We start from the raw sequence: 144,179 nt of genomic DNA, 5'->3' as shown, positions 1-144,179 counted from the left end.
GGCAACGCACGCGCATGAGTTGCATACTGAGTGGAACAATAACTGCTTAAATTAGGCTATTAAATAGAACTATAAAAGTGTCATTTTGTTGAGCAATGGTCGAGTATTGTCCATTTGTTTGTTTGGGTTTAAATGAGCTCGTTTATTTGGGCAAGACTTTATTTTAGAGGCGCACAAAGGTTCTTTGAGAGAAGAGACTCGAATTTTCTTGTCGCATACTTACTTAAGTAGGTATTTAATATCTTTTTAACAATTATGATATGTTAAACAATGTAGTAATGTACCTATATTTTGACCATTTGTATATCTTGTCTTACTTAACAATCCAAGATTTTGTAGACTTTCAAAATAAAATTTTTATCTAGGTGGGATTTAAAAAAAATCTTCTTTTCAAAAAAGTTTGTGGTAGAAATCAAATCTGCAACTGCTAAAGCAGTTTATGCATAAAATTGTTCGTGATAATCCGACATTATGAAGAAACAAAGATGTTAAAGAAAGTTGCTGTTACATCAATGTGAAATGTATTGTAAATTAATCAAGTTAACTGGCCTATTAGATCCATTTTCTTTAGGCAATACGATTAATAAACGAGAACGAAATAATAAGGTGCAAATTATTAACAGCCTAGCGCGGTATATAATATTTAAAATAATATTATTGGTAGGTTATTAATTACGAAAAATATTATTGAAGCATGTTTTTGAATGTTCCAATAATTTTTCACCGTTTATTCTCTGATTATGAATTATGTTAAATTATTGTATTTGAAGCGAGAACTTATCGAAATACGAATGAACTTGACCGCTCTTAAAATCGATCAAAAAGTCGATCGATTTGAAAATCGTGAGCTGTGATTTTTAAGCGTTATTCGAATCGAAATGTTTAGAATCTAGATTGAAAGTTTAGAGAAAGTGTTTGAGTCTTTTTATATTATCAAAAATTTTAGACACTTTTATTGAGGCACACGAGATTATAGCAGGTGTTATGTTTTGTAGCTTAAACGTTGGATTATTTTCAAAATTGAAGGAATATACATATAGGAATATAACTTGCTGAAAGCCGCGTGGTAAACAAACAACAAGGCTGCAGCGGAGTCGGCTGAGTTAGCCAAACGGCGCAAATATGAGTCACTTTCTAATGATTACATATTTGCGCCTTTTGGTGTCGAGACCTTCGGACCTTGGGGACCGAATGCTAAATTATTGTTTCGGACCATTTCCCCTAAATTAATTAAAATTTCGGAAAATCTAAATGCTGGCTCTTTCCTTGCACAAAGGCTTAGTATTGCCATTCAGCGAGGAAATTCAGCCAGCATCCTCGCCTCTTTGCCTCACGGACACACTTTCATTTTTGAGTAAAATAAGTATATTTTTATTTTGTTTAGAGTTAAGTTTGCCTTAGTTTAAAAAAAAAAATCTGTTTATTGTAAATAAACTTGATAATGAAAATATTATTATTTCGTAATTATCGAGCCACTCATTAGCACTGCATGTAATTATAAACAGTATTTTTTATTAAATTAACTAACTTCAAAATATTACAGTAGTTTTGGAAGGCTTAGTGAGGCCTCCTACTCAGTGGACCGACGATCTGAGTGAAGGTAGCACCTGGATGCGGGCAGTGCAGAACCGGTTGTTATGGAACCGGTTAACAACCCGTGAGGTTTTCTTTCAATACCGGAACAACCAGTTCCGAGAAAAATATAAATAATAATAATAATCTTTGGACAATTTCACACAGCGCCAGCTAGCCCCAAAGTAAGCAACTTAATGCTTGTGTTATGGGTGCTAGCTTAACGGATATACTACTTATATACTTTTTTTTTAAAATACATAAATATGATACATAGTCACACCCAGACCCGTCACAGAAATTAAAATTCATCATTTCAATTTCTGCCCGGCCGGGAATCGAACCCGGGACCTCTCGGCATAGTAGTCCGTTCTGAACCACTACACCAAACGGCCGACATGAATGGGACCTTTGTCCAGCTGTGGACGTCTTTTGCCAGCTGAAGTTCTACCTTCTTATTACTAATTAATTATGCCTTTAGTTAAGTTCTATCACGTTCTATCAGATATATTGCACCGCCTTAGTTTCTTTGCTTAACCTGTGGTTGACTGGTAGAGAATGCTATCCAGAATTAAGTCAGCCACTGTATATCAGTTTTATGTGCAAAAGTTTTAATAATAATATTAAGTGATTACCTACTACAAGACTTCACTATTTAGTTGCAGGAGATTAGTCGGCCTTTGTTATGTTACGATAACAATTATCAAACTAACATTTATAAGCTTCAATTAAAATACCATAACAAATAAACTCCAAACTCGGAAGCAGATTCGACATTGACCTCCATAAAGAAAGTGAAATTGTTTAACGCTTTTAATATGCAAATCCAATGCTAATAATACACATAACCTGTTCTGCTATGGAATCTCCGGGGTTATAGGCTAGATTTATCTTGTCGGATTTAGAGATTTACTAGTATTTTCTCCTAGAAAGGCTACACTTACTAATATTACAGTTTGTGGTGTGCTTTAATGGTAGATCCGATAGCTTTCCATTTGTCGCGCGTTCAGAACTGGTTTTCAAAATAGTTATTGACGCTTATGTTAGCAATTACCTACAGTGGTAATGAAATGTTTAAGATTACCGACATTTGAGGAAGAGAGCTTTTTAGAACTAGCTAGCGATACACTCTAGCTTTTGCTCTTGTTACTGAAATTTGTAGATTTTGAAATGAGACTATACAGTCGTTTAATCGAAAAAACCGAAACCGAAAGGTGGTCCGCGGAACCCTGGGGTTCCGTGGAAAGGCCGCAAGGGTTCCGTAAAAAATATTATCCCACGTTTCGTGACCGACGTTGTTCGCGCGCACCGACTTTTTTACGCACAAGGGAGGGGCAGGGCGTGTGGGCGGAGTAGTACAGGGGTTCCGCTAGGAAAAGTATAATCAATTAGGGTTCCTTGGCAAAAAAAAATTGGGAAACCCTGAAGTAAGGTACCTTGCTGGTTTTATAAATAAACTAGCGGAAGCCCGCGACTTCGTAAGCGTGGATCCCGTTTTACCTCCTCAGGGGTGGAGTTTCGTAAAATCCTTTCTTACCGGATGCCTACGTCATAACGGTGCAGTCCTGTTGTCCCCCCTGCTTGGCCCCCCTAGGGGAGCCAACAGGATTTCGAAATCCTGTTGTCCCCCCTGGCTAGGGGAGACAACAGGACTAGATTTTTAATCAATGATTTGAGGACTGTTGTCCCCCCTGGCAAAAATTATTTAAAAGCCATAAAATTTTATAACATTTAAGAAGGACTGGAGTACCTGAATGAATGCCAAATTGCCAAACTGAATACCTAAACGTATGTCAAATAATAATTAACATTTGGATAACGAAAAAAATATAAGTTCTTGGTACCGGTACTAAGTCAGACTATTTCAAAATCTGCTTTACTTGCTTTTGACAGAATCGTTATGAATTATCCCTAATAAATAATATTATAAATGCGAAAGTAACTTTATCTTTCTCCGTTCTTAGTGGATATCTACACCCTATAAGGAAATCTACCTGCCAGATTTCAAGTTTGTAAGTGTTAGTTAATACCGGCCGGCACCAATACCTATCAAAATTGTAATTAGCTATTACCTTGACAAACTGAGACAATTTTAAACGTTTAGGTATTCAGTTTGGCAATTTGGCATTCAGTCAAATACTTCAGTTTTTCATAAATTATGCTATACAAAATTGCTCTTAAATAATTTTTGCCAGGGGGGACAACAGTACTCAAATCATTGATTAAAAATCTAGTCCTGTTGTCTCCCCTAGCCAGGGGGGACAACAGGATTTCGAAATCCTGTTGGCTCCCCTAGGGGGGCCAAGCAGGGGGGACAACAGGACTGCACCGCCAGATTTCAGCCCGATTCGTCCAGTGGTTTGGGCTGTGCATTGATAGATCACTATGTCAGTCAGTCAGTCAGTCACCTTTAACCTTTAACTAAGCGCTCTGGATCTTTTGGAGTACTCTCAAACGATGCTCAAGTAGAATCCCTTTTTTCGAAATGGTGTAAGAGCAAGCTGTATTTCTGGAACATGCTTATGTGCCCTGAAAGGCAAATCAAGGAATCAGGGATATGCGACAAAATAACTGTCAACCTTAATTGGTCCAAATATTGAAATTGAACCAGTTACAGCTTATCAAACCTTGAATTTGATTGGAGTTTCATAACAGGTCTTTAGAGTCACATCGACCTTAAGACATATTAAAGTGGCATTGTAGTTAAATATAACTTAAGTCGCAGAGAAAGCGCGGAAATAACGTTATAGAGCATGGGAAATAATTCTTGTGCAATTTTTGTGATTGTGTGGTGTTATTTAACGCTGTTAGATGACCAAATGATATGTAAATGATTGAAACAATGGCGCGAAACTTTCCTTAGAGATAATGATGAGTTAGAATATAACGTTTAACTGAGATGAGCTTTTTATACGTTTCTACATCACGCACGTAATAATTTGTAGTACTAAATGAGGGCCTATCGTGTCGTAATTTGAGGCAAATTATTATGGATTTTTATAACATAACGTCGGTTAAGTTCTATCACTCACCACGTAAGTCGTTTTTTGGCGGTAATCTCTTGAAAACTTGCTAAAAATGACTTACTTGGTGATAGAACTTATCGACGATAAGTAACTACATGGAATATTGTTTATTGTCACCGCTGCAACTCCTGTGTAGCCAGGATCTACTATTTACATACTCGACGGCCAATAATATCTCAATGAGAACTAAGTAGTTAATTATATTTGAAAATTGTCGAAGTATATTGGTGTGGTCTTGTAAGGAACAAATTAAGTTTTAATATTCATGAAAGTATAAAACAACGTCCAATAACATTATCATATAATTGAGAAAATTAATGAGAGACGAAGGGGGGATAATGTATTTCTTAGTAAGTTTCACTATCAAGTGAAACTGAAGGCAGTTAGCAACCTTTCCTTTCATTATAGGCATTAATGTTGTTAAATAACTAATTGAAAGTAAGTAATGACCTCTTACAGAAACAAACCTACTCAGATTGTCAGTAGAATTGTTAATATTATGAAAATTAACTTTAAAATATTTACGTGCAAACGCTATTTAAATCTAAATCAGTCTCTTCTAGGTACTTACTAATCTATTCAGGCCAGTGAGTGACGTAATAAACTAAAATGCGGGTAGGTATGCAATAACGACCTTCAATATTTTCAGTTTAAATTAGATTTAGTTTATCTATATATATAAAAATGAAACCCGTTTCGCGTTGTCACGGCATCACGTGTGAACGGCTGAACCGATTTCGATAATTCTTTTTTTTAGATGTTTGTGGAAGTCCAAGGATGGTTCTTATAGTCCAGTCATTTCGTCCGAAAAAAAGGCAAATAAAAGAAAATGAATTTGCGCTTCTAATTTTTTAATATGTTGTAGGGGATACCTAGAAAAGCTTAACTTGAGATTGTCGACCAAGCTTTCCTAGGAGCTTTCGCCGCCATCTTGGAAAACGCTTAAAATTTGTTTTTCGGCAATAACTCGGCTATCCGATGAGATTCGAAAATTTTTGTAGGACACTTTTTGTAGCTTTCTTTGTGCTCTACAATAACGCCCGAACCATTTTTAGCGTATCATGCATCGTTATCGAGATATCGATCGATAAAGTCAAAAATTTTGGACACAATTTTTGTTTTTTGCTTTTTTTTTCTTTGGGTCTTAATAAATATGAAAAATTCCGAAATAATTAAATAATTAATTAAAAAGTAAAAAGTAAAATTTAATTACTTTNGTTAATGGAATAGAACGCTGTGATTGGTTGCTGGTGTTCGGTTTAACGGCAATCTTGTATTATTACTCAAAATTTTAGGTATCTAAAATCGTGTGACCAACGTATTTCGCTTTCTCAATTCAAAATAATTAATAAGAAGATATTTTTTTGATTATTGTGTGGAAAGTATATTTAATTACGATGATTTTAGTATATGCTACACACAAATTGAATGAAAATTGTGAATGCAGTAACCAAATGTTTCATTGCAACCGAAGGTGTGACACGATGAGAACGCAAAAAATGACCCCGTTTTTTATCGTTTCATGTGATTTTTTCATATTATTTTTGCTTCTATTACGATAAAATTTATTTTGTATGTAGCTAAATAGATATTTTATAATCTGATTTCAAAGTTATTGTTCTAACTTAAACCGTTTATGAACTATTATTGTGTGACCATCAAATTTGAGTGTAAATGAGAAGTACCCAAACATACCAATTTTCGGCCTCAATGCGAATATTGAGAATAAATTAACACCAACCAAAGACCTGTCCGAAAGTGGACGCAACACGTTTTCACTTTCTGTCCATTCAGCTCACGAACACGGCCCATTGTGCATGCTAATGGCCGTGGAACTTCCCTGTCCTTGCGTGTGATTTATTCCTGGTTGCGATGGAGAATCGCACAATGGGGTTATGACATAGGGGCTAGGGCAGTGGTTGCCAACATGCTGCAGGCCCCTATGGACTACTAGTCCCCATAGTCCACTATAATGAAGTTTAGCAATGATCAAATAAATATGACAGTCTAGACACCCTGTATTCTGTATAATATGTGTTATGGTGTATAACAAAAGTAAATGCAGGTTTCATAAAGTCCATGATAAATTGTCATTAAGTACTATACCATCTGAGGCCCGTGGGAATTTCTAGGATTTTTTTCAGTGGGGCGGCCCCACACGCGGCACTGGGGCCCCAGGACCAACTCCCTGAAGCAGCGCAATGGAACATCAGTTGCAGTACCTATAGCAGACAGAAGTCTCGTATAGGTCAAGCCTAGAGATGTCCTATTATTTTCAACTAAAGTCACACAATAAATACTTACTACCAGAGTCGATGACGAGTGCGGAAATATTACAATTGTTTTATTCAAGCCTGTTAAACGTTTACTTAATTAGTTTTACACGATGCCATACTAATGAATTTGACATAAACCTACTTTAAAGTTAGATGCAAGCTAATTGGTAATGCATGGTGCATCGCAGGTCAGTGGTTAGGAGAAAGAAGAATTTGACAATCAAACAATTACTCAGTCATCAATGCATGTATGCCAATGCATTGAGGTTGATCAATATTTCGATTGGTGAGTGACTCAACTTCTAAAAGGTATCAAGGATTTGTTTACAATGAGTTCGTTCGTTCGTTCGTTTCAGCCAAATGACGTCCACTGCTGGATAGTAATACGACTGATTTTCATTTTAAATTACAATTCGTTAACCAGATAAGCTCTACCTGATTGCCTTTGCATACCCCTACTTGTGTACTGGATAATTTTCCCCCAAAAAGTAGATTTTTAGAATTTTTTTCGACAGTTATGATTTAAAACAGAAATTCTTCAGATTAATTAAGTACTAAGTACCGGTATGTACTCCTCTTATTGGAGTAACAAAAATTCCTAAGTATCCATTAAAAGCTTCGACACTGGATGTTTCTTCAGGTAAGTATAGGTACATAACAGGGGTTTATGTAAGTAATCTTACAAGTTTATTGAGAGAAAGGGTTTCTAAATTAATAAGTATTATAAGAATCATTAACGACAAGTGGAAGACGGAAAAGGAAGAAGTTTATCATGTCATTAAATAAATAAATCTCATCAAGAAGAACATAGGTACATAACGCCATTGAAGTTCCTCTTATGTAATAGTTAGAGATATCTACTAATTTAACCTGATAAATGAAACAAGCATTTCCCCTCAACGTCGCCTGATTTCATATTTAGAAGAATGCACATTTGAAGTAGTGAACGATTCTATCTACAAATATCTCCTAATTTTCACTATTCAACTTCACCTTTCAAGCAATTTGCACGTTAATGAAGACTGACCTAGAGGTCAGCCATTTTGTTTTTTCTGTCATGGCTGGTTACCACATCCAGTGCTTTGGCAACGCACGCGCATGAGTTGCATACTGAGTGGAACAATAACTGCTTAAATTAGGCTATTAAATAGAACTATAAAAAGTGTCATTTTGTTGAGCAATGGTCGAGTATTGTCCATTTGTTTGTTTGGATTTAAATGAGCTCGTTTATTTGGGCAAGACTTTCTTTTAGAGGCGCACAAAGGTTCTTTGAGAGAAGAGACTCGAATTTTCTTGTCGCATACTTACTTAAGTAGGTATTTAATATCTTTTTAACAATTATGTTAAACAATGTAGTAATGTACCTATATTTTGACCATTTGTATATCTTGTCTTACTTAACAATCCAAGATTTTGTAGACTTTCAAAATTAAATTTTTATCTAGGTGGGATTTTAAAAAAAATCTTCTTTTCCAAAAAGTTTGAGGTAGAAATCAAATCTGCAACTGCTAAAGCAGTTTATGCATAAAATTGTTCGTGATAATCCGACATTATGAAGAAACAAAGATGTTTAAGAAAGTTGCTGTTACATCAATGTGAAATGTATTGTAAATTAATCAAGTTAACTGGCCTATTAGATCCATTTTCTTTAGGCAATACCTACGATTAATAAACGAGAACGAAATAATAAGGTGCAAATTATTAACAGCTTAGCGCGGTAGGTATATAATATTTAAAACAATATTATTGGTAGGTTAATTAATTACGAAAAATATTATTGAAGCATGTTTTTGAATGTTCCAATAATTTTTCACCGTAAATTCTCTGATTATGAATTATTATGTTAAATTATTGTATTTGAAGCGAGAACTTATCGAAATACGAATGAACTTGACCGCTTTTAAAATCGATCAGAAAGTCGATCGGTTTGAAAATCGTGAGCTGTGATTTTTAAGCGGTATTCGAATCGAAATGTTTAGAATCTAGATTGAAAGTTTAGAAAGTGTTTGAGTGTTTTTATATTAACAACAATTTTAGACTCTTTTATTCAGGCACACGAGATAAGCAGGTGTTATGTTTTGTAACTTAAACGTTGAATTATTTTCAATATTGAAGGAATTTCAATAACACGCTGAAAACCGCGTGGTAAACAACGACAATGAAATTAATAAAATTATATTTCGTAATTCTCGAGCCACTCATTAGTACTGTACCTAATGTAAAATATTACAGTAGTTTTGGAAGGCCCAATGAGGTCTCGTACTCAGTGGACCGGCGATTCTAGGTAGCACCTGGATGCGGGCAGTGCAGAACCGGTTGTTATGGTATCATTGAATGAGACCTTTGTCCAGCTGTGGACGTCTTTTGCCAACTGAAGTTCTACCTTCTTATTACTAATTAATTATGCCTTTAGTTAAGTTCTATCACGTTCTATCACAGATATATTGCACCGCCTTAGTGTCTCTGCTTGACCTGTGGTTGACTGGTAGAGAATGCTATCCAGAATTAAGTCAGCCACTGTATATCAGTTTTATGTGCAAAAGTTTAAATAAATAATATTAAGTGATTATACCTACTACAAGACTTCACTAGTTAGTTGCAGGAGTTTAGTCGGCCTTTGTTATGTTACGATAACAATAATCAAACTAACATAAGCTTCAATTAAAATACCATAACAAATAACTCCTAACTCGGAAGCAGATTCGACATTGACCTCCATAAAGAAAGTGAAATTGTTTAACGCTTTTAATATGCAAATCCAATGCTAATAATATACATAACCTGTTCTGCTATGGAATCTCCGGGGTTATAGGCTAGATTTATCTTGTCGGATTTAGAGATTTACTAGTATTTTCTCCTAGAAAGGCTACACTTACTAATATTACAGTTTGTGGTGTGCTTTAATGGTAGATCCGATTGCTTTCCATTTGTCGCCTGCAGAACTGGTTTTCAAAATAGTCGGTTATTGACGCTTTTGCAACAATTACAGTGGTAATGAAATGTTAAAGATTACCGACGTTTGAGGAAAAGATATGCTTTTCAAAACTAGCTAGCGATACACTCTAGCTTTGCTCTTGTTACTAAAATTTGTAGATTTTGAAAGGGGACTAATCGAGTGTTGAACTGACTTCGCTGAGTGTTAAAAGAGGTAGTTGCCTTAATCTTGCTGGTTAAATAAATGCTACTAGCAACTAAGCACTCTGGATGTTTCTTAGAAGTACTTTCAAAGGATGCTCAAGTAGAGTCTACCCTTTTTCCGAAATGGTGGAAGAGCAAGCTGTAATATGTTACGGCTAAAGATAGGTGCGAACATAAACTTAAGATTAGCCGGCTAAACTTAAGTTTATCTTCGACGAGGTGTTAATGTTAGTTTCTTCTATCTTTAGCCGGCTAAACTTAAGTGTAACCGCAGGCCCTTGGCTAAAAATGTAGAAGGAAATGGAAAAGGAAACAATGTAATAATATTTACTACTTGGACACGAAAACTTTATTAAAAAATAATCACTTTCATTACACATACTTTAGGTACCTATGTAGGTATTCAAAATTACAATTATTACAATAACAAAATATTAATTACTTAAAACAATATCTAGGTAGGTACCTATCATTAAAATAAAATAATAAGGAAATCTACAGAAGATTCTGTAATGACCAAATGTCATTACAGAATCTTCTGTAGGTACGTATTTAAAATTACAAAATAAAACTTCTTCAGTGTTAATTACTTAAATAATATCTAGTCACAATTGTTAAATAATATGGAGCTATTCGTTGTCTCCCCACCGCCCCCTCAAGCCCTCCGCCGGCCTGGCGCGCCCATCGAATACATTTTTAGCCGTTTCGTTTTGGCTAATGTGCACATTAGCCGGCTAAAGATGGAATATCACGACGCAAACTAACATGTTATCGAACTTTAGCTGCTTCTCGAAGATAAACTTAAGTTTAGCCGGCTAAACTTAAGTTTATGTTCATACCTATCTTTAGCCGTAACCCGTAACATATATATTTTTGGGACGTGTTTATGTGCTCTGAAAAAGCTACCCTAGACTTACTGTAAAGATAAGCAGAAGGTAATAACGGCTGGACTATTGTATTGAAAAGGTATATCAGGGATATTTACGACAAAATTACTGTCAACCTTAAAAAATATAGTGGCCAAATATTGAAATTGAACCAATTACAGGCTTATCAAACCTTGAATTTGATTCAATTAAGTTTCATAACAGGTCTTTAGAGTCACACCGACCTTAAGACATATTATTTAAGTGGCATTGTAGTTAAAAAAATATAACTTAAGTCGCAGAGAAAGCGCGGAAATAACGTTATAGAGCATGGGAAAGAAATCTTGTGCAATTTTTGTGATTGTGTGGTGTTATTTAACGCTGTTAGATGACCAAATGATATGTAAATGATTGAAACAATGGCGCGAAACTTTCCTTAGAGATAATGATGAGTTAGAATATAACGTTTAACTGAGATGAGCTTTTTATATGTTTCTATATCACGCACTGTAATAATTTGTAGATACTAAATGAGGGACTATCGTGTCGTAATTTAAGACAAATTATTATGGCAGGTAAGTTATTAAGGCATGATTTTTATTACATAAGTAACTACATGGAATATTATTATTTATTGTCACCACTGCAACTCCTGTGCAGCCAGGATCTGCTACTTACTGGAAAAAATGTCGGAGTATATTTTTGTGGTCTTGTAAGGCACAAATTAAGTTTTAATATTCATGAAAGTAACTATAAAACAACGTCCAATAACATTATCATATAATTGAGAAAATTAATGAGAGACGAAGGGGGGNGTAAAAAGCGGTTAGTCTATGCGATACTACAAGTTGTTAATAATCTACAAATACTAATCTCGAAGACGAAGCGCGAAGTATAATGTAGGATTTCTTAGTAAGTTTCACTATCATCGAGTGAAACTGAAGGCAGTTAGCAACCTTTCCTTTCATTATAGGCATTAATGTTGTTATATAATAATCAATTGAAAGTAATATTACCTTTTACAGAAACAGACCTCAGATTGTCAGTAGAATTGATATTATGAAAATAAACTATATGTAAACTTTAAAATGAAACATAATATAGTAAACGCTATTTTAATCTAAGTTAATCTATGACCTACTTAATAATCTTTTCGGGCTAGTGACGTAATAAACTAAAATGCGGGTAGGTATGTAATAACGACATTGAATATTTTCAGTTTAAGTTAATTTTTCATAAGTTCGTTACGCTTTACAGTTACACACACTGACGCTTAACTGTAAATTAACATAATAGGATTAACTAATGAAGATTTTAATATCGCTAATCGCTAGTTTAGAAGTAAAAGTGCACTTAGAATAAAAGTTAAGGCAATAAAATTACAATTTCAAAACTCAAAGAGAAACAGTCTGTCGCTTGAATTAGCACTGCATGGCTGAAAGGGCACCGAATATGAACACATGTGCGGGCCATAACCGACTCTATATCATGGAAAATAGGGCCAGCCGTCATGCATTATTAAAATTGTCTATTGTGATTGCACCAACATATAGAGCAGTGACAATGTGCAATTTGCTGCTTTATTTCTTCGCAGTAAGATCTAATATGAACGCAATACTGCATGGTCTAGCACTAATTAAGGTGATCTTTAAGTAAGTTAATTTCGACTCTATCTCCCTAGACATAAGGTGCAGGTGTAGGTGGGGTTTGTAGTGTACAATCAGTCGCGGCAGTGTCAATGCTTCCTAGCTCTCACTCGCTCAGCGAAATTCAGGAAGGATATAGCCAGTTTACAAATAAGGTGTAATTAATTCTTGCCGAATATAGCATACTTACATACTCCAGTTTTTATTTGAGCCAGTAATTTGATTAAGTATTTTGTTCAGTTCAGTTTCTCTTTTTAACGAATACTTATGTTATCCATGATTCTCAAGCGACTCTACACCTGTCTGCGTCGTACGCGTAGATATTAAGGGTAGATATTTATTATTTTCTTCTGCAAACTTCTGCTAAACACTTACGTGGGGTTTCATAGGTTTGATTTGATTCTAAGTTTCATTTAATACTGGCACTTATATAATCCTCCTAGAGATCTAACCCCTAAACTCGGATCAAATTCAAATTCTTTATAGTGTAATATGCCTAGGCCCTTTTTAGGGCACTTATACAGGGTGTTAGGTAAATGGGTATATGAGCCGACACTAGCCCATGTTAACATGGTCATACAAATGGTATGGTGAAGTCAGAAATTTGATATTTTCATTTTAATTATTTCATTTTTCATACAAATCGGATTTTATAAAATTTATTTTGTATGAAGATTTAAAAAATTAAAATGATGATATCAAATTTCTGACTTCACCATACCATTTATATGCCCATGTTAACATGGGCTAGTGTCGGCTCATATACCTACCCATTTACCTAACACCCTGTATTTTGACCCAATAAAGCTGTCCTTACCACCACTTTGGGACAAAATATCTGCTGATGCTGAGAAGAAGTAGCGGGAGAAACTCAGTCACGAAAGAGGTTAGGAGAGTCTAACTCACCATGATAGCCTTTTTGATAATACATATGTCCAAGTCTCTCCCCTACTCTACTCCCAAAGCCTTACTTTTGGTGTTGCCAACACAAAGACCTAATTGTGTCCNGCCAATACAAAATCTCTACCACACACTACGCCACGTTAGCCTTACCTTTAGGTGTTGCCAATACAAAAACAAACACGCCATAGAACAATAATGAGGATGTACGAATCGAACAATGCGATAAAGGATGCCGCTCACAAACGATCTCGGAAGTAGCCAAGGAAATGACCTTTGACGACAAACAGCCAGCTTTGGGGAGTTAAGGAAGCTAGGCTAATTCCAGCCTACTTCCTATCGTATCCTACAAATTCTACTAATATGTATTGAGGTTCGACCAAACCACGCGATTACACGCGATCAGCCGGCGTGCAGCGATGGCGATCAAGCGAATCAATCAATGGATTTAAGTCTGAGCCCCGATTACGGTAATTTTTAACCTCTACTATCCAGACGCGCTTCTTCGATTCTGCGATACGATTGGTCAAAACAGTCAGCAGTCAGTCAACGTCAGCTTTTTCGACCAATCGTATCGCAGAATCGATGAAGCGCGTCTGGATTGGAAACGTTAAAAGTTACCGTAATCGGGGCTCTGGTCGCCATCGCTGCACGCTGATCGCGTGTGATCGAGTTGGTTTGGCCAAGCCTTTAGGAAAGTCTGTCAGCTTGAGGAGTAAAGGAAGTAAAGTTATTACTGTCCTATCCTACGAATTTACTATCCTACTGATATCCTATAGTATGTCCTACCCTACTACATAATGTCCTGTCCTACTGCTATAGGTACTGTACCTACTATTTTGATATCCTATCAAACAAATCCTACTAATATTAGATATGGGAAATTTTACGAGGATTTTTCGATATTTGTTTGTTTCTCTTTCATGCGAAAAATACTGAACGGATTTTAATGAAGCTTTACAGTATATTCTGTTTAAACACAGAACATCATTAATGACCACAACATGGGCGAAGCCGCTGGCCAATACTAGCAATATCTACTCGTATCCATACACAAGCACGGTAAATATTGACGTTAAAAATAACTAAAATCATACTTACATAATCAAAGTTATATAATTTTTCGTATTGCAATAACTACTTATGATTTTTAATATTGTTTTCACGTAATTCAATTTTGCTGTCTTGTTGTAGGTATACCTACATATTAATCGATAAATAGGTAGATTTAAACACAAGTATTATTTTACATTTACAAGTAAAAATTATAACTGCAGGATATTGATTTTCATTCCTTAATGTAGTTATTATTATCATCGCTTTCTAAGCACCTACTTAAAACTTGTCACTATGTTATCCTCAAGTATAATTAATCAGTCACAAAATACATTATAATAAGCTTACAGCGACTGTAATGTAATGTCACGTTGTAATATTCTAGTCAGGAAGTCTACATAATAGCTGATATTTTACAACTAATTTATTGCGATAAGAAACTAAATTAATAACTGAATTGAGGCAAGTTGGCACTGCTATGTGCCACTTGAATGTAAAGCTGTTAAAATATTTTTACCCGTTTGCTACAGAAGGAGAGTTATGTTTTTCGAGTTTATGTAGAGAGAGACCTATATTTCTTTGGCACTCTCTGTAGTCTAAACGACTGTAAGCTTGAGAGGTAGTCAATAGTGACTGAGTTTCTTGCGTTGCTTCTTCTCAGCACTGGCCCATTTATTGTCCAAAAGCAGTGGTAGGGTTAATACTGGGACGTTTAAAATTGCTTTTTAAAAGCCTATTTGCAAATTAAACAAGTTTTATAAGTTTTAAGAGGCGTCGTTACATTCGTCTCGGTTGTGAGAGTGCACTAAAATTTTTTTAAAAACTTTGAAAATTCTAAGTTTTGAATTTTTAATTTAATTAATTATAGACAGATAATCTCAGTATGTTTACTATTTTCAAACAATGTCAGAGTTAACAAAGCGCTAACTAAAAATCAGTGGGAACTAACTGAATGGACTAAGATTTAATCTTTCTACTCTAAAAACTGTCACTAAACATACGGGATGTTACGCAACCTCAATTTGGACTATTGTTGTAGCTGCGAACGAGTTAATGTTATTTAACTTAGTATAATGTGTTAATTAATAGGATTAGCTTTCTATTCTAGACTTTTAAATTCTTATACAAGCCTACGGATTAACTTTGCAAGACTAATAAAAGATTTAGCACAGATTTGCAACCGCTAGGTATCTTTTGAAATAAGTTTGACAGATGACGTTTAGAAAATCGCTAGATAACTTTTAACTTGATAGTGTACAGACTGTACGATGTGATTTTGCATTGAAAAAAATCTAACAATTTATGTTACTACGGCTTTGTTTTGTATCTATTATGAATGATTGCGAGTGTCTTGAAGAAAACAATTGGGTATTAAGTATTGCAAATTATTGTTTCATTTTTTTTTTAAATAATATTTTTGGCAACGGCCTGATGACACGATATGACTACTTATTATTTATGTGCCTCTTCCTCTATTTCAATAAATAACGAAATAATTTAGTTACTTACCCCCAAAAATAACTTTCATTAAACGAAAGCGAGTAAAGTAGTCGTAAAAAACAAAACAATAAAACTAAAATTATCAGTAATGGAACGGTGGATTAGAGAAAGTACTACGTATTGGTGAAACTGTTTCAAAATAAAGACTAACAGAGGCACAAACACTTGGAAAAAAGGATTTTTTATTTCTATTAAATGATTCCAAGAAATAGAAAGTACCTAATTCTGATGGTTTGGACAAAATAAATCGGAATGANCGGAATAATCAGTCAGTTGTCGCGTGGTTCCACAGATTGCATCCACACAGGCAGAATAGATTTATGCCCGTTTTCATCATCAATCCCTAATTTTTAAGTGACCCCTATGGTAACTTAAAACAGGCATTTTGTTTTCATAGGGGTCACTTAAAAATTAGTGATTGAAGGTGAAAACGGGCATTAGGCTGGGATGCACCATCTTATTTTCTTTGATAAACGTCAAAAATCTGACAAACTCCATACAAAAAACACCGGTTTTTGTTAAGGTAGTTATATACGGTCAAAGTTAGATGGTGCAACTCAGCCTTAGAGTTGGACCTCTCCCACTTTCTCTATGAATCCTGGAAGATTACTAAGGAATAATCTTAACAAACATCAGACCTCCTCAACCTGTCTGGTCAGCGTGGGGAGTGTAGGCCAAAATCCTCCATTGGTCTCTGGTGGGAGGGGCTCCTGCAGAGACTGACCTGATGATGAACTATCAGCAGTGAGACACGATCTCGTAGAAGGAGAGCGAAGTGTTATTTCAGAAACGAGTTAACAGCGAAATACTTTTGATTTATTTCAAAACTAGACCCATTATGTGCTAATTTCTGTTCAGAAAGAAACATGATAGGTATAACAAACAATAATAGTGTAAAAATGACTACATTTTTCTCGCAAAAAAGTACCTTATTTCAACTACTTAAGATACAGTGAGAAGCTTGATATGCTGTCGTCAATACATCACTCTGAATGAGTGATAACAGCTAACTACACAATTGATTCAAATCTATTAAGAGTACAAAATGTAGGTGATTAACGTTAAAATGATTTGTTTGTTTATTTCGTTTATTTTTTTACTCATTATAATAGTGTCCTATTATTATGTAGGTTACTAACGTGGTATAGTATATATAGGCACATGTAACTTTCATTGATGCATTAAATTCATTGATTACATAACTAACCTATTTAAGTGGGAAAAGTGGATGGACGGACACGGGTGAAAATTTTAGTAGGAATGTTTTACCATCGTAACCAAAATGGGACGTGGACCAAGGTGGACCGACGACATCATAAAGGTAACTAAGTAGAAGGCGCTGCAGCCACGCTGAATGCAATTGCAAGCCGCTACCAACCGGGCGATGTGGAAATCATTGGGGGAGGCCTATGTTCAGCAGTGGACGTCCTGTGACTGAAATGATGGATCAAAATGACTGATAAATTATTTGCCTGTTCAAAGTCTGAGAAATGTTTAGTCAATTCTCACCATTACGACAGGTAGGTAAGTATAATAGAGGAGTAGAGTCGTGAATTAGGCATTATACTAGCAACGAATAGTCACGACTTCAGCGACCTTTTGCGTGACTAAATTATTTCTGTAATGCTAAAATGGCCGAAATTTTAACAGTACAAAAATATTGAATAAATAAAATTTATAATCGTGACGATATTATAAATTGGAATCAATAATAGATAATTATATCGCAGATTTTTAAATGTTCAATCCATTTAAAATCAGTAAAATATTTTCACTGTTACAACAACAATATTTTCAGAAATCACATGTTTGACACTATTTCATGGGTTGCAAATACCTACTTAATTTTATCGTTTTGTGATGTTATTATAAATTTGTAAGTAGATGCATCGAAACAAAAATATACTTGCTCCACATAACGATATTGGTAGGCTAACGTTTAACATTTACATGCTAAACGTTTGCCCATCAAAAAACAATTTACTGACCGACTTTATTGTATTGTCTTATCTAAATTGTGTGCCAACCACAAACAAACTATCAAAAATTCATCACAGTAACGGTTAGCTTGTCATAGTGCATTTTTTATGCATAACAAGGCAAGTATTTGACCGCAATCGCACCTGATGATATGAAATATACGTATTTGTCATCTTTTAAAATTGCATACGTTTTTATTCAAAATTGAGTTAATGTACATATTAATCACCATATTAAACAATGCAATTACGTAGCGAAGCACACTTTAGTATCCCTATCCCTAGACAATCAAAATCATTTGATTACAAATGCTCTCCAACTCCAAGACTGTTTTTGATTTGTTTAAAACGTGCTAGTTTCTACTTATCACTATGATAAAGAGGTAAAGTTTGTAAGTTTGTTGTAGGAATTAATTTCTGAAACTCTGAAAGATTTCATTCTTCAGAGACACTTTTCTTTAACAGATAAAATACACGCAAAGCCGCGGGATGAAGCTTAAAAATGATTAATCTAACCAACAATGCATTAAATCAATTTGTCTTCAATAAAACAGTTTATTCGCTACCGATTGCGTTTGCGTTCAGTTTCCTATTTTTAGTTGACCGGCACCCAGCCGTTACAAACCGCGCTTATGTAATAATTTTACGGAAATATAGTTTCTGTAACATTGGTGAAACAGTTTCATTGAATTTTTCAGTAAATTCTGCCTGATTATGTAACCTTGACCTAACGATAAGTAAATAATATACGGTATTATACAGTTGCTTGTGTGTGTTGTGTATACTCGAATAAAGATACACAATGTCTGCAAAAAGATTAAGGTACAAAAGACATCAACGAGTTAGTGACTATGAAATATTTTTTCAAAATGGATAAGTATGGTTTATTCAATTTTCTAGTGTAAAATGTTTGCAAACAACTTCACCTATTTAAAATTTATACTGTATCTATAAGCCCTAGATCTCGTTTGCCGTACCGTCTATTTTTAGAAGCCTTTTCACGAGCAAATAGGGTCCATATCAAATGAACGGAGACCTTTCTCATCGAAGCTAATGCCATTAAAATGTATGAGGGCAGTGAGAATTCCGGCTAATGTTTTAAAGATAAACTGTTCGATAAACGGATGTTTTCGCTCCTAATTTTTCGCGCAAAGTTCGCGCAGGTGAGATCTTTTCATGTAGGTACCTATCGTGATTTAGTACTCTTAACGGTATTTATTTTGTACTTACCGATGATATGATTCAAATTATTATACGTCCCAAATAGAGCTTGCCCCAGCACTACTTCGGGACAACCTACCGGCTATGCTAAGAAGTGGCGAGAGAAAGTCAGTTACTTTTAGGTACATGGTAATTATTTTGTTATGATATGAGATAATCTTGATTGGCAGTTGTTTGGCATATCAAATAAATCTCATTTTCGCGTACTTCTCTCACACAGTCAAGTATTTTATGTAGAGTGCTTAATTGTAATGCTATTACTTTATTGGGCATGGGCTAAATATTAGAATGATCAGAATAATAGAGAGGAAGAGAGGCAATACCTAGTATTGGTTTATGGACGTTATTTATTACAGATTACTGGTAAGTAGGTAAAATCCATTGAGTTATAATGTACTACGTAGTAATATTACTTCAATGGTAAAATCACAGTTTCTTAGGTCAAAACTGATTTTGTCAACTTGTTAGGTCGTTAGTCAAATGAGTCACAGACAAATACCAACTGCATTGCGTATCCCGACACGACAGTACAATACAAGCATTTAATAAAATTCGAAGTCCTTTCAGGAATAGATATAATGAAAATTTTGGCAATAAATCTATCTTATTACTATGACTCTCAGCCATTCTCAAGCCAGTTCCAGACTTAGGAACCCAGGATCTCCATCTTGGAACTGACTTTGAATTAAATCCAGGTGATCAAGACAGATCTAGCCAAGCCAGAAAGGTAATTGACCGGTCTTTGCCTTGTAAAAATTCTCGCTAACTTGTTTCATTGTGATAAGAGAACAATATAATCTTAAGAACAGTACTAGGGTCTACAACTAGCAGTAAATAAAACTCAATGGAAGTTAACGACGAAAAATGTTACTGTCTTGAGAACCTCAACGAATTTGATCGGAACTAATAAATAAAATAATTGAACCAATTGTAAATGTTACTCGATGCAATCTGATATAACGTTATTACGTTAATAAAAGAAGAAATTTTTACGGTACTTAATCACGTTTTATTTTTCCGTATTTTTTAAACTTGATTAATCGAAACGGTTCAAGTCTGAATTTCAAGTTCTGGAATGTTCATATCCTGCAATTCCAATTGTGGAATTTGTTCTTTCGCTTTCAACCTTAGACTAAAAGGTACAGTGAGTTGCACGATAAATTTAACAATAGCTGCAGAAACCGCTGTAAAAACCGACCTTGAAAAAGTAACTTACGTTCATTTTCCACTGGTAACAACTACACGAATCCAAAAACAGGTGATAAGGCACGGACCACAGAACTTTCTTTTACTTCGAAATTTATTTCGAGTGTTCGACTATTGAATCGAACGCACGTAACTCCGCCACGGGAGTGCTGCGGCGACTGGCTGCGGTTAAAAAATAACTTTCTACGACCGCGATAGCGCATTGGAGACAGGCTGTTTGTGTTTGGACGCCATTTCTTTTTGTGCAACGTACTCGTAAGGTCTCCGGAGAGCCTTTAAAGCAAAAAGGATACATTCTGGAAGAAAATCTTTTTGAACTAATATCGTTGAATAGCAAATAAAGCCAAGAACTGCAAGAGAGAAATGAGAAATATAGAGTAGTGAAAGTAGGCTTTTAAAAATTTAAATTATTTTTAATTGTTTGCGGAGCCCAAAATTATAAGCTTTATAACCAAATGAAAAGGGCAGTATAAAATACTACCCGTCCTACAGGGGTGCATGACCCTGAGTACGTTTTTTTCTTAAACAATAAACAGTCTAAATAAGATCTTTTGAATATTGATTCACCAATTTTGACCCAACCAGGAATCAAATTGAAACTGATACCGATGATTTTAAGAAGGTGTCACCAATCTGTGGCGTCACTACGCCATTGGGGCCCTCATATAAATTGCGTGCTGAGTGACTGACGTATGTTTGATTGCTAACTTCTTCTAAACTTCCTTTTGTGAGTAAACGTTTTTGTTAAAAAAACGCTCTACATGGAATGTTAACCAATACGATAGAATATTTTACTTTTAGAACAAATGAAAATCAAAAGTATTGATTCAATTTTGATCAACGCTTCGAGAAAACATTATGGCAAGTGCTGGGAAGAAACGCCGGAACAAACTCAGTTACCACTAAGTAGTTGCCACCTTACATAGTTACAAACACAGATATAATATTATGGATCTATGGTTACATCCCTACTAATATTACACTGGTCAACACATGTTTTTTTTCCTTTAATTTTTTTTCTGTTATTGGGTATTTCTATTGCCCTGATTATGAAAAAAATACTGGGAGATCGTCAACAGCTTTACTTTTTAAAATATAGAGTTTTTTTATTTTGACAAAAAAATACGAAAATTTATACATTGTGCTAATAAAATGTCTATTGAACACTAGCAAATGATCTTTTATATGATTTCCTTGAATAGGCAAGTTTGAGTAGGTATCGTTGCAAACTCCAGCAATGGTCTGCCATTCATATATTATATGAGCACCACGCCCTTGATAACCTTCTTCCATTGTCAGAAAATTCCAATGAAAACTTTTATCCTGCTCCTCACTAAAATCACCCACATTTTGTGGAAATCGATGTTAATGCGAGTACATGAAGTGTATTTTTATGCCCATGTTGCACCCTAGCTCTTGCAAGTTGGATAGCATGCTCTCAACAATCTCTTTTTGCTTAGGAAATTACTTATAACCAAAAAAAATCATTTTAAGTTTAGGACTGGACTTCACTCATTGATTTATTAAAATAACGATCATTCACCAGTTGCCTAATGTAAGTCCCATCAAAAATTACCAGCTTTTAAGTTTTCTGTGCTTATTCCTGAAAAATTGAGTGAAAGAAAATTAAAACATTCGTCACTTTTGTCAAGCGCCTTCACAAACTGTTTCAAGATGCCGAGCTTCATATAAAGTGGTGGAAGTACGATGATACGGTCTTGGCTAACTAAAGGCACGTTTATGAAATTGTTTGTATCAACTTTAGCTGAAGAGCTAAAAGTTGTGTGTCCGCACTGGTCAATTTTTTTGTAACCAATGCTATTGTTTGTTACGACTATTCCAGAGACACATGGAACGGGAATTTTGTGTAGCCCCCTTGTTGGCCTAAAAGATGTTACCTATTCTCAGAACACAAATGACCCATTTGTGGTCTTGATTACTTAATTTCAAATATTTATATTAAACTATCGATTGTACGCAGTTTTCATTCAGTCCGATGGAGGTTTTCGATGTTTTTCAAATATTATATTTACCACAAACATAGCAGAAGCCACCTGGATTAAGCACACAACATCTTCATAACGAAGCAATATCGAAAACACCAACAAAATATATTTTTTTGTCCAATTAAATCAAAAATCTAAGTAAAAATATTAAATGAGGGTAGAGAGCTATAACTTAAAAACAAAAGCTGTTAGAGAAAAACTGTTGCCATATTTAAAAAATATGCGTCAATTTGAGATAGAAACAGAAAAAAAATCACAGGAAACAAAAAAAAATATTTTTTTTGTTGACCAGTGTTATAAATGCGAAAGTAGCTGTCTGTCCTTAACCCCTGAACTGATTTTTATGAAATTTGGTATACATATAGTTTGGGAAAGGACATAGCATAGTTTTTATCCCGGTTTTTGGAACAGGGACGCGCGCGGTAAAGTTTTTCTGTGACAACAAAATTTCAAATCCGCGGGCGGAAAACTAGTCTTATTTAAATTAGATTACGTAACAAATAAAAATATTTGTACATGTTTGAATCCATATTCAATGGACGATTCCGAAAAGTGTCGATTAATGGCGAGCTGTTTGCATTCCAAACAACAACATTCCCAGAATATGGATGTTTTGGTTTCTTTCAGAAAGATACGAATACATTATTGTTTGATCCGCCTTTAATTTCAGGAAAATAAGATGAAACCAATACTTAAATTGATTGATGAATGAATGTTACCCACGTTGTCTATTTTATTTGAGTATTGGGGCATTTCACGCGAAGCGGACAGCGAAAATCAAGTCAGGTTTTGGATTTTGTTCATATTTGGATTAAATGTAGGTACTGCTATATGACCTGAATGGATGTGCATCATTATAATTTTTTTATGAAGCTTAGTTTATTTTGTATGAGCGTTCAAAAAATTGGTAAAATTTTAGGAACAGAGTTTTCTGAAGCTATTACTGCTATTATTACATTTGATTAAAAACAAACTGACTATTGGACTTTTGAGAATAAATAACTGTGTTTCTTACTATTTACTACAAATTTGAAATTTCTTTTTTGTTCACATAGAAAACCGGAAGTAAAGTTTTAAAATCGAATTTTACAAAACTTCGGTATTTTTAATTTTANCGCGATAGAGCATTGGAGACAGGCTGTTTGTGTTTGGTCGCCATTTCTTTTTGTGCAACGTACTCGTGAGGTTTGCGGAGAGCCTTTAAAGCAAAAAGGATACATTCTGGAAATAATATTTTTGAAGAATCGTTGAACAGTAAATGTTATTATCTAACTCGAAAGAGTTGTATGAGAGAGACGAAAAATATAGAGTAGTGAAAGTGGGCTTTAATAAAAAAAATATTTTTAATTGCTTGTGGATGAGAATTATTAAAGCAAATAAGTTACAATTATAAGCTTCATAACCAAATGAAAAAGGCAGTATAAAATATTACCGGTCCCACAGGGGTGCAAGACCTTGAGCACGGTTTTTTCTAAAATTTAAACATGTAAGTAGTGATCCAATACTTAAACATTAAACAGTCTAATTATGCTCTTTTGGATATTGAACACAGCATTGATTCACTAATCTAACCTAACCAGGAATCAAATCGAACCTGAGACCGACGATTTTAAGAAGGCGTCACCACTACGCCATTGGGGTCCCTCATATAAAAAATTGGGTAATTGCGTGCTGAGTGACTGACGTATGTTCGACTGCTAAGTGCTAACTTCTTCTAAACTTCCTTTTGTGAGTAAACGTTTTTGTTAAAAAACCACCTGGAATATTAACTAATACGAAGTTACGATGAAAAAACTAGTACAACAAATCAAATAAAAAATATGTAACTTTAGGGCCCTATCAGCGCTTCAAGACAAACATTATGACAAGTGCTGAGAAGAAACGCCGGAACAAACTCAGTCACCACTAGTTGCCACCTTACATAGTTACAATCACAGTTAAGGATCCAAAAAAGATTTTATGGTTAAATGCGAAAGTAACTCTGTCTGCCTGTGTCGCTTTCACGCCTAAACCACTGAACTGATTTTGATGAAATTTGGCATAGATATAGTTTGAGCCCCGGAAAAGGACATAGGGTAGTTTTTATCCCGGTTTATGAAACAGGGAAGCGCACGGTAAAGTTTTTCTGTGAAAACAAAATTCCACGCGGGCGAAGCCGCGGGCGGAAAGCTAGTCTTATTTAAATTAGATTACGTAATAAATAGAAATATTTGTACATGTTTGAATCCATTTTCAATGGAAGATTCTGAAAAGTGTCGATTAATGGCGAGTTTGCATTCCAAACAACAACATTCCCAGAATATGGATGTTTTGGTTTCTTTCAGAAAGATACGAAAACATTATTGTTTGATCCGCCTTTAATTTCAGGAAAATAAGATGAAACCAATACTTAAATTGATTGATGAATGAATGTTACCCACGTTGTCTATTTTATTTGAGTATTGGGGCATTTCACGCGAAGCGGACAGCGAAAATCAAGTCAGGTTTTGGATTTTGTTCATATTTGGATTAAATGTAGGTACTGCTATATGACCTGAATGGATGTGCATCATTATAATTTTTTTATGAAGCTTAGTTTATTTTTTATGAGCGTTCAAAAAATTGGTAAAATTTTAGGAACAGAGTTTTCTGAAGCTATTACTGCTATTATTACATTTGATTAAAAACAAACTGACTATTGGACTTTTGAGAATAAATAACTGTGTTTCTTACTATTTACTACAAATTTGAAATTTCTTTTTTGTTCACATAGAAAACCGGAAGTAAAGTTTTAAAATCGAATTTTACAAAACTTCGGTATTTTTATTTTTTTTTATTTTTATTTTAAAACATACCTAGTAGTCTATAAATAACGTGTGTAAAGTTGTAGAATGGAGTCTGTATTGGTTTTTGATTTAGACGCAGTACAGTGCGAGCGCGCCGCAATGAGCGTCATACTGGCTATCGACATTTGGCTACTGTATAAAAATTATTTGTTCGAAAACAACTGAAACGTTAATATTGTTGCATGCATACTCTTAAACAATTATAATTTTGACTCGGCGAACTTCGTACCGTCTAACAGACAATGATTGTTGGCATTGAGATGGTTATGAGCGTTCAAAAAATTGGTAAAATTTTAGGAACAGATTTTTCTGAAGCTATTACTGCTATTATTACATTTGATTAAAAACAAACTGACTATTGGACTTTTGAGAATAAATAACTGTGTTTCTTACTATTTACTACAAATTTGAAATTTCTTTTTTGTTCACATAGAAAACCGGAAGTAAAGTTTTAAAATCGAATTTTACAAAACTTCGGTATTTTTAATTTTATTTTAAAACATACCTAGTAGTCTATAAATAACGTGTGTAAAGTTGTAGAATGGAGTCTGTATTGGTTTTTGATTTAGACGCAGTACAGTGCGAGCGCGCCGCAATGAGCGTCATACTGGCTATCGACATTTGGCTACTGTATAAAAATTATTTGTTCGAAAACAACTGAAACGTTAATATTGTTGCATGCATACTCTTAAACAATTATAATTTTGACAATATTATAATTTCAAACCTACGAGTATTTTTCACTTCACCGTAATGTTTTAACATATTTTAACTAAATTAAACCTTCCTCGATTGTTGTTAAGATTGAAGAAAGGATCACTCAATCCACATGCACGTTACAACTTTGTATACTTTGCATCCACCTAGAGCACGAGTGTACACAAAAGGTTGCAATGCGGGAGGAATGGCGACGGATTGTGAAGCTTGCCACCAAGCCAGTTGTGACGACCACGATCACTCTGCCAAGAGTGTAGAACGACGAAGAAGAGCTAGACCCTAGAGGTAAAAATGGTTTTGCTGCGATAACGTTGGTAGAATTCGTTTTCTTTAATACTGAAATGGCTGGAAGGACCACAACAGGACTCTAACTGTAGTTTTTTGAAAGACAACCACATTTGGCTGTGCTATTGCATACACCTTACCGTGTCGGTCGTCATCTCTAGTCTATAATTATAGTGGCAATCTTGAAACCTGAATTTAACTCCTTGTACGTAATGAAGTGTTTAAGGTTTGCCGTAGTTTTGCATGCTGCAGCTCAATTTGTGTCCGATTATTGTAGGAAAGTAGATCACGCAGGCGGACGCCGCTCATCATGGTAACTCGCCGTTTCCTCGCGATACTTTTCGTTGTGTTAATTGTTAACTTATGTAAATTGACGATTACGTACTTATAAGAATTATCAGATTTTAAGAACTAATCTCACGCCCATATTCACAAACATTACTATGAGGTCTCACAGTGCGCTTAGACGCACGGTGTGATTAATGACATGAACCAATCACAGAGCTCTATTCAACGCTGTGCGTTCTATTTGCTGCTTCACGTGAATACGGGCGTCAGACTTTAGAGCAGTATAGTTATGAATACGTACTTACTTTTTCAGTAGCTTCCATGGCTTGGTGTTTCATTGTATCGGTCTTGAGACATCTCGCTTCCTAGGTTCGAGACATACTTAGGTGAGACAGATATTGAAAGCACTTCGTGTATTGTTTTCAGTTTGTTTAGGACATTATTACACTGTCAAAGAAATACATTTTTTCCCTCGGCGGAATTCGAACTCGCAGCTGTAATACATTTAGGGTTGCCAGGTATCCGGCTTTAGCCGGACATGTTTGGCTTTTTATGGACTTGTCCGGCTTTTGTTAGGTAAAATGTCCGGCCAAATGAAGAACAGAGTCCGGCTTTATTGTTTTTGGACCTGGCAAACCTAAATACATGTAGTTCGCAATAAACTACTTGGTCGCCACGGTGTCACCTGCATGTCGTCATAAGCAGTCTTATGGTGATTATTATGTATCTTTTTGCTTCTACCCTTAAGTGCTTTTACTAAGAGAAAGGCACTTGCAATACCTAACCTCTACCATTTCGGTTTTGAAGTGTTCTAGAGATTGTTTGAAAACCTGTTCATGCTTTTGCAATCAGAACTTTCACATTAAATTACGTCTACCTTAATCCGTAATAATTATTGTATGCTCATAAGTAGCTGGTAAATTCAATTAAATATACACCGGAATTTTAGGTCGCGTAGCGAGAGTTGAGGCGATACACGAGCAAAGATTTGTTTTTGTAAAAACGTATAATGTTCTTCGCTGACGTGTTGCGTAGTCTGACTGACAAGCGCTTTCTGTCTCGCTTGCAGTATTCTAGCAAGAGTGAGATATAGTTCCAAAATACTGGACTGTCCTGTCGATGACATTGACAGTGGGGCGCCACCGTCAATACCGGATCGCTGGTTCAGATTTTTGCCATGTTGGAAACCATATAGTTGAACGATGGTAGCGCCCCCCTGTCATTGAGTTTGGTGGGACAGTTCAGCGTGGGTCATCTATAGCTACTGTATTCAATATTTGAATGGTGTGGTGTCCTCAGACGCCATGCCAATATTACGTCTGTGTGAGTACCGTCTTGTCTCAACTTTCGTTGCGCGACCTATAAATTGGATCAATAATTTCCGTTTCCTCGTGGTCCTACTAGTAGTACCACCAGGAAGGCTAGTTCCTCGTGGTGCTATTATTGTTGATCTGCTCCTACTAGTAGGACCACCAGTAAAGTTAGTTCCTCGTGGTCCTATCATTGTTACTTATTCTAATGTTACTTAGCACTAATAAAGAAAACACCACGGTCCCGATTGAAGTATTTATTAAGCATAACGCGAAGTCTACATAGCATCTTCGAGATGTTAGCATGCTACAAGTTGATGGGTCTACTGTTTCGCACCGACAAGCCATTGTTCGCTCAAACTGTAGTGTTTGTAATCACTGTTCTCAGTAACGGGATCGACTATTCGATCACGGAGTATGCAAATGATACATGATATCAAGTGAATTGAAACGCGTATGAGTGCCCGCAGCAAGAATATAGATTTTGAGTGAAATAATGATGAAGACCATGACACTAGAAAGTCTAACAGATAATAAAGAAGTCAACTGTAACAAAATAAATTACATAATTAATAATCATGTCAAAACAAAATTGAATAAATCTTAATTATTCACAATAGAGCTAGCACGGAGCCACAAAATCAAACAATCCAAAAACACCGAATGTTTTGACAGAATATAATCGTTTATTAATCGATTGTACAGATGATAATATCGATATCTCATGCGTAACGGTTGTTTGCTAATATTTTTAATATTATTATTTCTATTAGACAGAACAGTTGTAAATGCACCCTTAAACTGAGAAAGTTGCACCCGCGGTCGCGATTCTATTATGAATGGAACTTTATATTCTTGCTATGGGCACAAAACAGGTAACGCAACTTGAGTGTCCTATTTTATATGTAGGTATTGTTTTAACGTATATTTGGCAAATCTTATTTCTAATATTTATTTGTGATCTACCTACATTCAAGCCTAAGGTGCTTCCAAAACAATATTAGTATGCACACAATCATGCCAGAAGAAATTGACTATCTCAAACAGGATGAAGAGACAGGTCGAAATAAATTGTGCCATGATTCAGTATATAAAATAACATGATTTTAATAAATACCAAGTTGAATTAATTTAAATCAATACTTGATTTTGTGATGGGGCATTTCATGTAGTTAAGGTGCATTTTCGCTATAAAATGGTATAGTCAGCTCATGTTGAAGTGTCAAAAAGTTTAAGACAGAGATCAAAACAATTTGCCAACCTAAATCTCAAACCCTGTTTAAGACGCTATCTAAAAATGACTGTACCAGCAAAGCAAATGACTTTAAAATAAAAATACAAGAAGCTTAGGAGGTTACACAAAATATAATAGAAATGAAATAAAAATATCCCTCACCCATACAGTAAAATAATATATTGGCGCGAAATACAACCGCGCATGGATTACAAAGTAATATTCCATACAAGAATGGCGGCTTACAAACTTGAATATAACACGATAAACAAAATAGGGTTCAGTAGAAAGGAAACGCAAAGTGAATAAGCAAGAAAAAATAATTTTAAATGCTTTTTAGCAACTTTACCTAATATTTTGACCATATTTTCGCACTGACAGCTGTCAAAATCAGTGCATTACTCAGTTGTTTTTATGACGTATCTGTACTTGGCGTAATATCTATCATAGAAATCACACGTTAATGCCCTTGGGTTGGTCAAACCAGTGATGCCAATGCCAAATCACGAATGGAAGTCAAAAGCGAAAGAATAAATTCCAAATCCAAATGTATTAAAGCACACACAATGGAAATAAAATAGTTCCTAATTTAGCCGCCAGCGGCTTTTTCGACTCAAGTTTCTCGTTTGAGGTGGTTTTAAAAGAGAAACTATTATCGACATAAATCGTTTATGTTGACACTTTTGACATCAATATTAGTGTATTACGACAGGGTTAACTGAAAGGTATCAAACACTCGATAGAACTGGCTCAAGTCTAAAAATAAAGAGGTTTTGTTAGTGAATGCTACTGAACCCTTCACAGATAATGTAATATCGACACATTGGGCTCCTTTAGCGGCGGGTGACGGGCTGCCAGTCGTCACCGTCTGGGTCGCGGGCTGAAATGAAAACACACGTTGATTTATCGAACCGAAAGCATTCCTACTAAAGATATAGCTACTTTTGATAATTTTACCTTCTTATAAAGTCCGGTCGCCGAGCAGGTAGAATTTCGTCCAATGACCCCAAGCTACCCATCCTTATCGCTCGCACACTCACTGCGCGCTGCGGGCGCCCGTCGCACAGTCGCGACAGTAGCTTGGGGTCATTGGACGAAATTCTACCTGCTCGGCGACCGGACATTACAGATTTAACGTATAACTGCTTGAAGTATGAGCGGCACGGGTATACAAAAGCATGTCAAAATCTCGCTGACGTTTGAAGTCTTAAAAACACTCTTCCGTGCCGCTTCCATACCTCGGACACTCAGTTGCGCTATATATTTTTTATGTGTTTGTCCTGGATCAAATAACACAGACCTCGTGAATATCGAAGCCTGTCGCGTCTCTCCAGACTGATGTACCTCCGAGGCCTACCACTGTCGTTATGGACAACTACGAGTGGGATTTATTTCGGAGGAAATATACCAGTACATTACTATTATGAATTTGGCTTTAAACCTTAAATGCATCTAGGGAAATATTATTACTGAGATCCTCAAGCCTCAAGCACAGTAGATATATGAGCTAAAGCAGTACGGAAACTTAGCCCTTTCGGCGAGTTAAATACCTACACTTCAACTGAGTTTTAGGGTTGGCACTCTTAATCTTTATAAAATTAATAAAGTTCTGGCTTACTTATTTATTAAAAACGTTTATTTAGGTTTTTTAATTATCAAATACCTATTGGAATAAATTAATTGACTAAGTAGTTAACAAAAAAATAAAACGTTAATTAGGTTCTATAATGATATACATAATCGAATAAATTGATTAAGTACTATTAGAGGCCGGTAGAAGATATTCTATTCTCATAAATAAAATACCGGATACTTACTGATGCCGAGTTCAAGCAGCCGCATACTACGCAATACACTCGTGGCATGTTTTTTAAAAATACAGCGGACAGTACATGCAATAAAATTATTATTAAAAACAACGCGCGCGACACTCGCGACGGATGGACTGCGAGGTTCGCTTAGAGCTCGTGTAAAGCGTGCGTCTGTGTGCGTTAGTCTGATTTCGAGCGTTTGTATGAAGCTTCCGTACTGTTTGATTTATCTACTGTGCCTCAAGCCACCAGTTTAACTACACGCTGTTCGATGGCTGACAAATACTTATTTTCTCGCAATAACACACAAGTAAATAGCCACTGCAAACCACAGGGCTAGCGGATAACTGAGTCGGTACTTAAGGTATGGAAGCGGCACGAGAGGGATGACATCTAGACAGAGTATTCTAGTCTTGAAGCACATCTGACGTCTCGCTGACGTTTGAAGTCAAAAAACACCCTCCTGCGCCGTTCACGTGCGTCAAGCATTGATTCAGTTAAGAACTAAGGCTGAGTTGCACCACCTAACTTTAACCGCAACTAAAATTCAAATTCAAAATACGTTTATTGTGAACCACAGGTACACACGGCCACACTGTTAATTATTATCCATTTCCGTTTTTGCTAACGCTCTCATCAAATGGCGATTCTTTGCGATAAAACGAGACGACATGACAGGCAATGGATAGTTAACTCTGTTGCCGATGGTACATAGGTTGTCAAATTATAAATGGGTATAGATCGGCTACGTAGCTAGGTATAACGATGTTTTTTGTATGGAGTTTGACAGATTTTTGACGTTTGTTCAAGTTAGAGTAAGATGGTGCAACCCAGTCTAAGACTGTAATCTAACACAAATAGCAAAGTTACAAAAGTTTTGACTGTCCGGATCGCTGCTAACGCCATTATCTTATTCAAATTAGGTAGCCCTTTAACCCCCGCGAATCGAGACAATAGAAATCAATTGTTACGCGATCTTATGCGATCGCTTGGAGGTTGATGGGTTAATAAATTGTTGTTACAAGTGTGGGTACTCACGTTTCTCGTCGCGGCGCGGCGGCGGCGGTCTGCGGTCGCGATCGTCGCGGCGGGGTCCGTCGCGGTCATCGCGCCGTGGTCCGTCACTGAGATAGATAAAATGTTTTAATAGTACACCACACAAAACATAAACGAAATAACGAAACAGCACAGTGGTGATAAATATAATAAACCAATGAGGGCTATCGTTTTTATACTTAACAGTTGGCACCCCTGGCGATTGACAGGACCTTACTCTACAGTGGCGCCATCTTGATGAGTGCAAATGCGATAGTCCTCCTACCACTTTAGCGCTCACCAGTTGGTGCCACTGTCTTCGCTACTAGCAAGCCATACAAATTAGACCTGCTTCAGACACAGAGGTCCCGGGTTCGATTCCCAGTGGGGGCAGATTTTTCTGTTCAGTTTGGTTGGTGGTAGGGCTTATTCTAAGTCCGCCTGGCTAGCTACCACTATCTTACTTACCTAAGTCTGTCGCCATAACAACAATGTTAACAGCTTTGTTGTGTTCCGGCAGTTAGAGGTAAGATAGCCAGTTCCTCCGTGGTTGAGGATTCCGAGTGAAGTTCGCTTCTACCTTCGGCCTGATCGTCACTTACCATCAGGGCAAAAAAAAAAAGAATCGGGCCCAACTATCGGCTGACTTAAAGTCTGTGGTATGCGCGGAGTATAAGCATTATTACTCACCGGTCATCCCTCCTCGGCCCGTCCCTTGGCGGGTAACGATCGCGGTCACGGAAGTCACGATCATCGCGTCGTGGCCCATCGCGATCGTCACGCCTTGGCCCATCACGATCGTCGCGTCGTGGCCCATCGCGATCGTCGCGTCGCGGCCCGTCACGATCGTCGCGTCGTGGACCGTCGCGGAAACGGTCGTCGCGCGGCGGACCGTCCTTGGAGCGCCAGGCTGAAGGGCGCTCCTGTGAATTAATAAGGGGTTTATTTAGTATACAAATAGATTATTATAGTTGTTGCAATCCACGAAGGCAAGTGAGCTTTAAATGTGTGGTGGCTCGCTACTATTCGCTTTGCAAAATTTTTTATAGACATTACTAACACTACACTATAGTTTTGTGCATGTACACGTACACACACAAGTAAAACTTACTCGCCTTCGTGATTTGTAAGAACTATACAAACTTTAAAAAACCAAAGCTCATACGTGTTTAGTTAATGTTGCTAGAAACACAAGATATCTTTGATTGTGTAGATAATCTGTACTAAAAAGAGTATTTTTGTCTATGATTAATTCATTCTCTCTTCCTCTCGCAATCCGCTAAAGTGAAACACTGTATCCATGTAAAAATAAATGGTTTTTGACTATGACAAGCTCGTACACGATGTTTCATTGGGGCCTGTCCACAAGCCCTTCACAACATACATTTTAATTAAATCTTTAAAAAGACTTTGGCCTTGCCTAAGATACATTCCTTTTCTGTGACAGTCTAAAAAAAAAGCAAGAATGCAAGTGAATACTTACAGCCGACGGCGGGGGCTCCGCAGGGCCGCGGCGCCAGGTGCCAGCGTCAGGGCCGCTGGACCGTCCACCGTAGCGGGGCCTGACGGAGAAAACCATTTGTGAAAACCTTGGTCTTTCGTATATAACTAAACTAGCGGCCACCCGCGACTTCGTACGCGTGGAACTCGTTTTGCCCCCTTAGTTCGTACAAATCTGTTGTTACTTGTTAGATATTATGTTGATAGATGGCGTTTCACGGCTTTCCCCGCATGAATATTTACGAACGTCATAAACATTAGTTTGTCCAGCGCTGTAATTAACCAATGACGATAGATGGCGCTTTATAGGCACGTCTTATTTATATGTTGTAATTTTATTTGTTATTAGAGCTTGTCCTGGATCAAATTAACACAGACCTCGTAAATAGCGAGGCTTGTCGCGTCTCACCCGACTGTTGTACCTCCGAGGCCACGCGTCGTTATGTAGAACCACGGATGGGATTTATTTCGGAGGACTAGGTATTACAATCTACAAAATACGCTTACAGCTTTATACAAAAAAAAAAGTAATAATATATGTCACAAACAGATAAACGATGTTCAAACACCTTATGCTTGTAACTCATATAAAATTGGCGCGTTGAGACCCGTGTTTCTCTATTAAAATATTATGCTTGTATTGTGCGGAGAACGAAACCGCGTCCTCTTTATGGTTTGGTATGGGAACCACTACTTTTTTATGCTGCAACTGTTTTTCCCACCGCGGCACCGCTACAACTCCTGTGTAGCCAGGATCTACAGCTTGACCGCCAATAAAAACAAAACCAGTGCAGGCCAAATTTGTTCCGGGGGAAAGGTAAAAACCCAACCAGCGAAAGCCAAGTTTGTCCCGAGGTAAAGTTAAACTGTCATTGGACCCGCAACGAATATAGGATCCACCCTGTATAAGAAACTTACCTCTCTCTCTCTGGCTCGCGGTTGGCCGAGCGCCAGCCGCCTTCGTCCCGAGGCCGGTCGTCCCTGGGCCGGTCGTCGCGAGGCCTGTCGTCCCGCAGCGGGCGGTCTTCCCGCGATCTGTCGTCCCTGGGACGATCCTCGCGCCTAGAAAGGAACAGCAATAAGCCATTGTGTATAGAATAGGCTCTATGTTCTTTTTTATACATTTTATGTAAGTTTTATAAATTTTCCGGCAGAGTGGAAAACGTGGATAGTGTGGTGTAAAGTTATTTTGGGTCGTATCACTGCAGTGGAGATTAAATGACCAGCCGGGCTAGGATGCGCGCCGTGATAAAATTTTGTCGACGATTTCAGTCAACAAATGTATGAGCTTATCGCGCTTATAGATTTTATCGTGGCCATGCAGGCCACGATAAAATCTTATCGATGTTTTTAGACCAGAAGTATGGGCCTATAGCCTAAAATGTAAAAAATGCTTGCGACACTTCAACATCATGCTGTGTGGATTATCAAAGCGACAAGTGTGCCAACTGATGATTGTTGTTTTTTTAAGATTATTATGTGTCACTAAAAAAATCGATGAAAAGCCTCAATAAGATTATATCACAAGTAATGATTAACCTACTATAATCTGTCACTAAATAAAATCGACGAAAAGCCTCCTACGAATATATCACAAGTCGTGATCATTAAAGTCCGGTCGCCGAGCACGTAGAATTTCGTCCAATGACCCAAAGCTACCCATCCTTATCGCTCGCGCGTAATTATTATAGTGCTGTCGCGACTGTGCGACGGTCGGCCGCAGTGAGTATGCGAGCGCGAGAGCAATATAATTACTCGCGAGCGATAAGGATGGGAAGCTTGGGGTCATTGGACGAAATTCTACGTGCTCGGCGACCGGACTTTAGCCTACTATAATCTGTCACTAAATGCACATCCCTGGTGCGCAGGGTGGAGGCCAGCTCCAACAGCGTGCTGGGCATGTTTGCGTCGAGGTTTGACTGTCGGTACCTGAATCATTGCGCAATGATTCATGTGCTGGCAGACCGCTGATGCTTATTTTAAATTTTATATTTTAACTCAAACCAATTGTATTCTTACTAACCTTTAAATTTTTAAGTACTTATTTACTAACACTATGATCTGTATGTGGTCGAAATAAATAAATTTATTATTATTATTACTAAATGAAATCGACGTAAAGCCGCGTTAAAATTAGTCACAAGTCATGTTTCTTACCTGTCCTCCCTAGGCGGCGGCGGGCGGTCTTCCCGCGAGCGATCGTCACGCGGTCTGTCCACGCGGCCTCGCTCCGGAGAGCGCACGCGGTCCTCACGCGGGCCCTCGCGCAAGCGGCCTAAGGATAAATGACACGTTAGCAAGTAGCAAAAACAAGATACAACTGGTAGCAACCCCTCTGGGGCAGAGCCGCGAATGTCTAGGCCGTCCAGCTCGGATTTTGGGAGGACACCGTCAGGTTTTAGTGAGTAGCTCCTGCCCATCTGACAGGGAGAACCTCACATAACCTACTGGGTCCCCCGGGCCAGTGGGTATGCAATTTCATGCATTTCCTGACGAAAAAAAAAAAAACGGTGGCAACCCCAACATTGTGGGGTGGCAATTTCATTATTATTTTACTTTCAATCCATCTTAACAACTACCTATGAACTCTATGAAAATACATACAGCTATCTTACAGAAAACGGTACGATAGTAAGTGAGAGTTAGTAGTGGCCACTGGCGATTAATGTTTTGTCACTTGCTTGTGGCTAAGATAGTGACGTCAATGAACGCTGGCGCCACAATCGAGTAAGTCTCATTGGAAATGCCAGTGGCGCCTACTGGTCAGCTAAAAAAGGAATCTTTCTTCCTTGTTTTCGGGGGCGCCATCACGGCGCCAACTGGACATAGTGGCGCCTTCTGCTCGAGCTAGTTATAGTACTCACTGGGGCGCCAGGGCTCGGGCGCCTTGGAGTCGGTCTTGGAGCGCCAGCTGCCGGCGTCTTCTTTGCTCTCGGGGGCGCCACCACGGCGCCAACTGGACATAGTGGCGCCTTCTGCTCGAGCTAGTTATAGTACTCACTGGGGCCCCAGGGCTCGGGCTTCTTCTCGGGCGCCTTGGAGTCGGTCTTGGAGCGCCAGCCGCCGGCATCTTCTTTGCTCTCGGGGGCGCCGCCGCGGCGCCAACTGGACACAATGGCGCCTTCTGCTCGAGCTAGTTATAGTACTCACTGGGGCGCCAGGGCTCGGGCTTCTTCTCGGGCGCCTTGGAGTCGGTCTTGGAGCGCCAGCCGCCGCCGGCGTCCTCCTTGCTTTCGGGGGCGCCACTACGGCGCCAACTGGACATGGTGGCGCCTTCTGCTCGAGCTAGTTATAGTACTCACTGGGGCGCCAGGGCTCGGGCTTCTTCTCGGGCGCCTTGGAGTCGGTCTTAGAGCGCCAGCCGCCGCCGGCGTCCTCCTTGCTTTCGGGGGCGCCACCACGGCGCCAGCTGGACATAGTGGCGGCTTTCTGCTCTTCAAGCTTGCGCTGTACGTCGGCTTCCTTCGCGCGGGCCTTGGCTTCCTGGCGGGAGAGCATCTCCAAGTGTTCCCTGGGGGAACAAAACAAAAAGTAATTTTTAGTATAGTTACAGATTAGGGCATAGCCTTAAACTATAGTTTTGTTTCAAAATAACATTTACTACAGCTACAAAAAATGCCTTCTGCTTAGCTTTATCCATCTATTGCCACTATACCGTTGAGGCGGCTTAGTATAAAGTCTCACTTTTCCTTCTCCCTTTCTCGCTCCCTCTGAGCGGCCAGCTCCTCCGCTTGGCCTGGCGACGCTCGCGGATCTCACGCCGTTATGCTAAGTGTATAAGGTTTAAAATACCGAGGCAATATAGTATAAAGTCTCACTTCTCTTTCTCCTTCTGCGCGGCCAGCTCCTTCCTCTCGCGGCGTTATTCTAAGTGAATAAGGTGTAAAATACGGTGGCAATATAGTATCTATTTATCTATGTCAGCCTTTGGGTTCGCCTTCGAACATAGGCCTCCTCTTCAACCCTCCACCGTTTTCTGTCCCTGGCCACACGCATCCAGTTCACTCCAGCCTGCTGCCAGATATCGTCTGTCCATCGTTTAGGCGGTCTTCCCCTGCCGCGGGTGTTGTTGCGGGGTCTCCACTCCAGGCCAGGGTCTTTCTGGCCCAGCGATCCTGGTTCATCCGTGCAATGTGTCCTGCCCATCTCCATTTACGTAGTAAGTCTAAAGTAAAGTAAAGTATAGTATAAAGTCTCACTTTTCCTTCTCCCTCTCTCGCTCCCTCTGCGCGGCCAGCTCCTTCCTCTCGCGGCGTTATGCTTAGTGAATAAAGTTTAAAATACCGTGGCAATCTATATATATAAAAGAAAGTCGTGTTAGTTACACCACTTATAACTCAAGAACGGCTGAACCGATTTAGCTGAAAATTGTCAGGGAGGTAGTTTAGAGCCAGGAGAAGGACATAGGATACTTTTTATCCCGTTCGAAATTTAAAAAAAGTCTGCTTATTTATTGCCATTAAGGCGGAACAAAGTTCGCCGGGTCAGCTAGTATAGTATAAAGTCTCACTTTTCCTTCTCCCTTTCTCGCTCCCTTTGAGCAGCCAGTTCCTCGGCCTGGCGACGTTCGCGCTCCTCTCTCTCGCGGCGTTATGCTTAGTGAATAAAGTTTAAAATACGTCCGTCCGTCCGTACCGCAATCTACTATATAAAAATAAGTCGGGTTTTCCTACCTGACGCTATAACTCTAGAACGCACGAACCGATTTCCACGGTTTTGCATTCGTTGGAAAGGTCTCGGGCTCCGTGAGGTTTATTGCAAAGAAAATTCGGGAAAAATGTCAACAGAAAAGCGGGAATGGGGTAAAACGGGATCCACGCGTACGAAGTCGCTGGCGGCCGCTAGTATAGTATAAAGACTCACTTTTCTTTCTCCCTTTCTCGCTCCCTCTGCGCGGCCAGTTCCTCGGCTTGACGACGTTCGCGCTCCTCTCTCTCGCGGCGTTATGCTTAGTGAATAAAGTTTAAAATACGGTGGCAATATACACTCAACATCAAATAAACCGCACCTTCCGCGACGCGAACTTTAAAGATTTTCTTCTGACACAATCATGGTGCCCCCACAATATTGGTGTTATTTGAAAGCCCGATAAATATCCTTAGAGAAAAACACATTTAATTTCTTAATAAATTATTAACATATACTATAAATGTGACTTGAAAAAAGACCTCACTTTGGGCTCACCTCTGGGATCAACTAGACCAATTTTTATGGTTATAAAACCAATTAATGATCTCACGTGACCTCTTTAACAGATGGATAGCGATTAATCCCAACTTAACAGTTTTATAGCCACAAAAGTTGGCTCTAGCGTAACTACCAATTTTTTGAAGAAGTGGCTCTGGATCCTTCTAAAGACACATTTTCGGGGTAAAAACATTTCCTTTAATGAAATGAAGATTAGAACTAGGCTTTTAAATGGTGCCAACGTTGGTGGGAATAGGGGATGCATACGTTTGATAAGTGCTTGTCGCGGGAGGTGCGATTTATTTGATGCCGAGTGTAGTATTAAGTCTCACTTCTCTTTCTCCCTTTCTCGCTCCCTCTGAGCGGCCAGTTCCTCGGCTTGACGACGTTCGCGCTCCTCTCTCTCGCGGCGTTCCTCTTCTTCCTTCGCGCGTCGAGCTTCTTCTGCGATCCTTTCTTCTTCGCGTTGCTTCTCCGCCAGCCACTGGGGAAAGAAATCATTTTATTTATGCACAAGGCAGGTGTTTAACCGCAATCGCACCTGGTGTTAAGAGCGTTTACGCGAAGCGCGGCGTTTCAAGGGGCATCATTGGAAATGATTCGCGCGCGGCGTTTTTTAATAGTTTTCAAATGTTTATAGCAAAACAATAACAATGAATTAAATATCGTTTCAAAGTAAATATTTTAAAGAAGATGTTGTTTTATTATATTAAGCTATTTTTATGTTGAATAAAGGAAGAATATTGGTGAAAAAATCACTTTGATTTTTGGGTATTTCACGTTCTTTTAATTTGTGATTTCTTATTGTAAAATGCTTAAATCTAAAAATTTTCTCAGATAACTATTTGCCCAAGGATCTATGCTATAGGATATAAATGTTTGTTAAATCGTTTTCACAGTATTTTTATAAAAATTTCAGCTTGTAAACTGACGCTAAAGTGGAAATTTACAAAACCTGTGTGGACTTATCTTGATAGAATTCTTAAATACTAAACTAATCGCAATATTTTCTCAATTAACTATTTAGACGACGAAATTGCCTAACTATTTATGCCTATAACATATTTGTAGTATTACTGGTTAATGATTGTAACGAGTTAAAAAAGTACTGTTTTTGCGCCAAACGGCGTAAACGCTCTTAAGTGGGATGCAGTCTAGGATGGTACATATCTGCCCTGTGCCTATTCACTCTCGCCTTGAGAAGGCCCGGATAATAGTGTTCGGGAAAGACAGTAAGCAGGCAGCGAATTTCCATATGTACAGTCGCGGAATGAAAAGGTTCGTCACCTTAGTGTCGGTTTTCGCTTGCACTAGGTGCTGTGAGAGTCAAACCTGCCAACATAACAGTGCAAGAAACAGTGCTGCTAACATTTAAAAAAATATGACGTTTGCTAACGAATAAGGTTTTGCTTGTTTATTTTTCTATCCCATCAGTGCAATGCAATGATGACATTGACCAATTGACAATAGTTTTTTTTATTTAAAAGAAATAATAATGGCAGGTTGAATCAACAAGAAGGTTTTAGTTTATCAATCATAATAATCTTCTTGACAAGATAAATCGTCAAACAACTTTGATCTGAATTATTTTGAACTTTACTGACGAACAGTTAAAGATCATTTTCTCTAACTCGAGATTATTCTGCAACATAGTTTCAAAAGGTAATATGTGCTCGCGATTCGTTGAAGGAATCAATTTGAAAACTGACGAACCTTTTCATTCTGTGACTGTACATAAAATAATATGTCAGTCATCATCATCATTTTAGTCACAGGATGCTCACTGCTAAACATAGCATTTATTGTTTTTAAATGAATTGTGGTGATATCTCGTCTAATCGGTTGAGTAGATAAGATTGAGTAGATAAGAAAGTCGCAATCAAAAATAATTACACAGGAGAACACATAAAATAATTATTAAAATAATAAAATGTGGAGCTCATAACTTATTTCTTGTAGAAATAATAATTAAATGATTAAATAGAAATAATTCAGGTCAAATCGTTTCCAAAATGAGTTCTTTTGTATCAAGTTTCTAATTATTGAAACATAAAATTAGAAAATAAAAATACATACTGTTATTAAAGAGCGCAACTCTTTGCGGCACGAATTGCACATTATTCTTTCTCCAAAGTATTGCCAGATCGGGTCGTTAACTCGTCCATTCATTGTTAAACTTAAAACTACTACAATAACACGTAACAACACCAAAATTACAAATACAACAATGTGAATAACAAGAATAAATTTGACGCAGCGCACGATTTCGGGGAGTTCCCGCGTTATCAACTCTCACTTTAGTGTTGCCAATTTGGTAGTTTTTTTAACATGTAAAAAAAACAAGAAAGACAATATTTGACTTATGTTCAGTGAGTTTTTATTTCAAAGTTGTCAGAGATCTGATTATACCTGCAACTTCAGCAGTCTTGTCCTACCAGCTCAGGCTTTGTTGTTCTAACTTCCAGCGTGTGTGACCTTGAGATGCTAAGCTATCGATATTTGAACTCGAAAAGCACGCAATATTGTCGACAATATTGATGTTATCAATAAATAGTATTATTTTGCGCTATCGATGGTTCATTCGATAGCCGGGCAATAATTGGGAGTATTGACAGTGACCTATCGAGCAGGCGCTCTCCGGCCAAAGCCTTGTATCTCCTTGGGCATGATCAGACGAATGAGCCAATGGCCGAACCGAGTGTCTATGTGAGCAAATGGCTTTTCTCACTTGCGTCTTCGCGCAAGTGTCCTAATAAAGATCCTGGCTACACAGGGGCTACAATGGTGCACTGACCTCTATACACACTGGACAGGTTGTCTGATACAAATGACAGCTAATTTTGTGTGCCAATTTGAAGCGCCACTACGAGTGTTCTGAGAACTAATTTTGACGTGCATTATATGGAGTAACCATAGGAGTAAGCGAAAAAGAAAATCACTAATTTTAGTTCCATGGACACACGTGGTATGGTATGGCCTACAGCGCCAAAATGGCGAAAATCAAATAGGCACAACAATATTATGACAGCAGCCAGTCCAAGAGGTAATTACAACGGTGGGGGTCTCACCTCCTGGCGGCGTTGCTCGCGGCGAGCTTGTCGCGGAAGGAAGCTAGAGGCTGCTAGCGATGGTCCTATTGAGAGCTATAGTGCGGGCTTTACTCCCGACGATGGCCTGGCTATTCAGGAGTTACAGTGGTGGGATTCTCCGTGTCTCACCTCCTGGCGGCGTTGCTCGCGGCGTGCTCGGCGGCGCTCGGCGAGCCGCTTGTCACGCTCGGCGGCGAGCTTGTCGCGGAAGGAGGCTAGAGGCTGGTGCTAGCGATGATCCTATTAAGAGCTATAGTGCGGGCTTTGCTCCTAATCCTAACGTTGCTCTTGGCGGCGGCCTGGCTATTCAGGAATGTTAGGCTAAGAACTCACGGCGCGATTTTCGCCCGTATCGTCTGTAGAGAGCAGATACTTATGTAAAAACTAATGCACAACACCGCAGCCTCGGCGGTTTTCGTCCGCATGCTCTGCGATCGATCGGCGGGCGACCATTTTGTACCAGTGACTCGATTGGCGCGGGTGAAGATCGCGCCGTGAGTTCTTAGTCTTGCAGTAGTGGGATTCTCCGTGTCTCACCTCCTGGCGGCGTTGCTCGCGGCGCGCTCGGCGGCGCTCGGCGAGCCGCTTGTCGCGCTCGGCGGCGAGCTTGTCGCGGAAGGCGGCCAGGCGCTGGTGGTGGGCCGCGCCGCGCTCGGCTTGAAGTCGAGCGATGAACTCGTCTCGGTGCTCGTGCATTCGGGCGAGGCGCGTGGCAGTAGCTACGTCGCGGGAACGCGCCTCTGTGACAATGATTTGATTTTATTTATTAGGTACCCCAACAAATTCATAATTTTTACATACATTTTAACATGGTTAATAGTAAGAGAGCCCACGACCAAAATTTTTGTCTCATAGCAATACGGCCAAAACCGCATCAAATCGATAGATACGATTATCCTGAACTCGAAAATACCAATATCAGACATTTTCCGCGTAGCGTTTGATCTGACCGAATTTTCAAAATTGTCAAAGAATTTTACCGAACTGCATCATAGCAATATGTCTGATTTGCAGACTGTAGTTGAATGATAGTTCTGAGATACCGGAAACATTATTTTCAGACGTTAGTGGTGTAGCGCAAACCCGTAAAATCACCTAAAAATATTAAAAATGAGACAAAAAAATGTCTCATAGCAATACGTCTGAAAATCTTTTTTATTAGTAAATTTTGGTTATTTGATGCGAACAAAACAATTTTCAGACGAAAATGTGAACGCATTAAATTTTGGGACCGTTTTGAAAATGTTAACAAATTTTACCGATCGGTATCATAGCAATATGTCTGAAAATTGTTGGACATAATAAAATAAGTTGTCCACATGTGCAAAAAATTTATATCAGACAAATTAAGTGTAGCACTTTCTCTATCATACAACTTTTTGATACACTTAAAGTGTCTGAAAACAGGTTTTTGGTAATCATGGCAGCAATACGAAAAGTTAAAAAAAATAATTATCCGTATTGCTATGATACAGGTCGGCTAAATTTGTTGACATTTTCAAAAATGCGCACAGGCTATATGCTACGCGCAAAATGTCTGAAAACAAACTTTTTCGTAATACAATTATAAAATCTATGTACATTTTCACTATCAGACGTATTGCTATAATACCGACTGTCTTTTTTTTTTGACACAGCAGAAATGGCCTCCCACTCAGTTGCTACACTTTCGACCGTTACTACACACCTAGTCGGGTTCAGAATCATACAATCTAACGATTTTATAGGGTTTTTGCCGTATTGCTATGACACATGGTTTTGGTCGTGGGCTCTCGTACTATAACACAAGAAACGTAATACAGATTTTATAACGTCCCTGACTACTTGAATAACGATAACGAATTCGAATTCGTCAAAATACAAATCTAGGAAACTATTAGAGAAATCGAATGACGAAACGAGTGCGTAAAATAGTATACAAACAAGTGTAACAAGTTTTTTAACTAATAACTAACGGCTTCAAAAGTTCATAAAATCAAGTTTTACGCTTGCACAGATACAGACAGCAAACACAATTATTTGCCATAAAGAATATTCAAAATCACCGAATTTTTTTTCCCTACGCTCGTATTCACAAACGATGATTGCTTAAGTGAAGCAGCAAATCGAACGCACAGCATTTAATAGAGCTCTGTGAATGGTTCGTGTGTCACCTATGCGTCCACGAGCACTGTGAGACCTTATAGTAATGTTTGTGAATACGGGCGTTAGACAACAAATAAATTGAATTCCAAATATGTAATCGCAAACTGACCGATGAGTTGCTGAATGCGCTCCTTTTCCTGTTGCTCCCAGAAGGCCTTGTCCTGCACCTGCTTTTCTTCCAAACTCTTCTGCAGCAGTGGGATCTCTTCCAGGCGTTTGGCTCTCTCGAAGTAGTCCACCTGGGTTGTACAAACATTTGATTATAGCAATCAACTGGAGGAAACTGAATAGATCACCATCACATAAAAGGATTGATTTTAATGCAATGCAAGTAAATAACAGAGTTCAAAATACACAGGAAATCCAAACGTAAATGGGTAAGGTCCGGTCGCCCGCAGTGAGTGTGAGAGCGCGAGAGCAACATAATTACGCGCGAGCGATAAAGATGGGTAGCTTGGGGTCATTGGACGAAATTCTATGTGCATCCATCGGCAACAGTGTTAACTATCCATTGCCTGTCATGTCGTCTCGTTCTATCGCAAAGAATCGTCATTTGATAAGAGCGAGAGAAAAAACGGAAATGGATAGCTAACAGTGTAGCCGTGTGTAAATAGCTCTTTTCGGTGTATTTTAGATAATTAAATCTGAGAGTTTGGTCAGGAAAATAAAATATGGACATGATGTGACGACGCTTTGACGCGCTCAACAAATTTTAGAATTTAAATATTGATCATAAATATCAAGTTACTTTCTCCAAATAAAACAGTTTTTCTAATATTATCCAGCTTTATTAAGCACCACATACCTTTTTCTCCTGCGACTTGAGCCTGGCCTGCAGCTCGCGGCGTTCCTTCATCAACTCCTCAGCCTCCCTCTGGGCGATAGCTTCGGCGTCCATCTTTTTGATTTCCTGATAAAATAAGACATCTTTGAGTAAAATTCAAAAGGAACATCTTTACTCTTTCATGACATGAATGTAAAGATAAAAAGAGAAATATAAATTTATTAGGCCTCATGTTGTAAATTTATCAAATGGCATAGCATAAAATAATGCATTATGAGTAAAATTTATTTTTGAGCAAGAAAATTAATTCTCTTCGCCGCAGCTTGCCATGGCCCTAAATGACCGCGTTATGTAGGCTCTATGGTAGGTGTACTACTTAAAGTAACAGGAAAGCCCTTGATACAGGCCGTTGCCAACCGAACAATCTGGAAATCATTGGATGCTTATGTTCAGAAATGAACGTCCTGTGACTGAAATGATGATGATATACAACCCAGTCGAGTTAACTGCGCACGTAGCAGCCGTGACGTCACATCGATGCTCTGGTACGGACAGGGCGAAATCGGGGAAGTGTGTGGGCACAGAATAAGTAATAGTACAGGTACAGAAGGATTACCTACTCCGCAAGACGATTTAAATAAATGCGAGTCTTGCTACGACGCGATACAGTGGAATTCAGCTCGCACAGCACTACGTACCTACAATTTTATTCACCTACAAGTTTTGTCTCTTTCTATCGCGTGCCTCTGAACTCTTCTTACGCTGTTAGGGTTGCTGTCTAGTGAAAAAATAATTAATCTACTTATTTGTANGCGGCGCGGGAGCGGCAGGATCTTATGCGTAAAATCAAATAGACCGGTTCTCGAAAACAGCGGCGCGGGAGCGGGCAACGAGCGGGCAGCGCACTCCTTCTTTTGCCCACAATAAATCGAGCGTTAGGAATAAATTTGAATCGAAATAAAATTGTCGCCGTTGTTCAGACATTTCGTTTGCGAATAAAAACAAATATCTCGACAACACAACCCCGAACACAACACTTCGCCGCTAAAGTGCCGCGCGAGCTGCCCGCTTGTTTCGAGAACGGGTCTGCGTTGCCCGCCCGGCTCCCGCCCCGCTGCCCGCTAAACTCGAGGCTGAGGCCTAAGAAGTAAATTTAACCAACAAAAGATAAGCTTCAACATACCTGTTCAGCCGGAGTTGCCTGGAGAATGGCTCCGCCGCAGGCCTCGTCGGCGGCAGAACACCACTCGCCGCCGCCAGCCTCCACGCCGAAGTGCACGCATCTAGACAAAAACAAAGGATTTTAAACTCTTTACATTCATCTATTGACTCTACATTTAATATTTGGTAACTCCAGGCCTCTTCATCTCCATGAGTAGGCATCGAAAACAAAACACGCACGGCGTACTCTCCTATGATGTTTGATTCACGAGCGAGTAGTGACGTTAGCGCAATATAATTACGCGCGAGCGATAAGGATGGGTAACTTGGGGTCATTGGACGAAATTCGGCGGCTCGGCGACCGGACTTTACACCACTCACTTGTTGGCGTGGTCGACGCGGATCTGCATGTCGGGCTCGGGGAGTCTGTGAGGCCACGTCGTTGAGAGCTGAAGTGTATTGCGCTAGCGGAGAGTCTGTGAGGCTACGTCGTTGGGAGCCGAAGTGTATTGCGCTAGCGGGGAGCTTGTGAGGCCACGTAATTGAGAGCTGAAGTGTATTGCGCTAGCGGGGAGTCTGTGAGGCCACGTCGTTGAGAGCTTAAGTGTATTGCGCTATCGGGGAGTCTGTGAGGCCACGTCGTTGAGAGCTGAAGTGTATTGCGCTAGCGGGGAGTCTGTCAGCCTTGTAATTTAGGAACCACTCACTTGTTGGCGTGGTCGACGCGGATCTGCATGTCGTTGTGGCGCACGCAGTCCACCAGCAGCCGCTCGAGGTGGAACAGGTCGTCGGTGGCGGCCAGCTGCAGCAGCCGCGCGAACTGCACGCAGGCGTAGCACTGCGCCACTTGCCGGATGAGACGCACTAGGGCCACGTCGTTGAGGGCCAAGGTGTATNGGTGGGCCGCGCCGCGCTCGGCTTGAAGTCGAGCGATGAACTCGTCTCGGTGCTCGTGCATTCGGGCGAGGCGCGTGGCAGTAGCTACGTCGCGGGAGCGCGCCTCTGTGACAATGATTTGATTTTATTTATTAGGTACCCCAACAAATTCATAATTTTTACATACATTTTAACATGGTTAACACAAGATACGTAATAAAGATTTTATAACGTCCCTGACTACTTGAATAACGATAACGAATTCGAATTCATCAAAATACAAATCTAGGAAACTACTAGAGAAATCGAATGACGAAACGAGTGCGTAAAATAGTATACAAATAAGTGTAACAAGTTTTTTAACTAATTACTATCGGCTTCAAAAGTTCATAAAATCAAGTTTTACGTTTGCACAGATACAGACAGCAAACACAATTATTTGCTATAAAGAATATTCAAAATCACCGAAATTTTTTTTCCTACGCTCGTATTCACAAACGATGATTGCTTAAGTGAAGCAGCAAATCGAACGCACAACATTTAGAGCTCTGTGAAAAGTTCGTGTGTCACCCTGTGTGTCTACGAGCACTGTGAGACCTCATAGTAATGTTTGTAAATACGGGCGTTAGGCAACAAATAAATTGAATTCCAAATATGTAATCGCAAACTGACCGATGAGCTGCTGAATGCGCTCCTTCTCCTGTTGCTCCCAGAAGGCCTTGTCCTGCACCTGTTTTTCTTCCAAACTCTTCTGCAGTAGTGGGATCTCTTCCAGGCGTTTGGCTCTCTCGAAGTAGTCCACCTGGGTTGTACAAACATTTGATTATAGCAATCAACCGGAGGAAACTGAATAGATCACCATCACATAAAAGGATTGTTTTTAATGCAATGTAAGTAAATAACAGAGTTCAAAATACACAGGAAATCCAAACGTAAATGGGTAAAGTCTGGTCGCCCGCAGTGAGTGTGCGGGCGCGACAGCAACATAATTACGCGCGAGCGATAAGGATGGGTAGCTTGGGGTCATTGGACGAAATTCTATGTGCACGGCGACCGGTCTTTAGCTGGAACTGAGGCCCACACTGTACGTACCATCGGCAACAGTGTTAACTATCCATTGCCTGTCATGTCGTCTCGTTCTATCGCAAAGAATCGTCATTTGATAAGAGCGAGAGCAAAAACGGAAATGGATAGCTAACAGTGTAGCCGTGTGTATTCAGTGTATTTTAGATAGTTAAATCTGAGAGTTTGGTCAGGAAAATAAAATATGGACATGATGTGACGACGCTTTGACGCGCTCAACAAATTTTAGAATTTAAATATTGATCATAAATATCAAGTTACTTTCTCCAAATAAAACAGTTTTTCTAATATTATCCAGCTTTATTAAGCACCACATACCTTTTTCTCCTGCGACTTGAGCCTGGCCTGCAGCTCGCGGCGCTCCTTCATCAACTCCTCAGCCTCCCTCTGGGCGATAGCTTCGGCGTCCATCTTTTTGATTTCCTAATAAAGAAAGGTACATTAATATTACAATAAAAAATAAAAAAAACACGTCTTTATTTTATTGTGCGACTTAAAATTTACTTTTAAAACAAAACCTTCACTTAAGCGACTTATCTTTAGCCGTTCATTGAGTCTATGATCATAGTTTAAGATCGAACAACATTACGCAAGCAATAAACTTTTTGAATATGAGATGACATTCCACCAGCTCGCACTAAACTCTTTTAAAATGTGAACAGCTGGGGACTGGAATTCGCTGCCTGCTGCTGTTATTCCCGAACATTATAATCCGGACCTTTTCAAGGCGAGAGTGAATAGGCATTTACAGGGCAGATATTAATATTATGTACCATCCTAGGCTGGATCTCACTTAACACCAGGTGCGATTGTGGTCAAATATTTGCCATGTTAAGTTAAAAAAAAACTTTTGACTAGAACAAACAGTCAAAAGTGATATTGAAGGGCATGGAGGAGGAGGACTGATTTTTGCAGTCATAAGTGGTTTTAATAATGAGTTTTGACTGTAACATAGATAAGTAAGTAAGTATCACAGACCTCCTCATCCAGTTTCTGCAGCATCTTCTTGCCGTGCGCGGTCTGCGAGATATGCGCCATGCGCTCGCGTCGGTGGCGTTCCTTCATGGCGGCGAGCTCGGAAGCATGCTTTCTCTTCTCCCTCTCTTCTCTTTCTTGCTCGAGGCGACGCGCTTCGGCTGCGGCGGCCGCTCGTAGCTGCTCCTCTTGGCGTCTGGAATGAATAGAATAGAAAAATCTTTATTCGACACACTATAAACAAAAATAATAACAGGCTATAAATATAAATAAGTAGTTATTTTGTGCCAAAAAAGCGCCCGCTCAGCATTAATCGAATTAGAGGTTGTTTATAAGGCAAGATCATAAAGTTAATATACCCCGAGAATAGCAGCAACACTGTGCGATAAAAAGAGATGCGCGATGCTGTCGCCGTCACGTCAAACAGAAAAGTTTTTTTAAACTATTTGAAAGTTCGTTAGCACTCATTGGAACGCTGAAAATATGAGTTTTGAGATTTTTTTCAGATTTTGCTTGAGTGAAATGGTGGATGTTTATGAGAAATAGTGCTTCAGAAACGTGGTGACTGGTTCAGTGATTGATTAATGGTACAACACAGTGATATAATCCTGACCACTGACAAGGTTTCGTTTGATAGCTCGCCGAATCCGCTCGACCATGATTAGCGTACTCTCTGGACCACATTCGGACGCGATAGTTTAAAGCCCAGTTTCCACCAAAGCGGAGCCGAGCTGTACGGAGCGAAGACAAGAAGTGGAAAATTAAATCTGACTGATTGGTGGAAACCGGGCTTAAGGCGATTATCACACTGCGCCGCGCTCCGCGTGATTTCATATAAAAAATCCCGCGCGCAGACGCGTTTTAAGTGTGTAGTGCCGCGCGTGTTTTCTATACAAACTGAGATACTTGCATACAATAATTAAATCTGTCGTCACGCGTACCGTGGCGGAGCGCGGCGCAGTGTGATAATCGCCTAACTCGCTCGACCATATTCGGACGTGCTCGCCGAACTCGGTCACGTTCGTCTGCGCTCGCCGAACCCACCTGAGCTCCTCCTCCTCGCGCACAGTATTCAGCCTTTCAATATACTCCTTGCGCTCCTCGATGATCTTGTGGCGTTGCAACACGCGCGCGTGCTCAGCGTGCTTGTTCTCGTGGTAGTGCTGCACCATGTGCGCGCGAGCACGCTCCCGGGCCGCGCGTTGGCGCTCCGGGAATAGTGTTGTGACCGCCCGGGATAGGACCTCGGCGGCGCGGACTAGCTGCTCGCGGACCTGCGATTGAAATATGGTTTTTGAAACTGTAGGTATTGAAACACAAGCTTTCACACACACTTATTATTTAAAACAGTCATTTGCAGTTTCTTACTTATGAAAATTTTGTCTGTCTGACGACATAATATCAGATTAGGCTGGTTTACCTTTAGTGTCACGCGGACCGTCCGGTGCGGACCCGCTCCGCACGGCCGATCTATATGAACTTCTAGGGAGCGTTTTAGAGTAATGCGGTCCGGAGGAACCGCTCCGCTCCCAGTTCATACAGATCGGCTGTGCGCAGCGATCCGCACTGACAGTCCGTGTGACACTAAAACCAGCCTTAATGATCGCCCGTTTCCCATATTCAATTCTTGTCCAATTCCGGATCTGTTTTCAATCAAATACCCATAATTTTTGTCGCGGTTACACTTTAACAATATTTAAATAGCCTTATAAACCCTTTAAGTTCAGAATGTCACATCGTAAAAAATATATTTTTGACCAAAAACATATTGAAATTTGTCAGATGACGGACGGGTTTGGATTAGGACTGAATATAGAAAACCAGCATTAGTCTGTATCTTGCGACATCAGGTTAATGACTTTAAGGCCTCAGCCTAGAGTTTAGCGGGCAGCGGGGCGGGAGCGGCGGCGGCGCGGGAGCGGCAGGATCTTATGCGTAAAATCAAATAGACCGGTTCTCGAAAACAGCGGCGCGGGAGCGGGCAACGAGCGGGCAGCGCACTCCTTCTTTTGCCCACAATAAATCGAGCGTTAGGAATAAATTTGAATCGAAATAAAATTGTCGCCGTTGTTCAGACATTTCGTTTGCGAATAAAAACAAATATCTCGACAACACAACCCCGAACACAACACTTCGCCGCTAAAGTGCCGCGCGAGCTGCCCGCTTGTTTCGAGAACGGGTCTGCGTTGCCCGCCCGGCTCCCGCCCCGCTGCCCGCTAAACTCGAGGCTGAGGCCTAAGAAGTAAATTTAACCAACAAAAGATAAGCTTCAACATACCTGTTCAGCCGGAGTTGCCTGGAGAATGGCTCCGCCGCAGGCCTCGTCGGCGGCAGAACACCACTCGCCGCCGCCAGCCTCCACGCCGAAGTGCACGCATCTAGACAAAAACAAAGGATTTTAAACTCTTTACATTCATCTATTGACTCTACATTTAATATTTGGTAACTCCAGGCCTCTTCATCTCCATGAGTAGGCATCGAAAACAAAACACGCACGGCGTACTCTCCTATGATGTTTGATTCACGAGCGAGTAGTGACGTTAGCGCAATATAATTACGCGCGAGCGATAAGGATGGGTAACTTGGGGTCATTGGACGAAATTCGGCGGCTCGGCGACCGGACTTTACACCACTCACTTGTTGGCGTGGTCGACGCGGATCTGCATGTCGGGCTCGGGGAGTCTGTGAGGCCACGTCGTTGAGAGCTGAAGTGTATTGCGCTAGCGGGGAGTCTGTGAGGCCACGTCGTTGAGAGCTGAAGTGTATTGCGCTAGCGGGGAGTCTGTGAGGCCACGTCGTTGATGGCTGCAGTGTATTGCGCTAGCGGGGAGTCTGTGAGGCCACGTCGTTGAGAGCCGAAGTGTATTGCGCTAGCGGGAAGTCTGTGAGGCCACATCGTTGAGAGCTGAAGTGTATTGCGCTAGTAGGGAGTCTGTGAGGCCACGTCGTTAATGGCTGCAGTCTATGACGCTAGTAGGGAGTCTGTGAGGCAACATCATTGATAGCTGAAGTATATTGCGCTAGCGGGGAATCTGTGACGCCACGTCATATTGCGCTAGCGGGGAGTCTGTGAGGCTTGTAATTTAGGAACCACTCACTTGTTGGCGTGGTCGACGCGGATCTGCATGTCGTTGTGGCGCACGCAGTCCACCAGCAGCCGCTCGAGGTGGAACAGGTCGTCGGTGGCGGCCAGCTGCAGCAGCCGCGCGAACTGCACGCAGGCGTAGCACTGCGCCACTTGCCGGATGAGACGCACTAGGGCCACGTCGTTGAGGGCCGAGGTGTATCGCTAGCGGGGAGTCTGTGAGGCCACGTCGTTGATGGCTGCGGTCTATTGCGCTAGCGGGGAGTCTGTGAGACTACGTCGTTGAGAGCTGAAGTGTATTGCGCTAGCGGGGAGTCTGTGAGGCCACGTCGTTGAGAGCTGAAGTGTATTGCGCTAGTAGGGAGTCTGTGAGGCCACGTCGTTGATGGCTGCGGTCTATTGCGCTAGCGGGGAGTCTGTGAGGCTACGTCGTTGAGAGCTGAAGTGTATTGCGCTAGCGGGGAGTCTGTGAGGCCACGTCGTTGAGAGCTGAAGTGTATTGCGCTAGCGGGGAGTCTGTGAGGCCACGTCGTTGAGAGCTGAAGTGTATTGCGCTAGCGGGGAGTCTGTGAGGCCACGTCGTTGAGAGCTGAAGTGTATTGCGCTAGCGGGGAGTCTGTGAGGCCACGTCGTTGAGAGCTGAAGTGTATTGCGCTAGCGGGGAGTCTGTGAGGCCACGTCGTTGAGAGCTGAAGTGTATTGCGCTAGCGGGGAGTCTGTGAGGCCACGTCGTTGAGAGCTGAAGTGTATTGCGCTAGCGGGGAGTCTGTGAGGCCACGTCGTTGAGAGCTGAAGTGTATTGCGCTAGCGGGGAGTCTGTGAGGCCACGTCGTTGAGAGCTGAAGTGTATTGCGCTAGCGGGGAGTCTGTGAGGCCACGTCGTTGAGAGCTGAAGTGTATTGCGCTAGCGGGGAGTCTGTGAGGCCACGTCGTTGAGAGCTGAAGTGTATTGCGCTAGCGGGGAGTCTGTGAGGCCACGTCGTTGAGAGCTGAAGTGTATTGCGCTAGCGGGGAGTCTGTGAGGCCACGTCGTTGAGAGCTGAAGTGTATTGCGCTAGCGGGGAGTCTGTGAGGCCACGTCGTTGAGAGCTGAAGTGTATTGCGCTAGCGGGGAGTCTGTGAGGCCACGTCGTTGTGCCTCGTGTAACTCCCGCCCTACTCGCTTGCTGTCTTGGTCTACTTGTGCTTCTAACTCCACCACTCACTTGTTGGCGTGGTCGACGCGGATCTGCATGTCGTTGTGGCGCACGCAGTCCACCAGCAGCCGCTCGAGGTGGAACAGGTCGTCGGTGGCGGCCAGCTGCAGCAGCCGCGCGAACTGCACGCAGGCGTAGCACTGCGCCACTTGCCGGATGAGACGCACTAGGGCCACGTCGTTGAGGGCCGAGGTGTATTGGGCCAGCGGGGAGTCTGTAAGGTTCAAATACTAGGTTAGAACATTAGTGAAGCGAGGATGTGTAGCGAACCTGTAAAGCTAAGAACTCACGACGCGATTTCACCCACGGCGGTTGTGGAATTGCGGCTTTATTTCAATACTCACTTGAACGGTTCTTTGGGCGGTTATTCTAAGAACTCACGTGTAGCTAGCGAGCGGGACCCGATTACAATCACGCCCGCTGCGGGCGAAAACCGCGTCGTGAGTTTGGGCATTAGTTTTTACGTAAGTACTATCTGCATTATACAGAATCTGCGGGCCCGCAACCGCCGCGGGCGCGGGTGAAAATCCCGCCATGAGTTCTTAGCCTAAGACAGTGTGGCTATTTCCATCAAGAGATGTGAGGAGAGGTAAGTGAAGCGATTCTATTGGTTCTTGACAAACATCTTTCGCTATCTTTGGTGGAAACGAAGCCTAAACCGGCCTACAATGCGAATTGAAATCAAACACAAAAAGATCCTACAACAAAAATACTTCACTGATCTAAATTTTAAATGATACTGATTATCATGCGCCACACCTTAAGGTATTCAACTTGATAAATAGACACATAAAATGAACTTCTTTTTATTTGTCTTGCCACTTTGTTTAAAACCTATTTGGCCCATGACGATCTCGTAATTTTCAATCTTCAATTGGCGCCGAGAGTTAACTTTCGGGACTATTCCCACCTCTTGTTCCCACCACTGCAACTCCTGTGTAGCCAGGATCTACGGCTTGACCGCCATAAAAACCCAACCAATGAAGGCCAAGTTTGTCCCGGGGGAAAGTTAAACTGTCATAGGACCCGCAATGAAATTAATCAGAAGAACATAGGAGGAGTTCGAAATTAAAGTTTTACTGACCCGAGAACTAACTGCTGGAATACTTACTGGGCTCCTCCTGCAGAGACTTGATGACGCCCTTGACGTTGTGGCAGATGGCTAACGGGTCGAACTCCACTTCCAACCACGAATACAGCTGCTGAAGCTGCGGCGACGCTAGCGCCACCACGTTGAGGCGAACCACGTCTGAAACAGGTTGGAAGTTAGTTTGTTTCTGGATTACCAGGCATATCTGGTGAAAGTAACACGTTGAGGAAAAAGAATACGCGTTTTTAGAGCAACAGTTACTGTTGCCCAATTGTGTCAAGATCATTTTACCGAGTCGCAATGAGGGTTTTCGCGAATGAAAAATCCGCCAGATGGCAATACGTAGACGCGAGGTCCAAATGCTGCATGATTGGTTATTTTTGACATGACATTGACAGATATGTCAAAATCCACCAATCACGCAGCAGTCAGACCCCACATCCACGTCCCGCCATCTAGCGGATCTTTCATTCGCGAAAACCCTCATTCGAAGGTGCCTTATTCGATCTCTGTAGACGGGACTATTGGAGTAAATCAACTTTCTAACACAAGCAAATAATTAACTAACTTATTGGAGGTATTAACAGAGTTAGTTGTAACTATTTCTGCAAGTCCACTATTAATGTATTTTGCATAGTAAACTGTTGCTTAAGACATCTACACCACTTTAGAAATCATTAAAATTTGGTCCTATGCCAAAGCTTAAATTACTTACCAAATTATAGAAAAATAAATCATAGTCTAAAGGTAACTGCTGCTACAAAACAGATTATATGGGCCTTATGCCCATTTTCACCATCAATCCCTAATTTTTAAGTGATCCCTATGGTAACACATAACAGGAATTTTGTTTTCAAAGGGGTCACTTAAAAATTAGGGATTGATGGTGAAAACGGGCATTACTTGCATAATTTTATCGCACTTTTAGCCATATAGGTGTAAATGTAACATATTATAAAACACAAACTGTTGAATTCTGACAATCTGTCGCGTCATTATGATAATGCTTTTCCTCTAAGGCCTACCATCTCATAACAATGGAGCTGTTAGAAATGGGATTTAATTTAGAGGATCAAATCAAAATACCACTTAGCAAGCTGAAGTGGCAATGGGCAGGGCACATAGTACGCAGAACTGACGGCCGATGGGGCAGCAAGGTTCTGGAGTGGAGGCCGCGTACCGGAAAACGCAGCGTGGGACGTTCACCTACAAGATGGACCGACCACATCGTAAAGGTAGCGGGGAAGCGCTGGACGCAGGCCGCTACCAACCGGGTAACATGGAAAGCATTGGAGGCCTATGTTCAGCAGTGGACATCCTATAGCTGAAATGATGATGATCAAATCAAAAAAGCAAGAAAGCCTTACCCTTCAGCAAGCTGGTGCGAGTCGGTGGTTGAGCCAGCCCCAACAATACAGCCAGTCGTTGAGCTTTCTCGACTGGACTCTTGTCGGTTTCGACGAAGCGGTCAAACTCAGGATGCAGCGACGGCAGCGGCACTGATAGCACTGCTACCAACACTCGGCAAGCCATCCTGAGGAACAGGCATAATGGTAAATTGTAGTTCCTAACGGCTACCTAAGTAAACTCCGACAAACGTTATAGATGACCCACGCTGAACTGTCCCGCCAAACTCAATGACAGGGGGGCGCTACCATCGTTCAACTTTATGGTTTCCAACATGGCAAAAATCGGAACCAGCGATTCGGTATTGACGGTGGCGCCCCGCTGTCAATGTCATCGATAGGACAGTATTTTGGAACTATACTTCGACATTACGTTACTCTGACATTTCTGAATATCGACATGACTTTACTTCGATACTAAACTACTCCGATAAAGGATATTCGCCTTGGTCTAAGTAGTGTAGTGTCGAAGTCATGTCGATATTCAGTAGTGTCGGAGTAACGTAATATCGAAGTAACGTTTGTCGGAGTTCAGTTTTTGAGCCGTTCCTAACTTTTGTGTCCAAATTAATATTAAAATGCCAGTGACTGTCTCTCAGTCTGTTATCTTGCGGGCGCGGGCGTAAGCTTAGATGAAATCATTGTCAACTTTGAGCCTCTATCTATGAAGCATGTTATTTTGCATTATATTTTTTTGAAATATTTATTACTAAAAATTGTGTAAGTCATAATGAAATGATAAAAATTTGAGCACTAGAATTCTCTAGAAAGAATCTAGAAATTGCGCCTTGCACACTCTTACCGAATTCACAAACGATGCTTGCTTAAGTGAAGCAGAAAATCGAACGAACAGTGTTGAATAGAGCTCTGTGATTGGTTCGTGTGTGACCCTATGCGTCCACGCGCACTGTGAGACCTCATATGAATGTTTGTGAATACGGGCGTTAATTACAGTGTAAAAACAGTAAAAGGACAAAAATGTTTCTTACTTCTGCAACTCCTCTTGCGTGATGTTCTTCTTCATCTCCCTGGACAGCTGGAACAGCTTAAGGAGAGCAGCGGCATGGAACAAGCAGTGGCCAGCCTTCCAGAAGACCAGCGCCAGCTTGCCGTAGTAGTTGGCCATGGTCTTTGCCACCGGAGTCTTTTTAGACATGTTCATGAGGTTGTGGATGTCCTCAATGGCTTTGTAGGCTTCCTGGATAGTGAAATAATACATTTTTATTCTGGTTCTACGAAGTCCCAGTAGCACTACAACCGGTAACAATCTATTGTGATCGATTCTATTTTCCTTACAGTTCGCCTCAGATTCCTGCATCCATTAGATAGTGCAGTATCTGACACACAGGTAATTATTGGTGTAGGTTGATAGCAATGAAGTAGATTTTGTTTTTGACAGTCATTATTGTACTTTATTGCCTTTTGTTAAGGCTTAATAACAATAAGAAATTTTAAGTTTCTTTCAATTAAAGGACAATGCTCTTTCACTACCACATTACACTTCACGTCACACATTCAGTCTCATTTATTATTCATTCCTCATTGAAATTACAATAAAATGCAGAATAAAAAGTAGGGGACAAAATATCTCTAAATAAACATGACTTACAATGCCCTACCAACATAACATTAAACATTTTTTTCAATAAATATCTTTCGACATTGACTTGTTTCTGCACCATAATCCACATCAAACTTTAAAAGGCCTATTTATTAGGAGATCTAACATAATAATCTTTCTTATTATGGTTCTAAAGACAATACATACCTGCCACAATTCCATCTGGATAGCGCTGTCCAGCTGGAAAAGTCTGGTTTCCAGATTGAGCTGCTGAGTCTCAGGCTTGGAGATGCTCACATTTCCAGTTTGCACCTGTACACATAAACAATTTAGAATTAGCAAGTGTTTTAAGACAATTAAAAGCACTTTAGGCAATTGTAGGACATCCACAGCTGGAGAAAGGCCTCCCCAAGGATTTCTACAATAATTATTGCTTCTCGCAACCATCAACACATTGTCATTTCACCCAGTGAAAGCCTGTCCATCAACTGCTGCTTGTCCTGCTTTTAATACTCGCATCAAACAAATACTTTTCTTTCTTTCAACAAGAAATCAAGTAACTTCTGCTACATAACAGATTCCAGAGTCTTAGCTGTCCAATTTTCAAGCTCTCTTAGCCATGTACTGGTAAATGTATCATATTATAAAACACAAACTGTTGATTTTCGACAGTCTGTCGCGTCAATATGATACTATTATTTTCCTCTAAGGCCTACCATCTCGTAACAATGGATATGTTAGAAATGGGATTTAATTTAGAGGTTCAAAACGTTACAACAACAGTCTTGATTATCTAAATACTAATAGGCTAGGCTAATGACTACTTACGGTTGGCTTGCAAATATCCTCCAGATGTTTACGCAGCTTATCACAAAGCTTCCTGAACTCCGTCTTACGGGAATACTTCAGACAGAACTGGAAGGCCATGCGAGCGATGTCATGGTACAAAGTCTCCACATGAGCGTTCGTTCGGAGCAGCTCTAGGCATTGACAATAGGACTCCCAGAGGAATTTCACCTGTAAGATTGAGATAATTAATTATTTGAGCAACTTTATTACTTAATTTATGGTGTAGTACAGTCGACAGCACATCAGAATACATTTTATGGCAAAATAGCATCTAATGCAACTACTTATGAAGCTAGAATGTTAAGTTTGATGTGCTGTTGTACGTACGTCGAATCTCACCAACACCGTGGTCTTACTTACCCATGGAGTAAGAATAGTTCTATCGGATCGATCTTGAGCGTCTTCACCAGATACAGCACTGAGGAGTATACTTTCCGGAGTGGCTAGGTTATCCAAGTCATCGGTTTCGATGACAGCCTGCGTGGACTGTGCTCTGGCTGCTTCAGTCCGCTCCTCAGCCATTCGTAAATAACCTCTGTGTATTCAAATGTAACATTTTAACAACTAGAAGGTAAGAGAGGGTTTAAAAATCGGTTTTACATGATTTGGAGCCTTTAACCTTTAGTGCAAGTGTAACTAATTGTTTTTCATAACAAAAAAAAAGATACTTATTATTTTCTTTATTGCAGTGTTGGAATTCGTACTATAATTATAGTATTTGTACTATTATTTCATAGTAAATACTATATACTATCCTAATTACGAGATAGTACGAGATAATACTATATTATTTTATTCCGTTCCATTTACCCTTTTTTGAAGCTAAAATTTTACATTTGGCAACTTATTTAAGAGGAAATTGCTGAAATGGTATCAACATTCCATAGACAATATACTATTCTCAACCATTCTTAAGATTCTTATTTTTATAAATACTTTTTGCTATGAGAACTGGACCAATAACATTTTAATTAAAGGTTTCTTTATTCAATTAAACTTTATTATTTCATTTAAATCCCTATTTACCTAACGTACTATATTTTTCAAGAAATACTATCTTTTTATCTTCCATAGACAATAATTTTCGAAGAGCGCAATTCCAACACTGCTTTATTGTTTAATATGGGTAAAAAATTTTGTGCACAGGAACAAATATTTTATCAATAATCATAGCTTTAGCAAAAAATAAGGGTGTAAGATCTTATTGCTGAATGGTTTCAGAACTCTGGTTTAGGAATTGAAATCTTGTTTATTTATTTACAAAATACATCAAGTAAATTACCTTATGACTTGCTCTAAAGACCCAACATTCACGGACTGGAACATGTTTCGATACTGGAACAAGCCTTCCTTCGCAATATGGGACTTGCGAAGGTCCACGCAAAGCTCCAAATACTTGAACATGATCGGTTCCAACACCGATTCTGACCAGTTGTAGGCCCATTTCTTGTTACGGAACACCTCTTGCAAGGTGTCCAAAGCCCGTGCGGGCTTGTCCAAGTCCATAAATTCTGTTGATAAGGAAAATTACTGAAGGACATATTGGTTGGGTTATGATTTTACGTAATTTTTAATGAGGCTTCAACATATGAAATAATCTTTGAAATACACAAATTTGATACACTATTCCTTCATTGTTATCTCTAGAGCTCAAGAATATGAAATAAAGCAAAGTAAAAGTCATCCTGCAAGCATGCAACGTGGTAATATGTGTAAATCAGATGTGTACTAACCACTGGCCCGTTTGAGGGCATTTTCCGGTCTTTGACCGTATCGTGCCATGGTTTTAGTTGTTTATTCACTTCATCAACACAAATTTAGCAATAAATATTGCCGTGTAGAAGAATAAAACACAAATTATTCGTCCACCCGGTCTGTCAAGCGACAGAAAATTTCAAAATGGCCGACGTCGATGTGGGCGAGCCGCGAGCTTGCTTGACAGATAAGACCGAACGTGACGTCGAAATGAATGAACGATTATTAGTGTTGTACCTATTTTCTCTATTCGCTTCAGCGGGACAGGCGAAAAAAAAGTAATTAAATTATCGATAATAATTCTATTGATTAAAATCAATTAAATTATCGATAATCGTATTATCGATTAATAAATAATCGATTTTTCGAGTTTTGTGTAATTTTATTTAAATTACCTGACCCGGCGCCGCGGCGGCGAGTTTAGTTAATTAATTAATACGTCGTCGAGGTCGATTAAATACACTAAAAACATAACCCTCTTTTTTTGGATGGTAGGGTAACGGCTGCAGGTTGAATAATAATTATTTTAGCCATCATCATTATCATCACCGCTTGGTAGCGGCCTGCATCCAGCACCTTCCTGCTACCTTTATCAGGTCGTCGGTCCACCTTGTGGGTGGACGTCCCACGCTGCGTTTTCCAGAATGTGACCTCCACTCCAGAACCTTTTGCTGCCCTATCGGCCGTCAGTTCTGCGTACTTATTACATGCCCTGCCCATTGCCACTTCAGCTTGCTAATCGGTCGGGGAGATTAAATCACGTAAGGTAGGATAGGCACGTGAAACAAAGGGCGTGTATTAAACAGGGTGGAAATGATAAGTGATCTCACTTTTCTTTCTAAACTATAATTTGATACCGTTTGATAGAGCTCATGAAGCACTTTCAGGATCAGTAACTTGTTTTTTGATATCTTGTTTAGTTTAGAAATAATCGAGTGAGATCACTTAATTACGTTTCCATCCCTGTATAATTACCCCTAATTAAGTAAGTATAGGATAGGTAGACACTAATCTGCGAAGTTTAGGAAATACCTAATTATTGTTATCCATGTTTTAATACTCAATGGTAAAACAGGGTTGTCGGCGCAGATCCTCAGGCCCTTTCTATGATCTGAGGTTGTCGGTAAAAGAAAACTACAATGTTATAACAATCTTTTATTAAAAACACTACAATTTTTTTAGCAGTTAACATAGAGTCCCAATTTTAGTCTTTGTGACAAAAATTAAATAAAATAATATTGTGTTATCGACTCTATTGCCACTATAGAATTTAAGCACAGTTGTCCACCGAAGCTAATGCTTTATGGAGAGATAATATTTTACAAAAAGTCTTTGTGAAAGGAATATTTTAAAGGAATATTTTAACTAGCGACATTGATAGGTACTATTAATTTAATTTTACATTGACATTTTTTAATCATTTGACATTTATATTATTGAATCCTATAATTTTTGCACGTCTGCGATCAGACTAAACACATGATCCTATTTTAATATTGTCACCCTGTATTACTGTGTTTTTAGCAAATAAACGTTTTGAATTTGAATTTGAATTTGAATTTGTAAACAAGGTAATCTCAATGGATTGAGTTTCAGTGGACTCCAGGCTTTAGGGCATGTAAGCTGCAAAGCATAAGGTTGTCACTGGGCATAAGGCATCATTTCATCGACTCGAGCTGTCTCTACTTTGTAAGTTTCGATATCGAATCGACATGAAAATGTACCGTATGTGCAGCATTGAATCCTTATTCGCTTGATGTCTTTCCTACACCTGGGCTTACGTTTACCCTGCTAAGTCTAAGTTACAATGTAGATATCTAAAATCTAATGTTTTGTTTATAAAGTGCAGACTACAGAGTGTATTATTTTTATGGTTGATAAAAAAGGGTTGATTCTGCTACTCAAATACGACTACTTTTCCTACAGGATCAATTTATTTATAACAAATTCTCAAAAAAATTAATTAAAAAAACGTCCCTGTAAATGACTGCTTACCTGACGATAATTTGTGTGAAAATGTATTTTTTCAAATATTTGGAACTTCGCTCATTGGTAAAGTTGTTGCATTTGACAGTGCAATAAATCCTTTTTGTTTCATTTGATCAAGAATAAAAATAGCACACCCTGTATAGTTATAGTAGACGTTGTAGGCGGATTGAAGAATCACTGGGACTTTTCCTTCGATCGTATACTGAAGTTGATGGCTCTGTCCAGGAACTTTTGCAGTGGATACTCCACAAGCAAAGTCAGGGGCAGAGCGACGATGTGAGAAAGTATGTGCACTCCGATGAAATCCAGGATCTGAAAAAAAAAAGAGATTCCATGTATTAATGTGTGCTATTGAGTTCGTTAGAATGCATTTTTTAAAGTTAAGTAGTCTGAAAACATGTAAATTGTAGAGCTTTTTCAGGAAGAACAATACAGTGATAAAAAATCTAGAGCTGTTTTTACACAAACTGCGAAAACAATTGCACCTTACTGCACTAAAAAACTACACAAAAATTTATAAAAACAAATTATTAAAAACAAGCAAAATTTAAAAAAACAACCCTTATTATATCCTCAGAAATCTTTGCTTAAACCATTTCGGGAGTTTAAACTAAAACATCTAAAATAAACATAAAAAGAAGAAATAAGAACATGTCTCGATATACAGATACTTACTATACCCAGCGGGGACGAGTCATGTAGAGTCCAGCGGTTGGTCAGCATCAAAACGTTGATGCACCAATGGCACATGGAAACTGAGAAGGATAGCCTCGTGATTGTTCGGAGCCCTCGCCATGAGAACACGCTGTGGTAGAACCCTGAAATACAACACTTTATTGTACAGTCTGTATTAAATAAGATCGAGACATTCAAAGTGGTCAAAAAGTTCGCAACACGTCTTTGTTATGGCATTTCATATACAGGCTGACTTTGCAATGATCAGTGTCCAAATTTTTAGGAGCGTCATCAGAGAGCTTAGTGTGAGTTTACATCAAACTAGTGAGTGCGTTTGATGTAAATTACACGCAGGCAGCCGCGAATTAGATTTTCAACATTTTTATGCGAAAACAACCACGTCTTACTAATATTAGAAATGCGAAAGTTTGTATGGATGTCTGGATATCTTGATGTTAACATTCCACATTGTCAACATTACGCTTTCACGCAAAAACTACTGAACGGATTTTGATGAAATTTTACAGTATTGTTGTTTATGACCCAGAATAACATGGCTATAATTTATGACGATCTGTGACTAACTAAAAATTTCACGCGGGTGAAGCCGCGGGCAAAAGCTAGTTAACAATAATTAAGATAAGTTGTAAGTATTCCTAAATAAAATTATTATATAGAGTTTATTAAAAATAGTAGGGTTCCGTAGTTGACAATATATTTCAGAAGCAAGCAATTACTTCATCCAAAGTCACTTTTAATATTTGCTCATAAGGAAATTTTAATAGGTAACACTTTATATGTAGGGGAGCTACCCTGAAAAAATGTTTTTTTTTTTCAAAATTTTATTTGACCGTTTTGTCGGCGTGATTCATATACATACCTCCACAAAATAACAGCCTTTGTGCCAATAGTTTCCAAGCAAAACCTCGGATGGACAGACAGACAGACAGACGGACATAACGAAACTATAAGGGTTCCTTGTCAGGACTACGGAACCCTAAAAAAATGGATACTGATTGCACAATCAACCTGTATTTTATTTTCGCCGCGCGCTGAATTGTGTGGAACAGCCCTAATTAATTTTTCAGTTCCTTTTCAAGCTATCGATTTCAAGGACAGTACATACAGTGTTAGCTTACCTTTAATATTTATCAAGCAATATACTATGAAGCTCTGGTGCACCGTGGTAACCAGCCGTTCTATAACTACCATGGCGTTCTGAGTTGAGTGGTCAAAGTGCCTGAAGTAGGCGTAGGATAGATACCACCATAGGCATAATGCTGGCATTGATAAATAATGTAGAATCACCAGGAACTGAAAAAAAAAACAGTACATCTTTACTGATCTCACTCTACTGTATTGCCTATTATGATACAGTGACCTACGACCTTATAAAGGTAGCAAAAAGTCGCTGGATGCAGGCAGTTATCAACCGGGCGACGTGAAAATCATTGGGGGAAGCTTATGTTATAAGCCATGTATGTCATCTTGTTACTCAGTTTACTCTTGTTTTTATTTTTTTCTTCTTCCGCCCGATGATGACCCGCCCCCGTTTCGCACGGGTGCTATTGTTATATTCTATTTATCACTTTCTGTTGCGTAGACTAAGTAATTAGTTAAGTAAGTAGGTACTCGTTATCCTAAGCGCACAGACGTAGCAGGGATCTTAAAATACTAGGAAGATAATAGCCTAACTAACTATTGGTAATGCCTTTAAATGGACAATGGGCAACAAGCTAAAGGCAAATAATTTTTACGGTTCCTGGGGGGTCTGTAGTAGGGCCCGTCTTGCAATCGCTGGGAGGGACTATGGTAGTGAAGGCTTTTTCCGGAATCCCACACTTCCTTCCCACTTAATGCGAATGACGGAGCACCGGGATCTTTTTAGTGGGTATGCCTTTATCCTTCTGACTTGGTGACCTCTCCCCGCAGCATTTTTACTCCGAAAAAAAGGTACTCTCGCATCCACTTCACTTACCTTATTCTTGCTTATATCTACTCCACGCTCGTGATGGTCTTTTTGCACGAAGGCTATGGCCACACCGGCTAAGGATATCATCAGGCCGTTGATCGGGTTGATGTAGAGGTCGAAGAATGAATCAGCACCCAAAAAAATATTGCGGTATACCCTGAAGAAAGAATAGAAGGCTTAACACGCTTACGCCCGTATTCACAAACGATGCTTGCAAGTGAAGCAGCAAATCGAACGCACAGCGTTGAATATAGAGCTCTTTGATTGGTTCGTGTGTCACCCTGTGCGTCCACACGCACTGTGAAACCTCATAGTAATGTTTATGAATACGGGCGTTAACACAATGTAAAGTTTACTTCATTTTAATGACTCGATTTTTAAGGCTAGTCAGCGTTTCTTAATCTTTTTTGTCCACAGATCCCTTACGAAATCAAGTATTTTAAGGACCCCTATAGTAAAAAAGCAGCAATCAATTTCGATTACGAGACTTTTGTTGGCATTTATTTATAATTGTTAAATGATTCATAGATAAGGCTGCGGACCCCAACACAATGCTCGTGGACCCCCAATACATATGCTCGAGGACCCCCAGGGGTCCGCAGACCAATGGTTAAGAAACACTGGGCTAGATTGAATCTATACATTGATCTATACTAATATTATAAATGCGAAAGTAACTCTGTCTGTCTGTCATGCTTTCACACTTACCACAAAACCGATTTTGATGAAATTTGGCATAAAAATAGTTTGAGTCCCGGGAAAGAACATATGATAGTTTTTATCCCGGTTTTTGAAACAGGGACGCGCGCGATAAAGTTTTCTGTGACAGACAAAATTCCACGCGGGCGAAGCCGCGGGCGGAAAACTAGTGTTGTATGTATAAATAAGTTGTGGCTTGGTACTTACTCAGGTGTCATGTAGAGATAAGTGGGAATCATGTCATATTTGAAGGTATACCATGTCAACAAGGCCGTCGCCACCACAAACAAAGCGGAGAGAATTTTCACCGCGTGCTGTCGGTGCTTCATGAGCACCAGCGTCAAAAACAACGATAGCAAGTGTATTTGCATATCTACAGCCATGATCCTGAAAAAAAGGGCATGTGAAGAAGGTCTTTTAATGAAAGTTTCATCTAGAACTAGTTCAAAATTGTATCAGCAGATGACGTACCTATTTTATTAATAGGTATAGTTTTAATAGAATACCATTTATTTAGGAAAGATACATCTGCAAATCGCTTAAAAATCTATGAACTAGTTACAACTACACACAACTTTGCCTAATGACTTAAGTGCTTAGATGTAACAACAAAACTAATAGCATCAGGTAAAAAAATGATGAAACAAACGCTGGCCCCTATCAGCGTATTTATTACACTTCAAAATTTCGATGGGTTTATCCAGTGTTTAAGTAGCTCAGATGGAAGAGCAGTCACCCAGCAAGCGAAAGGTCGTGGGTTCGATTCCCACCTTAGGCATTTCGATTTTTTCAGGATATTTTAAAAATAATCAGGTAATAATTGTTACCAAGTCTGCACCAAGCAAAGTTCCTTTCTGTTGATAAAATTCTGGAGAAAGACAGCCGTCACCCAGAACTTCTTCCTGCAGATCTCACTCTCAGCACCCAGCAAGACTGGCCACATGGGCCCATCGCCGAAGCTCCTCCACCAGGTCGCAGCGAACCCATTGAGCAGCAAATATACTGGATACATTCTGAAATAATTCTGTAGCTTTAGTGAAGTCTAGCCTTAACTTCGATCTCCTCCTGTTTTTCTGATTAATTTCGTTGCGGGTCCAATGACAGTTTAACTTTCCCCTGGGACAAACTTGACCTTCACTGGTTGGGTAGCTGTAGATCCTGGACACACAGGAGTTGTAGCGGTGGGAATAGTCACGTTAGTGCTTTTGCTAATTAATTATTATTTAATTAGAAGAACAAGCTTATCTACAATCAATACAACTAAAGCCCGGTCTGTGAGCACGTAGAATTGTGTCAGACACTAAGTTTGACTCAATTCCGCTACATCCTATTCGAATAAGGACGATTTTCAATTCAAGTGAAGGTACCATCTGAGATCTCAGGATCTCTAGATTCGTTCGTTTCACCCAAATGACGTCCACTGCTGGACAAAGGAACCATGGAACTCCACAAGACCGGTCCTGCATACAGGCGGTGTTTCCCACTGGTCAGATTGATAATCAGACTACTCTGGCCAAGTACTTCCCGCAACCTTCACCAGATCCTCGGTCCACCTGTCATCAGCTCTACGAGCTATGTGCCCCGTCCACTGCCACTTAATTTTGGTAATTTTACGGGCTAGTATGTTAGTTACTTCGTCGGTTACCTCCAGATTGAGGCTGAGTTTGCACCACCTAATTTTAACGGTAACGATAACCGGTAAAGTTAAGATGGTGTAACCCATCCTAAGTCTATCTAACCACTAGACCAGAGAAAAGTTTATAATCACATACCGAATAACTCGCTTGAGCACAAGTAACGGATACATCTTCAGAGTGAAGTTGAACTTCTCAGAGATCATCAGCAAGTTGTACGACGCCAAGAAGTTCGACATGAATAGGAACAATAACGTGGTGGTCATTGCTGACCCGATCATGAAGCCGGATGGAGAGAACAGCACCTGAAACAAAAAAAATTGACATGAGTCATCATCATCATCATTTATTTCAGCCACAGGACGTCCACTGCTGAATATAGGCCTCCCCAATGACTTCCACATTGCACGGTTGGTAGCGGCCTGCATCCAGCGCCTTCCTGCTACCTTTATCAGGTCGTCGGTCCGCCTTGTGGATGGACGTCTCACGCTGCGTTTTCCGATACGCGGCCTCCACTCTAGAACCTTGCTACCCCATGGCCGTCAGTTCTGCGTGCCCATATGGTGTGGGCACATAGTACGCAGCAGAATCGACAGTAGGATATTAGTAGTATTAATAAAATGAGATTTAAATGATGTAATTACTATTTTTAAGATTTTCTGGGGTGGGCATGGACGCTTTAGGTACACGCGAATGCAGAATTCTGATTTCTGATGCTAGTGTAAATAAATAGTTCAGTAAACGTTAGATTAAACGCTGTGTAAAGTAAACGCTGGACGCAGGCCGCTACCAATCGATCAACATGGAAAGCATTGGGGGAGGCCTATGTTCAGCAGTGGACGTCCTGTGGCTGAAATGATGATGATGATGATGATGAAACGTTAGATAAATATTTTTACCTTCTCCATAGCTCTTGGGTTGTGCTGATAGGTTGCTGTTGTCAATATGAGCACGTGGCACATTATCAATCCGAATCCCAAGAGAAACCTGAAATTGGAATACAGAGAATGTAATGAGTAGGTATGGTTTTGAAGTAAGAGCAATTTTAGTGTTGACTTTTCATTGCATCAAGCAAGTAGGCAAAAGACCTGCGCGTTCCTCACGTCGATTTGGCGTAGAACAGAGAGAGAAGTGGAGATTCATACTATAGGAGGTCAAGTTTATCCCGGGGGGAAGTTCGAAGTTAAGGTTAGACTTCCCTCCAGTGCAAAGTGGATGTAGATCCTGGCTACACAGGAGTTTCAGCGGTCGGAACGAGAGGGTATAGTCCCGTATAGGTCAAGACTTACTTTGGGTCGTTGCGCCATCTTAATTAGTTAGTTAGTAGACAAGTATTTTATGCACTATTTATTATGTAGGTAATACTAACCTTATTAAATGGAAAACTTCCAGCTCCCTCAAGCGAGGGTTTGTGTCGTAATAGTTAGATGTTAGGTGTTGCCAGTTGATCCGAATGGAAAACGCCGTCAGGAAAGGATTTTCTGAAAAGCATTAAATATTGTGTAAGTTATAAGTACCTACAGTGTAGACCAAAATAATCATCTATTTGCATCTGGTTAATTAGAGAGGGTTTGCTCTAGCAGCGTAGACTGCTGAGTGTGTGGATATAAAATCTTATAGTTCAAAAGGGTTCCTTCATCTAATTGGACGATCCTGGTTGTTTAATTAGCTGTCGTGCCAACTGCATTCTGCAGCCGGAGTTTACAGCCTCAGCAATACTTACTTTTGCCCCTTTTAGCCAAAAACAAGTCGTAGACGGTTCCGAAGACGGCCATAGCGAGTAGACCGTATACGCAGTATAGGAACACGCGATGTGGGAGGTCATTCGTGTCGGGTTCCTTCGGGCGCGGCTGCGCATGCGCGCGGCAGTAGTGCAGCTTTTGCAAGCGCGTGCGCAGCGCGAGCGTTCGCGCCCACGTGTCCACGCAGCGCTCGAAGCGTGCGGTTACATTAGCTTCGGCATTTGGGCAGCGTTTGGGCAGGCAGTACCCGCGGTGCAGAAGCGTGCGGTTGAACACATTCGGGCTTTGAGACTTTTCCTGAGGATAATTATACACACACTTAAAACCCGGTTGAATTAATTGCGCTGCGCATTTGGCTGCCGTATCGACACATCGACGCTCTGGTATGGAACGGGGCGAACATGGAGAGGTGTGTAGGCGACACATCGACACTCTAGTAGGGAAAACGCATTCGATTCGCAGCGAGGAATGGAGGTTAGCTCGACCGGGTTGTTGTAAGTTTCAACACCTCAAATGGGTGTGCAGAATGCCGAATTGAGGCCATAATTTAATAAGGATTAAACATTTTAGGCGTGCCGAAAGGATACGTTAATAATATAGATTTCTATTTCTGTGAAGTCATGGTCAATAATAATAATAATAATACTCGACTCGACNGAAAAACTTTCGAGTTCGTTTCGTTGCGTATTCAAAGTGTCATCGAAAAATTTTGTATGAAAAATTAAACAGCGCCCCCTAGGGCGGCTATAATATAGGGGGCGCTGTTTAATTTTTCATACAAAATTTTTCGATGACACTTTGAATACGCAACGAAACGAACTCGAAAGTTTTTCATACTAGAGGTACTGGTATGGAACGGGGCGAACATGGAGAGGTGTGTAGGCGACACATCGACACTCTAGTAGGGAAATCGCATTCGATTCGCAGCGAGGAATGGAGGTTAGCTCGACCGGGTTGTTGTAAGTTTCAACACCTCAAATGGGTGTGCAGAATGCCGAATTGAGGCCATAATGAAATTGATATTTTAGGCGTGCCGAAAGGATACGTTAAATATTATAGATTTCTATTTCTGTGAAGTCATGATCAATGTTATTTTTAAAAGGAAGAAACAAAACGTTACTATCATTTCCGGTCACATGTACCTACTTAATTACGTAGTTACTTACTTTAATATTTGTTTATTTAGTTTTATTTATTTGTGTTTTGAAGAACTCATTGTAATACTCGTAATTATGCCGAACGGTAAAGGGGTTGGATTGGCCGACTCGTGATCCGGGGAACGCGGGGGTTCGAATCCCGCCGCCGCTCGACTATTGTAGTGAGCCCACTCGTGACACAAGCATTATTTAACTTAGTACGAGGGGCTAACGGGACTATTAGTAATTTGTGCAATACAAAAATTACGAATATTACAAAAATATAATATATTTAAAAGAACTTTTTTACCTTCATCAAGTCATAAAGTGTGTTAGCTGGCGCATCGCTGTAAATTTCGAATTGGCCAAGACAGTAGACTCCGTTTGTCCTCTCCATGCAGTGCTCGAAGTCATCCAAGTGGAAGAGCTTTGGGAACTTTTGGAAATCTTCATCTGAAATAAGAAAAAGTTTAATAGAGCCTGTTTCACTACTTTACGAAGCCCATATGGTCCATGCAAAGGGATTCAGGGTACAGGGGTACATGTATGTACCCTGAATCCTATTGTATGTACTACATACTAAGGGATCGGAATTACACCATGCTTTGTAATTTTAACGATTTCTACTACATAGGCCGTAATAATATCCTTTTAAATTTGCCTTTAAGCACAAATAATATCTTTAAGTGTCTTTTAATTTTAATTAAGCTACAATTTTGATAAAATTAATTATTCATCATTATCTTATCATTTGGACAGACGATATCCGGCAGCAGGCTGGAGTGAACTGGATGCGTGTGGTCAGGGACAGGAGTCGGTGGAGGGTTGAAGAGGAGGCCTATGTTCGAAGGCAAGTCCCCTAAAGGCTGCTATAGATAGATAGACAGATCTTATTTGATCATATTTGCTTCTCCTAGGGTTGCCAGGTCCAAAAATACAAAAGACGGACTCGGTGCTTAATTTGGCCGAACATTTAGCCCTAAAAGCCGGACATACCTTTTTAAGCATGTCACAATTAATATCATACCTAGGTACCTCATGATCATCAACTATCATCTTATCGGTAGCCCAACATCCTATGCCCATAATGTGCTCGATATTATTCTGTGGCTCGACTTTCGCCTGGCGCGGCAGCCACATAAAAAGCCTAACAAAAGCCGGACAGGCCGGATAAGACCGTAAAAAGCCAAACATGTCCGGCTAAAGCCGGACACCTGGCAACCCTAGCTTCTCCATAAACGTACCTACGACGTACGTACGTACCCATTATGTAATGTATTAGGTAGTTATGTATCATTAATTCATTACCTACAGCAACACAGTGGTGATGTATTCATTTATCATTTCAAGCAAAAAAACAAGAAACAAAAAACAAATCATAATTATGCACATATTTGCGATGACGCAAATATTATTTTGTTGTAACTGACAACAATAATGACGTATAGTGTAGATTAGAATGCACGTTAGATAACTATTTCATCATAGGATGTTAATGCTAATCACCTTACAAGTAAACAACTAGTTCAAAGTCCAGCATTTGCACTAATAGACCACGTGATAGGGCTTGTTCCCATGAAGATATCCTGTTTTTTGCAGGATCCCGTTTAACACACGTATTTAACATTCACACGAACATCCTATTGCAGTGTCCCGCAAAAAACGATCTATCCAAATTTCATAGCTGGGCACCGTTAATCAAATAGTTAACTTCGTTAATCGTTAAACCGTTAATAAAAAAGTTAACTTCGTTAAACGTTAAAACGTTACATTTCGCAAGATTTAACGGAAGTTAACGTTAATCGTTAATCCGTTAACACATTGTCATGATAATAAAACGAAAAAAATAATTGGATGCAAGGTTCAAATAATTTCGAAAGCTTGTATCGCTCATGGAATTTATTCCTCTTTTATGTTTGCGCTACAAGCTTTCAGAATTATTTGAACCTTGCATAAGTATACAATAATTTTTTCATTTTAGTACAACTGCATTTCAGAATAAAAGATTGTTTTTAAGAAAGTTTTTTAATTATTATAATTTTATTTTACACTTTTTAGTAGTATCTCAATCTCAGAGCCTTGGTTCAATTACAATACAATTTAGCACCAAAATGCTCGAAAAGACAAATCCAGCAAACCCAAACTCGATAAGTTTCCACCGTTTCGTTTAGGAATTCCTATGGCCACCTCCTGACTCCATCATCAGGACCCTGGACATCATCTAGTACTAAAGTGCTCGAAAAGACAAATCCAACGAACTCAAATTCGATGCGATGCCGCCGTTTCATTAAAAGTTCCTATGGCCACCTCATGATTCCATCATCAGACCAGCTCAATGGTACCATAACATTGCTATGTCTTCGTACTTACATAAACATACCAAATGGCAATGCCAGATTTTGTATTTTGTATGGAAGGTGGCGTCTTTTTTTTCGCGCGGCCATCGACCAAACTTTGTTTTTTGATTACAAAATAGTGTAATAAACCCTACTCTTCCCGCGGGTGTCGTAAGAGGCGACTTAGGGACTACACATCAAACAGAGAATGGGCAGCAGCGCTCTCTGAAAAACATCAATCTTTTAAACTGCGATCTCCAACCCGCCTGCCAAGCGTGGAGATTATGGCAAAACCCTCCACTATAGTGGAGGAGGCTCATAGTCCAACAGTGGACTGTAAAGGGCTGTTGATGATGATGATGTGTAATAAACCAAACTTACTATGGCATGTATAAACTCAGTCTGAATTGAGTTACGAGCATTAGAAGTTTGATGATTTTCCTACTAAGATTTGCTTTTTGCGCGCAAGTTTTGTAAGAAATTGCAACAAAATATTGAGCTATTTTTTTATTGCGCTGATTCTGCTCCATATTTATTTCTGGAGCGTTTAATAGATGGTATTGTTTGTTTACACATACAATGTCACTATTTTGTTGCAATTTCTTACAAAAGTTGAGCGCAAAAAGCAAATCTAGTATGTAAAATCATCAAACTTCTAATGCTCGTAACTCAGTTCAGACTGAGTTTAGAGGTATACATGTCATAGTAAGTTTGGTTTATGTCACTATTTTGTAATCAAACATATAATAAAAAAAAACTTTTTTAAAAACAAGCTTTATATCTGAGATGCAGTTGTAATAAAACGAAAAAAATAATTGTGTGCAAGGTTCAAATAATTTCGAAAGCTTGTATCGCGCTATGGAATTTATTCCTCTTTTTTTCTGTATGTGCTACAAGCTTTCGAAATTATTTGAACCTTGCACACAATTATTTTTTTCGTTTTATTACAACTGCATCTCAGATATAAAGCTTGTTTTTAAAAAAGTTTTTTTTTATTGTATGTAATTTTATTTTACACTTTTAGTTGTATATCAGTCTCAGAGCCCTGGTCATCATTTAGCACCAAAGTGCTTGGAAATATGAATCGAACGAACCCAAACTTGATAAGTTTCTGCCGTTTCGTTTAGGAGTTCCTATGGCCACCTCCTGACTCCATCGTCAGGACCCTGGACATCATTTATCACTAAAGTGCACGAAAAGACAAATCCAACAAAACCAAATTTGATGCTATTCCGCCGTTTCGTTTAGGAGTTCCTATGACTCCATCATCAGACCAGCTCAATGGTACCATAACATTGCATTGTCATCGTACTTACATAAGTATACCAAATTTCAGCTCAATCAGTTGAGGAGAACTGGTCTTAAATTCAGTTGCAAGATTTGTCCCACACATACTAACAAGTGAAGTCAATATAAAGCTTGTAATAAAGCTTGTAATAATAAAAAAACAAGGTATGGTCGATGGCCGCACGAAAAAAAAGACGCCGATTTCCGGCATTGTCTTTTCAGATCAATCGGTTCAGGAAAACTGGTCTTAAATTCAGTTGCAAGAGTTGTGTCACACATACTAACAAAGTGTCGTTAGTGATCTGGTTACAAAAACTGTTGTTTTGGTTTCTAGAAGTTCTGGAACCCCGAACGTACCTTCTTGTTAGATCGCGTTTTTCAGAGTGCCTGTTGTATCTTTTTAATAAATAGTAGGTACTGGGTTAACGATTAACGGACTGAGGATAATTTAACGGAAGTTAACGAGTCCGTTAACATTTTTTAAAGTTAACTTAAAAGTTAATCCGTTAATAGAAATGTTAACTTCGTTAATTAACGATTAACGGATTAACGAGTTAACGCCCAGCTATGCCAAATTTGTAACATTCCAAACTGGATTGCCCTGAGAACAAGCTCTTAGTAGCTAGATCACAGGTCCCGACTTCGATCCCTATAAAGCTTTATAATTTGGTAAATGTATAAATGCCCTACATACAAAACTATTAAATATATATTTTTTTAAGAATAGCTTTCTCTACATTTATTTTCGATCGCCTCACGACGCCTTTAGGATACCGCCGAGACCTTACACGGATGTCTCTCATTACAAGTGACTCATTATAGGGGAGACCGAGGAGAGTTGTAACAAAGGAGAGTTGAGACATTGACGATTTTTTGGAACTTAACTACAAGCAAGCTCGTAACAGTGCACGCTTTTTAGTTCAAGTCTCGAGCTAACAAATACGTGCTGTTGCGAGGTCGCTGATAGTTAATAAGTCCCAAAAAATCGTCAATGTCTCAACTCTCCTCGGTCTCCCTTACTGGTAGTACATAATGTGATTACATATTGAGATGAATTTCTAATATTTTTTAAAATTAGTAAGTATTATTAATAGGAAAACGCTCGATAGAGACGGTACCTACTCTACTATGACGAAGCTAGCTGGTTGTCTCTACTAAAAGCCTTTAGGAGTAGAGAAGATAATTTGTGGAATTAACACCTAAAAAATAATAGGCAAGTGTGGTTAAAGTTCTTATCGGGACACTTGCGCGAAAGACATTAGGCGCAAAGACACTAGCGCGAAAAGCCATTTGCGCGCATGGACACTTGCGCGAAAAGACATGAGCGACATGACACGACATTCGTTTAGGAAGTGGTTACGCCGCTCACCGCTGGTGTTGTTATACTTTCTTTTTACATTGAAAATTACGATTAATAACGCGAAAACAGTTTTCGCGCAAATGTCCTTCGCGCTAGTGTCTTTCGCACTCATGTCTTTTCGCGCAAATGTCTTTCGCGCTAGTGTTTTTCGCGCAAATGTCTTTCGCGCTAGTGTCTTTCGCGCTCATGTCTTTTCGCGCTAACGTCCATTCGCGCTAGTGTCTTTTCGCGCTAGTGTCTTCGCGCTAATGTCTTTTGCGCAAGTGTACCAGAACCGTTTAAGTTTCTTAGTAGTATATCTTATCACTGGGCTTTTTTGATACCTAATATTTTACAGCCGACTTTTTCATGTGAAAAATATGTTTTACACAGTTTCTTAATTAAAATAGAGCTTTCACTTGATACCTATAGTGTAACTTCTCAATAATAGCCGGTAACCGTGATTAATTTCCAGGCATAATCTGGAATTTTCAGGGCCCTACTCCCACTATCTTACAGTAGGTACTCACTTAAAATTTGAGTTTATTAACCGTTGCCATTAACTTAAACATTATAATAGTTAAATGAGGGTAATGACCCTAAAAAGATTTTAAATATAATAATAAAATAAAGAGTTTTCATTTCAAAGTCTAACCAAAAAATATGCCAAGCTGCAAAGTGGAACCAAAAATAATACCTAATTAAAAAGTCACTAGATAAATTAATTCGTTAATCAAATTCTTACGGCCTACAACACAACGATGACAGCGTTTCAATAAAAAAAAAAAACTTTTTTTTTTCGGATATTAAAAATTAATAATTATCACCTGAATAAATTTCACTGTGCACTCCAGCGATTGTGAAAACTAGTATTAAAAGTGCAATCACACGATCCATTATTTTCTTCTAAGTCACTTATAACGACAATTTCGCGAAATTAAAAATTATTTTTGACAATTTTTACCACGTTCGGACACAAACAATACTTTTTCTAAATGGCAAAAATCTTTTATATGAAGGAGCATATTAAAAAAATGAGTTATTTATTTAATAAAAGAATCACAATGAAAGACCCCGCTGACCTTTGTTGTTTAGTTGTTAACAAATACTTCGTTAGATGATTTATACAAAATCACAGTTACCTACTACCTACCAGTTTTCTTTCAGTAGTAAAATAGTCTCAAAAGTCAATAAGATTAAAAACTTGCCTATTAATTATTCTATAACATTTCTTCAGGAAGAAAAAGTAGTTCTTAAGGGCTGACAATTAAAATAGAATGTATTCAGCCAGAGGAACATAGCCTCTCAGCTTCTCCCTACCATGCATCCAGTGCCTCCCTGCGTGACCCTAACCTTTATGGGGTCGTCGTTCCTTAAGGATGGACGTACCACGCAGCGTTTTCCGGTACGTGGCCTCCTGCCCCATCGGCCTTAAGTTCTGCGTACTACGTACTACATTACTATTGGCGTATCTAAGGTCATTTGGGTATATTTTAGGGGGGGGGGGGGACTTGCATCGCTAATGTATGTTGTTGTTGATACTTTGTAACTCAATAGCACGGCGCCGCCTAGTGTGGTTGGTCCTTGGGTATTTATGCCGGCGTCACTAAGCGGAAATCTTAAGAAAGAAAGAAAGAACAATATTTATTTGGTACTAAGTTAAGTTTTATCTATTTTAACGATGCATACAGCCTTTATACCTTAAAATTACGTTGTATTTTTATTAAAAAACTGATAATTAAGAAAAAATGCAAGCATTACTTTGAATAACTCATTATTGCATGCATTACTTGTTTGTGTAAAGATGTGTTGTTGGTAGATCTTTGTCAATAAATAATAATAATAATTGTGTTTTAAATAAATTCTTTGTAAATTTTCATTAGAGGTTTATTTCGATAAGATAAGAGAAACAGTGTTTTCTTTATAAAAATTGGTAGTCTAGCTTATAGATCCTTATTGTTACATAGGAGTTTCAGATAGGTATAGGAAAGAGAATACGGAACAGTTAAATAAATATACTGTTAGACCAGCATGGCCTTTGGTATTTTTAGTAGTTTTACCCCCTTATTCACAAACATTACTATGAGGTCTCACAGCGCGTGGTACAGGGTGACACACGAACCAATCATAAAGCTCTATTCAATGCTTTGCGTTCGACAAGCATCGTTTGTGAATACGGGCGTTAGTATTTAATATTCTAATTTACTATTCAGCTTTCAATTCTTGTCTTGAGTTGGTTTTATTAGTGGTCGGTTCTGCAGAATTTTTAGCGCCATTAATACTGGTGTTTCTTATTAGGGATTTCTCTTTCAGAGGCGCGAACCACCGATGTCCCGTGTTGTTGATGACCCGGTCCAGGAACTTTTGTATTGGATATTCGATGAACATAGTCACGGGAAAAGCGACTATATTGGACAGCACGTGCACTCCGATGGTGTCCAGTATCTGTAAAATGAGAATGAATTAGCTGCTAATTTATCAAAATCTGAAAGGAGCTTGATGGGTATTTAAGACCTCGCCCTGTTATTTATTCAAATCAGTTAAAAAGCGCAGGTTAATTTGGCTGAATGTCATTTTACACAGAACCAGTAAAAAAATGCCGATTGATTTTCCTTCATGTTCTTCTGATTAATTTTGTCGTGGGTCCAACCAATGACAGGTAAATTTTCCCGGGACAATTTAAACTTGGCCTTCACTGGTTGGGTTTTTATTGGCGATCAAGCTGTGAATTCTGGCTACACAGAAGTTGCAGCGGTGGGTACAAGAGGTGGGATTAGTCCCATTTCTATGTTAGATACTTACAATGTGGAATGGAAAACCGCTACGACTATAAAAAAGGTGCTCAGATGCCCTTAATGTGTGGGTTTGCCGCGAAGATCGGCTACGTAAGTCATCTTCGGGCGCCCCAGCGCCGCCAAGACAGCTAGGTGTCGAAGTGGTCGCCATGGCCCAAATCAGTCGGTCGAATCATTATCATCACTTACAATGTATGCCATCGACGAGTCGTGAAGTGTCGTCCGATTGGCTAGAAGCCAGCAGTTGATGCACCAGTGGATCATGGTGGCGGAGAAAGACAGCCTCGTGATAACCCTCAGGCCACGCCAGGAGCAGATGCGATGTGTCAAACCTTCAAAAGATTTCAAAGTTATCATCATCATTTCAGCCATAGGACGTCCCCTGCTGAACATAAACCTCCTCCAATGAGTTTGTAGTCATAGAAGTTCTAAAATGTATGTTACGAGTTAAAGTTACCTAACATTTAGTCTACCAAAAAAACAATTAGTTTTTTTGGAAAACACCATTTTTTCGCGCAACGTGACCTGACCATTCGCGTCACATATCACGTAATGTGTGTATGGAGTGACTTAGCATCAATAAAAATATTTTATGTAGATGTTATATATGTTACGGTTAATGTGATAAATTGAAAATTATTAATAATAACCGGTTATTATGAATAATTCCCGACAGTCGCGGTGAAAGTGATAAATTAATCACATTTAACAGTGATTATTTAATAATTCGANCTCGGTTAGGTTAGGTTAGACTTGCGACCTTACACATACATAGCTGCCGCGGTGCGGTAGCGCCATTTAAGTTTCGGAGAAAAAAAGTGGCGTAATAAAAATAATTGTGTGTAAAAAAATGTTAGGCTTAAAATTTGTGTGCCATAGACAACTAGGCGTGCAAAAAATTTTACGATTCGATAGAGACCCCGCGTAATCGGATGATGCAATGCAATATCCTCCCCTCGCACCGTATGTCCACGCGTATTCATTGAAATCTTAATTACTTTAACTTTGACAAACGTCAAAAATCACACATATCCGATTGCTGTTTAGGAAATGTGTAAATTTCCTAGGAAATGTGTATAATATAATTCACATCACACATTTCCGGGTGATTTTAAGACTTATACACAATTCCTAGGAATTGTATACAATGACTGATTTCATACATTTCCTGTAACATATACATTACATCATCCTCTAATACTACCTACACTTTTCACGTTAAAGATTAAAGTCTAAAGGTAGCCTTTCGAACTAAGCGTCACAGACGCAGTGTCTTTAGCTTTGGTCTTGTGCCACCAACGCCGCCTCACTAACTCGCTTCCAAAGGCTACCTTTAAGTCCAAAGTTAAAGACGCTGCATCATCTGCATGCTTTAGTTCGAAAGGCTACCATAAAGTTATCAAAACTTTAATTTATCTTTCGTTCTTGTGAATTTTGAATTGCCCACGATTGCCAGACAGGTGCCCTGATGTTCTTAAAGACGCTCTGTTGAAAACAAATAGCTTTTGTATTTTATTATCATCCTCATCATCATTTCAGCCGCAGGACGTCCACTGCTGAACATAACCCTCCCCAATGATTTCCATATCGTCCGGTTGGTAGCGGCCTGCATCCAGCGCCTTCCTGCTACCTTCACGAGGTTTCCATGTATTTTATTAGCTATGCATAAAATCTTTGCAACTAACCTTTGTAGTTAATTAAGGAGTACAATAAGAAGCTGGCCAGCGAAGCGGTGAACAGCCTGTCTATGACTACCATCAAGTGTTGAGTAGACTTGTCGTAATGCCTAAAGTAGACGTAGCTTAGGTTCCACCAGTAATACAATAGAGGAAGCGCAAGGTGATGCATTACTATCAGGATCTGAAAATAAAATAATAGTTTTAGACCACAAAAAATACTTTTAAAACCTACTTACCTAACTAATTAGAGAAAGAGTAGAGTAAGTAAAAAATAAAATAAAAACAAGACATTCTTGAACATTTTACACTGCGCCATCTATTAGATACCAAACTAAGCAAAGCTTGTAACTATGGGTAAAAGTAAACAGATATAAATATACGAGTACTCGTATTTGTAAACACATTTTATTAGAAAGAAAACACAACAATTACCTACTCGTAGTCGTAGTACAAACAAATATTTTCATGCACACAAATGTTTATTTGTTTTGTAATAAGCGGGAAGCGGGCATCGAACCCACGACCTCCGGCAAAGCAGTCCGTCATATTATAAACAAATGGAATATTTCTAAGTCACAAAGTTCCAAATTCTTTGAATTTTGTTTACCAATTGAGTTAATCAAAGATCTAAGTTATATGAAAAGTTATTTATTACACTTCCTTCAAGTTATTTCACTGACTGGCCACAAGATTTTCAGTTCTCGAGTGGCGCCCACGAGCCGGAAGACGTAGTGTGGGTGTTCCGTTAGGTGGACCGACGATCTAGTGAAGGTCGCGGAAAGTTCCGGGATGCAGGCCGCCACCAACCAGCCATTGTGGAAATCATTGGGGGAGGCCCTTGTCCACCAGTGGACGTCATTTGGCTCAAATAACTATAGATACCTTAGAAGGTTCTGGTACACTTGCGCGAAAGACATTTGCGCGAAGATACTAGTGCGAAAAGCCATTTGCGCGCATGACATTAAATACTTTTCGCGAATAATAATGCTAAAACTGTTTTGGCGCTAATGTCTTTCGCGCTAGTGTCTTTCGCGCTCATGTCTTTTCGCGCAATCGTCCGTTCGTGCTCAAGTTTTTTTCGCGCTAGTATCTTCACGCAAATGTCTTTCGCGATCATGTCTTTTCGCACAATCGTCCGTTCGTGCTCAAGTTTTTTTCGCGCTAGTATCTTCACGCAAATGTCTTTCGCGATCATGTCTTTTCGCACAATCGTCCGTTCGTGCTCATGTTTTTTCGCGCTAGTGTCTTCACGCAAATGTCTTTCGCGCTCATGTCTTTTCGCGCAAACGTCCGTTCACGCTCATGTTTTTTGGCGCTCGTGTCTTCACGCAAATGTCTTTCGCGCTAGTGTCTTCACGCAAATGTCTTTCGCGCAAGTGTCCCGATACGTACCTTAGAGTTGTTAATATTAACATTCCGTTCCTGGTGGTCCTTGTGAACGAACGCTAACATAACCCCTGCTAAAGCCGCTATTAACGCACCGACCGGGTGTATATAGAGGTCGAAGAATGAATCTGCACCGATGAAGAAGTTTCGGAAGACCCTAAAACACAAAAACAATTTATTAGAATAATGATCATTATGACAGAAATATACGATCGTGTTGACGGCGCACCGTGCAGCCGTGACGTCACACGATGCTCTGATACGACGGGACGGGCACGGTAATACTATCTATACAGTATTCCAACTCGGCCATATTTTTGAAATAAATGTCAACAGCCGCGCGGTTCGCCACGGTATGACAACATGCGATAGGGCTGTCCACCTACAGACACAGTACCCATTCTAATTACATCTGTCTACTTAGAATTTCTATCTAGTTTTGTGATTGTAATTTTTTTTTAATTTAGACAAACAAAATACTTTGTGAATGGAATAGGATAAAAATGCGTGTTGTTTTGTGTTAGTAGATTTAATTTAAAAAAATATACTAAAATAATTTTGAATCTACTAATCATAATGAGTACTTAATGACCTGTTACTTTAATTTCAGGCGGATGAAGTCGTGGGCAAAAGCTGGTTTAATACAATAAATTNTCTATTTTTATTTCACAAAACTACAAAACTAAGGTAATAAATGACAATTTACATAGTTTTGTAGGTTTTCATGGGTCGTAACGGGACACCCAGTTAAGGTATTATGAAAGGGTAAATTGATGATTTAGCTTAAATATTTAATATTTTATGGTATTTCATATGTAATATACCATTTCTTCACATATTTTTAATGAATTATGGTCTTTTAAATGAAATAAAATGATTTTCCGTAGCTTCATAATTTAATTGCACACAATTTATGAAACTATTTAAGTACAAGTTTTGATATCTTCGAACTAGAAGAAACTATTTCCGATATAAAAGCAAATTCAGAAAATAAATATTATGACGCTTTTAAATAAAACTTCATAAATGTCTACTTTATAGGAAAAACCGAAACCAAATTAATTTTATTTATTTATTTAATCATTATTATTGTTTCGAAAAACTACAAATAGCGGACTTAATTCCATAGGGCAGTCTGTCCTCCAGTTGACCTTATGATAATGCAGATATAATAGAATTATTAAGGACAAACGAAAACCAAACTATATTAATTATTTACTATATTATTTAATAAGAATTTAGAATAATTATTATTCTAAATTCTAAATAAATTAAACATTATTAATTCATAGTAGCTTAAAATTATGTCATTGTACTTGGCAAAAAAGTAGAAAAGTTAGGTAAGTAAGATTACAAGTAGGAAGATTTTCATTCCAGTAAAGTACATCCACTTACTTTACTCCTACATAATACCGTTTTAAAAAGCCAATTATTTTTAATATAAAAATGTAACTTCGAAAAAAACTGCATTCACGCTTTTTAGTAGATTAAGAGTAGGCGCACACCGTTGATTTTCAGTTGGCCTATTCTTAGTCTCAACATATATTTTCCCATGTTGTGTAAATATTCTTCCTACTAGTTATTCTTTATTAGCTGATCCAAATAACTTTAGAAACTATAATAATTTATTATAATGTAACAGTCAAAACTCAAAAGTGGTTTTGACCAAGGGCGTTAGTCAAAATTACTAGGAAATCATTAAAAATAATTGTAAAGTGTAGTATTTGTGTGATTTGTGCATACAAAATAAAGACACCTAAGGTACTACAGTAAGGTGACTTTTTTTTCTCATAATATTTTTAACAAATCTAGCTTTTTCAATTTTTATGATGACTATCCTAACTTAATTAGGTAATACGTTATTTTATAGCATGTTTTTATTTTCTTAAATCATCTTTTAATAATTATCTTTTACCTGACAAATACCTAGTTTCTTCAAATATGAGAAATAATAAAAAGCAACATTACTTTACCCGATGGGGGTAGATGTCATCATTTTATATGTACAAATCACATAAATTACACTCTAAAATAGTTTTATTACATATTTTTGATGATTTTTTAGGTTCTTTCGTTTGTTCCAAACGCACATACTTAAATACTATAAGAAACGTCTATAAAATTTACCTTCACAGTTATTTTAATATCCTCACTGTGTAGATTTTTAAAATATTTGTTTAGATAATCTAAGAGCGTAAAGGACAAATTATTTAGACTTGGGTATGAAAATGTAAGGTTGTATAGGACAATAGATATACTACATGTACATTATACGCCCAAAAATTTGTGTTTACTTGTTCTTTACTACCATGGTAACTGTTTAAATCTGTTAAAATGATAATTTAAAAATACTAAAAATGGTTGAAGCAAATAAAATCAAAATAACTTTAAAAAAAAAAAAAGTGACTTAAGTACAACATTCTCATAGAAACTAGAATACGATACGTAATTGGACCTGTCGTTACGAATTATAACTACTGTTTTCTTAGTGTACCCACGAATGGCCAATATATTAATACTCGAGTGACTGCTATTGTACGCGTCTGCTTCGTGCAAAAAATATTAAAATGTAAACAAATAAAATTGTATAAACTTTAAATAATATATAGTTTTAAGGTTAATTTTGTATTTCTCTTGTAAGTGAATGTAATTCTTTTAGAGAAATAAATGTCTTAAACCATAATTAGTTGGTATTCAGAAATGACGTTCAATTAAGTTAATACAAACTCAAGTTTCGTGTTCAGATAGCTGAACGTCAAAAATTGCACCAAGTTTGATAGCACAGTTCTTCTTGAGTTGTTTCATAATACGGAGTTTAAATGTAAGCTTGATGATTTATGCTTGGTGTAAATAATAAGGATAGTAAGTATTGACGTAAAGAACAAAAATTATGTTGTTGACTTAATATTTTCAAAAAGCTATTATGTTAAACACATCTTACTTTAACTTTGACAAACGTCAAAAACTTTGTCAAACTCTATACAAAAACCACCGGTTATCGTCATAGTTACGGTCAAAGTTAGTTGGTGCAACTCAGCCTTAATGACTAAAATATTGTAGGCATTTCAAAGCATTATTTTTCATTTTTTTAACAACTAAAAACAATTATATAAAGTTACATTAAATAGCTTCTTCAGTTCATTGATCTTTGCTCTCTGTGGAACGCCAACGTAAAATCTTACCACCTACATTGAAAACTAGTGTTTTTCAGGGATAATACGGAGTGTCTTTACAGAAGTAAACACAGCGTGTGACGTCCACCCACAAAGTGGACCGACGACCTTACGGAGGTAGTAAGAAGGCATTGGATGCAGACCGCTACAAACCGGGCGATATGGATATCATTGGGGAAGGCCTATGACTATGAGAACGAGCGCGGTCACCCGTGCACTTTGGAGAGAGCCGGTTGCGGCAGATGCGCGAGGTGCACACGTGGTATTAAGCCATTGGTTAGTCCTGTGTGCACTGTGCACCTCATTTCGCGATACATAGCCCCTAGTTGCCCTCACGGCCATGGGAATGCGCAAAGCATTTTCTCATGTAAAAATGGCCTATGTTCAGCAGTGGACGTCTTGCGGCTGAAATGATGAGGATCATGATGTGCCGATACTTACTCAGGTGTAACATACAGGTAGCTAGATACCAATTCATGCTTATAAGCCTGGTGGGCAAGAATGGCGGTCGCTACCACCAATAAAGCCGAGATTACTTTGACGGCATGCTGCCGGTACTTCAAAAGCACTAAGATTAAGAATAGTGTGAAGAGGTGTATCTGCATGTCTACTGCCATTATCCTGAAAATAAGATTGGATTTATTAAATAGAAATAGAAGAATGACTGTGTCGTACTATCTGGTGCGGATAATCAATGATTTTTTTGCAAAAACGGAAAAATTTCTAACAATTTTCACGCTTAAAAAGGCGGGCAGAGATACATGGAGATGTAACATAAAATCACAAGTCATGATTGTGTATACTAAATCTTCATTTTTGCTTAGTAAATACATGGCCTTAAAAAAGTTAGGTAGCTGGTAGTATGTTAAAAGCTTTTACATAGAACTTGGTTCGTTTATGCTGTTCCAAAGACCTTTAGTCGTCAGTATTTTAGCTGGAGGATCACTACACTACGCGTGATTATCACTGCACTAATTTCGACCTCCTCCTATGTTCTTCTGATTAATTTCGACCCTACGCTTGATTATCACTACACTAATTTCTAACTCCTCCTATGTTCTTCTGATAAATTTCGTTACGGGGCCAATGACAGTTTAACTTTCCCCCGGGATAAACTTGACTTTCATTGGTTGGGTTTTTATGGCGGTCAAGCTGTAGATCCTGGCTACACAGGAGTTGCAGTGGTGGGAACGAGAGGTGGGAATAGTAGAATGTATCTGAATGAAGATTTTTACTGAATGATACGGATTATTGCGTGACCGCCAATAAAAACCAACCAGTGAAGGCCATGTTTGTCCCGGAAGAAAGTTAAACTGTCATTGGACCAGTAACGAAATTAAGGACTGATTTAGTTTTACTGAATGATAGACCAAAAGTGTCCCAATTTTAAGTAACTTGAAAAAATGACTTCCCTAAGATTAACTCACCAAGTCTGAACTAAGCATAGTTCTTTTCTGCGGAAAAATGTTTGGAGGAATCCAGCACTGATCCAGAACTTCTTTCGGCAGACGTCGCTCTCGTTGGCTAATATCAGAGGCCACATGGGACCATCGCCCATGCTTTTCCACCAGGTTGCGCCGAATCCGAGCAGCAATAAGTATACTGGATACATTCTGAAAGCATTCAATTGGATTACTTCTCTTAATGCTCGGAGTTTCCCTGAGTGATTGAATCAGAAATGAGGAATCCGCAGGAGAACCAAAGTGATGGATATAGCCTGCAGAATTGCTAACACCAAGTGGCAGAGGTCGGGGCACATAGCTCGCAGAGCTGATGGTTGTTGGGATAGAAATATTCTCGAGTGACGACCACGGGCTGGAAAACGTTGTGGACAGGCCCCTTACCAGGTGGACCGACGATCTAGTAAAGGTGAAGTGCTTGGATGTGGGTAGCGCAGGACCGGTCGTTGTTGAAATCCTTGAGGTAGGCCTTTTGTCTATCCCTTTGTTCAGCAGTGGACTTCATTTGGCTGAAATGATGATGATGAGGCTACTAAAAGCTTGTTTATGTCGGAAAGTTTACTAACATACCTGATGATCCTTTTAATCATGAGCAGAGGGAACATTTTCCAGCTGAATTTAATCTTGTCAGACAACAGCAGTAAATTGTAGCCTGTCAAGAAGTTCGACATCGTCACGAAAGTCAGGGTGTACGTCATTGTCGCTCCGTAGACGAAACCGATACGGGAAGATAGGAGCTGAAATAAGGAATAGCTCTAAATATAGATCGTTTCATCCACGAAGAGGCGCCCCACCATTCTTCCGCCAATGTTTGAGTGTTATCCGTACACGCTAAATTATCCATGAGTGCACACGCACACTTCAATAATGACGCTCGGATTGCTCGGATCAAACTCCCCGCACCCCGCGCTTCCCTCGAGCAAAAGTTAGTGGGGCGCGTCTTCGTGGATGAAACGATCTATACAAGGACTGGAAACAGGACCGGTCCTTGTGGAAACCCTTGGGGGCTTTTGTCTTGTGTCGCAGTTACACTATGCGGAAAATCGACCAAACAGAAGCCCGAAGTATAGGCGAACACGACGAAAATAACTGAAATGCGTGTTTACACTGTCTCGTTCAATTTCTCGCAGAGTGTAACTGAGCCATAGCAGTGGACGTCACTTGGCCTTGGCTGATACAGAAGCTGGCTGAAAAAAAGGAGCAGAAAAAGAAAATTTGGCTTGACATCTATTGAAAAGCAATAGACACTGGCTGAAAAAAAAGCAGCAGGTAAAGAAAAGTTTGTTTGTTAAAAAAGCAATAAAAATTCGAAATTTGAAATCAAATTCGGAATTCAATTTAAAAATAGAACGTCGATAGTTTATTAGCGTTGTTAATCAGTGGCAAGAAATACTCTTGTCCCGGAACTTTTCTTACCTTTTCATAATATCTTGGGTCGTTCTGGTAAACTGCTGAGGTCAGAATAATAACGTGGTAATTAATTAAACCGACTCCCATGAGGTACCTGAAAATATTGCAAACAAAACGAGAGGTCATTTTTTGCGTACACATTCAATAGTATTTAAAAAAACAAAAAACTACTATTGAAAAATACCTAGTCACATAAAATAGTTACTAAGGTAACCAATATAAAAAAGAAAATTTACATATTTCTTGTAAAAACAAAAAAATGCTCGGAATGACTTCTAGGCACATAAATATTAAGATAAACTCCACTTCCTGACCTTATTAAATGAAAAACTTCGAGTTGTCTCAGACGTGGGTCTACATCTTGATAATTGGATACTAGATGGTTCCAGTTAATTCTAGGTGCAAAGGACATCAGGTATGGGTTTTCTGAAAATACAAATAAAAGACAGGTAAAATGACTGTAGGTATAAATACAAAGGTACAAACTGCCAGCAGAAGTAAATCTATGTTCTCAAATCTTCTTACTGTCATACAGCCCTAAGGCCTAGTATCCTCTGCGTCTCTCAAATGACATTGATAACAAGAAGTTATTGTTGTTAAGTAAGAAGCACATTTTTTATTTAATATCAGCCATTGCTGCATTGGCGAAGGCTTCGAAGAAACGCCGTATAGCAATCTCCCACTTTTCCACCAAACAACTGTGGTGTATGGTAACAGGATGCAGGACTAGGTATTCCCACCTCTCGTTCCCACTGCTGCAACTCTTGTGTAGCCAGGTTCTACAGCTTGACCGCCATAAAAACCCAACCAATGAAGGTTAAGTTTATCCCGGGGGAAAGTTAAACTGTCATTGGACCCGCAACGAAATTAATCAGAAGAACATAGGAGGAGTTTGACTTCCCTCCCGTGACAAACAAAGGGTTCTCTACGTCTGATGTGGATGGCCCACAGTTCAGGTTTAGAATACGTTATTTCTAACTACGGCTTCGGTTCGAAAATTTGATTGGTTATTCAAATGCCACACCACGTTCGCGTTAGTTGAATAATCGAATAACGTTGAATAATCATTTGATTTGACTTACTGCTCCCCTTTTTGGCGAAGAATACATCGTAAACCGTCCCAACTCCCGCCATGGCGATCATTAAGTATATGAAGTAGAGAAAGGCTCGGTGCGCCGCGTCATTCGTGTCGGGTTCGTTCGGGCGCGGCTGCGCGTGCGCGTGGCAATAGTGCAGCTTTAGCAAGCGCGTGCGCAGCGCGTGCGATCGCGCCCACGTGTCCACGCAGCGCTCGAAGCGCGTGCTCGCGTTCGTTTCGTTGCTCGGACAGCGCGTGGGTAAGCAGTACCCGCGGTGGAGAAGCGAGCGGTTGTACAAGTATCTGTCTTGAGCTTTTTCCTGTGGGAAAAATTAGAAAACTTTAGAAGCTGGCTGCACAGGAGTTGCTGCGGTGGAAATAGTCCCGGCCGGAACTGGGAATAGGCCTTCCCCAATGATTTCCACATCGCACGGTTAGTAGCGGCCTGCGCCCAGCGCCTTCCTGCTGCTTTTATCCATCCTCCACCACCGTTCAACTTGTGGGTGGACCGGTGTTTGTGTGGTAGGTCCTCAGATCATTCTAGGTCAAAATTACAACATGAAATCAGCTACTCCGCGCAGGCGTAGACACTTTTTGTGTCCAGTTGCTTTTGACATCATTCAACTCGGTTTTCTGTGTGTATAAGTTTGCATAGCCCTTTAAAAAATGTACAAGCAAAATACAATTAAATACTTCAGACTTAGTGCGTGCGACATATCATATTATATGGGACGGAGCATTTTCAGGACTCTACGTGGTTAAGGTTCGGCCAAACCAACGCGACACACGCGATCAGCCGGCGTGCAGCGATGGTGATCTATTCATTTAAGTCTGGTCGCCATCGCTGCACGCCGGCTGATCGCGTTGGTTTGGCCGAACCTTTATAAAGAATGTGCTACGCACGCTACTATTAACTTAACAGTAGAGTTGTGGACCTTTGGAAATAAAGCCTTAAGTACAGTCGCGGAATGAAAAGGTTCGTCACCTTAGTGTCGGTTTTCGCTTGCACTAGGTACTGTAAGAGTCAAACCTGCCAACATAACCGTGCAAGAAACATTGCTGCTAACATTTAAATAAATATGACGTTTGCTAACGAATAAAGTTTTGCTTGTTTATTTTTCTATCCCATCAGTGCAATGTTACAAAATGTAGTTTTTTTTTATTTAATAGATAATGGCAGGTGGAACCAACAAGAAGGTTTTAGTTTATCAATCATAATAATCTTCTTGACAAGTTAAAACGTCGAACAACTTTGATCTGAATAATTTTAAACTTTAGTGACGAACAGTTAAAGATTATTTTCTCTAACTCGAGATTATTCTGTAACATAGTTTCAAAAGGTAATATGTGCTCGCGATTCGTTGAAGGAATCAATTTGAAAACTGAAGAACCTTTTCATTCCGTGACTGTACTTTAAATACCTGTATCAAGTCATAAAGTGGATTGGGTGTGACATCGTTGTAGATTTCGAACATTCCGAGGCAGTAGATCCCATCCTGCCTGGCCAGACATTTGTTGTAGTCATCCAAGTGGAAGAGCTTTGGAAGCTTACGAAAATCTTCCTCTAGAACAAAAATGAATTAACAACCGACATTTTCTTCAAAATGTAGCTTTTTGTCATCGCCTGCTTTAATGAGTCGATTTATAAAAGTTTGGCTTTCTCAGTTTTAAATTTACTCAAAGTGAAATTGACCGCTGAGTCAAGAGCGAGATGCTTTTTTTGGTCAGTTGTACTGTTCTTTTTTTCAGGATACTGCCATTCATATCTTCTGGAAAATTTTAAACCGAAATTCGAGCTTAGATATCCTTGATTGTAATGCTCATGGTTGCTAAGTTATTGACTGAAGTTTGAGTGTTTTTTAGCCATAGGCAGGCCTGGATCACTCCGCGCGGTACATCCGATAATTACCTACAGCGAGCGGGTATTATAACAGTCGAGTGTCACGCGCGCGCCCGTCGCCCGTCGCTGGACGCTGGCGTGCGTTATAGTATGTACCTAATTCTATGATCTAAGTATTATTTAAAAATGGACATAAAGAGAAAGAAATATTGTGCGGCGTTCGGGTGTTTAAATTCGAAAAGAATTCTACACTGGATTTTTTTTTTCGCTTCACAAAGATGCTGAAAGGTATGTTGGCCATGTAGGTAATCAATAATTCTTAGGATAGTAGTATAGGAACTTAACCTACCATGACTACTGCTCAGAATGCGTTCGTTCGTTACAGCCAAATGACGTCCACTGCTGGACAAAGGCCTCTCCCAAGGTTTTCCATAATGAATTCGTACTTACCTACATACGTACCTCGTTACATATAAGTAGATTAATTAATTTTTCACTAGACAGCAACCCTAACAGCGTAAGAAGAGTTCAGAGGCACGCGATAGAAAGAGATAAAACTTGTAGGTGAATAAAATTGTAAGTACGTAGTGCTGTGCGAGCTGAATTTCACTGTATCGCGTCGTAGCAAGACTCGCATTTATTTAAATCGTCTTGCGGAGTAATCCTTCTGTACCTGTACTATTACTTATTCTGTGCCATAGGTCACAGTGTAGGTAGTCATCAAAGCCTTTTTGCCTTTTAAAGAGTTCCTAGGGTGATTCAGACTGTGGTGTATAGTGCCTCACACAGTGACTCGTACTAGTATCCCAATTCTCTGATGGTGTAGATATCCACGAGCAATTATTTACCTGAAGTGACTCTACCTTGAAACCTTTTTTGAAAGTTTCATAAAATGGAATTTCATATTACGAACATGGAACAAAAGAAAATAAGATTTATTTACCTGGATCTTTTTCAGCATACACCACAGTGGATGCAAAAACTAAGCACAAAAATACAATGGGGAGACGACCCATCTTCACCTTAAAACCTGAACGCACTGACTGGTTGACAGGCAGAATTTAAAAATGTTACACTACATGATGCAGAAAAAAATTAACAGCTAAGTTTGTTACGCTCTGCCAAGCTAGGTTCTGTACTAGAATAATATTTTCCTCACGATGTACATTGTACAATTAGTACAATGCTATAAGTCTTAAAAGAACACTGTTTTTAGAGTTCCGTACCCATGCGGTAAAAACGGGATCCTATCTGCACTGCCTGTCTGTCACTAGTCTGTATCTCATGAAAGTTTTTACAGATGTATTTCTGTTGCCATACAACAACGTGAGTTTTTTCAGGGAACGTAGTGTGAGTTTACGTCAAACGCATTCGATGTCGACTGCGTAAAAAGTGACATTAAATGTATGACGGATTGTACAGCGCCCCTAGCGGAAACTTTCAAGAACTAAAATCTACATTTTTTTAACGCGCTCGCTAGTGACGAGGTTTGATGTAAGCTCACACTAAGCCCTCAGAATACATACCATACCTGCGGGATCCCTACTACACAACTTAAGTAGGTAATCACTTATTTTTAATAGCTTTGTGGAACCCTAAACTCTATGCATTTTCAGTTAAGTCAAAAAAATATAAAAAATTATGACAAATAAGCTGAAAGTCCTTGTGACGACTAGCAAAAACCTTATGAATATTGTTGAAACTACGTTAAAACATTATAATACATAATAATAAAATATTAAGATCATGATCCCTCGTTCGTTTCAGCCAAATGACGTTCACTGCTGGACAAATCCCCCAAGGATTTTGTCAACGAACTATCCTGCACCTTAAAATTAGGTAGGTACTCATTGGGCGAATTACTCAATAAAAGTAAACTGCGTACACTTTACCAATATACCTATAAATGTAAGTACTAGAATAAATTATTGTAGAGAAAAAACCTTTTTTTTAGGTGGTAAAAATGCATTGAGTTGCATACCCGCCCCTGTGGTAAGGTGACGGGTTATGTGGGGCTCTCCCCTCCAGAAGGGAGGGGCCTACCCACTAAAATCAACCAATCTTCGTCTTATAGAGCAGAGGCAGGAGCCTATCCAACTAACCTAACGTAAGCTTTATTTAGTTTTTAATTTAATGTTAATCATACGCGTAACTGAGGTCTACGTAAGAGGAATTAAGCTTTTTCACACTAGCGATTTTTCCAGCGTTTTCACGAGTGGTAAGACCGTAGCGTTTCACACTAGCGATTACCTACCTATTTAAAAGCAACAAACTGCATGTTTTCTATGTATAATTTGTATGTATAATTATAAAAAAAAGCATTTAAGTATGTTTATATCCGTTGTCTAGTACCCATACTACATACAAGCTTTACTTAGTTTAGGACTAGAGGCGCAGTGTAAAATTTCCAAGGATATTTATTTATTAATTATTTTTATTATTTATTAGTGTCGCAAATTCTTGATTGAAATCAACAGCCTGTATACATATTTCTATTTTATGGAACAGGGTGGCACATAAAACATAATGGACAAAATAAAACAAGTGATTACAACGCTTAAATTTTATATCTAACGATAACAAAACAGTACCTAAATTAGTGTGTTACTAAATTATTTTACATCAAAAACGAGAGAAGTTTGTCAGCCATTTTAGTCATGGGGTACTCCACAATCACTGTTAAAGGCACTGCGATGACGTATGAGATGACGAAAACGCCAATCGTGTCCAAAGTCTGTAAAAATAAATAGATAAATGACATCAATAGCACGTTGCAGGTCCGGCTGCAGAATCAAATAGGTACGGGCAAATAAGGGCGCCCCCAAGTGGGGCTCGGACCTCACCCTAGCTAGGGCGTTGCTGGGGGATGGTAACTTAACATGTTTGGAGANTGGAGAGAGAAGCGGCTGGGCACGTGCCGATACCGCGAGAAAAAGGGACGGGTCGAAGAGGGACTTAGGTGACGTTTCATCCGAAAAAATCTCATCCGCGTATGAGTTGTTAGGTGTCGAGTCATCCGCAAAATATTTATCTTCAGATGAAACGTCACCGTTTCTAACTTGAAAGATTGATCTAATTTAATTAAATTACTATATTTCGGATGAGACGACACTTCCATGTTACAAACGGTAACGTTTCATGCGATGATTTTGATCATATCGATACCTCTGGGCTCAAAGGTCGTAAAGGACAAAGTACGACTTTTCAGGAGAAGCAAAAAACGTTTTTTTATTTTTTTATTCGACGATAACTTTTTTGTTTTTTGAGCTATTAAATTATGACTTATGAAGAAAGTGGTATCCTTCCGTTTGGCCAAATTACTTTTCGCCAAATTTCACTTCGCAAACAACTTATCGCCAAAGTTTCATTTCCCAAATGAACTTTTAGCAACTGTACTTTTCGCAACTAATTCATTTGGTCAAATTATCATTTGGCCAAATTTTACTTGGCAAATGTTTATATAGCAAATGTTTTATGTTGCCAAATATTATATCCCAAATAATTTGTTTGGTCAAATTGATACTTCACATACTTACCCACCGTTAGCCACAAATCAAAGCATAAGGCAGATCATGATTCACAATAATTTTANAGCGATGGAGCGTGCTATGCTCGGAGTTTCCCTGCGTGATCGAATCAGAAATGAGGAGATCCGTAGGAGAACCAGAGTGACTGACATAGCCCGCAGAATCGCTAAAATCAAGTGGCAGTGGGCGGGGCACATAGCTCGAAGAGCTGATGGCCGCTGGGGCAGAAAAGTTCTTGAGTGGCGACCACGAGCTGGAAGACGTAGCGTGGGCAGGCCTCCCACTAGGTGGACCGACGATCTGGTGAAGGTCGCGGGAAGTACCTGGATGCAAGCGGCGCAGGACCGGTCTTTGTGGAAATCCTTGGGGGAGGCCTTTGTCCAGCAGTGGACGTCTTTCGGCTGAAACGACGAAAGCTGATGGCTTGGCATAACTGCAATGCCAAGTTAGTTCAGTGAACCATTGACAGGTGGCGGCAAGGAAAAAGGTAGGTAGACTGCTTTGCCAAATCGCAACATAATTTAAAAAATCTAGTAACATGGTGCCAAAAAAGCAGATTTTTCATTTCTTCAAAAATCAGGATCACGTTTCACCACTGAATAAAGAACTGAAACACCATAATACCAATATCCAGGTATCCAAACCTATCCTCTTAAATGTCTTAAACTGAAACTTCAATTTTTTCCCCTAAGTTCTGGATAGTGTCTTCCTTACAAAGTGTTTCTTAGAATTACATTAATAATCATTAGAACAGCCATTTCCAGTCAATTATTTAATTCCAGAAATGTTAATATTGATGACTCCCGAACCCGTCTGGTCAACATGATGAATGTAGACGAAAACCTACTTGTCAATGTTAAATTAGAAAGATTAGTGTCTTGTTGAGGATACAAATGAAATATTGACAACAACTTTCAGCTCAAAAAATAAGTCATAAGACCCTTCAGTCATACTCTGGATCAATAAAACAACATACCTACGATCGCTATTCTTTTCGCATGCGCGTGCGCCCAAAACCCTTTATACCTATACTCGTAGGTACTCGTACCGACAAGAACCACACGGCACTCATCACGCCTGAAATAAATGGAGTTATGACTCTGAGTCAGCCTCTTATTTTTAAACGGTTTCCACTGCACCACCCGGTTGCAATTTAATGTTATTTTAAATGCAATAACTATAAATGTACCTATTGTAATGATTTTAGAATGTATATCGTATTTTATAGGTNTATTTTTGATGATTTTTTAGGTTCTTTCGTTTGTTCCAAACGCACATACTTAAATACTATAAGAAACGTCTATAAAATTTACCTTCACAGTTATTTTAATATCCTCACTGTGTAGATTTTTAAAATATTTGTTTAGATAATCTAAGAGCGTAAAGGACAAATTATTTAGACTTGGGTATGAAAATGTAAGGTTGTATAGGACAACAGATATACTACATGTACATTATACGCCCAAAAATTTGTGTTTACTTGTTCTTTACTACCATGGTAACTGTACTAAAAAATCAAATGGTATTTACATCCCGATTTTCACGATGAATTCTGTTTAGCTTATCAAATATGATGGGTCGTAAAGGCACTTTTTTTGGGAATTTCGACAAACTAAATATACAGATCGATAGAGAATTAAATTCTGAGTAAAACTGTATAAATAACTCATTTTCGGTATTTTGTCCTTTACGACCTTTGAGCCCAGAGGTATCGATATGCGGATGATTAAGTGAGATGCAGTCTAGGATGTTACATATCTGCCTTGTATCTACCGGATTATAGTGTCCAGGAAAGACAGCAGCAGGCAGCGTTTCTAGAAGACTTACCAGCAAGCCAAGGGAAGAGTCGTGCAATAGCGATCTGTTCCCCACCAGGATTTTGTTGACTGCCCAGTGGACCATAGAGATGGACATAGATACGCGGCCTAACACACGGAAGCTTTTCCAGGTGAAAAATGACGTGAAAACACCTGAAAAAAATATGAAAATGACGTCAGTTTTTCTAACTAAAGCCTGATCCGTGAGCATGAGCACGTAGAATTTTGTCCAATGACCCCGAGCTACCCATCCTTATCGCTCGCGCGTAATTATATTGCTGTCGCGACTGTGCGACGGGCGCCCGCAGTGAGTGTGCGAGCGCGATAGCAACATAATTACGCGCGAGCGATAAGGATGGGTAGCTTGGGGTCATTGGACAAAATTCTACGTGTTCACGGACCAGGCTTTTTAGCGTTAAACTTTAGTGCTTGAGGTATAGGAGTGGTACGGGAGGCGTGACATTGAGGTGTTGACATAATGATATGACAAAGTGTACAAATCTGAATCATTAATATAAGTTGAAAGATTTTGTTGATAATGAGCACGTCATATTTTGATTACTTTGTGTGTGTGAATTTCTAATGCGACACTGAGTTTCGAACTCAGTTGGCATCGCTCTATATCTCTATCCCCATATTAATAAAAAGTTACACCTAGGATGCACCTTGGATTAAAATGACATTTCCATACTAAATGACAATTTAAACCGCACTTCAACTAGGGCGTAACTTTTATTAATAAGGGGGTATGTGTCTAATCTTGTTAAATAATCTAAATACAAGTAAATCCGAGTCGGTTTTTACCGATTTTTTGAAATACGGAATTCATAATCATTACTAGATTTTGATTTTGAGACATTGATTCTAGTTTTGATTTGCATGACGTCTAAAAAGTGCGATCATGTAACCTAGGTAGCTACCTATCCCATATTTTGTTACAATTTTTAAAGCAAATTAAATATTGTATTCTATTAATTAACTTACTTTTCACATTAGTAGATGTGTAAATAAACAAGAAACCAAAGAGTGCCACTGTCAGTCTCTCGATTGGCATCATGAGGGCCATGAAGACAGGGTCCTGTCCATCCATGATCAGCAAGCCGCAGAGGTAACACCATATAAATATCATGGGAGCCGAGGTCAAGTGCAGAAACAATACGAACTGAAAAAATAGGAAGCCAGTGAAACAGCTGTTTTCTATAGGAAGAACGAAATAAAGAAACATTTATTAGGATGAATGAACTACGCGCCCGCTGGATTATACAACGTGCTCCTTTTGTTTTCCGGATTAGGGGTATATTCTATAAATAAAAACTAGTTAAAGAGTCTTAGGAAAATGTGTTTCTAAAAGCATATTTTTGAAGATATTGTGGATTCTAGATTTAGAAGATACCTAGTTGATTAGATTTATAGTAGGTATCATCTATCTAGATTTTTTTTTCAAAATTGTCACCTAGTCTTTTTGTGCAGACTTTTTATTGATAAGTGTATGTAAATTATGAATTACTAGNTATGAATTATATCAGTGAAAAATAAAGTTTTTAAATAATTTCGTATGAAAAAATAAGTCGAAAAAAATTGTTGAATTTAACAAAAAATGTAATGCCATTCCATTCTTTATAGTGGTCTTAATAATACCCTAGAGTTCCAGGAAATCAAAAAGAGCACGTTGTATTAACTGAATATAATAATCAGTATTACTATTGTGGTGAACCTTTTAGCTCATTACAAGGATTTTACGGGACTATCAGTAATATTTGTAAATACAAATTAGTATCTAAAAGTAATTGGTTTACCTTAGAAACGTTAGATTTCTTCTCCGCTTTGGTCATACGTTCTCTCTTATTAAAATACATGAACCCTAGCAATATTCCCATCATCATTGTAATGAGGCAATTGATTGGCATTAAGAAGAATTCTGTGAAGTTCCGGTCGTTCTCGAAAAGAACACGAAAGTTTCTGAAATATTTTTAATTACATTAATTTCTTAGCATTTTTGTTCAATATACTAATATTAAGGATGAAGAGTTTGTTGTTTGCTTGAACGCGCTAATCTCCGAACTACTGGTCCGAATTGAAAAATTAATCCGTCAGTTAACTTAAAAAAAATACTAGACACGTATTTTTCACTTTTTCAAGAACGCCAAAGTTCTTGAAGAAGAAGCCGGTGACGTCAAGGAGTGCTAAGAAGTGCAGCACTTTGTGACGTGACGTGAATTACTTGTTTGATTGACAAATAAAAAAATATGTTATGTGTCCAATATTTTTTGATAATATAATTGACGGATTAAATTTTTCTAGCCTGTATACCCCTATTGGTTACTTACGCAGGCGTCATGTAGGTGAAGGTAGGCTTGTACTGGTTCGCCAGGGTCACGTAGCCCGTCAGGACAGTCGCTGCACCAAGCAGGCTGAACAGGATCGGCAGGGCCCAACTACGTCTCTTGATCAGCAGTATCGTGATGATCAGCGACGGGATGTACAGTTGGATATCTACTGCCATTATCCTGAAACACATTGATAAATCTGTTGCTGAATGGTTGCTGATTGCAATGGCTGAAATGATGATGATGATGTCTGAATTATCAATACACAGCCCAAACCACTGAACGGGTTGCCCTGAAAGGCAGGTACCTTAGTAGATACCTAGTTATTTTCAAAATTCGCCCCATAAGCACAGAACAGACGGTGAAACGCAACTAAACGAAACTGCAACTGCTAGTTACTTTTGAGTTGCATCTAAGTTTCTGCCATAGCGTCATCAGAATCATCAAAAAGTTGCAGTTTCGTTGCAGTTGCGTTTCACCGTCTGTTCTGGGCCTTACGGGGATAAAATGGGGCGAAGCACAGTGTTGCCAACAGCTACCAAAGGCTCGTAGCTAGGAATTTAACAGAAAGTTGCTAGATTGAGTATTTTTTTCTCCCTAAAAAGTAGCTAGAAGTAGCTGAATTCCGAAGTAAATAAAATACTAAAGAAATAAAACACTGAAGTTAATAAATCAGCTATAAACTTTAATCAACTTAACTTTAATACTGCTACTTAATTAACAAATAAAAGAAGACAATATTTTGATTATCTACCGATTTAAGTGAGTCGAATCGTTTATTGCTAATACTAATTTTGTTTGTCGGGTATGCCGCTACCATAACTTTGTAAAAATATATCATAATCAATAGTTGCTAGAAAAAGTAGCTAAAAAGTTTAGCTACTAGTTAAAAGAAAAAGTAGCTGCCTGACATCAAAAAGTTGCTAAATCTAGCTATAAAGTAGCTAAGTTGGCAACACTGGCGAAGCAAACTTTAAGGAGAAACCAGAGATCGGGTGACTATGTAATAAGTAACTTGGGGTTCATAAGTTGATGTCTTGCCTATGAATCTAGAAGAGGTCGACTAGGGTCATTAAGTAACAGGCGATTAAAATGCTGAACCTAGAGATTGCGTAGGAACCCAAAGAAGAAGAATATAATATTTGTGTAAAGAAGGCAATTTCTGTTAAACTCTCTACTTTAGACAGAAATTCTTTTGTTTTTCCATGGTCACTTACCAAGTTTGAACATTGCAGATTCGATGATTTTGGAACCAGTTCTGCAGAAACAGTGCCTGGTACCAGAACTTTTCTCGGCAAATTTGGCTTTCGTCTCCAACTATCACAGGCCACGACGGGCCATCTCCGAAACTCGTCCACCAGGTGGCAGTGAAACCGTTTAGTAGTAAATATATTGGCAGCATCCTGAAAAATGTAAAAGAAACATCATCATCATCATATCAGCCATAGGACGTTCAATGCTGAACAATACTGCATCCAGCGACTTCCTTCTTACTTCGACCTTTATGAGGTCGTCAGAAACATAAAGCACTTTACCTATAATTAGCTTAGACTTTGGATTAATGACATGATTCTTTATAATATATTTTTTTTTTATACACAACGAGGAAGCTCTTGGCCTGTATCTCACCTGATGGTAAGTGACGATCAGGCCGAAGGTGGAATTCTATTCTGTGGTAATATTTATCTATGTTTGTTTACTTGAAATTCATAAGTATTTTATGCAAATATTGTACTTGTTTATTATTCATATTCAATTTTCCTTTGGCCGAGAACTAAAAGTTCGTTTTATGAAAAAAAAAAAAAACAATTTACTAAGTACCTACAAGTAAGGTTACGTATTGTAGCAAAACAGTATAAAATTGGAAACCTTGTGATGGATTTGGCATTTCAAAATAGCTTCTCGTATTGATTGTCTTTCTGCTCCTACTCGTATCTATTTTGTGTTCAAACTAATTTAAACATAGTACTCTTCTTACTTACCGTAAAAGTCTCTTTAAAAACAGGACAGGTACTATTGCCAGGCTCATTTTGTGTTTGTTTGACATAACCAGCAAATTGTAAGCTGTTAAGAAGTGCGACATTAATATGAAGAGCTGGGTCACTGTGGTCATAGCTCCTATCATCCCGCCAACTGGCGACGCCAGAAACTGTAAAGAAACAAAACATAAATGACAGATTTGAGATTGATCTGGTGAACTTCGTATCACTTACAAGGAAACAGGACTATTCCCCTTCTGTCTCGTCTCTCGTTCCCGTCGTTGCAACTTCTGTGTAGACAGGATCTACAGCTTGACCGGCAATAAAAACCCAACCAGTGAAGGAAAGTTAAACTATCCTTGAACCCGCAACCAAGTTAATCAGAAGAACATATAGGAGGTTNCATAAAGGATCGAAGTTAAGGATCGACTTCCCTCCATTGCAAAGCGGATGACAGTGACAAATAAAGGTTTCCCCCGGCCCAAGTCCCAAATCGCTGCTTCAGGGCCATGGTCCCGGGGCCCCCCTGAAAAATAAACCTAGATACGCTTAGAGCCTCATGTACAGAATTTGCCACGGGCCTCAGTTGGTATAAAATAGTTACGCCACATCTTCCATTGGTCTCTGCAGTGGAGACTAAATTTTAATGATTTGATGATGACGATCTACAAAGTTCCTGGGCATAGTCCACACCTTTTCTGGAAACCTGGGGTTGTATTGATAGGCCATGGCTGTTATTATTCCCGAGTGGGCGACCACAGCACCATACAGCAGAACAGCTCTGGAATCACAAAAACATCTGCCTTTAGAATCAAACATCATCTATGTCTAAAGCCCGGTCCGTGAGCACGTAGAATTTTGTCCAATGACCCCAAAATATCCGCGTCGCGACTGTGCGACGGGCGCCCGCAGTGTGCCCGCAGTGAGTGTGCGAGCGCGACAGCAAAATAATTACGCGCGAGCGATAAGGATGGGTAGCATAGGGTCATTGGAAAAAATTCTACGTGCTCACGGACCAGGCTTTTAATAAGGTACACCAACATGGTTCCTCCAAAAAGAAAAATAAAGAATTTGAATTTGAACAAAAACTAATAGAAGTTATAGTTAATACCAACACCGATCGTCGCCTCGGCGACAATATCAACTCCTGAGGATGCCACATTTTTTTTATGTGACAGGAGGCAAACGAGCAGACGGATCACCTGATGGTAAGTGATTACCGTCGCCCATAGACACCCGCAGACCCACATGGAGCGGCGAAACGCGTCTAGGTTTTTTGCACGTCGTAGTGCAAGCTATATTAATTTGGGACGTATACATATAAGCGCCTTCGAAAGAGCCTAAGTACTGAATAAAAGCTTTGTCTTTGACTTTAACCTCAGAATATAGAATATTTGTTAGTATAGAATAGAGTTCTGTATTCTGAGACTTTAACTTACTTATATCCGTTCAACACTTGTAAGCCGCGCATTCCCCTCTCAAATGTTTCCTGGTTCGCCAAGAGCCTTATAAAGTTCACTCGGAGGGAGAACATCATCAATAATTTATTTTCTGGAATAAAAGAAAATATAATATTCACACTGCTACGCGCGAGCATGGAACTCTCATCATCATAATCTTTTTAGCTACAGGACGTCTACTGCTGATCATAGGCCTACTCCAATGATTTCTTTTGCCGATTGGTAGCAGCCGCATCCAGCGCCTTCCTGCTATCTTTATAAGGCCCTTCTTATAGGTGGACCTACGCTCCGCTTGCCAGTATGTGGCCTCCATTCCATAACTTTACTTATACCTAAATTAGGGATCGCAAACGTGGTCGCCCCAAGCAAAGTTCGCGGCGCTCTGTAGTCAAGGCGAAGAAAATCGGCAAGACCTGGAGCGAGATCAAACGCGAAGCTCAAGATCGAACGCGAAGGAGGACTGTTGTGGACGCCTTCTGCCCCATTTAGGGGTCAAATTTAAGTAAGTCAAATAAGGGATATACGTACTTTTGGTTTTCTGTCCCATCATGAGATCGTACGCTGTCCCCACGATATTCATGATGAGTAAAGCGTATACGACGTACAGAAACGCTTGGTGTGGCAAGTCGTTTGTGTCTACGATAGGCTGCGCGTGCGCGCGGCAGTAGTGCAGCTTTTGCAAGCGCGTGCGCAGCGCGTGCGTGCGCGCCCACGTGTCCACGCAGCGCTCGAAGCGCGCGGTCACGTTCGCTTCGCCATTTGGGCAGCGCGTGGGCAAGCAGTAACCGCGGTGCAGAAGCGTGCGGTTGTACAGACGAGGGTCTCGTGATTTTTCCTGTAAAATTATAGTAAATGTGTGTGTAAATAAATAAATAAAAAATTATGATAGGTACATTTATTTTAATAGGGTGTTGTTTTGGCAGAGTAAAACTACGACACTTTTCCGTATATGTATTTCCGTAGCATTTTTTTTTATCCACCACGAGGAAGCTCTTGGCCTGTATCTCACCTGATGGTAAGTGATGATCAGGGCGAAGGTGGAAGCGAGCTTCACCCGGAATCTGTTTTAAGTGACCCCTATGGTAAGACATAACAGGAATTTTGTTTTCATAGGGGTCACTTAAAAATAGGGATTAATGGTGAATACGGGGATAGCGGGAAGAGCCTGGATGCGGGCAGCGCAGGACCGTTCATTGTGGAAAACCTTGGGGGAGGCCTTTGTCCAGCAGTGGACGTCATTTGGCTGAAACCGAACGAACGAACGGGGATAAAACTACCAACTTTTCCGTGTATGTATTGCCGTAGCATTATACGTCTAGCTCTTAATTCAGTCAGTGCCTCAGTATAGGAGCGGCACGGGAGAGTTGATATTGACATTATATTGACGTGACGGGCATACAAATCTGAAGTCTCTCGCTGACGTTTCATCATCATCATCATCATCTCAGCCATAGGACGTCCACTGCTGAACATAGGCCTCCCACCAATGCTTTCCATGTTACCCTACGCTGACGTTTGAATCGTCCCAAAATCATCCACCTCAATACTCAATACCTCGTGCATAGGGTTGCCAGGCGTCCGGCTTTAGCCGGACATGTTTGGCTTTTTACGGTCTTGTCCGGCCTGTCCGGCTTTTGTTAGGCTTTTTATGCCTGCTGTGCCAGGCGAAAGTCGAGCCACAGAATAATATAAAGCGCACGCATCAGGATGTTATGTTGGGCAACCGATGATACGATGACAGTACTCACTCGTGAGCTATGATACTAATTGCACACATTGTATCATGTCCGGCTTTTAGGGTAAAATGTCCGGCCAAATGAAGCACAGAGTCCGGCTTTTGTGTTTTTGGACCTGGCAACCCTATCGTGCACTGACTGAATTAAGCACTAGCTAGACCTATTACGAGTACAACATTAACAAAACCTTCGTACCAGTATCAGGTCATAGACAGGGTTATTCTCGACCTCGTTGTAGATCTCGAAGATTCCAAGGCAGTACAAGCCATCTTTCCTTATCAAGCATTTGTCGAAGTCGTCCAGGTGAAACAGTTTGGGGAGGCGCCGAAATTCAGCCTCTGAAAAGGAAAAACAGTTGCGTTTCATCTAAATGACGTCCACTGTTGGACAAAGGCCGCCTCCAAGGTTTTCCACAATGCACGGTCCTGCGCTGCCCGCATCCAGGCTCTTCCCGCGACCTTTACCAGATCGTCAGTCCACCTAGTAGGAGGCCTGCCCACGCTACGTCTTCCAGCCCGTGGTCGCCACTCGAAAACTACGTGTGAAAAACAACAACAAAAACTTTTTTCAAGAATTTTTTCAAGTTATTTATAATTTTCAAACAACAAATACATTATGAAACGTCAAAAAAAACTCAATCGACGCACCTTGTAGCCGTGACGTCACATCGACGCTCTGGTACGGATGGGACGTACACTTACATATTATAATATGTAAGTACGTATAATAATTATTATGCGGGTGAGTGCGAGGGAGAGTTGCATTCCAGCGAGGTGCGCAGTTGTATAATACGTGAAAAGTTCTGATTGTTTGTTAAAATATCCGAAACTACTGGACCGATTTGAAAAAATCTTTCACCATTAGCATCCTACACTATTACCAGCCTACCTACTTTTGTACAATTATCACACATTTTTGTGCCAGGACTTATAAAACAAACTTTTTATCATCCTACTTTTTAAGAATTTCAAAATAAAGTGTTGTGAGCGAGACTAATGCTATTTTTACATAAAATAATAGTCCAGTCAATTTAGACATGAACCCTGCATTAATTCGCATACAGCTGAAAATTGGTACGCATGTTCGGAGCACCATTATGAANTTGTTTTTTCTTAATACTTTACCTTTTAGTACAAAATTTGGTAGGAAAATATTACTTACCCACCCTGAGAAGTTCGTTATTTACCCACCGCGACTTTTGATGTCATGACACTGATTAAACAACCGATTGATTTCATGACTTTTAATATGGAGTACCGTAGATGTAGCGACCCGTTGATTTCATGACTTTTAATATGGAGTACCGTAGATGTAGCGACCCGTTGATGCATAGTTGTCGATATCTAGACAATAGATACTTCAACGTTCGATATCAAGTATGACACCCGTATTATAGATATCGTAGCCGAATCGTATATAATAATAGNCTTTGGCGCGCTTTATCTCTTTAAATTTTCATTAGTTTGAAAAAGTGAAAAATACGTGTAGAGTATTTTTTGATAAGTTAACTGACGGACTAATTAAAACTCTTGCTTTTTGACCCAGGAAACATCCCTATTGGTGATTGCAAAATATACAGGGAGGAAACGATAAGTGATCTTACTCGATTATTTCTAAACTATACAAGATATCGAAAAACTGATTACTGTTCTTGAAAGTGCTTCACTAGCTCTTTCAAACGACACCAATAATAGGTTACAGAATAAACTGGAACTGTCTGGAAATTCAATGTTTCCAGCTTCCATTAATATTCAAAATACCTACTTCTCCGCTACGTTCCGCTCTTCTCCGCCTTGGTGGAAACCGGACCTAAACTTTCTAGAAAACATTGAAACTGAAAGCTGAAATATAATTTTAAGATGGTACAAAGAAAAACTTCATTGTGTATTTGAAAATCGGGTAGGATCGCCAATAATTACACTGAAGCATTATGGCGAGTTTCCTTCTAAGTAACCTACTAGTTGTAAAAGAAAAACGATTTTTTTAAACTATTGTGTGCTTAGGACAAAGTAACAAAGTCAAAAAAGTCAAAGGCAAAGTCCTATAATTAATACAGTCACAACAAATACGTCATACCTATTTACGCAACTAAAACAAGTGTTGTTTCTAACAAAAAGAAAAAATACTTTTCTGTAGCTAGGTAGGCAAAACTCATGCCTTCCTACCACCGTTATTATGGTCGTCTCTCCACCTTGTGGATGGACGGCCCACTCTACAACCCAGTCGAGTTAACTGCGCACGGAGTCGCTGGGAGATGTGCGAGGGAGAGTCGTACCTATTCCAGCGATGTACGCAGTTAGCTCACATGTCGTTGTTGGCTTGCCGGTACGTGGGCTCAATTCTAGAGCCTTGCTGCCCCATCAGCCGTTGGTTTTGCTTGCTATGACTGCTGCCACTTCAGCTGTTAATCCGTCAGGTTATGTCAGCGACTTTAGTTCGTATGGATCTCCTCATTCCTGATTCGATCTCTTAAAGAAACCCTATTTTTATGAAGACTAACTGTGCCCGCGACTTACGTATGAAAATGGTTTGAATAATATTTCCCGTTTTCGCAACATTTCTTTACTGCTCCGCTCCTATTGGCTGTAGGGTAATGTTGTACTTGTATAGCCTAAAGCTTTCCTCAAAAAATGGGCTATACAACAAATCGAACTAGTAGTTAGCGCGTTCAAACAAACTCTTTAGCTTTATATATAATATTAGTATAGATAGAGTTAATATTTACCAGTCCCATAAACGATGAGTCATGCAGTGTCTGCCGGTTGGCCACCATGGCAACGTTGACGCACCAGTGCACCATGGACACGGCGAACGACAGTCTCATGGTTATCCTGAGCGGCTTCCAGCTGAATGCCGCCTGGTAACAACCTGGAGGGAAGAAACAATACGGTTAACCGACTTCAAGGAGGAGGAAGTTCTTGATTCGTATGTTTTTGTGCCTATTTATTATGTTTTTTATGTATAACAAGGCAGGCAAATGCCTGCGACCATAGTCGCACCTGGTGTTAAGTGAGATGCAGCAGTCTAGGATGGTACATTATTATCTGCCCTGTAAGTGTTTCACTATGTTACCGCAGAACTCCATTTTAAATTGTTTTTTTTTTTGTTTGATAGGAAGATAGGATACCATCCCGAATGATTGGTCACATTTAAATTTCATCAAAATCGGTTCAATAGGTTTAAATCAAAATAACTGGAAAAACAATAGAAATAGTCTCACTAAACTGCCGACATTCAGTGGTATTAAAACAAATATCTAATCGACTCCAAAATAAGTTGCATTAATGCCCGCTTTCATCACCAATCCCTAATTTTTAAGTGACCCCTATGAAAACAAAATTTCTGTTACGAGTTACCATAGGGGTCACTTAAAAATTAGGGATTGACGGTGAAAAAGGGCACAAGAAGATTTATTCCGAGAATGTCAGTAACTGTATTTTATGTATTACTTTGCCTAGAGGAGCTCAATTAGAATTTACCTAATATTAATACTAACATTAGTCTAAGAACAATTTCAAAATTATTATTATAGATCGTTTTATCCACGAAGACGCGCCACACCAATTTTTGGTCGAGGGAAGCGCGGAGTGCGAAGAGTTTGATCCAAATAATCCGAGCGTAATTATTGTAGTGTGTACCAATAACCCTCAAGAAAACATTTGCGGAAGAATGGTGGGGCGCGTCTTCGTGGTTGAAACGATCTACATAATATGTATTAAGTATGTATAGATAGGTATTTTCGGTTTTCACTCATACTAACTTTTAAGACTCATCATGGTGTACATTATGAAGCACTCCAGCAAGGTTACTACCAGCCTTTCGATGGTCACCATGAGCATCATCGTAGTAGGGCTCGTGATCGTCTCGTTAAGGATCGAGCAAAAGTACATCCAGCCTGCTAAAGCAGGAAATGCCATATAGTGTAGAAATACTAGAAGCTGGAAGAAGATAATAAGAAAGAATGAAAAAAGTGTAATAAGACCAAGCCATCGATATTAAATTATATTTCGTACTTCTCCTACAGGGTGGAAACGATAAGTGATCTCACTCGATTATTTCTAAAGGACTCAAGTATAGGAGTAAGAACAAGATATCGAAAAACTGGTTATTGGTCCTGAAAATGCTTTACGAGCTCTTTCAAACGGTGCTAGTAACAGGTTACAGAATTAACTGGATCTATCCAAAAATTCAATGTTTTCAGGCTCCATACTAAATGTATGCCAGCCACACAATATGAGAAAGGTGGGATTATGCCCGTTTTCACCATCAATCCCTATTTTTTAAGTGACCCCTTTGAAAACAAAATAATCCTGTGTTACACTTATAAATTAGGGATTGGTGGTGAAAACGGGCATTAGTCTCGAAAAGCCCTCCGACCGAAGCATGGAATTGTATTTATTATTTTTTAATCTTAAAAGCCTTTAGTCCCTCCTCAGGGCCTCCTCAGCTTATGGTTTTAACTATTTTTTTATTATTTTATCTGCAATGAGGCCAGCGGCTTTAATCAGATTTGATGTTGATTGTTAATTCGACTTTTGGGGAGTGCACGTCCTGTGATGTGTCATCTCTGCTCATTTTCTTGATGAGAAGTTTCATATGGAAGCCAATCGCATTCTTTTCAACCGAAACAGGCAGTTGTTTGTATTCACGAGCTGTGTAGCCAGATGGTTGCTATGTCGTTCAAGGCGTTGCTTGTAGGATACAGAAGAACTTTCTATTTCCTTCTTGACTGTAGGGATTTCTAGGTATTCGTGCACTTCCGTGTTTCGTGTGAACCATGGGGCATTAATCAGGATCTTTAACACTTTGTTCTGGTAGCGCTGCAGGATTTCAACATTTGAGTGACTAGCTGACCCCCAGAGTTGTATGCCATATGTCCAAATCGGTTTAAGGATAGACTTGTAAATTAGGACTTTGTTTTCCAGGCTTAGCGTTGACTTTCTGCCTAGCAGCCAGTACATATCTGCAAACTTTTTGTTTGCCTGTTCTCTTTTGGCCTTTATATTTAACTATTTAAATTCTAAAAGGAATTTAAAAGTTTCAGGGCCTCTTGTTATAATAGAGAGGGACAAAAGCTTTCCCCTCGGATTTCGAGTCGGCCAGTTCGACATTTTCACCTTTTTGCTATTTTTACAATGACATGGAGTTTTAATTAATTAAATTATGAGGAATTACAAGGAGTTTTCTATTTATTACATGTAGGCACTTCATCATTTCAGTCACAGGACATCCACTGCTGAACATAGGCCTTCCCCAATAACTTCCACATCGCACGGTTGGTAGCGGCCTGCATCCAGTGCCTAGAGATGAGACGTATTTACTAGAACAGATCCACACACTAGGTATTTTACAGTACTAGGCGGCACCTATTCCAAATTTTTAAATACTTGATCCACCTAGTATTTTATAAATTACACGACTTCCGACCCTACCATAATAGAGGTTATTATTGCGTAATCCGTAGTCGTGTATTACGCGCACCTAGTATTTCTGGCTAAGCTTATATGTGCGAACGTAGAGATTCACTCCGTCTCTGTCTGACCAAACAAATTTGAGCGCGACGAAGCAAACGCACACAAACGTAGTCAAACCATAATATTCATGTAAATAAAAATATGTAAATATTTTTATGAAATTGATATCTTTTAAATACGCCAACTTTTAAGTTGACAGTCCTAAGCCCGCTGGAATAGGTGCACCTTGTATCAATTTTACCTAGTATAACCCATCTCTACCAGTGCCTTCCAGATACCTATGCACTTAACTTAGTTTTTATACAGCTGATTATTTGCTTTTGCATGTTTACCTTGGATTTGGAAATTTTGATCCCTCGTTCTTGATGGTCCACATACAGGAACGCCAAGATCACACCGCCCACGGCAGTCATCACACAATTGACTGGACTTTGGAACAGGCCAGCGAAGCTCTTTTCATTTCTGAATAAACTTTGGAAGTTGCTGAAAAAAAAAGTGAAAATTTCTAATGTCTAGCTATTCATCATCACCATCATTTCAGCCATAAAAGTGGACGTTTTATGGCTGAAATGCTGAACATATTCCTACTCCAATGATTTCCACAATGGCCGGCTAGTGGCAACCTTCAACCAGCCCCTTCCTGCTACCTTTATGATGTCATCGGTTCACCTATTTTCATAAATTATAGAAAGTCGTGTTCTTGCAATGGAAATTAAATATAGTATGATGATGATCCGCCTTTTTTAAAATAACAAATTAGCAAAGTGAGTAATTGCCTAACTTCATTATCATCATCATTTCAGCCATAGGACGTCCATACTGAACATGGGCCGCCCCCAATGATTTCCTTAGTGACCGGTTGGTACCTGCTGGAAAACGCAGCCACCCACAATGGACAGTTTGACACCATTCTCCAATAATTCGAAATCACAACTTTTCTAAAAAGACACTTCATTCTGGTCTTAATAACTTAATTAATTTTAAATTACCTGTAAATTACGATTTTTGGTCGCATTGCAATTGAAAAAAGTAGTTTATTTGAGTTGACAAATAGTGACGTCACTTGCTTGAAGTGCCATACCAAATCTATAGGAGATTTTCCTTTTGACAGTTTTAAAAAGTACATCAATTGATTGGTGGTGTCAACATGTCTATTTATGGTAATGACATCATAAAAATAGCAGGAAGGCGCTGGATGCAGGCCGCTACCAACCGGTCAAGTACCTACAATAACTTCAAAATTAAGTAAGAGTCACCTTTACATCTATAAGAAACTGTGTAAATTCCGGACGCCGAGCACTTAGGATTTCGTCCAATGACCCCAAGCTACTCGCGCTCGCACAGTCGCACACTCACTGCGGCGGCCACGGCGGCCGCGGCCGCCCGTCGCAAAGTCGAGACAGCAATATAATTACGTGCGAGATAAGGATGGGTAGCTTGGGGTCATTGGACGAAATTGTACGTCCTCGACGACCGGACTTTATCATGAAACTTACTCAGGAGTTACAATATTGAAGATCGGAAGATACTCTTTGTTGAATGCAACGGCTGTCGTCAGCGCGGTCACCGCAGCGAACACGGCATACAGCACCGACATCGCCCACTCCCGGCGTTTGAGCAGTAGCAGCACTAGCACCATGGTCGCCACTTGGAGTTGCATATCCACTGCAATTATCCTGGGTGGAAAATCAATAGTAAAATATCCTTCATAAATAGGTGTTTTATAATTATGTATTATTAGTTAGAGTTACTAATAGTCTCTAATCCTCCAGTTAGATGGCCTTCACCAAAATAGTCAGCCCCCCCCCCCCCCACGTGTGACGTGCTAATTTTGGAACATCCTGTATAATGTGTTAAATAAAAAACAAAATATTAATATAAAAACTTTTACTTACCAAGTTTGAACAAGACAGACTTGTTCTGGGTCTACCATGTTCTGTAAGAAAAAGGCAGTCAACCAGAACTTATTGCGGCAGATGGCGCTCTCGCCGCCCACCACCAGGGGCCACATCGGACCCTGCCCAACGTTGGTCCACCATGTCGCAGCGAACGCGTTTACGGTCAAATATATTGGGTACAATCTGGAAAATTATTTATTTATTTAAACTTTTCGCACAAAAGTAGAGTAGGTACAGTAGCGAATGTTTGTGCCGGGTGGCATTCTCTACCAGGAAATAATTGTACCTATTTTTATGTTAGTTTTATCAGGAAGACTTGTGCCAATACAGCTCTCCGTTTTCACCATCAATCCCTAATGTTTAAGTGACCCCTATGAAAACAAAATTTCTGTTAATTGTGTTACCATAGGGGTCACTTAAAAATTAGGGATTGATGGTGAAAACGGACATAGCTGTTCCCGCTTGGATAGGTCTAGGGCAGGGGTCTCCAAACTTCGAAGCCTTGGGGCCATAATAATTTTTCCGGTATGTTGTATCTTAGAAATTCACGGTGCAGTCCTTCGTCGAAGTTGCAAACATTTTTCGACATTTATAGATGACAAACGACGTTGAGGTTGATCATTTTATATTCGACGTCGACAACACATCATGATACAATGCTGAGTCATGGCACGAGGCGATATCATATGGGATTTATGTGTAAGACCGTTATGAAGAAAACACTTTTTTGACTCTTCGGATCATCGAATCTCAGAAACGCTGACTCTTAGGAGAAAGTGTATAGACAATTTTGATAGATAATTGTATGGTCTTAAACCTTATCATACATATTTTTGTGATAAAACTTACCGTTTGGCTGAAAATCTCATAAAACCGTATTTTTTAAGTTGGACCTTGAATTTTTTTTTAGCACATGTCGGATCGATGGGGACTTTTCACAGATAATTCTTAATGGTGCTCCGAACATTCGTACCAATTTTCAGCTGTATGCGAACTATTGCAGGGTTCATGTCTAATTTGACTGGACTGCAACTACAAGGGTCATAACAATTTTATTTTTTCTACCCACATACCTAATTAATTTTTAATTTAAAACTTATAGTCTTAAGCTGTCGCGGGCCAGATTGATGGCAGTGGCGGGCCGGATATGACCCGTGGGCCTTAGTTTGGAGACCCTGGTCTTGGGCTTGACAAATTAATATCTTTATTCGTCTTTTAAGAAAATAACTAGTAGGTAGGTACGACAAGCGTAGGTACTAGGTGGGTACCTACATGCTTTCTTAGTTTCTTGTGCGCCGGATGTCATCTCATAATGTTAGTGATTTGTATTTCATGTATTCGTAATAAAAATTTGAATAAATTATCATTAAAAATATTGTCAACTTGTTATAAGCTAAGTGAATATCAAATCATGTTTTTAAACTTTTGTGACCTCGATCTGGTGAAGGGCGCAGGATCGGTCTTTGTGGAAATCCTTGGGGAAGGCCTTTGTCCAGCAGTGGACGTCTTTTGGCTGAAACGAAACGAACGAACGAAACTTTTCATTAGGTAAATCATATTTGATTTTAAAATATTATTTCGTTTGTCACTACAGTAGTGTCTATGTATTTCTATGAAATACCATCCGTAGTCCTTTTGTACCCTTTGCACCACCGGCCTGCACCACTGGTGGTGCAAAGGGTATTTTTAAAAATCAAATTGTCAAATCTGTCCAGTAGTTTCGGAGCCTATTCAGTACAAACAAACAATCAAATCTTTCCTCTTTATAATATTAATATTATATGATTATAGATAATCGTTTTACAGTTAATGGTAGGGCGGCACTATTGGTGGTGCAAAAGGGATTAAAAAATACCCTTTGCACCACCAGTGGTGCAGGCCGGTGGTGCAAAGGGTACAAAAGGTCCGTAGTTAGCGACACGATGAAGGTATTTCACAAAAATAGAAAAATTGACGACACGTCTCTACCACAAAAAATAAATTTTGTGTCTCTAAAGTGTAGTCAGCTACGAACTACTAGCAACTTCGAGACTATCGCCTGTATCCACAAACATTACTATGAGATGAGGTCTCACAGTGTGCGTGGTCGTACAGGATGACACACGAACCAATCACAGAGCTCTATACAACAAATCGAACGCACAGCGTTGAATAGAGCTCTGTGATTGGTTCGGCCGTCCACGCCTCAGATCATAAAATAAGATCTGAGGCATAGAATATGATCTGAGGTCCACGCGCACTGTGAGACCTCATAGTAATGTCTGTAAACACGGGCGTCAGTCAACTTGTATCTTTTGTATTCACAGGAAATATAATTTCCGCATACACAATTGTCTAAATGGCTTTTTGCTAATAAGTATAAATAGGTATGGCCTTACCGGATAGCTCTTTTCAAAACAAGCACGGGTATCGTTCTCAATCCAATTTTATGCTTGGCTGAAACCGATATTAGGCTGAAAGCTGTCAAGAAGTTGGACATGACGATGTAGGCTTGGGTGATCGTCGTCGAGGCTCCCAGCANAAAAAGTTATTGTCGAATAAAAAAATAAAAAATCGTTTTTTGCTTCTCCTGAAAAGTCGTACTTTGTCCTTTACGACCTTTGAGCCCAGAGGTATCGGTATAATAATTATTATGCGGGTGAGTGCGAGGGAGAGTTGCATTCCAGCGAGGTGCGCAGTTGTATAATACGTGAAAAGTTCTGATTGTTTGTTAAAATATCCGAAACTACTGGACCGATTTGAAAAAATCTTTCACCATAAGCATCCTACACTATTACCAGCCTACCTACTTTTGTACAATTATCACACATTTTTGTGCCAGGACTTATAAAACAAACTTTTTATCATCCTACTTTTTAAGAATTTCAAAATAAAGTGTTGTGAGCGAGACTAATGCTATTTTTACATAAAATAATGTTCAGTTTATTTTCATTAATATATTTTTTTAACATTTTGTAAACTTGGATTTCCCCAAGACAAACACAACTTTGCTTGTTGTGATAATAACAATAACTATTGTGCTAATATTTAAATGACTTTGAACTTACATGATGTACAAATTTTATTATTAATGATCGTGAAAATTTCGAATGAGTCTGTTTTTTCTTCAGGAAACATCATCATCATCATCATTATTTCAGCCATAGGAACAGTTTTTATGTCGAACTCAATCACATATAATTTTTTTGTAGTAGCATAAATCAGGATCACGTTTTGGATCAGAGAGGGATATTTTTTCGTGATAATTCGTGACCAGATTCTACAGGCTAAGAATTTCCAATTTGTAGAATTTCCAAAGTGGTAGTGGGCAGGGCACATAGCCGTTGATGCAGAAAAGCTCTGGAGTGACGACCACGAACTGGATGACGTAGAATGCAGGCCTCCTACTCGGTGGACAGATGAAGTGAAGTTCACGGGAAGCACCTGGTCGTAGAGGAAATCCTTGGCTCTTTATCCAGCAGTGGACGTCGTCTTTTGGTTGAAAACGAACGATACAGCAATTTTATGTAATGTAAACTTCCAGATGACGTCATCGCGAACAAGCCGTAAGCGTCTGGACTAGTCTACTAAACGCTTGCAAGAGTAATGGAAGAGTCATATTTTTGTAATACTTAGAGCGCAATACCTAATTCATTGAGGAGAGTGGGCAAATATTTTTTTATTTATAAAAACATGTTTTTTTATGTTACAGGAAGCAAACGAGGAGACGGATCACCTGATGGTAAGTGATTACCGTCGCCGATAGACACCCGCAGTCCCAGGGGCGTTAGGCGATTATCACACTGCGCCGCGCTCCGCCGCGATACGTGGGACGACAGATTTAATCATTGTATGCAAGTACCTCAGTATCTCAGTATGTATAGAAAACACGCGCGGCACAACACACTGACAACGCGTCTGCGAGCGGGATTTTTTATATGAAATCACGCGGACCGCGGAGGAGCGCGGCGCAGTGTGATAATCGCCTTACAGATGCGTTGCCGGCCTTTAAATTGAAGATATTACGCTTTCTTCTTGAAAGCTTACAGGTCGTATCGCAGCTATTATCACTTTGTCAGCCGATAGCCGTTTTTCGTCGGCCGATAGTTTAGTCGGGCAGTTGATCAGTATGGGCATGTATGGGAGTGCGTGCGCACACTACGCCGATTCGATTTGGCCGATTCGATTTGGCCGATTCTTCATACATCCTCACTAGTGAGCACGTAATATTATTTTAATTATGTTAAGATTTAGATGAATTTTGTAATTTTAACACGTCCTGTAAATTTATTATTCCTCTATTTCTAAAAACTCTATACAGTTACAACCGCAGTGTACGGGTGGGTGGGACAGGCAGGGAAAAGGGTGGAAGTTGCGATTGCCAGTTGAGACAACCAGCGATTTAACCAAAGAACTCGCCAGTTGCTAGTAGATGCAATTAGAATTAAACATTGTGCGACTGCCAGTTGGCGAAATCAGCAACTTTACCAAACTCGCTAGTTGCTGCAACCAGAAACTAACTCTAAACTCAAGTTGCTGTCCTACGCAATTCAATTGGAAATATGTACAAAGAGTTTTCAGTTGCCGGTTGCCGCAGAAAGGCGCATGAAGTTGCTATGTTTGCAAAGTGCCTTATTGTTTAAAGTAATTGTAAGTATTTCTGGCCACTGCGATGCAAGCATACGCTTAGTGCAGAGACCGTTATCTAAAATTGTACATTTGTGTCAATTAATTTTTATGAATAAATACTATTTTATTTATAAGCACTTACCTGTATCTTCTTTACACTTCACCGCATTTATGACCAAAATAATAACAAGCGCGCCGATTCTCATTTTGTTCCGATCCGTCTTACCAGCTAAGAAAACGTCACAACAATAACTGAAATTGTACAAAATAAAGTATAACATTTACTGCTTGTTTGGCACCTGCATCCGGTGTAGAGGGTTGACGTACTTTTAGCATTGTAAACAAGTAAGTACCCAGCCAGACATGCGGATGTGACGCCTATATGAAACCCATATTTACCTACTGCGCAAAAGGCAGAAAACATTGACATGTTATAAGTAGTTACTTAATACTTTTTCGGTACTATTCCCACCTCTCGTTCCCAGTCCCACCGCTGCAACTCCTGTGTAGCTAGGATCTACAGCTTGACCGCCAATAAAAACCCAACCAGTGAAGGTCAAGTTTGTCCCGGGGGAAAGTTAAACTGTCATTGGACCCGCAACGATAAAGAACATAGGAGGAGTTCGAAGTTAAGGCTCGACTCCAATTTTCCCTCCATTGCAAAGCGGATGACAGGTGACAAACAAAGGTTTAGTAATACAAGTCTCCATAATTTATGTTTGTTGTCCGTGGTGCATATTTCACAAAATCACTTAAAAGCACAGAAATTACTAATAGCCTACTTCTCACAATTCATCCGGCTCCCATTTTTAATTTCCAAATTAGCATTTCGAGCATGATAATGGCCTTCTTTGGTGCTAATTCTTGATCTAGGCAGACGGTTCTTTAAAGCAATAACAGGAAGTTGTCACTAGACCTAGGATGCGCGCCGCGATAAACGTTATCAAACCATTTTATCGATTTTGCCCATACATTTTGACGTCGATAAAGTATATCACGGCGCACATCCTTGCCTGGCAGGAGGCTTGAACTGTGGAAAACGGTGGGAGAGAAGCGAAATAATTTTATTTCAGTTTGAACATGGAAATATTGTCGACAGCATTACAGACTATGCATTTTGGTTGCGCAATTACCCATATTACAATAATTTAAGGTGCTTCAAATAATACTTCATACTGTATACAAGTTTCTGGAGTGGAGGCCACGTACCGGAAAGCGCAGTGTAGGACGTCCACCCACATGAAGCGACACCCTCATAAAGGTAGCAGGAAGGCGCTGGATTTAGGCCGCTACAAACCGGGCGATATGGAAATCATTGAGGGAGGCCTATGTTCAGCAGTGGACGTAATAATGGCTGAAATGATGATGATCATCATGATAAAAATACTTTGATGTGCCATCGTCTGAAGTTACACCAGCTAACCTTGAGCTCCGTACATCTTGTAGGCCTGGGACGGAAGTATAAGTAGCGCTCTTGGTGACTTGACAATTCCTGCTTAATCAACGAGAGAAAATATTTGGTCTTGGGTGGAAATGATGATGAAAGTGGGAAATCAAGCACTTTTAGCCCTCCTTGGAGGATGATGAGTTGATGAAACCTAGATATGCCAAACTAAGACATCATAGGTTATCCAGGACTTTTTCAGCAAGACTGTGATAATTGAAAAAACTGAAAAACTGGATAGTTAATTTAAATATTTATTTATTAATCATCAGTGAAGACTGTGAATCTCCTAGTAACATGTAAATAACAAAAAATAATAATTACATTGATTTCAAAGATGTATTGAATTTATGTAAGTGGGACCAGTCTGTCCAGTAGTTTCTTTAGGGGGTATTCCACCAGCAAAGTTAGGGGCAAAGCTATCAGGAGGCTGATGACCAACGTCCCTAGGAAGTCCAGTGCCTGTAAAAGAGAATATAAAGTGAGCTCCAATAGATAAGATTACAGATATATAGGAAGGTTTTAGAGATAGAGGTTTCGCTAGAGACAGTAGCGCCAATTGGTGATGCAAAATATACAGGATGGAAACGATAATTGATCTCACTGAATTATTTCTAAACTATACAAGATATCGAAAAACTGATTACTGTTCTTGAAAGTGCTTCACTAGCTCTTTCAAACGACACCAATAGGTTACAGAATAAACTGGAACTGTCTGGAAATTCAATGTTTCCAGCTTCCATTAATATTCAAAATACTTCTCCGCTACGTTCCGCTCTTCTCCGCCTTGGTGGAAACCTGGCCTAAACTTTCTAGAAAACATTGAAACTGAAAGATGAAATATAATTTTACCATGGCACAAAGAAAATCTTCAAATCGGGTAGGATCGCAAAAAATGCACTGAAGCATGATGGCGAGTTTCCTTCTATATAAGTAACCTACTAGTTGTAAAAGAAAAACGATTTTTTTAAACTATTGTGTGCTTAGGACAAAGTAACAAAGTCAAAAAAGTCAAAGGCAAAGTCCTATAATACAGTCACAACAAATACGTCATAGCACCTATTTACGCAACTAAAACAAGTGTTGTTTCTAACAAAAAGAAACAAACATTTATAGCTAGGTAGGCAAAACGTGTGCCTTCCTACCACCGTTATTATGGTCGTCTCTCCACCTTGTGGATGGAGGGCCTACTGTGCAACCCGGTCGAGTTAACTGCGTACGGAGTCGTTGGGAGATGTGCAAGGGAGAGTCGTATTCCAGCGTGGAACGCAGTTAGCTCGCAAGTCGTTGTTGGCTTGCAGGTACGTGCGTGGCCTCAATTCTAGAGCCTTGCGACCATATAGACCGCCAGTTTTGCGTGCTATGTGTCCTGCTTCTACTTCAGCTGTTAATCCGTCAGGTTATGTCAGCGACTTTAGTTCGAATGGATCTCCTCATTCCTGATTCGATCTCTAAAAGAAACCCTATTTTTATGAAGACTAACTGTGCCCGCGACTTACGTATGAAAATGGTTTGAATAATATTTCCCGTTTTCGCAACATTTCTTTACTGCTCCGCTCCTATTGGCTGTAGGGTAATGTTGTATAGCCTAAAGCCTTCCTCAAAAAATGGGCTATCCAACACAAAAATATTTTTTCAAATCGAACTAGTAGTTAGCGCGTTCAAACAAACTCTTTAGCTTTATAATATTAGTATAGATAGAGTTAATATTTACCAGTCCCATAAACGATGAGTCATGCAGGGTCTGCCGGTTGGCCACCATGGCAACGTTGACGCACCAGTGCACCATGGACACGGCGAACGACAGTCTCATGGTTATCCTGAGCGGCTTCCAGCTGAATGCCGCCTGGTAACAACCTGGAGGGAAGAAACAATACGATTAACCGACTTCAAGGAGGAGGAGGTTCTTGATTCGTATGTTTTTGTACCTATTTATTTTGTTTTTTTTATGCATAACAAGGCAGGCACAAGGCAAGCCGTGTGGTGACGGCAGAGTAGAATACATTTGTCACCAACCCCTACTCTTCCCGCGGGTGTCGTAAGAGGCGACTTATGGACTACACATCAAACAGAGAATGGGCAGCAGCGCTCTCTGAAAAACATCAATCTTTCAAACTGCGCTCTCCAACCCGCCTGCCAAGCGTGGAGATTATGGCAAAACCCTCCACTATAGTGGAGGAGGCTCATAGTCCAGCAGTGGACTGTAAAGGGCTGTTGATGAAGGCAGGCATTTGACCACAATCGGACCTGGTGTTAAGTGAGATGCAGTCTAGGATGGTACATTATTATATGCCCTGTAAGTGTTTCACTATGTTACCGCAGAACTCCATCAATTATTATGAAACGATTTCAAAATGTTTTTTTTTTGTTTGATAGGAAGATAGGATACCATCCCGAATGATTGGTCACATTTAAATTTCATCAAAATCGGTTCAATAGTTTTAAATCAAAATAACTGTAAAAACAATAGAAATTGTCTTAATAAACTGCTGACATTCAGTGGTACTAAAATAAATATCTAATCGACTCCAAAATAAGTTGCATTAATGCCCCTTTCATCACCAATCCCTAATTTTTAAGTGACCCCTATGAAAACAAAATTTCTGTTACGTGTTACCATAGGGGTCACTTAAAAATTAGGGATTGATGGTGAAAAAGGGCACAAGAAGATTTATTCCGAGAATGTCAGTAACTATATTTTATGTTTAATTTTAATTTCCTCTGAGCTCAATTAGAATTTACCTAATATTAATACTAACATTAGTCTAAGAACAATTTCAAAATGATTAAATTATAGATCGTTTCATCCACGAATATCGCCACACCAATTTTTGGTCGAAGGAAGCGCGGGGTGCGAAGAGTTTGATCCGAGCAATCCGAGTGTCATTATTGTAGTGTGTACCAATTACACTCGAACATTAGCGGAAGAATGGTGGGGCGCGTCTGCGTGGATGAAACGATCTATAGATATAGGCATTTTCGGTGTTCACTCATACTAACTTTTAAGACTCATCATAGTGTACATTATGAAGCACTCCAGCAAGGTTACTACCAGCCTGTCGATGGTCACTATGAGCATCATCGTAGTAGGGCTCGTGATCGTCTCGTTAAGGATCGAGCAGAAGTACGACCAGCCTGCTAAAGCAGGAAATGCCATGTAGTGTAGAAATACTAGAAGCTGGAAGAAGATAATAAGAAAAAATGAAAAAGTGTAATAAGACCAAGCCATCGATATTAAATTATATTTCGTACTTCTCCTACAGGGTGGAAACGATAAGTGATCTCACTCGATTATTTCTAAAGTATACAAGATATCGAAAAACTGGTTATTGGTCCTGAATCCTGAAAAGTGCTTTACGAGCTCTTTCAAACGGTGCTAGTAACAGGTTACAGAATTAACTGGATCTATCCAAAAATTCAATGTTTTCAGGCTCCATACTAAATGTATGCCAGCCACACAATATGAGAAAGGTGGGATTATGCCCGTTTTCACCATCAATCCCTAATTTTTAAGTGACCCCTTTGAAAACAAAATAATCCTGTGTTACACTTATAAATTAGCGATTGGTGGTGAAAACGGGCATTAGTCTCGTAAAGCCCTCCGACCGAAGCATGGAATTGTATTTATTATTTAATCTTAAAAGCCCTTAGTCCTTCCTCAGGGCCTCCTCAACTTATGGTTTAACTATTTAAATTCCTTTTAGTTTCAGGACCTCTTGTTATAATAGAGAGAGGGACAAAAAGCCTTCCCCTCGGATTTCGAGTCGGCCAGTTCGACATTTTCACCTTTTTGCTATTATTACAATGACCTGGAGTTTTAATTAATTAAATTATGAGGAATTACAAGGAGTTTTCTATTTATTAAATGTAGGCACTTCATCATTTCAGTCACAGGACATCCACTGCTGAACATAGGCCTCCCCCAATGACTTCCACATCGCACGGTTGGTAGCGGCCTGCATCCAGCGCCTTCCAGATACCTATGTAGGCACTTAACTTAGTTTTTATACAGCTGATTATTTTCTTTTGCATGTTTACCTTGGATTTGGAAATTTTGATCCCTCGTTCTTGATGGTCCACATACAGGAACGCCAAGATCACACCGCCCACGGCAGTCATCACACAATTGACTGGACTTTGGAACAGGCCAGTGAAGCTCTTTTCATTTCTAAATAAACTTTGGAAATTGCTGAAAAATAAAATGTGAGAATTTCAACTGTCTAGCTATTAGTATCACGCACAAATTAAAGAGACAGACTCTATTAGGGACTACACATCAAACAGAGAACGGGCAGCAGCCTTCTCTGAAAAACATCAATCTTTAAACTGCGATCTCCAACCCGTCTGCCAAGCGTGGGGATTATGGCAAAACCGTCCACGATACTGGATGAGGCTCATAGTCCAGCAGTGAACTTAAAGAAGAAGAATGAAATTAAAGAGAGTAGTGCTCCTACAGTGACATCTAAATGATAGTGATGATAGTGATCCACCTTTTGAATCCGTTGAATCTTAAAATAACAAAGTAGCTTACTAACTACCTAACCTTCATCATCATCATTTCAGCCATAGGACATGCTGAACATGGGCCGCCCCCAATGATTACCTTAGTGACCGGTTGGTACCTACCGGAAAACGCAGCCACCCACAATTTAAGGTGAACCAATGATTCATCAAAATAGCAGGAAGGCGCTGGATGCAGGCCGCAACTAGCCGGTCAAGTACCTAACAATATTAACTTCAAATTTAAGTAAGCTAAGTCACCTTTACATCTTTAAGAAACTGTGTAAAGTCCGGACGCCGAGCACTTAGGATTTCGTCCAATGACCCCAAGCTACTCGCGCTCGCACACTCACTGCGGCCGCCCGTCGCAAAGTCGAGACAGCAATATAATTACGTGCGAGATAAGGATGGGTAGCTTGTGGTCATTGGACGAAATTCTACGTGCTCGGCGACCGGACTTTATCATAAAACTTACTCAGGAGTTACGACATTGAAGAGCGGAAGATACTCTTTGTTGAATGCAACGGCTGTCGTCAGCGCGGTCACCGCAGCGAACACGGCATACAGCACCGGCATCGCCCACTCCCGGCGTTTGAGCAGGAGCAGCACTAGCACCATGGTCGCCACTTGGAGTTGCATGTCCACTGCCATTATCCTGGGTGACAAATCAATAGTAAAATATGTTTTATTACTTTATAGAGTTCATCTTTGATTAGTTCAGTTATTAATAGTCTCGCCAATCCTCCAGCTAAGCAAAACATGTTTAGAGAGAAGGCTTCACCACAATAGTTTAGCGGACAACGGGGTTCAAACTACCGACCCTCAATTATTGGACCTGTTGAACTGCAAAATTCCAATTTGTACTGCAAAACCAAATTTAGTAAAAACTTAGTGTGCCTTCTTTATGGGAATCTCTGGATTATCTAAAATAATAGGTATTGCTCGCTACTTTTATCTGTGAATATGACAAGGATACAAAGTAACACTCTGTATAACTGCTCTTATTAGGCGGTTATCACACTGCGCCGCGCTCCGCCGCGGAGCGCGTGATTTTCATATAAAAAATCACGCGCGCGGACGCGTTGTCAGTGTGAAGTGCCGCGCGTGTTTTCTATATAAACTGAGGTACTTGCATACAATGATTAAATCTGTCGCCCCGCGCTCCGCGGCGGCGCGCGGCGCAGTGTGATAACCGCCTTCATATAAATATTCATCCAATTAATATAAAATTTACTTTCGCTTACCAAGTTTGAACAAGACAGACTTGTTCTGGGTCTACAATGTTCTGTAAAAACACGGTGGTGAGCCAGAACTTCTTGCGGCAGATGGCGCTCTCGCCGCCCACCACAAGGGGCCACATCGGACCCTGCCCAACGTTGGTCCACCATGTCGCAGCGAACGCGTTTACGGTCAAATATATTGGGTACAATCTGGAAAATTATTTATTTATTTAAACTTTTTGCACAAAAGTACAGTACAGTAGCGGACTTAATGCCGGGTGGCATTCTCTACCAGGAAATAATTGTACCTATTTTTATGTTAGTTTTATCAGGAAGACTTGTGCCAATACAGCTGTCCGTTTTCACCATCAATCCCTAATTTTTAAGTGACCCCTATGAAAACAAAATTTCTGTTAGATGGGTTACCATAGGGGTCACTTAAAAATTAGGGATTGATGGTGAAAACGGGCATAGCTGTTCCCGCTTGGATAGGTCTAGGGCAGGGGTCTCCAAACTTTGAAGCTTTGGGGCTATAATAATTTTTCCGGTATGTTGCAAGGGCCATAGCAATTTTAATTTTTCCAGATTGATGGCAGTGGCGGGCCGGATATGACCCGCGGGCCGTAGTTTGGAGACCCCTGGTCTTGGGGCTTGACAAATTAATATCTTTATTCGTCTTTTAAGAAAATAACTAGTAGGTAGGTACAACAAGCGTACTAGGTAGGTACCTACATGCTTTCTTAGTTTCTTGTGCGCCGGATGTCATCTCATAATGTTAGTGATTTGTATTTCATGTATTCGTAATAAAAATTAGAATAAATTATCATTAAAAATATTGTCAACTTGTCGGTACAAACTTCAAACTACGCAAACTCGATGGTTCTATTAGCTAAGTGAATATCAAATTATTTTAAACTTTTGTGACCGCGATCTGGTGAAGGGCGCAGGATCGGTCTTTGTGGAAATCCTTGGGGAAGGCCTTTGTCCAGCAGTGGACGTCTTTTGGCTGAAACGAAACGAACGAACGAATAAACTTTTCATTAAATCATACTTGATTTTAAAATAAGGTACAAGTTATTTCGTTTGTCACTACAGTAGTGTCTATGTATTTCTATGAAATACCATCCGTAGTTAGCGACACATGATGAAGGTATTTCACAAAAATAGAAAAAGTGACGACACGTCTCTACCACAAAAAAGAAAATTTGTGTCTCTACAGTGTAGTCAGCTACGAACTACTAGCAACTTCGAGACTATCGCCTGTATTCACAAACATTACTATGAGGTCTCACAGTGTGCGTGGACGCACAGGATGACACACGAACCAATCACAGAGCTCTATACAACAAATCGAACGCACAGCGTTGAATAGAGCTCTGTGATTGGTTCGGCCGTCCACGCCTCAGAGAATATGATCTGAGGTCCACGCGCATTGTGAGACCTCATAGTAATGTCTGTAAACACGGGCGTCAGTCAACTTGTATCTTTTGTATTCACAGGAAATATAATTTCCGCATACACAATTGTCTAAATGGCTTTTTGCTAATAAGTATAAATAGATAATATGGTCTTACCGGATAGCTCTTTTCAAAACAAGCACGGGTATCGTTCTCAATCCAATTTTATGCTTGGCTGAAACCGATATTAGGCTGAAAGCTGTCAAGAAGTTGGACATGACGATGTAGGCTTGGGTGATCGTCGTCGAGGCTCCCAGCGTGGAACCGGCTCGGGAGGCGAGAAGCTGAAAAACGATAAACATCACTTAGTAGGTAATGACAGAGAATTATCACTTTACGGGATTTATTGCAACAATATCTATTTTAACGGTAAATAAAATATTTACCCTCCCGACGTTTCGGCTCGGTTGCACTTCGGACGTTAATCACTGGATGGAACTTCATGACCCGAAAATCCTCTCAACTGATAGGCATTACCATGTTAGGTTGATACGTGAAGCCATTGAAATTAAAAAGCATAAGAATTTCAATCGAGAAGATGGATTTAACCTATCATCAGCGTGGAATCCGGTGATAACGAAGTACAAATCGCGTTCTAGGCCGTCTCAGAGAAACCCGGACAGTCCGGACACTGTTAGTGTAGTTTGTCGGACTGACTGTACCACTGACGAAAATATTGTGCAAATGCGGGTGGGTGAAGAAAACTCATCGCGCCGGAGCAGACGACGCCGCATCTCTTCAGTCTGCCCGCGACCATGACTCGTGCAACCGAGCCGAAACGTCGGGAGGGTAAATATTTTATTTACCGTTAAAATAGATATTGTTGCAATAAATTCCGTAAAGTGATAATTTTATAGTAAAAATGCAACATAATAGTTTATAAAATATTATAATGACAGAGAAGGTATACGGAAAACCTTATGGTACCTGATATTACTTATAAAAAATAATAATGTGTTTTTCTTTAACATTCTTTATCGGGCCTTCAAATAAAACCAATATTGGTGGGGCACTATGATTGTGTCAGAACGAAATCTTCAAAGTTATCGTCGCAGGAGATGCGATTTCTTTGACGCTGAGTGTACATTATTTTAGTAAAATAGCTGGAAACTACACAGTGAATGATCATGTCGGAGCCCTTTAGCAATGCAATCCTCGGGGCCCCTACCGAAAACAGGTCAGCCCCCTGATGGTGGGGTCCTGATAACGACCACGCGGATGGTCTGATGTAGGGCCCGCCCCCCCCCCAGATTGGTCAGGAAAATTTTCTACAAACCAAGAGAATGTTCCTGGAAGAATGGACCCTTAACTTATAATAACTTGATTTCATGATGAATACAATTTACCTTCTCGAAAAACCTTGGGTTGTGCTGGTAGACCATGCACACGACGAGTCCAACGTGTGCTGCGATGGCAGTGCACATGAACCAAGTCCTGGAAAGACATTGTACTGTAATTTCTGAACAGACTACCACCTATGCTTACGGGACTATTCCCACCTGCAACTACTGTGTAGCCAGGATCTACAGCTTGACAGTCAATAAAAACCCAACCAGTGAAGGTCAAGTTTGTCCCGGGGGAAGTTAAACTGTCATTGGACCCAAACGAAATTAATCAGAAGAACATAAGAGTAGTACCTACCTACCACCACCACCATACCACCACCTTCTGAAACTCTGAAGCCGGGAACTCTGAAGACATGAGCTTAGTACCAACATCATCATTAATTTAGTCTGTATCACTAACCTAATACCGTAGAGGACTTGCAAATTGTTAATTCGAGGATCGCTTTCATCCGACATCGTACCAAATTTCTTCCAATTTGCGGGAAAAGAGAACGCCATGAGGATGAAATTGCCTGCAATACAATTTTTGTAATAAATATTTATTTTTTTATCCGCAACGAGGAAGCTCTTGGCCTGTATATCACCTGATGGTAAGTGACGATCGGGCGAAGGTGGAAGCGAGCTTCACCCGGAATCCTCAACCACGGAGGATTATATAAAGGAGGATATTTTATTGTCCTTACTGTCCCGAAATACCTAGTACAGCAGAGTATTAAAGTAGCCAATGCAAAAGCGTAGGGATGAAAGTGCTTTTTAAAAGCCTTCTTGCAGAATCAGAATCAGGTCTAGATCATTACCTAGATGCTTTCTATAACGACTTTAGCTCTTACCTTCTCCTGTCCTGAACATCACATCGTACACAGTTCCAATGAGATTCAAGGCAAGGATGCCATAAACAAAGTAGAGGAGCAGCTGGTGGGGCATGTCCGTGTTTTTCTCTATGGGCAGAGGTTTGCCAGCTGTTTTGCAATAGTGCAGTTCATGCAAGCGCGTGCGCAACGCGTGCGTACGCGCCCATGTATCTACGCAGCGTTCGAAGCGCGTTGTCACATTTGCTTCGGCATTTGGGCAGCGCGTGGTTAAGCAGTACCCGCGATGGATGAAAGAGCGATTGAAGAGGTGGATGTCTTGAGCCTTCTCCTGAGTTTAAGAAAACAAATTGGAATCAATAACTAAACGATTGAGCGAGAATTACCCAACGGTATCAGATTAGAGGAAGGCTGCTTCGAGCCCTGTCAACCGCTGGACTATTGAGATGGACAGACTCCTAGTCTACGTTCGTTATGATAAGATTCTTAATCAAGAATTTAACTATAAAATTACTTTGTGCTTTTAACTTATTTCCTTTATAAGAAAAGTTAAAAGTGGACTCCAGCAATCGTTGGTGAATAAGGTACAGAGTGACTTCTACAATAAAGTAAGTGTAAATATTGTAGAATCTAGGAGTACCTAGATTCTACAACATTGAAGAACCTACATTTACAGGATTCTTAGGCAAAATTAATCTTACCTGTATTAGGTCAAATAGAGGGTTGTTCTCCATATCGCTGTAGATCTGGAACTTCCCCAAGCAGTAGATGCCATTGTCCCTCTCCATACACGCCTCGTAATCGTCCAGGTGGAAGAGCTTTGGGAGACGTCTAAGTTCAGACTCTGAAATAAGTATAATGAGAAATATAAGCCACGCGATAGCCGAATGGTGACGGGGTCAGAGTAGCCGACTCGACATTCGATTTAGCTTGTTTTGCTATCGTCCGTATATAGGATCTTTGTCAATGAGCCAGGCCAGCCAGGGTTGCTTTTAACCTAATGGGGCCCTTGAGCATTTATGGATAGGGCTCTCTTTCTAAAAAGGAAAGTAAGGAAAATGGAAAACTAAAGCTCCAAAAAGAGTGTGCCTAATTTAGGAAGAGCTTGAAAGACGGTTAATTAACAAAGTGACACAAAGTATCACCATTTTTTAAGGTCTTGAGAAACCGTCACCTAATTTATTTTGGTGCAGTCTGCATTTTTTCGTTCGTATTTTTTTTAATTAAAGAGTATCCTCTTTAATGTAGATAAAGTAAAAATAATAACTTACCGACATTTTTTTCAGATTGAACTGTTACCGCCAACAGGCAAAGAAAGGCAAAAACCACACCCTTCATTATTCCTTGATCCTAAGACAGTTACTGAGCTATCCATCAGTGAAAAAATATTAATTTCATCGACAGACTTATTACACAGATCTTATGACACAAGTGGGTCAAAGAACAAAATGCACATAAAATATCTTATTTCAATTTTAAGGTTCCGCATTTGTATGCATTATTGAAATGATTCGGAGACTTGTCTCTATGAGGCCCGGTCTCCAAACCAATCATATTATTTATTTTCACATCTCCTCTATGCTCAACTTCGGTGGAAATGGATCAAGCGGAGAGGAGAGATGTGTCGGGAGGACTCATTTTTCCATAGAATTCGACAGCGGCAGCCGCGCGGAGCCGAGCGGAGATGTGTCGGGCTCTTGCGGACTAAAGCGGAGCGGATGCCTCGGCCCCTGCTGCCTTCTCCCCGCACCTTGCACATTCGAAAGAATCATACGATAGACATCAATACACTGGCTCCGCTCCGCTCGTCTCCGCTCCTCTCCGCTTTGTTGGAAACCGAGCCTGACAAATGCCTATTTGAAAATAAAGGAAATAATATCATTGACTGATTACTGGGGTACCAAGGAAACTGACAAAAAATACACTAAGTGACTTTACAAAGAGGTACCCCTTCTGGGAATCAAATCCTAAACCTTTTAGAGAGTCACACTTTACTACTGGCCACGGAGGCATCTTTGTTAACAACTGAGTGGTTACAGTCCTAAAATGATGAAAACATTATGTGTGATAAAACAAATATTTCTTTCTATAATAAAACAAGACTTTCACAGTGACAGATTATGATTGGAAAGGAAGTTACAAAAATGTTAAGCGATAAAATACTAAAATGTTATGTGGAATTAGGTGCCTGAATGCGGGCGGCGCAGGACCGGTCTTTGTCCAGCGGTGGACGTCATTCGGCTGAAACGAACGAACGAACAAAAATATTGGACGAAGAACCCTAATGATAGATAAATCGACACGTACATAGTACTAAAAACTTGTTTTTATACAATCGAACAAAGGTGAAACCCTCACACAGTTCAAGACTTTCCATAATTCCATCTAAGTAGGTACATACACGTAAAATACACTGCATCTTACATATTTTTTGTTAGAATCGAGTTCTTAAAATAAAGTAGGTTTTCCATTTTTATAATCGAATCTGTTCTGCCTTTGGTTGTCCTACGAGAGAGAGAGGGAATAATACATCGACAAGAAACAATTTTCAATTCTAAATAAATAACTTTGAACAATTTCACACAGCGCCAGCTAGCCCCAAAGTAAGCAACTTATAATATGCTTGTGTTATGATTGCTAGCTTATCGCTTAAACCTACTACTTTTATACTTTTTTTTAAATACATACCTATCTACCATATTATACATAGTAACACCCAGACCCGTCACAGAAATAAAAATTCATCATTTCAATTTCTGTCCGGCGGGAATCGAACCCGGGACCTCTCGGCATAGTAGTCCGTTCTGAACCACTACACCAAACGGCTGACAAATTTTAATTCTAAACACTGTTTTGTGAATGCTTAAGGTGAGTATAGAGACTAGACTCTAGAGCATTTACTTGTGACAGAACAACCAGCCGCTCTATAAGAAAGTGTCTGCAACATGTCACCTTTTCACGAACGAAACGTCGCGTCGTACATTTTGCCTGTTGTATTGTTAGTCCAGTCAATGAATGCCTTAACGACGGTGTAGAGATAAATCCGTGGAACACAATTTCTGACCTCGGGAATTTATTTAGCCTAGTTAGGAGGTGAACATAGCAAAAGTCCCCGCCCTTAGCCCTTGAGCCGGCGGGGAGAGGGGGGTTTAAAGGTACCACTTTTCGGTTTTTCGCTTAATCCTCGGAAACTATGCGTCCTAGTGACATGACTACTATGAACCAAAAAAAGCTTATTCAATTTGCTACAGGTGAGACCGTCAAGTTTTTCTATATCTTGTATAGTTTTTGCGGCATCTGCTCTAGAAGGTCTGTAAAATTGGAAATTTTATTGTTGTCTTACATGTTATTTATGCCTGTAAATTGCAAAACAAGTCTAGCAATGAGCAACTTAAACACTGCTACTGCATGGTGGCAACACTCTAATAATAATTGCCCTGGGCAATAACTATACATTAACATATGGCAATAACTGAAATGATGGTGGGCAATAACTGAAAATATACAGATTTACGTGCAATGATTACCCACCGTTAAAATGACCGTTAGAAATCAAATTTTATCAGTTATTTTCATTGATAATGAAGAAAACACTTATAATTTCATCATGACTATACACCATTAGTTGAATATTAAATAACTTGGAAAAAAAAATTAACCTCTAAGCAAGTAATTCCTTAGTAAAATTGTTAAAGTCTTCACCTGTTTGAGTAACATTTTCACCCGTCTTGACAAAATCCGCCATAACTGTTTTTTTTAGTGTTTCCTATTGTAAATTTTAAATCTACTGTACATTGATCACGGAGCCATCTACTTAGTCAATTCAAATCTAACTAGAGTGATTCAAAGTCAGCACCTGACAATATTATTCTTAAAGCGGGCAATCACTACCAGTGGGCAATCACTCTCTGGTTTACCCTACTAATTTTATTAATGATCGTGAAAATTTCGAATGAGTCTGTTTTTTCTTCAGGAAACATCATCATCATCATCATTATTTCAGCCATAGGACGTCCACTGCTGAACATAGCATAGCAATGATTTCCATAATGGAACAGTTTTTATGTCGAACTCAATCACATATAACTTTTTTGTAGTAGCATAAATCAGGATCACGTTTTGGATCAGAGAGGGATATTTTTTCGTGATAATTCGTGACCAGATTCTACAGGCTAAGAATTTCCAATTTGTAGAATTTCCAAAGTGGTAGTGGGCAGGGCACATAGCCGTTGATGCAGTAAAGCTCTGGAGTGACGACCACGAACTAGATGACGTAGAATGCAGGACTCCTACTCGGTGGACAGATGAAGTGAAGTTCGCGGGAAGCACCTGGTCGTAGAGGAAATCCTTGGCTCTTTATCCAGCAGTGGACGTCGTCTTTTGGTTGAAAACGAACGATACAGCAATTTTATGTAATGTAAACTTCCAGATGACGTCATCACGAACAAGCCGTAAGCGCAGCGTTGCCAGTTTTTTTTTTCGCCAAGTCGGGACTTTGGTACTTTTTGAGTGAAAATAGCGGGATTCTTCCGTCAGAAGCGGGACATAGTAAAAAAACGTAATAATCAAAGGTTTTCAAATATTTATCTTTTTATTTGACTTAAAATTACGTTTACGTGACAATAGATAGCAAAAGTAGCCATAGAAAATGCATTTTAACAAAAAAATAATATTTTAAACCAGATTTACTCTATCGTTAAATTCGTCTTTAGAATAAAAAAATAAAAAAGTTTTATTCTTTAGAATAATATCGTCAGTTGCAGGTTCACTTGGGGTAACTGACAAAATACGGTTTTTGAGTTAAATATACAGTTTTTCTTAGCTTTTTCTGCTCTTTCGAATGGTATACGTAAAAAAATTCTAGCTTTAAAAAAAATACAATTACACGGACATTTTCAGGTGTGAACTTTTTAGATTTCCTTCACAATTTTGGTGTAACTGACATTGTAATAATTTTACCAGGTCAAATTGGTGTATCTGTAATAATGTAAAAATTTTGCTACAAAACTTTGCAATTACACTGATTTGCTAAGGTTTATAACATGAAATAAAATAGGAATTTAGAAAGTTTTAAGGCATATTACATTATTATTATACCAGCAGTATCAGTTAAAGAAGTTAAAGTTAGCTCAACAAAAAAAATAATTGAAATTGAGCAACTATCCAGCCAACTAGGCGTCACTGCGCATTGCTTACATTAACCTGTTGTTACTCTGTTACTTTTACTGTTGTAGTACTCATGACCTTAATTCAACATTGCTATAAAGAGGTGGGAAATTAAATCCATTTTGTTTTCAGTCTAAGTTGCTCCGTAGAGCTAAATACGGTATTAGTAAGTCAAAGCTTAAAAAAATATAGAAATTACTTAGTTTCACAGTAATACGTTAGTTATTTCAATATTTCTGTCTTAAAAAAATTAAATACACATATTTTCTTGATTTTCGTGGCTTTTTTAACATTTTTTAATGAATAAAATAAAAGTTGCTTTTAATAAAATTTAAAAAAAAATAAAGAAAACGACAAAATGTTATTTTTTTCATGAATTCTCTTATTTTTTAATACTTTTACATAAATTATACAGCAACTAAGTAAACAAAGCCCAGCAAATANAATTTCAGCTTGTAAACTGACGCTAAAGTGGAAATTTACAAAACCTGTGTGGACTTATCTTGATAGAATTCTTAAATACTAAACTAATCGCAATATTTTCTCAATTAACTATTTAGACGACGAAATTGCCTAACTATTTATGCCTATAACATATTTGTAGTATTATTGGTTAATGATTGTAACGAGTTGAAAAAGTACTGTTTTTGCGCCAAACGGCGTAAACGCTCTTAAGGTGAGTATAGACTAGAGCAGGGTTTCCCAATTTTTTTTTGCCAAGGAACCCTAATTGATTATACTTTTCCTAGCGGAACCCCCGTACTACTCCGCCCGCACGCCCTGCCTCTCCCTTGTGCGACAACAGTAACAACAACAACAAGTCGGTGCGAGCGAACAACGTCGGTCACGAAACGCGGGATAATATTTTTTACGGAACCCTTGCGGCCTTTCCACGGAACCCCACGGAACCCGCAGACCACCATTCGGGAACCGTTTGACTAGAGCATAAAATTTACTTGTGACAGAATAACAAGCCGCTATAAGAATGTTCTAGTGTCTGTAACATAATTATCACCTTTCCACGAACGAAACGTCGTACAATTTGCCTGTTGTATTGTATTGTACCTAGTACTTACCTACAATTCTTAAAAACGTTACATTAAGTACTTACGTAGAAATGTTTTTGTCTTTACTCACCTTTAGGTATAGACGACAGCAATACATTTTACACAGAGCATTGATTGAGATTTTTGATGCAAAATCGCTTCTATCGCAATTGACTATGATAGTGTTTACCATAACGTGCTTTCCTCTGTACCTACGTAACTGTATCTAAAAAATAGACTTTGGGCTGCTTAGGCAAGATGCAAGATGGATATCTAGAAGAGGACATAACACCACCTACCAAATCGAGCAAAAAAGTGCCTACAGGAATCGAACCCGCGGCCTCTGGGTCCGATACAGGTGGTGTTACTGCTAGACCACAGAGGCGATTAAATAGATATTTCGAAGGGCTTACTACCTAATCTGCAGGAGAACCAAAGTGACCGACATAGCTAAAATCCAGTGGCAGTGGACGGGGCATAGCTCGTAGAGACGATGGCCGTTCGGGCAGAAAAGTTCTCGAGTGGCGACCATGGGCTGGAAGACGTAGCGTTGGCAGGCCTTCTACTAGAATACTAGATGGACCGACGATTTGGTGAAGGTCGCGGTAAGAGCCTGGATGCGGGCAGCGCAGGACCGTTCTTTGTGGAAAACCTTGAAGGAGGCCTTTGTCCAACAGTGGACGTCATTTGGCTGAAACAAACGAACTACCTAATCCTGAATCACGAAAAATAGAGTTACATCAAGCCTAAACACTCATGATATTAATGCTGGGTTGCACCATCTTATTTTCATTATAACAAACGTCACAAATCTGTCAAACATCATACAAAAAACACTGGTTATAGTTCCAAAATACTGAACTGTCCTATCGATGACATTGACAGCGGGGCGCCACCGTCAATACCGAATCGCTGGTTCCGATTTTTGCCATGTTGGAAACCATAAAGTTGAACGATGGTAGCGCCCCCCTGTCATTGAGTTTGGCGGGACAGTTCAGCGTGGGTCATCTATACCTATCGTTATACCTAGTTACGGTCAAAGTTAAGTATGTGGTGCGATTCAGCCATAATTTTAAAGGTGTAAGAAGGTCCCGTCTGAAAATAGCATAGGTTTCTAATAAATGTCACCTCTTGCGTCACATTACGGATGTTCTACACTACCTGAACCGTCCCACAGACGGTTCGTGTACTTAGGACATCTATTTCTCTAACACACTGTAAGTAATACCACAGAATATTAATAAGTAGTAGAATAGTAATACCTACCTAGGTACATCTATTGTATTGTAATTTGTAATGCGCATGAATATTCTATTTTTATGCACGTATGCATGTAGGCTTGTGTGGTATGTGAGGTAAGGCACTTTGCAACGAAAATAATTAGGTATCACACTGTCTTAAGTATGATACTTATTCACTTCAAATGTGTGTTCTAATCAAAATTATCTTTATTTGTGTAGACTAATTAAATTAGTACTTACAAATCGTCAAATTCTTTTATGGAGCTTATGTCAATGTCTAATTATTTTTTTGCCATAAGAAGAGAAACGCCGCAACAAACCATTGAGCTATAATGTACTACTTACTATTACTTCAATGCAACAAACTCAGTCACCACTGTTGAACTTGACAGTGGCAACCTGTACCCTAAGCACGAATAAATCGTTCTCGTTACGATACAGGCACGTCAGACTACCCATTTTTTTAGCATATTCGCTCCTATTACATTACAACTTTGTCTTTGTCCAGCCGTGGACGTCTTTCGGCTGAAACGAACGAACGAACATTACAACTGTGACCCCATTGTATTTACCTCGACATACTATCCTCTGTACCTATTTACGTAAATTATTTTTTACGAACCAGAATAGCGCCGTTTAAAATTTTAATAAATATCCAACATTATCCGACCGACAGCCGATAGGTAAGACTTCTCAAACCACCTATTACATGGCAGATAAAAAGGGACCTGTTTCAAATGTTAAAATACGTTTATTTTCAGGCACATTTNAGGGTTAAGATCGTTTAGTCGACGCAGCGTTGAAATTGTACAGATAAATGCAGTTTGCGCACTCACTACGCGACGTCAAGCAATAAAAACCTAAAATTCGAACGCCAACTTTTTGCTACAACGCTCTTAATAATATTTCGAAGGTGGATTTTCATTTAAGGTTACTAGTAGATAACGCGGTAAAAATATGAATAGGTTCTGGGAATGAATGTTACAAGTTGCCCTTTGATACCGGCCAATATCTCTCCCAAGCTCGAGTTGTGGTGGTGGTGGCCAACCTGCCGCCCCCTAGCGGTAGCTAAGGACGTCATTTTACTGAGTAAAAAAAAGATTTCGATGGCTGTTGTGTGAATTGCCTTAGCCACCACATGACACAAAAAAACAATTTGACGTTCATTTTGAGTTTTTGACATCAGCTGTCAGATGTCAATGTGACATTATTGTGATTTTGATAAAATTTGATTCAGTCGTGACTTCGTAATTTATTGAATTTATATCATAAAACTGGACCAGTTTTGCACTTATGTAATCGGAACAAATAATTACCAAGTACTGGGATCGATACATAATACGGTGTCTGTTAGGTGCACTAATTTATAACCTAACTTACGATGCAATTGGTTACTAGTGTTCGCCTTTTTCGTAGACCTTACACGATATGTTATGTATCCGAGGAAGGCTTGGTGATTCCAGACACTCAGTGCTGCAAGCTCCTAGGCATCGAGTGTGGATACGGCGACTATTATTACGATAGTGGCTACAGGAACAAGTTGAAGTTTGTGGCCACTGCATTTTTCCTCCGGCCATTCGTGCAGGCCTGTATAAACTCGGATGAGTACAGGTACAGGGTGTTGTTGCATTTGCACAAACTTTGTGGATGCCCTGAGGATGGGGTAGTGTTTTTGAAACTGATTCTAGAGCCTCCAGATAAGGAAATTATTGACTATGGATGGTAAGAAATTCTCTTGGAAAATTTACTACTTCTTATGCTATTTCTATAAGATTTTAACACTTCTGTGCTTGTTGCAGGAATGATAGAATGCTGAGACTAATTTGGACAAGGGTTGAAATAGAAAATGCATTTTCTTGGCTGTCCACTCTAGGCGGTGCTTATTCTGCTTTAGGAGACTATTTTGAACACTGCGTAAGTCATTTTAAATACTTCTATGTCACCTTAAAATCCTTGCCTTTATCTTATCTTAGCTAAGATACATCCAAAAACTAAAAAAAAAATTTAAAAAACTTTATACTATAACAATAGATACAGTAATAGTTGATTGATGTTTTTTTATTTATATTTCAGGCTGAAGAAGCAGGTAGAATATCAATACGACAGTACAAGCTGTCAAAAATGCTCGGAGACGAAGGCTTAGCTGCTCGTAGCAAGTTATATTCTGCCCTATCATATTCCCAGAAGGGGAAAATCAAATTAGCTAGGCACGTAGTCCGTAACGTTGCAGAGTTTGGCCGGGCAACAAAGGACAAAAGACTCATACGTATGTGTCAAGGTGTATGGGCCAAGTTGAAATATTTGAGATCTTTGAAGAAGAAACAAGTTGGTGATGCCACTTGTGACGGTGATGTGCTGATGTGTAAATAAAGTACGTAATTAAAGTACCAATACATTTCACAAATGTGAAAAATGATACAGGATCTATTTATAATAAAAACATAATAATATAAACCACAAAGAACAAAGCAGTTTGTAGTCACATAATGTTTGGTGTTGTAAATAAATTCTTACCGATTTTAAATTTGTTCTTATTTAATTAATTTCTGGAGTTAATCACCCATTTAGGTTATAAATAAAATTTTTAATAAATGAAACAAATGCTTATTCCAATAAAATATATTAAAGATAACGCCCGAAAATTCAATTAATGTTATAATGGCAATTGCAAGACAAAAATGACCTGCATTTCACAAATTCTTCACAATTTCTTACTCACAAAAGAGTACTAATGAACTTATTACTTGTAAAAAATGTACTTGTTTGAAAGTTTAAGTACAAAATGCACCATTTTACAGTTAAATGAGAATGAAATACAAAAGAACTATTATTAATAATTGGTTTAATAGTTGACATGGCTATGGTGCATATTAATAAACCAATCAGAAAATCTAAAAAAAAAATGTTGATTGATCTAAGTCCAAGCATTTGATTTAGATTAATTGTGAAAAAAAAAGGCTGGTGTAAGATATAAAATATTGAGAAAATAATATTGATGAGATCATCATCTGCTATTAAATACCATGTAATTTTTAATTGGTTTATTAATACACACCATTCTGTAAGTTATGGTAACTTGAAAATGAACACATTGTTAACCTAAATATTAATATTGTTATGTAGGTATAATGATTATTGTCAATATTTTTTATATCAGATCTGAATCAAGATGTATGCCAAAAGATTCGTGATATGGACTATTAAAGCTCATAAAAATTGCATGTTAATTTAAAATTTATTGCTTGTTGTTACTTAAAATACCAAATATAGCAGTCACTTGATGACGTATAAATCTTTTTCATGCATAATACCGTAATTAATAGTTGTCCCGTTTGCCACCCTAGTGAAATAGTGCTGGCCAATAGGAAGAGACTCGTGAAAAAATCACTTTCTACTACAATGTTGTTCTTTGTAAACTTGCGTAGGGTTATTCTTTGCTGCACAGCGGACAAGCTAGGGTGCCCATGGGGTCCCATGCGGGCAGGACTTTGGCTTCTTGTTTGAACACTTCAAGCACCTCATCTGCGACGTATTTCTTGTCTACTACGATCTGGAAAAACAAATGAATATTTAGAAGAAAGAAGGAGAAAAATCACTTAGAAAATACACAACAAATTGTAAAAAAAAAATGTGATTTATTAAAAAAAAGTTTTTTACCTCAAAAACAAATTCCCTGAACCATGGTTCCGTGAGAAGCAGGTAGCCTTTGTTGTACTCTTTATCTCCGTATGAGTTTTCTACTCTGAATTTTGTTGGGTTGCCCAGTTCCTGAAACATAATAAAAGTAGCGTTGTAGTGAAGAATATATTCATAATCGAGTTTCGCTTTATATCATAGTGCCAATCACCCCGGTGGCAAGCTAGATGGGAAGGGGGCGGATGGGAATAAAGGTTATGGAATACTTACATCGGTACCAACGGCTGTAAACACCATAGCGTGCGTCATGCAAGAATCGCCGTATCGCAACCGATCCGCCTTCTTGAGGCCGATCTGAACGTCCGTGTTGAATATCAGCTTGTAGTCGTGCCTAAAACAAAAAAAAATATTACACCAAATTGCGAATGAACACATTAGGATATCTAAATAATAAGAGTGTATTGCGATTTCCGAAGTTTCTTCTCAGCACTTGCTAAATTAGTCATTTCGCAGTGGTGGTAAGGTCCAATGGAGAATTAGTTGATTAAAGATCTTTTACAAGTAAAAAATGAATTAAATGATTTAATTTATTTTTTGCTGTGCTAAAATTAAAGACAATTCATTTCCTTTCAATAAAACAGTGTTGCAATTTTTATAAATAAGAATTAGAATATAACTTACGCATCCAAATCTTCAAGTCCATGTTTCCTCTCAAAACGCTTGGACACCTCACATCCGAACCATACTGCCTCTCCGCCTTGTATGCTGTCTTTTACGGCTCTGAAAAAAGATTTTTATTCTAATCAGGTAATCTATAAATTAATGAAAATTACTAGTTTGAAATTTTCTCCTCGAATTAAAACTAAAAACTGCTACTGATGGCTAGGTATTCACAATAAGGTGGAAAAAATGCACACGCGATAGAAAAATGAAATTATATAAGCATAAAAGTAGCTTACTTCATTAGGGTCTCAATGGGCTGGTTGTTGTACGCGGTCTGTCTCCCACCGATGACGTTTCCGAGGCACTGCAGCGTGTACAAGTTTCCGAACGGGTTCGAATCCCGGGGGTCGCTTACTAAGCACACCTGAAAAAATAAAATAAATAATAAAATGTGTACTTACTTAATTTTTTCCCATTTCCACTGTGATTTGATTACCGGGGAAAATGGGAATAAATTCGACACATTTTTGTAGAGACTCGCAAAAAATGTGTACTGGTCGCTCGTTATTTGAATTGATTTGTTACCAAAACTATTAGATAAGTAATGAAGTGAAACCATAAAAAAATACATAACATTTATGACTGCACTAGCTTTCCGCCCGCGGCTTCGCCCGCGTGGAATTTTGTCTGTCACAGAAAAACTTTATCGCGCGCGTCCCTGTTTCAAAAACCGGGATAAAAACTATCCTATGTTCTTTCCCGGGACTCAAACTATATGCCAAATTTCATCAAAATCGGTTGCGAGGTTTAAGCGGGAAAGCGTAACAGACAGACAGACAGACAGACAGAGTTACTTTCGCATTTATAATATTATAGTTGGGATTTGTCCATAAATACCTTGTCATCGACGTTGAAGAGCGGACGAACGTGTTTGTTGTAGAACTCTTGCGGCGTAAGCGAGCCGAAGCTTTGGTATGCCTTCTCCTTGTTGTAATACTCGAAGTTAAACTTGTCTGGCGGGGTACCTGAAAGACCGAGCGGTACATTGCTTTACTTTGTATATTGAATCTTAATGCTTTGATCTAAGGCCAAAATTAAGATAAGATAGCATTTATTTCCGAAAATATGGTATGAAAAGCAACGGCTAAATATTAAAGAAAGAAGACAGGTACTTTACCTAAGCAAGTTGCTACGATGTTGTATATTATCGCTATTTGCTTGTCGATGGTCGCTTGCAGTTCCTCGTCCGAAGCGTCAGCTTTGACCTTTTCTCTCAATTCCATTGCAAATTCACGCAACTGTAAAAAATAATATTTCAATGACTTGAAATAATGAGCAAAGCTGTTCAGAATAAAAACTGCATCGCATCTGGGGTGCGCGGGTTTCCCGTTACATTTGGTCCTCTTGAGATCATGATTTTGTGATACAAGGGCTGCATATCTCATGAATTAGTACAAGTCTAATGAATTAATGATACTCCATTTCGGGATGAGAACGCTCTCTGATTCATCATACACAAAATAAAGGATTTGGTCTACCTACACTGATCAGGGGAGCTGGGAATTTTGCATAATTTAGTCGTTTATTGTGAAATCTATGTGAAAAATGAAGTTCCAGTTAAGTACTAAGTGTAAAAGTTCTAAAAAACCTCGTACCTTGGTCTTGATGATTGCGTTCATGTGCAAACTCTTTTTGGAGCTGAACGACTCCTTGAAGCACTCCTTCGGCACCAGTCCATACTTGTTCACCAGGTTCACGATCATGTCCCATTGGCCACCATCGTTGATGGGATCCTGTAAATGTATGTGAAAATGTCTAAAACAATTTGCTCATAATAAAATAACAAATTTCATAAATGTCTATCCTATCCTACTAATATCATAAATAGGACCTTCGGTTAAACCTACTAGATTTATTTTCAAATGTTCAGGACGGAACGGCTAAGAATTTGGTTCTTTTAGAGGGACCGCCGGGTTCACGAGCTTAGGTAAAAACATGGGATAGATTTTATCTCGGTTTTGAAATGAGGACTCTTGATAAAGTCCTGTGGCGGGCCGAAATTCACACGGGGTAAGGCGAGGGAAAAAGCTAGTAAGATAAAAAAAAAACAAAACCGTTGCTTTTAATTATCAATTATCACTCATTTAAATAGGTAATGGCCGGAACAAACATACCGCAAATCTTATCAGTTTTTAAGGTATTTTCCTGGCTGATATTCAGTTTAAATCGTAAACTTAAACAATGGCAAAACAATGATTTGAAATCATGATGATAAGGGTGGCACCTGTATGCATACCTACCTATAGTTTAAATAGGTACTTAGCATCAAGTCGCAAAATTGATGTGCTGTGACTGTAGACTACTAAACAGAAATGAATGATAGAACAATGGGTAATCCACTGCTGTTTGATCGTAAAGAAAATTAACAGATGACACTTACACAGGAAAATATTTATATAAAACCCTATCCAATCACTGAAAGCGTTAGACAAAAGTTTTAATATATTTTTACCTTGAGAAGAAAGTTTACGAGCCTGCCATCTAGTTCCTCTCCTTGTTTTGCAGTGGTAATAATGTTGTTCAACCAGTAGTGTGATCGTTCAATTTTATCCCAAAAGAAGAGGTAACTGTAAACAATAGAAAAAACATTTTTACTATTAAAACACAATGAGTCACAATATTAATTAAATGCTTTTACAAATGCAATCGAAAATTAATTGTTTCAATTGCCACCCTGGGTGGAAAGTGGGAATCAATTGGGAAACAATATGAATTCTTTTAAAATAAGTAGGTTTACTAGAAATTCAAGTAAATGTTTCATACATTTGCACCATAAAAAAAACTTACGTTACCTTTGTGAGAATTCAAACTCGTCAATGCCATACTTCTTCACGAATGGCAAGCGCATAACATTGAGAGCTGCAAACAGCCAGCAACGGCCCGAGTTCTCTTGATTTGTTACTGGTTTACCCTCTGATTCTAACTGAAATTTTACAATAAGGTTTAGTTAGTGAATGACACTTTTGGGGAAAATTTTGCATTAGTTATTATTTTTTAGTCAGTCAGTCAGTAATAAAACAACTAACATTTTAATCAAAAGATGGATATTAGAAGTTATTTTAGTTTCTAGGACATCAAGTAATCTTAAAGTTTTTGTATCAATAATATTTTATTTTAATTACCCTAATATTATAAACATGTGAGGCACTGTCTGTCCTTCTCCGGCTGATGGCAATCTCGAAGGGATCAGTCCGAGTGCAGGCATTCTGGGCCAATTGATTCTTCGGTTGCGCATAGAAATCATCGTTGAGTTTTTTTGTGGTCTCCAACGTCAGTGGCTCTGGAAAAAAATACAGGTTTACAGTTGATAATAATATGACTTATATAAACGTTTTGTATTTCTATGTAAATAATATCCTGGTATGATTTATGAATGTCCTTTATGAAGGTTATCAAGAAAGCAAACAAGGCAAATGATAAATAGTATTGCAATCACTGCTATCTATTTGGCTTGTTAAGTTGTGGTATGAAAAAAATTACTGCCCACTTTAGATAATAATATTTACCTAACTATAATTGAACACCAAAACGAACACCAAAACGAACACAAAAAAGAAATAACTATAATTGTTTATTGCTTTTTTTCTATTTTTATGTAAAAATCTTTATGCACACATAATACATAGACATACCAAGTTTCAACCTTCAATGGTTTCAACAGTATAGCTCCTAAAGTTTCCGAAAAAAGTGGCTGTGACATACGGACGGACGGACAGACAGACAGACATGACGAATCTATTGAGGGTTTTTTGCCATTTGGCTAAGCTACGGAACCCTAAAAAGTCTTTTAAAACTATTTTTCTGCATATAATATTATGTGAAAATTTACCTCCCACATATTTTTTTACTTGATCGCCTTCACTATAAACCGCCAGTTTGACTAATTAATTAATAAACAGTCCCAACAAAGGATTCTTTAAAGTTAAATTAATATTAATGTACGCCCACCTATTNCCTCAATAGAGTCTCTCAACAAGTAGGTTTCAAAATGACCATGGACAAGATTTAAAAATCATGTCTAAAAACCGTGTTGCACCCACTCCTCTAAAAGTTGGAGACTCTACACTCGAAGTTGTTGACAACAATGTATACTTGGGACAAACAGTCCAGTTAGGTAGGTCCAACTTCCAAAAAAAAAAAAGGTCAATCATCGAATCCAGCTCGGTTGGACAGCCTTCGGGAATCTTCACGATATTTTCACGCGGCGTCTCCGTCGCGTCGCCGCTCCGCTTTAAATCCGCTTGAAATCCGCCAGAGTGGCAACTGTGGCAAGGGCCTTAAAACTCAGAGGCACACTCATGTTCAAATACCGTAGCCGAGTCCTAAAGCTGCGGTACGCGTTCGCCACGCAAAGAGTGAGCAAGACAGCAATATTTCACTCACACGTTTCATGCCTTGTTTATGACGACTAGTCTTAACGCCCAGTTAATAAAACATCGAAGCATTACAAATAATACCACATATAAACAACAAAATTAAAATTAAAACTAAATGTATTCTGTCGAGAACACTGAGAATATTCCCGGGAGCGTTCTCGGTTCTCGAGAATATTCTCACTGGGAATATTGCCGGGAACGAGAACTTTCTCAGCGGCACATCTCTACGCCCACCACTCATTCAATAATATTTGATGGATAGAGAATTTGATGAGTAAACTTCAAAACTATAGTCTGTTATAGTGTAAATAGACACGATGTAGTTAAAACTTTTTGAAATACAAAGAAAACCAGGCCATTACAATGGTACAAATTAAAAATAAATTCGCAATGTCACATTCGACGTCCTAAAATAAGTCAAGTAGATATCCAATAGTTTTCTGATTTTCCTGTAAATTAACTGAAAATAGTGCAAATAATACTGAGTAATATTTAAAACCGTAAGACTATTTTTGATAGACTTTACTGTTCGAAATAAGAAGTCCAAAAAGTACACGGAATGCAGTACTCACTTGATGACATGGTTGCAGCTGATATTTGAATTAGGTAGGACGTCTTGCACTTGAATAACGCAGTGAAAACTGATTTAGAAAGCATTTATTTTAAAACAAACCAAACCTTACAATTTTGTGACGTTTACTGAGCAAATGAAATATTATTGTCCGTCTCTTTCTAACCTATTCATGTTTCCGATATAAATACAGGTCATTCTGTGCACGCATCGGTCATTGAACTTCAGCAGCTGACGTCCAGCTGATTTTGTATTAATTAATTAAAAATTTATTTATTAAAAAAAATACACTATGCTTTAAATATTTTTAGTTAAAATATTCACACTTTTTAGTCTAACTGTAAATCAATCAAATAAGTATCATACGTTTTACAAAACAACTGCATGTAAAACGAAACGTATCAGTATTTGACATGGCGGGAAATTTAAGTTTATTGGCACCGATTAGGAGGGAGTTTTGAAATAATTTAACCATTGCACTGCTCGTCTTCCTATGATTTTATTAACTTATCCTTTTCAAAATGAATTCCTGACTTCGCATGGTTAATAAAATAAATGTTCTATTAAGGTTAGAGGGAAAACTAAACTGCCATAGTCAAATACTAGGTCGCAGNGGTCGCGGAAGAAAATCAATACGTCTGACAAGCAACCCTACCGCTGCGAGATGACACTTTGTATTAGTTTGCGCATAGATCTTTGTTTTGGGTTCGCGATTTTGTCGTGTATGTTGTTTTTGAGGTCAAGGACTGACACGAGAATTGGCTAGATGTAAAATAGGTCTGGAAATTCATTTTCAAAATGTCTTTGAAGGCGTACGAAGATGCTTGCACCAGGGCTGAGCTGTTCGGCCAGCCTAAGCCAGACAAAGAAGATTTTTTGGAGAGAAACAAACATTTGGACGTGGTGGAATTTGAGGAAGTGGAGATCAACAAGACTGCAGAGGTTCGTAAATCCAGTGCCTCCTTTACAATTTTTGTTTCTCTTTATAATTTTCGTTGAAAACTAATAGTGTGAAACAACAATCTCGTTTACGTTAAGTATCAATAAAAATATTTTTAAATAAAAAATACGTCATGTTTACAATTTATTTTTTTGAAAAAAATAACAAAAAATAATTTTATTTTATATGTAATGGAATCTTAGAATCTGAATTACATGCATTTCTAAGTCTTGTATCATCATGAAACTTTATGCAGATTAGATGACAATACAATATTTTGGTACCAGCTGGTCTGATGATGGGACTGGAAGGTGGCCAAAGGAACTCCTAAACGAAACGGTGGAATCACATCGAGTTTGAGGTGGCCATAGGAACTCCTAAACGAATCGGCGGAAACTCATCGAGTTTGAGTTCGTTGGATTTGTCTTTTCGAGCACTTTAATGCTAGATGACGTCCAGGGTCCTGATGATTCCTGTTAGTAATTAAAAGCGTGTTTTTAGTTTTTTAAACTATTCTTTACATTTGACATTAAGGGCATATTTCACAATCGCTTAGTAAGGGCCTGTTTCGCCACTTCTGGATAAGTTGTGGATAGCCTATCTGACGGATCATTTGACACATTTTTATATAAAATACGTGCTAGCTAGATTGATCTTAGTCTGTGCGAGATTAGAATGGTTATCAAACAGCTCAAAACAACAAGGCACCNTTTGGCGCGAATTGAGGACACTAATCGCCTTAATTAATGAATGTCATTGCTTTAGGTTTTTTTTTAAAAAATAATATTAATTTCCGTTTGTTTTATGTTTTGTAGGAAAAATCTTTTCTTCTTTATCTTAAACTAGCTGACCCGGCGAACTTTGTTCCGCCTTAATGGCAATAAATAAGCAGACTTTTTTTTATTTTGAACGGGATAAAAAGTATCCTATGTCCTTCTCCTGGCTCTAAACTACCTCCCTGACAATTTTCAGCTAAATCGGTTCAGCCGTTCTTGAGTTATAAGTGGAGTAACTAACACGACTTTCTTTTATATATATAGATTACTGCACTGCGAACTTGGCAATGATATTGGGGATAGGCAATGGAATTTGGCAATGAATTTGTGTAATTCCTGGAAGTGGTTAACCAAGGCTCTAAATAGGACAAGCTCAACCTTGCCCTATTTAGGGGCTTGGTTAATGTATGTACATTATATTTATTAAGTATGTCACATAATGATATTTTTTATTTATTTTACACGATGTTTTAGATAAAACACTATTTTTTTTAACTTTATGTGGATTTTTAGAAAGAAAGACAAACATTTGTTTTGTTCACACTTAGAACAAAAATTTCACAGTTTGATTAGGTAGGTACGATTAGAACCAACCTATCACCTTGTACCGATTTTTTTAAAATTCTTTCAAATTAATTTAAATTATTAATTTAGTTCTTATTTATATCGTACATAATTATTTACACCCAAATGTAAGAAAATTAGTTTTTTAATTATTTGAGTCATAAATGTTATTGTTTTCTATACTTTCAGAACACAGCAATGCTAGGCGAGAATATAAACCAAGCCAGTTCGGGTCTACACGAGCTGAACACTATCCTAACTTCTACCCA

General features: G+C 39.2%; 8 protein-coding genes across 12 annotated transcripts in view; 2 read left to right on the top strand and 6 right to left on the bottom strand.

Annotated features, from left to right (window-relative positions):
- Nucleotides 1-28,147: 28,147 nt before the first annotated feature.
- eIF3a (eukaryotic translation initiation factor 3 subunit A) lies at nt 28,148-59,823 on the bottom strand. 4 transcript variants are annotated; one of them, XM_028317793.1, is made up of 24 exons: nt 59,618-59,823; nt 59,167-59,395; nt 58,245-58,419; nt 57,864-58,052; nt 57,243-57,347; nt 56,464-56,672; nt 55,436-55,602; nt 54,090-54,227; nt 52,988-53,192; nt 50,976-51,075; nt 49,742-49,971; nt 48,701-48,893; nt 48,041-48,145; nt 47,312-47,441; nt 46,661-46,765; nt 42,211-42,308; nt 38,917-39,068; nt 36,700-36,908; nt 35,555-35,672; nt 34,316-34,459; nt 33,381-33,459; nt 32,588-32,820; nt 31,901-31,986; nt 28,148-29,931 (listed from the first exon to the last, which is right to left on the bottom strand). In XM_028317793.1, exons 1-24 carry the CDS (start codon nt 59,664-59,666, stop codon nt 29,885-29,887), a joined length of 3,495 nt encoding a protein of 1,164 aa, XP_028173594.1. In that variant the 5' UTR covers nt 59,667-59,823; the 3' UTR covers nt 28,148-29,884. The 4 variants fall into 4 exon arrangements, with proteins under 4 accessions (XP_028173594.1, XP_028173593.1, XP_028173592.1 ...); XM_028317792.1 differs by lacking the exon at nt 46,661-46,765 and adding an exon at nt 38,261-38,325 and having other exon boundaries at nt 38,982-39,068; nt 42,211-42,413; nt 59,618-59,806; XM_028317791.1 differs by lacking the exon at nt 46,661-46,765 and having other exon boundaries at nt 42,211-42,413; nt 59,618-59,806.
- Nucleotides 59,824-61,128: 1,305 nt separating this feature from the next.
- On the bottom strand, nt 61,129-75,423 carry LOC114362406 (nose resistant to fluoxetine protein 6-like). The gene is made up of 12 exons (XM_028317803.1): nt 75,276-75,423; nt 69,797-69,939; nt 68,332-68,647; nt 67,978-68,089; nt 67,508-67,595; nt 66,747-66,913; nt 65,802-65,987; nt 65,182-65,361; nt 64,282-64,432; nt 63,443-63,617; nt 62,304-62,446; nt 61,129-61,940 (listed from the first exon to the last, which is right to left on the bottom strand). Exons 1-12 carry the CDS (start codon nt 75,343-75,345, stop codon nt 61,803-61,805), a joined length of 1,869 nt encoding a protein of 622 aa, XP_028173604.1. The 5' UTR covers nt 75,346-75,423; the 3' UTR covers nt 61,129-61,802.
- An 888-nt stretch (nt 75,424-76,311) lies between these two features.
- On the bottom strand, nt 76,312-90,302 carry LOC114362407 (nose resistant to fluoxetine protein 6-like). 2 transcript variants are annotated; one of them, XM_028317805.1, is made up of 13 exons: nt 90,213-90,302; nt 88,851-88,993; nt 87,434-87,749; nt 86,666-86,777; nt 86,358-86,445; nt 85,512-85,678; nt 84,909-85,094; nt 83,923-84,102; nt 80,315-80,465; nt 78,929-79,103; nt 77,433-77,575; nt 76,608-76,893; nt 76,313-76,543 (listed from the first exon to the last, which is right to left on the bottom strand). In XM_028317805.1, exons 1-12 carry the CDS (start codon nt 90,283-90,285, stop codon nt 76,654-76,656), a joined length of 1,974 nt encoding a protein of 657 aa, XP_028173606.1. In that variant the 5' UTR covers nt 90,286-90,302; the 3' UTR covers nt 76,313-76,543; nt 76,608-76,653. The 2 variants fall into 2 exon arrangements, with proteins under 2 accessions (XP_028173605.1, XP_028173606.1); XM_028317804.1 differs by having other exon boundaries at nt 76,312-76,893.
- A 1,481-nt stretch (nt 90,303-91,783) lies between these two features.
- Nucleotides 91,784-114,426, bottom strand: LOC114362403 (O-acyltransferase like protein-like). Its single transcript, XM_028317799.1, has 12 exons — nt 114,238-114,426; nt 102,311-102,453; nt 100,908-101,214; nt 100,359-100,470; nt 99,613-99,700; nt 98,923-99,089; nt 98,158-98,343; nt 96,941-97,120; nt 96,410-96,572; nt 95,598-95,775; nt 94,624-94,766; nt 91,784-92,003 (listed from the first exon to the last, which is right to left on the bottom strand). Exons 1-12 carry the CDS (start codon nt 114,374-114,376, stop codon nt 91,887-91,889), a joined length of 1,923 nt encoding a protein of 640 aa, XP_028173600.1. The 5' UTR covers nt 114,377-114,426; the 3' UTR covers nt 91,784-91,886.
- A 6,084-nt stretch (nt 114,427-120,510) lies between these two features.
- LOC114362400 (uncharacterized) lies at nt 120,511-126,975 on the bottom strand. The gene is made up of 8 exons (XM_028317795.1): nt 126,143-126,975; nt 125,573-125,715; nt 124,893-125,202; nt 124,463-124,574; nt 124,063-124,150; nt 122,834-123,000; nt 121,284-121,469; nt 120,511-120,694 (listed from the first exon to the last, which is right to left on the bottom strand). The coding sequence occupies exons 1-8, from the start codon at nt 126,207-126,209 to the stop codon at nt 120,511-120,513; spliced, it is 1,257 nt and encodes a 418-aa protein (XP_028173596.1). The 5' UTR covers nt 126,210-126,975.
- Nucleotides 126,976-133,517: 6,542 nt separating this feature from the next.
- LOC114362401 (uncharacterized protein F58A4.6) lies at nt 133,518-134,764 on the top strand. Its single transcript, XM_028317797.1, has 3 exons — nt 133,518-134,046; nt 134,124-134,238; nt 134,398-134,764. The coding sequence occupies exons 1-3, from the start codon at nt 133,706-133,708 to the stop codon at nt 134,692-134,694; spliced, it is 753 nt and encodes a 250-aa protein (XP_028173598.1). The 5' UTR covers nt 133,518-133,705; the 3' UTR covers nt 134,695-134,764.
- A 595-nt stretch (nt 134,765-135,359) lies between these two features.
- Nucleotides 135,360-141,784, bottom strand: LOC114362402 (bleomycin hydrolase). Its single transcript, XM_028317798.1, has 12 exons — nt 141,632-141,784; nt 139,806-139,963; nt 139,476-139,606; nt 139,136-139,250; nt 138,279-138,416; nt 137,801-137,921; nt 137,521-137,648; nt 136,920-137,047; nt 136,642-136,740; nt 136,231-136,351; nt 135,982-136,092; nt 135,360-135,874 (listed from the first exon to the last, which is right to left on the bottom strand). Exons 1-12 carry the CDS (start codon nt 141,714-141,716, stop codon nt 135,752-135,754), a joined length of 1,458 nt encoding a protein of 485 aa, XP_028173599.1. The 5' UTR covers nt 141,717-141,784; the 3' UTR covers nt 135,360-135,751.
- A 547-nt stretch (nt 141,785-142,331) lies between these two features.
- LOC114362404 (uncharacterized) overlaps nt 142,332-144,179 on the top strand; it is a 3,692-nt gene continuing 1,844 nt past the window's right edge. Inside the window, exons 1-2 of the mRNA XM_028317800.1 lie at nt 142,332-142,572; nt 144,100-144,179. The exon at nt 144,100-144,179 is cut by the window's right edge and continues 22 nt beyond it. Coding sequence (XP_028173601.1) covers nt 142,429-142,572; nt 144,100-144,179 — 224 coding nt within the window. The 5' untranslated portion in view covers nt 142,332-142,428. The remainder of the gene's footprint in view (nt 142,573-144,099) is intronic.

The sequence above is a fragment of the Ostrinia furnacalis genome, unplaced genomic scaffold (genome assembly GCF_004193835.3).
Source record: "Ostrinia furnacalis isolate ACB-3 unplaced genomic scaffold, ASM419383v2 OfSCF6470, whole genome shotgun sequence".
NCBI classification, from domain to species: domain Eukaryota; kingdom Metazoa; phylum Arthropoda; class Insecta; order Lepidoptera; family Crambidae; genus Ostrinia; species Ostrinia furnacalis.
This window is presented reverse-complemented; position numbering and strand designations above follow the sequence as displayed.

What these genes read in the sequence shown, in the direction of transcription:
- LOC114362402 (XM_028317798.1), bottom strand. Translation starts at nt 141,716, where the DNA reads ATGCTTTCTAAATCAGTTTTCACTGCGTTATTCAAGTGCAAGACGTCC. An exon ending in ACGCAATCATCAAGACCAAG is followed by an intron (nt 137,922 to 138,278) that starts GTACGAGGTTTT and finishes TATTTTTTACAG; the next exon opens with TTGCGTGAATTTGCAATGGA. An exon ending in GGACTTGAAGATTTGGATGC is followed by an intron (nt 136,352 to 136,641) that starts GTAAGTTATATT and finishes TTTTTGTTTTAG; the next exon opens with GCACGACTACAAGCTGATAT.
- LOC114362407 (XM_028317804.1), bottom strand. Translation starts at nt 90,285, where the DNA reads ATGGGTCGTCTCCCCATTGTATTTTTGTGCTTAGTTTTTGCATCCACT. An exon ending in CTTCGCCAAAAAGGGGAGCA is followed by an intron (nt 86,778 to 87,433) that starts GTAAGTCAAATC and finishes TTGTATTTTCAG; the next exon opens with AAAACCCATACCTGATGTCC. An exon ending in GAAGTTTTTCATTTAATAAG is followed by an intron (nt 86,446 to 86,665) that starts GTCAGGAAGTGG and finishes CAATATTTTCAG; the next exon opens with GTACCTCATGGGAGTCGGTT.
- LOC114362400 (XM_028317795.1), bottom strand. Translation starts at nt 126,209, where the DNA reads ATGAAGGGTGTGGTTTTTGCCTTTCTTTGCCTGTTGGCGGTAACAGTT. An exon ending in ACCCAAGGTTTTTCGAGAAG is followed by an intron (nt 123,001 to 124,062) that starts GTAAATTGTATT and finishes ATCGTTTTTCAG; the next exon opens with CTTCTCGCCTCCCGAGCCGG. An exon ending in GTTTTGAAAAGAGCTATCCG is followed by an intron (nt 121,470 to 122,833) that starts GTAAGACCATAT and finishes ATAATTTTCCAG; the next exon opens with ATTGTACCCAATATATTTGA.
- LOC114362403 (XM_028317799.1), bottom strand. Translation starts at nt 114,376, where the DNA reads ATGTTATACTTTATTTTGTACAATTTCAGTTATTGTTGTGACGTTTTC. An exon ending in TTTTTAAAGAGACTTTTACG is followed by an intron (nt 98,344 to 98,922) that starts GTAAGTAAGAAG and finishes TACATTTTTCAG; the next exon opens with GATGCTGCCAATATATTTAC. An exon ending in ACTCTTCCCTTGGCTTGCTG is followed by an intron (nt 92,004 to 94,623) that starts GTAAGTCTTCTA and finishes TTATTTTTACAG; the next exon opens with ACTTTGGACACGATTGGCGT.
- LOC114362406 (XM_028317803.1), bottom strand. Translation starts at nt 75,345, where the DNA reads ATGGATCGTGTGATTGCACTTTTAATACTAGTTTTCACAATCGCTGGA. An exon ending in CACTTTATGACTTGATGAAG is followed by an intron (nt 68,648 to 69,796) that starts GTAAAAAAGTTC and finishes AATTATCCTCAG; the next exon opens with GAAAAGTCTCAAAGCCCGAA. An exon ending in ACTCGTCCCCGCTGGGTATA is followed by an intron (nt 61,941 to 62,303) that starts GTAAGTATCTGT and finishes TTTTTTTTTCAG; the next exon opens with ATCCTGGATTTCATCGGAGT.
- LOC114362401 (XM_028317797.1), top strand. Translation starts at nt 133,706, where the DNA reads ATGCAATTGGTTACTAGTGTTCGCCTTTTTCGTAGACCTTACACGATA. An exon ending in GAAATTATTGACTATGGATG is followed by an intron (nt 134,047 to 134,123) that starts GTAAGAAATTCT and finishes TGCTTGTTGCAG; the next exon opens with GAATGATAGAATGCTGAGAC. An exon ending in GAGACTATTTTGAACACTGC is followed by an intron (nt 134,239 to 134,397) that starts GTAAGTCATTTT and finishes TTTATATTTCAG; the next exon opens with GCTGAAGAAGCAGGTAGAAT.
- eIF3a (XM_028317793.1), bottom strand. Translation starts at nt 59,666, where the DNA reads ATGGCACGATACGGTCAAAGACCGGAAAATGCCCTCAAACGGGCCAGT. An exon ending in ACGCAAGAGGAGTTGCAGAA is followed by an intron (nt 55,603 to 56,463) that starts GTAAGAAACATT and finishes CCTGTTCCTCAG; the next exon opens with GATGGCTTGCCGAGTGTTGG. An exon ending in TCGCACCAGCTTGCTGAAGG is followed by an intron (nt 54,228 to 55,435) that starts GTAAGGCTTTCT and finishes AACCTGTTTCAG; the next exon opens with ACGTGGTTCGCCTCAACGTG.